The sequence below is a fragment of the Dryobates pubescens genome, chromosome 17 (genome assembly GCF_014839835.1).
Source record: "Dryobates pubescens isolate bDryPub1 chromosome 17, bDryPub1.pri, whole genome shotgun sequence".
NCBI lineage: Eukaryota > Metazoa > Chordata > Aves > Piciformes > Picidae > Dryobates > Dryobates pubescens.
In genome coordinates this window covers 24050071-24162635 of record NC_071628.1, presented here as the reverse complement: position 1 = coordinate 24162635, position 112565 = coordinate 24050071, and the positions used below count along the sequence as shown (strand labels likewise).

Below are 112565 nucleotides of genomic sequence, written 5' to 3'. Positions count from 1 at the left end.
GAGGGGTTGGAATGGACCTCTGAAGATCATCAAATCCAACCCCTCCCTGCCAAGCCAGTTTCACCTAGAGGAGGTCACCCTTGGTGTCCTTTGCTAGGACAGGCTAAGGTTCTGCATGATTTATGCCTGAATCTGTTCTTTAGGACACTCATGGTGAATTTAGGGAGGTTTTGTCACATTAGCAGGAAAGCCTTGGAGAATGTGGAGCATGTGGGGAGCAGGTGCTTGAGGAACTGGTACTGGTACTTGGAGTACTGGTTGACAGCAGCTGAACAGGAGCCAGCAGTGTGCCCAGGGGGCCAAGAAGACCAAGGGCATCCTGGCCTGGATCTGGAAGAGTGTGGCCAGCAGGAGCAGGGAGGTCATTGTGCCCTGGACTCAGCACTGCTTAGGCCACCCCTGAAGTCCTGTGTCCAGCTCTGGGCTCCTCAGTTTCAGAAGGCCATTGAGAGACTTGAAGGTGTCCAGAGAAGGGCAAGGAGGCTGGGGAGGGGTCTGGAGCACAGCCCTGGCAGGAGAGGCTGAGGGAGCTGGGCTTGCTTAGCCTAGAGAGGAGGAGGCTCAGAGGAGACCTTCTTGCTCTCTGCAACTCCCTGCAGGGAGGTTGGAGCCAGCTGGGGGTTGGGCTCTTCTGCCAGGCAGGCAAGCAGCCCCAGAACAAGAGGACACAGTCTGCAGCTGTGCCAGGGGAGGTTGAGGCTGGAGGGGAGGAGAAAGTTCTTCCCAGCAAGAGGAATTGGCCCTTGGGCTGTGCTGCCCAGGGAGGTGGTGGAGTCCCCATCCCTGGAGGTGTTGCAGAGGGGCTTGGATGTGGCCCTTGGAGCCATGGTTGAGCTGTCAGGAGGTGTTGGGTGACAGCTTGATGAGCTCTGAGGTCTTTTCCAACCTAGCTGATTGTCCCTGAGCCTTCTCTTCTCCAGGCTGAACAACTAATCCCAGCTCCCTCAGCCACTCCTCAAGACCTGCTCTGCAGACTCTCCAGCAGCCACTGGAGCTCAGTGCTGAAGCTGACAAAGTCACCAGCAGCTGGATGGTACTGATCATGCTGAAACCTCAAACATCTGCAGCAGCTCTGTTCCAAGTGGTTTGTGTTAGAGGTGCAGAGGTTGTCTTTAAGGAGAGTCTCCATGTCTGGAGACATTCAAAACCCACCTGAACATACACAGAATATACATAGAATACATAGAATATACATAGAACAAACCAGGTTGGAAGAGACCTTCAAGATCATCGCGTCCAACCCATCAACCAATCCAACACCGCCCAAACAACTAACCCACGGCACCAAGCACCCCATCAAGTCTCCTCCCGAAACGCTCCAGTGATGGTGACTCCACCACCTCCCCAGGCAGCCCATCATATCACATATCACAGGATGGGAGGGGTTGGAAGGCACCTCCAGAGATTACAGAGTTCAACCCCCTGCCAGAGCAGGGTCACCCAGGGCAGGTCACACAGGAACACAGCCAGGGGGGGGTTTGGAGATCTCCAGAGCAGGAGACTCCACAACCTCTCTGGGCAGCCTGCTCCAGGCCTCCAGCACCTTCACAGTCAAGAAGTTTCTCATCATGTTGAGATGGAACCTCCTGGGTTCCAGCTTGTGCCCACTGTTTCTTGTCCTACGTCTGGGCACCACCAAACAGAGCCTGGCACCTTCCCACTGACCCCCAGCCCTCAGCTATTGATAGACATTGATCAGATCCCCTCTCAGCCTTCTCCTCTCCAGAATGAAGAGCCTGAGGGCTTTCTTCAGAGCAGAGATGTACAAACCCACCAATCATCCAGGTGGCTCTCTTGTTGGACTTTCTCCAGCAGATCCCTGTTCCTGTGCAACCTTCTCTAGGTGACCCTGCCTTGGCAGGGAAGGGTGGACTCAATGATCTCCAGAGCTCCCTTCCAACCCCTACCAGTCTGTGTAGAGATGTGGCTGAAGTTTGAAGGAAAACAAATTGTTTGGATGGGTTTGGTACCTTAGGCTGCAAAATGTCCTCTGTCTTGCACACATATCCTTGGAGTCTGACCTTTTGAATTAGAATTGGATTATTTGATGATGAATGGAGCCTGACAGAATTCAAGCTGGAATGCCAGGGTAGGATTTCTAATTGCTTAGAGAAGCTGGTGTTGGTTTGCAGCCGCTGGGAGCAGCTTTGCTCCAGCCAGTCCACTACTGTCTGCAAAGTTATTGAAGATGAAACTTCCACACAGCAGGTTTCAGAACTGTGGCTGGGATCTAAGTGACCCAGGATAAAGGGAGGGAGGTTTCCAAGGAGTTCAAGATAAAAATCAGGGAATCCCTTCAGTCACAGCACTTTGCAAGCTACAGATGCAGGAGAGACCTTCCTTGTGAAAACCTGAGAGCCCTGGGGCTGAGAGCCTGGAGCAGAGCAGCCCCAGAGGGGAGCTGAGCAATGCTCAGCAAGGGCCAAAGGGTGGGGGGCACAGGGATGGAGCCAGACTCTTGTCAGTGGTGCAGGGATAAGACAAGGGTCAAGGGGCACAAACTGGAACCCAGGAGGTTCTATCTGAACAACAGGAAAAACTTATTTGGTGTGAGGGTGCTGGAGGCCTGGAGCAGGCTGCCCAGAGAGGTTGTGGAGTCTCCTCTGGAGAGATTCCAACCCCACAGTCTCAAAAGGTTGGAAGAGACCCCAAGGATCATCGAGTCCAACCTGGCACCACAGACCTCATGACTAAACCATGGCACCAAGGGCCACATCCAATCCCCTCTTCAACACCTCCAGGGATGGGGACTCCACCACCTCCCTGGGCAGCACAGCCCAATGACTAATGACTCGCTCAGTGAAGAACTTTCTCCTCACATCCAGCCTAAATCTCCCCTGGCACAGCTGGAGACTGTGTCCTCTTGTTCTGGTGCTGCTTGCCTGGCAGAAGAGCCCAAGCCCCAGCCCCAGCTGGCTCCAACCTCCCTGCAGGGAGTTGCAGAGAGCAAGAAGGTCTCCCCTGAGCCTCCTCTTCTGCAGGCTAAGCAAGCCCAGCTCCCTCAGCCTCTCCTGCCAGGGCTGTGCTCCAGACCCCTCCCCAGCCTCCTTGCCCTTCTCTGGACACCTTCAAGTCTCTCAATGGCCTTCTGAAACTGAGGGGCCCAGAACTGGACACAGGACTCAAGGTGTGGCCTAACCAATGCAGAGTCCAGGGGCACAATGACTTCCCTGCTGCTGCTGGCCACACTTCCTAATGCAGGCCAGGATGCCCTTGGCCTTCTTGGCCCCCTGGGCACACTGCTGGCTCATGTTTAGGCAGCTGTGATCCCGGGCAGGCTGCTGTGGGTGCCCTGCTTTAGCAGTGGGGCTGGACTGGATGAGCTCCAGGGCTTCCTTCCAACCCCCCCCACATGCTAGGATGCTGTGTGATTCTGTGAAATATCAGGGGGTTAAATAAATCTAACAAACACTTCCAGAGCAGCTGCATGATCTCCTTGTGCCCACATCCAAGGTGTCATTCCTGGCAGCTGGGCTTGCTTAGCCTGCAGAAGAGGAGGCTCAGGGGAGACCTCATTGCTCTTTGCAACTCCCTGCAGGGAGGTTGGAGCCAGCTGGGGCTTGGGCTCTGCTGCCAGGCAGGCAAGCAGCACCAGAACAAGAGGACACAGTCTCAAGCTGTGCCAGGGGAGGTTTAGGCTGGAGGTGAGGAGAAAGTTCTTCCCAGCAAGAGGAATTGGCCCTTGGGCTGTGCTGCTCAGGGAGGTGGTGGAGTCCCCATCCCTGAAGATGTTCAAGAGCGGATTGGATGTGGCCCTTGGATCCATGGTTTAGTTGTCAGGAGGTGTTGGGTGATGGGTTGGACTTGATGAGCTCTGAGGTCTTTTCCAATCTGGTTGATTCTATGGATCCATATGGTGAAATGAAACATCTCCTGCCCATGCCCCCTGCAGAGCGCCTCAGGGAGCACAGGGCCTGGAAACCAAAGTGCCTTAAAGGGATTGGCTTGGCTCCGTGATGAGAGCAGAAGGCAGCGTGCAGCAAAATCCATCCAGTGCAGCATCACACCACCCCAGCACATTCATCACCCAGCTCAAGCCATGACAGGAGGAAATGAGCTAAGTAAACCCAGGCCTGAAGTCTCATTTGCCGGAGCGCATCTGTTTGGCCGGTGTCGCCCCGAGCCTCGCCGCCGGGGGCATCTCCCATGCGAAAGATGCAGGATCGTCAATCACAAAGGCTTCCCTGAGAAGCAGCCACGGCAAACAGCCTGCTCCTTTGGTGCTACACAGCAGGAACCCGGATCCCAGCAGGTCCCTGCCGCGGCCGCTCCGCGCCAGGGACGGCAGCAGGGCTCAGCCTGGCCCCGCGGTGCTTTACTGGGGTTTGGGGTGCAAGAGTGGCAGCAGTGCAAGTCAAACCAGCTGGCTTTGCACTGACACAGATGAGGAGCACTGGAATCAAGCCACCTAAATGCAGGGGAACAGCACGTTCCTGCAGAGCACAGGGCATCCTCCTGCCCCGGGAGCCTCTGGCCCGCGCTGGGTGCACAGGAGGAAAGGCCAAGGTGAGGTCGGCTCAGCGCGAAAACTGCCAGGGATGGATGGCAAACACTTGGCACGTTCCCGGTGCCAACAGGACAAGCCACTGGCCAAAACTCTGCCTGCACATGTCCACTGTGGCACTGACTTTGGATCAGGCAGGTAGAAATGGGGCTGAGTCCTCAGGGAGTCAAGTGGAGCTCTGGGGCAGCTCCAAAGGGAAACATGCATCAGCTTACCACGGAGTCAGAGAAGAGCTAGGGTTGGAAGGGATGTAAAAACTGAGTACATTCCATTTCTTTTTCCATCACTCCTGCTTGGAACAGTGTTACTGGGATGTAAAAACTGACAATATTCCCTTTTCACAGAACCACAGAGCTGTCAGGGTCCTCAAGGCTCAGCCAGCCCCAACCCCCTGCCATGGGCAGGGACACCTCACACCACAGCAGGTTGCTCACAGCCACCTCCAGCCTGGCTGCAAACACCTCCAGGCAGGAGGCTGCCACCACCTCCCTGGGCAGCCTGTGCCAGGCTCTCACCACCCTCCTGGGGAAGAACATCTTCCAGCTTCTCCATGACTCTGGTCACCAGCTCAGCCAAGAGGGATGATACAAGCAGAAGATTTACTAAACCAAGGGCAACCAGATGATGTTAGGAAGTTTTACTCCCATGAGTCCTGCTGGCAAACATCCACAGGAGGATGAATGAGAAGAAATCAAGCAAGATACAGCCACACAGAAAATGCCAGGCTTGCTGTACAGAGAGTTTCTGACCCACCCATGCTGAATGGAGGCTGCAGGGAGACCTGAGAGCTGCATTTCAGTATGTGAAGGGGACCTATAGGAAGGCTGGGCAGGGGCTGTTTTGGAAGGGCCTGTGGGGACAAGATGAGGGGCAGTGGCTTGAAGCTGGAGCAGGGCAGATTTAAGTTGGACGTCAGGAGGAAGTTCTGCACAGTGAGGCTGGTGAGACCCTGGAACAGGCTGCCCAGGGGTGTGGTGGAGGCCCCATCCCTGCAGACATTCAAGATCAGACTGGATGTGGCCCTGGGCAGCCTGCTCCAGTTGGAGAGGTGCCTGCTGAGTGCAGGGGGCTTGGCTTTGAGGGTCCTCTCCAACCCAGGGCAATCTGGGCCCCTGAGAATTTGTAACTAACTCCACTGAAGACACCCAAGTCAGAGGAGTGCTTTGTGTGTCACACAACTTGACTCCAACACACTGATTCCATCAGACTACCTCTGCTGCATCAGCCCCTCATCTCCTTTGGCACCTCTTTGTCTCCCCAGGGTCTTGCAGGTCCCTCCACTCTGCCCCACAACTAGAACAAAGCCACACAAGCAATGATTAAATCAGGTGAACATCAAAGCCACCAGAGGGGGGGGGAGAAGGGGGGGGAGAAGGGGGGGGAGAAGGGGGGGGAGAAGGGGGGGGAGAAGGGGGGGGAGAAGGGGGGGGAGAAGGGGGGGGAGAAGGGGGGGGAGAAGGGGGGGGAGAAGGGGGGGGAGAAGGGGGGGGAGAAGGGGGGGGAGAAGGGGGGGGAGAAGGGGGGGGAGAAGGGGGGGGAGAAGGGGGGGGAGAAGGGGGGGGAGAAGGGGGGGGAGAAGGGGGGGGAGAAGGGGGGGGAGAAGGGGGGGGAGAAGGGGGGGGAGAAGGGGGGGGAGAAGGGGGGGGAGAAGGGGGGGGAGAAGGGGGGGGAGAAGGGGGGGGAGAAGGGGGGGGAGAAGGGGGGGGAGAAGGGGGGGGAGAAGGGGGGGGAGAAGGGGGGGGAGAAGGGGGGGGAGAAGGGGGGGGAGAAGGGGGGGGAGAAGGGGGGGGAGAAGGGGGGGGAGAAGGGGGGGGAGAAGGGGGGGGGAGAAGGGGGGGGAGAAGGGGGGGGAGAAGGGGGGGGAGAAGCAATGGGTGACACTAGGAGGCATTAATTAAAGATTAGAAGGTTAGAAAATGAGTTTGCAGAGAAATATGATGGAAGTCATCTCCTACAGCACAGAATCATTTAGGCTGCAAAAGACCTTTAAGATCATCAAGTCCAACCACTAATCCAACACTACTAAGTTCACTGCCCTCAGCACCACATTTCCAGGGCTTTCCAATCCCTCTGGGGATGGGAACTCCACCACTGCCCTGGGCAGGCTGTTCCCAGCCTTGACAATCCTTTCATGGAAGAAGTTTGCTGCTAACCCATGGCCCTCAGCACCACATCTCTGTGTCTTTGAAACACCTCCAGGGATGGGGATTCAACCACCTCCCCAGGCAGCCTGTGCCAGCCTTTGAGAAGTTTTTTTACTGAAGAGGTTTATTCTAATATCCAACCTAAAGATCCCCTGGTGCAGCTTGAGGCCATCCTATGAGGACAGACTGAGGGAGTTGGGGCTGTGCAGGCTGGAGAGGAGAAGGCTCCCAGGAGACCTCATTGTGGCCTTCCAGGATCTGAAGGGGGCTCCAAGAAAGCTGGGGAGGGACTTTGGAGGGTGTCAGGGAGGGATAGGACTGGGGGGGATGGAGCAAAACCAGAAGTGGGGAGATTGAGATTGGCTGTGAGGAAGAAGTTGCTCCCCAGGAGGGTGGTGAGAGCCTGGCACAGGTTGCCCAGGGAGGTGGTGGAAGCCTCCTGCCTGGAGGTGTTTGCAGCCAGGCTGGAGGTGGCTGTGAGCAACCTGCTGTGGTGTGAGGTGTCCCTGCCCATGGCAGGGGGTTGGAGCTGGCTGAGCCTTGAGGTCACTTCCAGCCCTGACAGCTCTGTGATTCTATGATTTCCTCTCATCCTATCACTTCACAGTCTCACAGTCTCACAGCATCACCAAGGTTGGAAGAGACCCCAAGGATCATCGAGTCCAACCTGTCACCACAAACCCCAGGACTAGCCCATGGCACCCAGTGCCACATCCAATCCCCTTTTGAACACCTCCAGGGACGGTGACTCCACCACCTCCCTGGGCAGCACATCCCAATGACGAACGACTCGCTCGGTGAAGAAGTTTCTCCTCACCTCCAGCCTAAACCTCCCCTGGCACAGCTTGAGACTGTGTCCTCTTGTTCTGGTACTGCTTGCCTGGGAGAAGAGACCAACCCCTTCCTGGCTACAACCACCTTTCAGGAAGCTGCAGAGAGCAATGAGGTCTCCCCTGAGCCTCCTCTTCTGCAGGCTAAGCAGCCCCAGCTCCCTCAGCCTCTCCTGCCAGGGCTGTGCTCCAGACCCCTCCCCAGCCTCCTTGCCCTTCTCTGGACACCTTCAAGTGTCTCGATCTCCTTCTGAAACTGAGGGGCCCAGAACTGGACCCAGGCCTCAAGGTGTGGCCTAACCAATGCAGAAACTTGTCACATGGGGGAAGGACCAACCCTACCTCACTCCAACCTCCATGCAGGGAGTTGTAGAGAGGCAGAAGGTCTCTCCTCAGCTCCTTTTCTCCAGGCTGAACAATCCCAGATCCCCCAGTTCCTCCTCACCAGTCTTGTTTGGACCTGCTCCAGCACCTTGATGCCTTTCCTGTCATGAGGGGCCCAAAACTGAAGAGCATTGAAGGTGCAATGAATATCACATTGATCATGACACGATGAAGACTTTCAAAGCTCTCTCCAGATTCACCCAGGGCACAGCCATTTCATGGGTGCCTTGCTATGCTTTGCAAGAGTTCATACTGGGCGTCTCTCCAAGTGGTGTCCTGCTCTCATTGTGCAAAGGATTCCCCCAGAACACAAAGCTGTGAAAAGAATTTTGCACAAGGACAGGGAGCAGCTTCTCTCTGCAGCTTTGGCCATCTCTACCCCAGGGCTACCTCTCCAAGCAGCTGCAGGATCACAGGCTCACAGATTGCACTGGGTTGGAAGGGACCCTTCAAAGCTCATCTTGTTCAAGCCCCCTGCATTCAGCAGGGACACCTCCAACTAGAGCAGGCTGCCCAGGGCCACATCAATTCCAGCCTTGAATGTTTCCAGGGATGGAAACTCAATCACATCCCTGGCAGCCTGTTCCAGGGTCTCACCAGCCTCACTGTGCAGAACTTCCTCCTGACGTCCAACTTAAATCTGCCCTGCTCCAGTTTCAAACCACTGCTTCTCATCCTATCACTCCAAGCCCTTCTGAACAGTCCCTCCCCTGCCTTCCTGTAGGTCCTCTTCAGGTACTGAAAGGCTGCTCTAAGGTCTCCCTGAAGCACTCTCCAGGCTGAACAGCCCCAACTCTCTCAGCTTGTCTTCACAGCAGAGGTTCTCTAGCCCTCTGAGCATCTTTGTGGCCTCTTCTGGACCCTCTCCATCAGGTCCATCAGGGGGGCCCAGAGCTGACACAGCACTGCAGGTGAGGTCTCACTAGGGCAAAGCAGAGTGGCAGCAGAGCAGAGATCACCCCTGGAAGCAATTTTCTCTCCCCACTTTCCCCTCCAGAAAAGCCAAAATATCCATGCCACAACCACCAGGACTCTGCAGAGTCATCAAGACACTTCAGAAGTACCTCACCTAAGGTGATTTTTATCCTCTCTTGTGCCTACACTTTCCAAGCCTGAACAGCCACCAGCCTCACACCACCAACCACTGTCTGGTTGGTTTATGGTTAGGCTGGAGATGAGGAATAATTTCCTTGCTGCCAGAGTGGTCAGGGATTGGCAGAGGCTGCCCAGGGAGGTGGTGGAGTCCCCACCCTGGAGGTGCTCAAGAAACCTGCAGCCATGGCACTTGGGGCCATGGTGATGTTGGGTTGATGGTTGGGATGGATGATCTCAGAGTCCTTTTCCAGCCCAAAGAACTGTGTGACTCTATGATTCTGCTACTGATATCAGATCTCCCTCAAGCTTTGAGTGCAGCTTGGCTCACTCATTACATTCATAGGATCACAGAATGTTAGGGGGTGGAAGGGACCTTCAGAGATCCTCAAGTCCACCTCCTCTGCCAGATCAGGATCACACAGGGCAGGTCAGTGGCAGGAGATGCTGGACCTCTGGGAGCTCTGGAGCAGGCCAGTCGAGTGGCTTTGTTTCCAAGAGCACCAATGTGCTTCTGGCCCCTGTCACCACCCTCTCCTGGGCAGGGCACTGCCCGGCTAGGCGCTGGAGGCTGCAGGCTGCGGCAGGAGCTGCCCACGCACGACAGATTCCTTAGGCATTTGCTGCCTGCAGGCTGTAGGCAGCAGCAGCAATCCCATCCATGGGGACAACACTCCACTGCTGTGGAAGGGAAGAAGCCATGCAGCTGAAGGTGGCTGTGCTGAGGGGCAGGAGTGGCTGCTCTCTGCAGCAGGGGGACTCGGGGCAGGCCGATAAGCCTGGTTTCGGTGTGTAAATAACCTGTGCTTAAGCTCAGCCACTTTTATCTCTCAGTGAAAGATGAAGCCCTTGGTGGCAGTGCCTGAATATTTGCCTACTGGCTTATCAAGCAGGAGCCTTATTACAAAGGCTAATTCCAGCAGAGATTAGATTTCACCTATGAGGAAGGGACAATAGCAGCAGGTTTTTCCCCAGCAGCAGTAAATGAGATTAATGGAGTGCTGTTGGCTGCCAGTTTTCACCTCCACAATGCCTTCAACAACAAAAAACCCCACCACCCACCACCCTGGTACCTCCAAACCAACCTTCCCAAACACTCCAGAGTATTTCACCTCCACTCCTTGGCCAACAGCAACTACAAATAGCCTGCAGGAAGTCAGGGACTTCCTGAAAAGAGGCTCAACCAGGAATCATAGGAAACAGAGACAACTCCAGCTCCCTGTAACATCTTGACTAGGCTGAGCACACTGCAGGAGAGGAGGGGGAAAAGTCCTGCTGGTAGCACTGAGCATGGTCAGAAACCTAAAGCTATGCAAAATTAACTAAGGATATTAAAATCATTAGCACAGACCTAACTAATGAGCTCTGCCAGCACACCTGCCTGCAGAGAGCCTCCTGCCCTGCTTCACTGTGGGCTTCACAGCTAACCACCTAAGGGTGAGCAGGGCTGGAGGACCTCCCCTGTGGGGACAGGCTGGCAGAGTTGGGGTTGGTCAGCCTGGAGAAGAGAAGGCTTCAGGAAGGCCTTCTGGTGGCATTTCAGTGCTTAAGGGGGATTCCAAGAGAGCTGAGGACAGACTTTTGAGCAGGGCCTGCTGTGACAGGACAAGGGGGGATGGTTTGAACTGAGAGAGACTCAGACTGGAGAGAAGGCAGAAATGTTTGATGCTGAGGGTGGTGAGAGCCTGGCCCAGGCTGCCCAGAGAGCTGGGAGCTGCCCTAGCCCTGGAACCATTCTGAGTCAGGTTGTCTGGGGCTCTGAGCAACCTGCTCTGGTTGGGGATGTCCCTGCTGGCTGCAGGACCCAGTGGTCTTTAAATGTCCCTTCCAACCCAAAGCAGCCTGGGATTCTCTGAGATTTCACTTGCTCACAGTTGTGCTGACAGATCACAGACACACAAGAACTCGACTCAGCACTCAGTGGGAACCAAGGCAGAGTGAAAAGGAAGCTTTGATGACTTTGCAAAATAGAAAAAAAAGTAGGAACCTGGCTTTAAAAATGTCCTTAAGTGCCACTAGATGTTGTGCAACAGAGAGGAGAGGAGGCAATGAACAGGCTGACACATCAACAGCAGCTGAAAGAAATAAGATGCTGCTTCAAGAGACTTGCTAAGGATTGTAGCAGCCCTTCAGAACTGCAGCTGCAGAGGAAGGAGGTGACCTGCAAACCACAGCAGCTCCATGCTGCAGGCTCTGTCACGCAAGAGAAACGGGGCCCTGATGTGGTGTGGCAGCACAAGAGGCACCACAGTCACTAAGTAAGCAGTGAGGGGGCTAAATCCGATGGAGACAGGGGAAAAAAGGTGAAACTGCCTCCTTGAGTGCTTCCATCAGCGGGGGGAGCAGCTCAGGAGAAAGGGAACAGCCCTTGCCCCGAGCTGCCAGGATGCTGCAGTGAACAGAATTCTTGTTCCAGCACCACACTGCTCTTCCCCTGCCTGCTGACACATCCTGGCTCAGTCAGCTTTGCATCTTTATCTGTACCTCTAAGGCTCTTCCTCCTGAAGAACTTAAGATCACTATCAAGAGGCTGACTGCTCTGCCAGCTCAGGATGCAGATCTCTATCAGGTAGAAGCTGGAACCCAGGAGGTTCCACCTCAAGATGAGGAGAAACACCTTTCCTGCGAGGGTATTGCAGCCCTGGAGCAGGCTGCTCCATAGGGGCAGAGGAAGCTCCATCTGAACATGAGAAGGAACTTCCTGACTTTGAGGGTGGCAGAGCCCTGGAGCAGACTGCCCAGAGGGGTTGTGGAGTCTCCTTCTCTGGAGACTTTCATGACCTGTCTGGCTGTGTTCCTGTGTGACCTTAGCCAGGTGACCCTGCTCGGGCAGGGGGGCTGGACTGGATGATCTCCAGAGGTCCCTTCCAACCCCTCCACTCTGTGATGTCCAAGCCACCAAGAAAACACCATACAGCATGCTCATGACTTTCCAAGGCTCTCCCAGAATGGTAGGGCTTGGAAGAGATCTCTGAACATCATCAAGGCCACAGCAGGATCACCTAGGCCAGGTCACACAGGAACATGTCTAGGTGGTTTTGAGTGCCTCCAGAGATGGAGACTCCACCACGTCTCTGGGCAGCCTGCTCCAGTGCTCTCCACTTCCTGTCCTGTCACTGGGCACTAGAAGAGCCTGGCCTCCCATTCCTGGCACCCACCCCTCAGATATTTGCAAGCATTCACAAGCTCTCCTCTCAGCCTCCTCTTCCCCAGGCTCACCAGCCCCAGCCCCCTCAGCCTCTCCTCACAGGGCAGATGTTCCAGTGCCCTCAGTGACTTGGTGGCCCTGCACCTCTCCTGTCACACATTTGAAAGAGGCAGGCTCTAAATGCTCACACATCCTTTCCATGTTCTCTCCAGCTTTTCTCTCCCTTACACGACATCTACAGCACAGAACTGTCAGGGTTCGAAGGGACCTCAAGGATCAGCCACTTCCAACCCCCCTGCCGTGGGCAGGGACACCTCACACTAGTCCAGGCTGCTCTCAGCCACATCCTCAGAAATAGCCCTGAGCCAAGGCTGCAGGTATGTCAAGACCTTAGCAGGTTTGGTTGCCCTCCTTGGTAGACCCTATGGAACCATCTCAGATGTTGGAGTCATCTGCAGCTTCTGAGAGAGGCCTGTGGCTGAAACTGGGGCACAGAGGCAGCACAAGAAACAAGCAGAAAAAGCCTAAAAATACTAGAGAATACTATAAAGCATTTATAAACCAGCACTGGACAGCCACAAAGCATTAGAGAGGGGCTTCAGCTGCAAACCAGCCCTAAACACAAGAGCAGAACTCACAACCAGATGGCTCTGGAGCCAAGCCAGTGATGACACATCCTGCATATTGATCAGAGAATGGTTTGGGGTGGAAGGGACCTCCAAAGCTCATCCAGCCCAGCGCCCCTGCAGTCAGCAGGGACATCAGAGGACACAGTCTCAAGCTGCACCAGGAGAGGTTTAGGCTGGATGTTAGGAAGAAGATGATCCTCGAGGTCTCTTCCAACCTTAGTGATACTGCGACACTGCGCGACACTGGGCGACACCGGGCGACACTGCGCGACACTGGGCGACACCAGGCGACACTGCGCGACACTGGGCGACACCGGGCGACACTGCGCGACACTGGGCGACACCGGGCGACACTGCGCGACACTGGCCGATACTGGGCCGACACCGGGCCGACACTGGCCCGACACCGGGCCGACACCGCGAAGTTCTTCCCAGAGAGATTGGCCCTTGGGCTGTGCTGCCCAGGGAGGTGGTGGAGTCACCATCCCTGGAGGTGTTTAGGAAGAGCCTGGATGAGGCCCTTGGTGCCATGGCTGAGTTGATCAGATGGTGCTGGGTGATAGGTTGGATCTTAAAGGTCGTTTCCAACCTGGTTAATTCTGTTCTATTCCACCCTCCATGAGATCAGGCTGCCCAGAGCCCTGCTGAGCATCAGGTTTACTAAAGCCTGCAGGGACAGGACCAAGGACAATGGCTTCAAGCCAGAGAAGAGCAGATTGAGATTGGATATCAGGGACAGGTTTTTAGTGAGGGTGGTGGATCACTGGAAGAGGTTGCCCAGGGAAGTGGCTGAGGCTCCTTCCTTGGAGATATTCAAGGTGAGGCTCAATGAGGCCCTGGGCAGCCTGATCTAGTTGAGGATGTCCCTGCTGACTGCAGAGGGGCTCGGACTGGATGACCTTTGGAGGTCCCTTCCCACCTAGACCATTCTATGATCACCTTGAATATCTCCAGGGAAGGAGCCTCAGCCACCTCCCTGGGCAACCTTCCAGTGTTCCACCACCCTCATGGTAAAGAACTTGTTCCTAACCATCCTCAGGAGTGGTTCCTCCACCCTCCTAGGTCGAGCTGTCCTTCCAAGCTGGCAGCACCATCCTAAACCTCTCCTGGTGGAACTTCTTGCTCCAAGTAAGTAAAGTTTATGAAAGAAATTTTCCTTTTTCAAAGGCTTGATCCCAACCTGGTGTAAGAGAAGCACTTAAATTGTTAGTTTTACCAGCAGGACAAAGGAGAGGAGGGCAGAAGACTGATGGCATCACAGCCCAGAGCAAAGTCCACCTCTGCTGATACCCTCAGGAAACAGAAAAGTAAAAATTCTCTTCCCAGCCTCAGAGTTTCCCAAGTGACACAGGGAGAGTCTACATGACAGCTCTGGGGGAGACACTGAGAAGAGAAAGAACTTCCTGCTGATTGTATCACTGACCTCCAAGGGCACAGAACCACAGCACGGCAGGGGCTGAAGGGACCTTCACAGACCACCCAGTCCAACCCCCCTGCCAGAGCAGGATCCCCCAGAGCAGGTCACACAGGAACACATCCAGGTGGGGTTGGAATGTCTCCAGAGAACAAGACTCCACAACCTCTCCAGGCAGCCTGCTCCAGGGCTCAGCACCCTCACAGCGACAAAAGTTTTCCCTCCTGTCCCTGTGGCACCTCCTCTGCTCCAGCTTGCTCCCAGAGCCCCTTGGCCTGTCCTTGGACATCCCTGAGCTGTGTCCTCCTGACACTGCCCTGCATATCTTTATCACTAGCAAGGAGGGCAGCTCTCAGGGTCCTCTGCTCCAAGCTCAAGAGCCCCCAGCCCCCTGTCCTCAGCAGGTCCTCTGGACCAGCACAGAGCTTGCTCACAGCAGCAAGAAGAAACTCTTCTCACTCTCAGGCTGAATTAATGGAGTTTATCACCAATTCCCTTGAGAGCCAGGCACATCTCACCGCCTGCTGCACACCAAGAGATGCCAGGACCTGAAAAACAGCCCCTGCTGAAGGGAAGCCCTGGTTCAGCCCAGGTCTGAAGACATGGGCTGTTCCTTTGATGCCCTGCCAGAAGTGGCCTCCAGCAAGGAAGCCTGGGCTGAGCCAGCCCCTGGCGGAGGGAACTTGCCAATCTGGCTTGAAAAGCACAGATGAGACTTGGGGCTTCTTCTGCCTGCCCTGCACAGCGACTCTGGGTAATTGCAGGGTGCCAGGCAGGCTGCTCAGCCAAGGAGGAGCATAAAAACAGGGCAGGAAGGGGCAGGCTCTGCCAAGCAAGGCTTTCTGCCTAAGAGCAGAACAACTGAGGCAAGGAGGTGTTAAAGGACCGAGCAGATCAGCTGGTAAGAGCACCGCAAAAGCTTCCCTTGGCACTGACTCCACTGCATTTCTGCTGCCACTTTACTGCTTCCCACACCTGCAGAGCTCCAAGCCAAGAGCTCACACTGCTTCTGCATTCCCTCTTTAAACACTGTGTCCTCTAATCTGACTTAGCTCGTACATAAATCCGGCCAAAAAGGCAAAACACAACAAGACCCAAACCCTGCTTTCAAACCCAGCAGCCAGCCTCCAGAAAATGCAACACAGCCCCAGCTTGCTCTCCAGCTAGGGATAAAACACAGCCAATTTTGGTCCATTTGATATTTACCTAACATGGAGGGGGGCAAAGCAGTCTTTTTTATCCTTATGAACTGGAACATCTGAAAGACTTGAAATTATTCACTGCAAATTCGTTTCTCTCAGCAGCTGGGGCAGGGCCTTTCTTTGCTTCCTTTACTGTCACAACCTATCCCCTGTGACAGATTCCCAGATTGCAGTGGCTTGGAAGGGACCTTTCAAAGGTCATCTTGGCCAACCCCCTGCTGCACTCAGCAGGGTCATCTCCAACTAGATCAGGCTGCCCAGGGCCACATCAAGTCTGATCTTGAATGTCTCCAGGGTGGGGCCTCAACCACCTCCTTGGGCAACCTGTTCCAGGGTCTCCCCACTCTCACTGTGCATGACTTCCTCCTGATGTCCAACCTAAATCTCCCCTGCTCCAGTTTCAAACCTTGTTTGCCCCTTGTCCTGTCACGCCAAGCCCTTCTAAAAAGCTGCTCCCCAGCCTTCCTGTAGCGCCCTTCAGATACTGAAGCACAGCTCTCAGGTCCCCTGGAGCCTTCTCTCCTCCAGGCTGAACAGCCCCAACTCTCCCAGCCTGTCACAACCTATCCCCTGCTCAACCCAGGAGGGGTTGGACTAAATGACCTCGAAAGGTCAACCTAAAGCATTCTGTAACTCGATTACTATTCCAAAACTTACTAGAGAGGGAAAACCAGCAGTAAATTCTTTGCCTTTTCAACTCAGTTTGGTAAATGCTGCTACCAAAGCCACTCATTTCAACATATTCCTTCCTTAAATCAAACCCAAACTGCAAAGTATCTGCAGCAGCTGCTGCCCGTGCTCTGCCCCAGAGGGTTTGAGATCTCACTCCAGGCCTCTTTATCAGGTTGGGTGGTGTTTTTTTTAATCCACCCAGCCCAACCACTAATTTAAAAGGAAACTGTGCTGGATGCTCTAATTGACCCTGTTCTCTTCCTTCCCCCAGTTTGCCTCTATAATTAGCCTTCCCAACTCGGCCCAGCAAAGGGAATCGGAACCACCATCGTTCCGAGCCACTCCCTGCAAGACCACAGCCACTGCCTCCAGATTGTTTGTGCCAAAGAGCAAAGAAAAAAGAAATCATTTTAAAAAGAAGAAAAGAAAAAGAAAGGAAAAAAAAAAGAATGAGAGATGCTGCAGCATTAACTGCTTCAGGCCCAAAAGCAACTGGCAAACCCCAGAAAGCAAAGCCAGAGGCAGCTTGCTCTCGGTGCCCTTGCCGCTGTCAGGCAGGCTCTAGGGAACAACGCAGCTCGCTCCCAAAGGAGGTTTCCACCTGCAGTGCTGACCCCTGGGTGACAGGAGCAAAATGGTTGTTTTGCTCCCAAATTACAGCCGGCTCTGCCCACGCTGAGCCCTCCAGATGAGGCCTTGGGCTGCGCACGCGCGGAAGGCAGAGAATTCCATCCTGCGCTGAGGCACCGGCAGGACCCACAGCTTGTTCCTTGAGAAGTTCCAAGGCATGTTGGGAATGAGGAAAGCAACTGCATGGAGGGGGAAGGAAAGGAAAGAAAAGGTCTTATCAGCATGCAAATGCCACCAGAGAAAAGTGACTTCCCTCCATGCCTCTACAATAGGTGACGGCTGGGAGCAGGTGACCGCAGCTGGGGTTATTTTTAGGCACTTGGATAAAGAGAGTAGAAAACAAACAAGATAACCTCAGAATGGCAACACTCCAGACCCTCCCAAAGTTTAGGGCAGGATTTGCTGAAGCAGCAGGTCCTCAGCAATGCCAGCAGTAACTCACTGAAAGCCTGCAGGTCTCACCTGGTCCTCCTTGCCACCGGGGCATCCTCCACCTCCACCTTCACAGAAGGACAATGCCACAGCCTGGCACAAAGATCCAAATCTAACCCAGGGGGATGCTTTTGTTGGTTAGAAGCTTTGCTTCCTTCCACTTTACTCCTCTCATCTCTCAAGCTCCAAAAGCACCCATTTCAAGAGCCCCTCGAAGGTGCCCACCAGCAGATCTACAAAGCACTCAGTCCCTAACTCACTGTTTTCTGCTCAATTTTCACCACTTGACTTTGCAGCTTTAAAATTAACCAACTATGACAGGCCAGTCCCATCCTGGGCTGATCCCCAGCAGCAGGGGCAGCAGGTGGAGAAGGGAGATGATTCTGCCCCTCTGCTCAGCTCTGCTCAGACCCTTCCTGCAGTGCTGGAGTCCTCAGCACAGACAGGGGCCCGTTGGAGCAGGGCCAAAGGAGGCCACAAAGATGATCAGAGGGCTGGAAGCCTTCTGCTGTGAGGCTCCAGCAGACCTTCTGGTGGCCCTTTAAACACTAAAGGGACCTACAGGCGAGCAGGGCTGGAGAATCTCCCCTATGGGGACAGGCTGGGAGAGCTGGGGCTGTTCAGCCTGGGGAAGGCTCCAGGGAGACCTCCTGGTGGCCCTTTAGCACTAAAGGGACCTCCAAGAAAGCTGGGGATAGACTTTGGAGCAGAGCCTGCCGTGAGGGGACAAGGGGAGATGGTTTGAACTAAAAGAGGGAGACTCAGACTGGAGATAAGGAGGAAATTTTTGATGCTGAGGGTGGTGAGAGCCTGTCCCAGGTTGCCTCATCCCTGGCTCCATTGCAGGTCAGACTAGTTGGGGCTTTGAGCAGCCTGCTCTAGTTGCAGATGTCCCTGCTCAGTGTAGGGGGGTTGGACTGGAGAACCTTTAAAGGTTCCCTTCCAACCCAACCCAGCTCATGATTCTCTGAGATTGCACCCCACAAAGCTTTTTGTGTTGCATGGAGCTAGAAAACCAAACTGTTGCATTTCATTCCCATCCGAGACTCAAGCTGTCCTCTTCAAATCCATCAGCAGCTACTTACTAAACATCAACCTGACATTTCAGAGCTGCAGCTCCCTGAAGCACACAAATCCACACCCCCTCCCCATTTCCATACCCATCAGGAATTTCAACGTTTCTCCATTTAGACAATTCAAGTGCAGCTGCCTCCCAGCTTCTGCACCTCCCACCAGCAGCTTCTGAACCTTCAATGATCCTTCACCTAAGGAAAATTGTTCACGTTTTTTGCATGCTTGTCCCCTCCACCCCCTTAAGAGCATACCTGAAACAAAAGTATGTAATTAGTGCTTCCAGAAAAGCCAACCCACAGATGAAAACGAGAAGTGTTGATCCAGTCCTACAAAAACCAAACCAAGAACCTTTCTCGCTGCAGGTAGTCCAGAAGTTAGAAATGAGGCAAAAAACTTCACCTGTAACATTTTGGATCCATGTCTGCAGTGGGCTTTTTTGGTTGAATGAAGTGACAGCTCTCTCAAGGGCTTCATTTTTACCCAAAATAAACACAAGAGGATTGCAATCTCCCCTTGTTGGCATCTTGAAAGTCTCTTTCTCTGGAGACATTCAGGCCCCACCTGGATGTGTGACCTCTGCTAGATTCTAAGTCCTGCTGTAGCAGGGGGGTTGGCCTCAATGGTCTCCAGAGGTCCCTTCCAACCCCTAAAATCCTATGATCTGCCATCCCCACCACACAGCCTGAATCACACACACAAATCAGACACTGAGCTACTTTCAGGCGGAGCTTTGCAGCTGGGAACAGCTCTGGTTTAGCTGCAGAGCTCTTGCGCCGGGGCCGGGCTCCAGCCACAACAACTGCACAGAACCACTCCCCCAGCTTCTCGCTCCTCGAGTTTCACATCTTCCCGAAGCGAGCGAAAAGCAGAGCGGTGTTCAAGTGGGACAGCTGCACTGCAGGGAAGCAAAGCAGAGGAGGAAAGCCCTTAATGCCGCTCCAAACTCCAGCCAGCAAATACCTCAGGCAGGACTCACACCTGCCCTCCACAACGACACAGCACCGGCAAACAGCCAGGCAGGGCTGGGCTGTTCCCCTCCCGTGGCACTTTGCAGGTCTTACTACTGTCCAGCAAAGGCCTTTAGGTGGGAGGATGGATTCTGAACAGCACAGCCATGGGCTTCAGTGCTCACTTGTCTCCCTGTTCCACCACCCTCACTCCATTTAGGGCAGGGGCTTTGTTGTGGGGGTTTAAACGTGGTTTTCTCGCCTCCTATTTATTGTATCGCTCGCTGCAGATGAATGACAACAGCTCGAAGAGAGGCATTCAGAGGATACAAATGAAGGGAGAAGAATAGGAACAGAACATCTAACACAGCTGAACTCAAACAATTCATTTATAGGCAAGCCTGCAGCTCCCCTCCTGTCATTGAAAAGGGAATTAAGCCTGGCATGGCACACGTGAGTCCCTGGCCCTTCCACAGAGTGCTTTGGCTCAGAGAGGACCTCAAAGATCATCCGGCTCCAACCTCCTGCCATGGGCAGGGACACCTCCCACCAGCCCGGGTTGCCCAAGACCTCACCCAACCTGGCCTGGAACAACTCCACAGCCTCCCTGGGCAATCTGTTCCAGTGTCTCACCACCCACACTGCAAGGAATTTCTTCCTCATCTCCAGTCTCAATCTCCCCACTTCCAGCTCAAAGCCACTGCCCCTCAATCCTATAACTCCAAGCCCTTGTTCAAAAGTCTTTCCCCAGCTCTCCTGGAGCCCCTTCAGGTACTGCAAGGCTGCTCTAAGGTCTCCCTGGAGCCTTCTCTTCTCCAGGCTGAACAGCCCCAACTCTCCCAGCCTGTCCCCACAGGGGAGGTTCTCCAGCCCTCTGATCATCTTAGTTGCCTCCTCTGGACCTCCTCTGGACCTTCCAACCCAAACCACTCTGCTGCTAAGTCACTTTTCTTGGCAGTTTATTTCTTAGGGGTGCCACTTCAGCCTCAGAGAAAGAAATATTACTGCTAATAAATTCCCTGAATCACCAGAGAGTGCAGCAAAACCAGAGATGCATTTGGAGAAGTGAAACCAGGCTTAGGAAGAGGTCCTGTGCTTTGCTGGGTCAAGAGGGGCTTGGCAGTCACCAGAGTCAAGGCAGGTTAGGCAGTGAGCAGGAAAATGCTGAAGTTTTGTTCCTAAAGCCAGCCCTGCAGGCTCCTCTGTTGCTTTTGGTTAGCCTCATTCTGCTCATAGCTGAGGAATACTCTTAAAGGATTCCTCCTGATCTGCTGCAGGCAGCTCAAACCTGACCTCTGCTCTGCATTGTCTTCCTATCTCCTCACTTACCTTCCAGGCACGGTGAAGTGCCTCCAGACAAGATTATCCCAGGTGATGGCCACAGCCAAGCAGTCTGCTCTGCTGACATGGAACACCAGTGCCTGCCTGGGCAGATTATTCATGGCCAGGTCACCCTGGGAGGGATGAAAGGCGAAGCTGCTGCCCTGGCTGCTCACCCAGACATTTCACCTGGCTTTGGTGGCCCAAACCCAGAACACATCACCTGTCCACCACATTGCTCTCCAGTAAGGCCTCCCTGCTGCACTGCTCTGTCTTTATTTCCTGGAGCACTGTGTCCAGTTCTGGAGCCCCTAGTACAAGATAGATCTGGAGGGTGTCCAGAGCAGGGCCACGAGGAGGAGCAGAGGGCTGGAGCTTCTCTGCTGTGAGCACAGCCTGAAGGAGTTGGGGTTGTGCAGGCTGGAGAGGAGAAGGCTCCCAGGAGACCTTCTGATGGACTTCCAGGATCTGAAGGGGGCTCCAAGAAAGCTGGGGAGGGGCTTTGGAGGGTGTCAGGGAATGACAGGACTAGGGGGGATGGAAAGAAACTAGAAATGGGGCGATTCAGATTGGATGTTAGGAAGAAGTTGCTCCCCAGGAGGGTGGTGAGAGCCTGGCACAGGCTGCCCGGGGAGGTGGTGGAAGCCTCCTGCCTGGAGGTGTTTGCAGCCAGGCTGGAGGTGGCTGTGAGCAACCTGCTGTAGTGTGAGGTGTCCCTGCCCATGGCAGGGGGTTGGGGCTGGCTGAGCCTTGAGGTCCTTTCCAGCCCTGACATCTCTGTGATTCTGTGATGAAAAGCAGCAGGACAAACAGCAGCTCTGCTTTTAAACAGCACCTGGCCAAGTCCCTCCTTGCAGCAGGAGCTGCTGAGCCATCCTTACCACCACCACCAGCAGCTGAACCCACAGAACCATCCCCAGTTTCCTGAGCAGGTGGTGAGTCAAGGAGCAGAGCAAACCCCTCCAGTGCTTCCAACTGTCAAAGGAAGGCCCAGAAGGGTTGTTTACCAAGACAACTTCACCCTGCCAGAGCACCTCCTGCTCTCCCAGCTCAGTCAGGGGCTGGGTGGTTTGCTGGGACCCAGCACTGGGCTGGCTCAGGATGAGCCCTGCTCCATTATTTATTTATTTTGTGCCTAATGGGCCCACATTCCTGAACAATGAAATCAGTGACTAATTCCTCCCCAGGGCGGCTGTCCTGGGCACTCAAACGAGCTGTAAACCAGCCTAACACTTCTCCTTAGACAAGTGCTTGGAAAAGCAAAAATGGCAACGTTCTGGAGGATTTGGGTTTGCTCTCTCTCTATTTATGTCAAGTATGAGAAGGCAGCAGCCCTGTCGAAGTCTTCCAAAGGCTGTCTCACAGGATCACAGAGCACAGGATGGTAGGGGCTGGAAGGGACCTCGGGAGATCCCCAAGTCCAACCCCCTGCCAGAGCAGGAGCATATAATCCAGAACAGCAAACTGACAGAAACCTTCCAAAGACTGTGTGCCACAGCATCACAGCTCACAGGATGGTAGGGGTTAGAAAGGGACCTCTGGAGAGCTTGCAGTCCAAGCCCCCTGCCAGAGCAGGAGCATAGAACCCAGCACAGCTCACACAGGAACACACCCAGATGGGGCTTGAAAGTCTCTAGAGAAGGAGACTCCACAATCCCAAAAGCATTTGCAAGGCAGACCATGGGCCACACAAAAAAGGTCACTGCCTCCTCACTGACCCTCCCCAGGAGCCTCTGCCCTAGACCAGGAGCTTTCACCCCCCTCACCAGGAGCTGCTGCAGCTTTGCCTCCCATTCCAAGACCCTGGGTGGTCTCCTCTGCAGCCAGGGCCCTGGGAGGAGATGCAGCACAGCAAACACCTCGAGGTCCTCAAGAACCATTTAAGAAAGGCTCAAAAAATGTTGGGCAACAGCTAGGAAAAGAGACCTCCAGGGATCATAGAGTCCAAGCCCCTGCCAGAGCAGAACCATAGAACCCAGCACAGGTCACACAGGAACACATCCAGATGGGGCTGGAAAGGCTCCAGAGCAGGAGACTCCACAACCTCTCTGGGCAGCCTGCTCCAGGGCTCTGGGACCTCACAGTGCAGAAGTTCCTCCCCCTGTGGAGGTGGCACCTCCTGTGCTGCAGTTTCCATCCACTGCCCCTTTTTTGCAGTTAACTCATTTTAAATTCATCCCTCAAAGCCAATCATGGAGATGCTGAGTACAATAAAAGAGCTCTTGGTGGTCTGTCAAAGTCTGGGTTGGGTTGAAAGCTCAGGTGGTTTTCAGAGTCACAGATTGCATCAGGTTGGAAGGGAACCTCAAAAGTCATCTTCTTCAAAAGCCCTGCAGTCAGCAGGGACACCCCCAACTAAATCAGGCTGCCCAGAGCCACATCATGGAATGGTTTAGGCTGGAAAGGACCTCAAAGATCACCCAGTTCCAACCCCACTGCCATGGGCAGGGACTCCTCCCACCAGCCCACATTGCTCAAGGCCTCATCCAACCTGGCCTCCAACACCTCCAGGCAGGAGGCAGCCACAGCCTCCCTGGGCAGCCTGTGCCAGAGTCTCCCCACCCTCACTGCAAAGAATTTCTTCCTCATCTCCAGCCTCAGTCTCCCCTCTCCCAGCTCAAAGCCATTTTCCTTCATTCTGGCATTCCAAGCCCTTGTTCAAAAGTCCCTCCCCAGCTCTCCTGGAGCCCCTTCAGGTACTGCAAGGCTGCTCTAAGGTCTCCCTGAAGCCTTCTCTTCTCCAGGATGAACAGTCCCAACCAAGAGATTTGTCCCCACAGGGGAGGTTCTCCAGCCCTCTGATCATCCTCTGACGCTCTCCATCAGCACCAGGTCCTTCTTGTGCTGGGAGCCCCAGAGCTGGAGGCAGCGCTGCAGGTGGGGCCTGAGCAGAGGGGCAGAATCCCCTCCCTGTGCTGCTGCTCTCCCTGCTCTGGGCTGCCAGGGACCATTCCTGGCTGCTGAAGAGTTTGTCACCAACTGACACCCCCAAGTCTGATCTTGAATGTCTCCAGCAACAAGCCCTCCACCACATCCCTGGACAACCTATTCCAGTATTTCCCCACCCCCATTGTGCAGAACCAACTCCTGATGTCCAACCTAAATCTCCCCTGCTCCTGTTCCAAACCTTTGCCCCAATATGGATTAGAGACTTCACTTCCATTAGTGCTCCACCACAACAGATCACATCCAGGATCCCTTTTAAAGGTCAAGCTTTAAGTAACAGAAGTAATACAAGACAGCCATAAAAACTGTGATTAAAAAGCAACACAGAAGCCATCAAATTGTCAGTGTCTGATAAATATAAGCAGAGACTCTACACAGCCAAGGGAGGAGTGGCTCTGTGATTCAAGGTCATTTTGGGGTGTAGCAGAACTGATTTGAGGTGCAGAGCTCATCAAATAAGCCTCAAAAATGATGTTGCCAGCCAGGTTTGCTAGGGGAGGTTTAGGCTGGAGGTGAGGAGGAAATTTTACACAGAGAGAGATTGGCCATTGGAATGGGCTGCCTGGGGAGGTGGTGGAGTCACCGTCACTGGAGGCGTTCAGGAGGAGACTTGATGGGGTGCTTGGTGCCATGGGTTAGTTGATCAGGTGTTGTTGGATGATAGGTTGGACTCGGTGATCTTGAAGGTCTCTTCCAACCTGGTTTATTCTATTCTATTCTATTTAAAAGAAGTAGCAGCAGGAGAAAAACCAGTGTTGAGATGCCCAGCAGCTCAGTTAAATGCTACATCAAGAGCAGAACCTCTTTCCACACCAGCTGGAGGATCTCTGCATGTTGCAGTTCCTGTCTCTTAAACCCTATTTTTCCTTTGCTACTGAATGCAGCACCCAAGCAGGGCAGAGCACTGCTTGGTCCTACCCCACACCTGCAGCAGCTCCTCTGAGTTGTAGGATGGAAGAAAGCCAAGATGATTTTCATAGATTGCACTGGGTTGGAAGGGACCCTCAAAGGTCATCTTGGCCAACCCCCCTGCAGTCAGCAGGGACACTTCCAACTAGAGCAGGCTGCCCAGGGCCACTCCAGTCTGATCTTGATTGTCTCCAGGGATGGAGCCTCCACCACATCCCTGGGCAATGTGTTGCAGTGCCTCCCCACTCCCACTGTGCAGAAATTCCTCCTGATGGCCAACCTAAATCTCCCCTGCTCCAGTTTCAAACCATTTCTCCTCATCCTATCCCCACAGGCCCTTCTGAACAGGCCCTCCCCAGCCTTCCTGGAGGTCTCCTCAGATACTGAACTACAGCTCTCAGGTCTCCCTGGAACCTTCTCTTCTGCAGGCAGATTAGTCTGAATTCTCTCAGCCTATCCCCACAGCAGAGGTTCACCATCCCTCTGTGATCATCTTTGTGGCCTCCTCTGGACCCACTCCACCAAGTCCATGTCTGTCTTGTTTTGGGGGCCACAGAGCTGGGCACAGCACTGCAGGTGAAGTATCACCAGAACAGAGCAGAGAGGCAGAATCAGCCCTCTCAACCTGCTGGCCACACTGCTTTGGCTGCATCCCAGGCTTCCATTGGCCTTCTGGGCTGCAAGTGCTCAATGCTGGCTCATGCACCCAGTCTGAACCACTGCAAACCTACCAACAGTGAGAGGGACCCCATCAGTGCTCCTGAGGAGGATGGAGACCTGCAACTGGAAGGGTCCAAGTGCACTCTGACTTGGATCTAGGTGCTTTATGTAGAGGCAGCACAAATATCCACACCCAAACTTGGCCATATCATGTAGCAGGCCAGCAGCAGGGTCATTTGCTGCCCCACCAGCTCACACAGCCCCTATCCTCTTTCTTTTCCACACCAGCTTCCTGTGCCAAGACTATGAATATCCCAAGGCAAGGAAAATAAAGCTCCATCCCTTTTTGCAGCTGTTGGAACATCAAGGACAGTCTGTACCCAGGGACAACACAGACCTAGCATCACCATCATCCTACCCCTGAGCATCCTCAGTGCACCATGGATTTTCCACTCTTCAGGCTCATCTCCCTTGGCAGGCAATGGGCCTGCCAGAAGACCTTGCTCCACCTGTCCACAAGGCTCAAACCATAACCTTGAAGAGGGCCAACAAGAAACACCAACAGAGCCCAGAACAGCAGCCCATGGCTTCACTTCATTGAAGGAACAGAACCATAGAATGGCTCAGGTTAGAAAGACTTCAGAGATTATCCAGTTCCAACCCCCTGCCCTGGGCAGGGACACCTCCCACCAGCCCACGTTGCTCAAGGCCTCCTCCAACCTGGCCTCCAACACCTCCAGGCAGGAGGCAGCCACAGCCTCCCTGGGCAGCCTGTGCCAGAGTCTCCCCACCCTCACTGCAAAGAATTTCTTCCTCATCTCCAGTCTCAATCTGCCTTCTCCCAGCTCCAAGCCATTTTCCTTCATCCTGGCACCCCCAGCCCTTTTTCAAAAGTCCCTCCCCAGCTCTCCTGGAGCCCCTTCAGGTACTGCAAGGCTGCTCTAAGGTCTCCCTGAAGCCTTCTCTTCTCCAGGCTCAACAGCCCTGACTCTCCCAGCCTGGCCCTACAGGGGAGGTTCTCCAGCCCTCTGATCATCTCCATGGCCTCTTCTGGACCCACTCCAACAGTTCAATGTCCTTCTTGTGTTTGGGGCACCAGAACTGGAATGCAGGTGGGTCTCACAAGAGCAGAGGGGGACAATCACCTCAGTTGTCCTGCTAGCCAAGGCATGGTGTGGACACCCAAGGGGACAGGACAACCCCTCACAAGAAAGAGATGCCTCATCCCCCTCCAAAGGGCTGCCCATCCATGCCTACAGAGGAACCACAACACAGCATTTTAAATGGCAGAAAGGAATCAATGAATAAAGGCCTCAGGTTGCACCAGGGGAGGTTTAGGTTGGATCTCAGAAGAAACTTCACTGAAAGGGTACTGAAAGACAGGCACAGGCTGCCCAGGGAGGTAGCTGAATCCCCATCCCTGGAGGTGTTTCAAAGAGGCAGAGCTGTGGTGCTAACACCACAGGTTAGCCCCAGCCTCAGTGGAGTTAAAGAAGGGTTGGACTGGAGGATCTGAAAGGGCTTTTCCAACCCAAATGATTCCATAATTACAATAATCCAGAGAAGAGTGAGGACGTGAGATGCACACACTCCAACTCTGCACTGCAGGTGTCCCAAGTCAGCAGAGAGGCTGCTTGCAGGGGGGGGCTGGGTCCCCTTCCAGCAGCTCTGGGAAGCCACACGCTGGGGAGGGGACCCAGAGAGCCCAACAGATCGTAGATAGCGGCTGGACTCGATGTTCTTAAAGGTCCTTTCCAACCAAAACAATCCCCTGATTTGCCTTTTTTCCTGTTATGATCCATGATCTGGCAAGAGACTCACGTGTCTGGTTTACAGAGCCACAGCCCTGAGCCTCAGCTCTGCCTTCACAACTGTGCTCAGGGCCCGCAGAAAAGCCTGGCCTGAGGGGAAGGGGCACTGAGGGAGCACCAGAGCCAGCTGAATTCTGACGCTCTAGAGACGGCAGCGGCGTCTCACCCTGAGCGCTGTGCCCACCCCAGCCACCCAACCTGAGAACACTGCAGCAAAGTCAAACCACAACCAGCTTCTGGAGCGGGCCCAGAGCAGGGCCACGAGGAGGAGCAGAGGGCTGGAGCTGCTCTGCTCTGGAGACAGCCTGAGGGAGTTGGGGTTGTGCAGGCTGGAGAGGAGAAGGCTCCCAGGAGACCTAGTTGTGGCCTTCCAGGATCTGCAGGGGGCTCCGAGAAAGCTGGGGAGGGACTTTGGAGGGGGTGAGGGAGGGATAGGACTGGGGGGGATGGAGCAGAACTGGAAGTGGGGAGATTCAGATTGGATGTGAGGAAGAAGTTGTTGCCCAGGAGGGTGGTGAGAGCCTGGCACAGGCTGCCCAGGGAGGTGGTGGAAGCCTCCTGCCTGGAGGTGTTTGCAGCCAGGCTGGAGGTGGCTGTGAGCAACCTGCTGTGGTGTGAGGTGTCCCTGCCCATGGCAGGGGGTTGGGGCTGGCTGAGCCTTGAGCTCCCTTCCAGCCCTGACAATTCTGTGATTCTTCCTGGAGCAGGGAAGAGCCCAGGCACAACCCCAAGCTCCATGATCCTGCTCCATGATCCCAAGGAATGCTGGAGAAAGTCTTGAATCTGCAAACTTAAGCCACCCTCCTTTAAATATTTATTGCTTGTGTTTACTTTTTAGGGAAGAGAGAAAGCCTCTTTGCTGCAAAGGAAGTTCAGCAAACGCAGGCACGCCAGGCCCAAGCACAGTAAGAGCACAGCAACACAGCGTGGTAGGACTTGGAAGGGACCTCCAGAGATCATGCAGCCCAACCCCCCTGCCAGAGCAGGGGCACCCAGGGCAGGGCACACAGGAACACAGCCAGGTGGGCCTTCAAAGTCTCCAGAGAACCTCTCTGGGCAGCCTGCTCCAGGCTTCACAGCAAGTAAGTTTCTCCTCATGTTGAGGTGGAACCTCCTGTACTCCAGTTTGTATCTGTTGCTCCTTGTCCTATCACTGGGCACCACCAAACAGAGCATGGCACCTTCCCACTGACCCCCAGCCCTCAGCTATTGATAGACATTGATCAGATCCCCTCCCAGCCTTCTCTTCTCCAGACTGAACAGCCCCAGGGCTCTCAGCCTTTCTTCACAGTAGAGATATTAAAGTCCTCCAACTATGCTCATAGCCTCCCCTGGACTCTCTCCAGCAGGTCTCTGTCCCTCTTGAGCTGGGGAGCCTGGAACTGGATGCACTATTCCAGGTGTGGTCTCAGCAGGGCAGAGCATAGGGGCAGGAGAACCTCCCCAGCCCTGCTGGCCACACGCTTCTTGAGCAGCTCTTTTCAACCTCAACACAAGAAAACCTCCCAGATTCTAAAGCTGAAACCTGCACCCTGCCCCTCCCGGGGAGCCAGGCTCCAGAACCAGGTTGGGAGCTTCATCAACACATAAGGAAGGTTTCTTTTACCTCAGGCCAGTAACAGCAACACAAATCATCTAAAAGCATCAGGGTTCAGTCTGCCTTCAGCCTTCTTGAGTATTTTGCATGCAAGAAGGACTGCAATCCCATCTGATTTATAAACCAACAGGACACAGGAATTTCTGAAATCAAGTCCTGACCAGCTGAGAAGCTCCAACAGCTCAATGACCTTCTTATCTCCCTCATAAACACATTTTGAGAGGAATTAGGGTCCAAAGCTGCACGCTTTGGAGCAAGAAGTAGAGTCTGGCAGCAACCAAAATCAACCACTCTAACTGGGTTTGGAAGCTCTCAGACCACACTGTGCTGGACTGGGAGTATTTAAGGCTTCAGGACTATCACAGTATCACAGTACAACTAAGGTTGGAAGAGACCCCAAGGATCAAGTCCAAGCTGTCACCACAGACCTCATGACTAGTCCATGACACCAAGTGCCACATCCAATCCCCCCTTGAACACCTCCAGGGATGGTGACTCCACCACCTCCCTGGGCAGCACATCCCAATGACGAACGACTCGCTCGGTGAAGAACTTTCTCCTCACCTCCAGCCTAAACCTCCCCTGGTGCAGCTTGAGACTGTGTCCTCTTGTTCTGGTGCTAGTTGCTAGAGAGAAGAGACCAACCCCTTCCTGGCTACAACCACCTTTCAGGTAGCTGTAGAGGGCAATGAGGTCACCCCTGATCCTTCTCTTCTCCAGGCTAAGCAATCCCAGCTCCCTCAGCCTCTCCTCACAGGGCTGTGCTCAAGGCCTCCCCCCAGCCTCCTTGCCCTTTCTCTGGACACCTTCAAGTGTCTCGATGTCCTTCCAAAACTGAGGGGCCCAGAACTGGACACAGGACTCAAGGTGTGGCCTAACCAATGCAGAGCACAGGGGCACAATGACCTCCCTGCTCCTGCTGGCCACACTATTCCTAATGCAGACCAGGATGCCCTTGGCCCTCTTGGCACACTGCTGGCTCATGTTCAGCCAGCTGTCAATCAGCACCCCCAGGTCCCTCTCTGTCTGGAAGCTCTCAGCCACTCTGACCCCAGCCTGTAGCTCTGCCTGGGGTTGCTGTGGCCAAAGTGCAGCGCCCGGCACTTGGACTTGTTGAATGCCATCCTGTTGGTCCTGACTATGGTCCTGAAACCCTAAATGGTTCTTGGTCCCAACACTGTAATGGTGAACTCTGCTCTTCCTCACCAGAGCTGCCAAGCTGCCCAACCAGTGGAGGGCTCAGCACCATCCTGGTGCTGTCAGTACTCCCCTGGTGACTCAGAGGCAATGTGGAGGAGCAATCTGGTTTTCCAGCCCAAGATGGATACAGCCCCTCTACCCTGCCCTGGTGAGCCCACATAGAATCATAGAATTGTTAGGGTTGGAAGGGACCTCAAGGACCATCCAGTACCAACCCCCTGCCATGGGCAGGGACACATCTAGAATACTGTTTGCAGTTCTAGGCTCCCCATTTCAAGGAGGGCAGGGACTTGCTGGAGAGGGAACAGCAGGGGGGTTACAGAGATGCTGAGGGGACTCGAACAGTGCTTGTGAGGAAAGACTGAGACAATTGGGGCTGTTTAGTCTGGAGAAGAGCAGCCTGAGGGGGATCTCATCAGTGCTGATTAAGGATTCAAGGGTGGGTGGCAGGAGGATGGGACCAGGCTTTGCGCTCTGGTGCCCAGGGACAGGGCAAAGGGGTAAAGAGCACAAACTTGAACAAAAGAAGTTTCATCTAAACACAAAGAGGAACTTCTTTAAGGGTGATGGAGCCCTGAGCAGGGTGCCCAGAGAGGCTGTAGAGTCTCTATCTCTGGAGACACTCAAAACCTGCCAGGATGTGTTCCTGTGTGGCCTCCTCTAGCTGACCCTTCCCTGGCAGGGAAGGGTTGGATTTGATGATCTTCAGAGGTCCCTTCCAAGCCCTCCCATTCTGTGATCCCATCCCTCCAGAAATCAAGCAGCACAATGAGGATGTCAGCACAGCCCTAACTCCAACCAAGCTCAGTGAGGTTGCACAGCTAACCCCAGGCTTCCGTTTCCTCAAGCACCTGCTCCCCACATGCTCCACATTCTCCAAGGCTTTCCTGCTAATGTGACAAAAACTCCCCAAATTCACCATGAGTATCCTAAACAACAGAGATTCAGGCATAAACCATGGAGAAGCTTAGCCTGTCCTAGCAAAGGACACCAAAGAGGTTTGTCAGCCTGAGTTTTACATAGACTCACAGAGCTGTCAAGGCTGGAAGGGAGCTCAGGGCTCAGCCAGCCCCAACCCCCTGCCATGGCCAGGGACACCTCACACCACAGCAGGTTGCTCACAGCCACCTCCAGCCTGGCTGCAAACACCTCCAGGCAGGAGGCTTCCACCACCTCCCTGGGCAACCTGTGCCAGGCTCTCACCACCCTCATGGAGAACAACTTCTTCCTCACAGCCAATCTCAGTCTCCCCACTTCTGGTTTTGCTCCATCCCCCCAAGTCCTATCCCTCCCTGACACCCTCCAAAGTCCCTCCCCAGCTTGCTTGGAGCCCCCTTCAGATCCTGGAAGGCCACAATGAGGTCTCCTGGGAGCCTTCTCCTCTCCAGCCTGCACAACCCCAGCTCCCTCAGGCTGTCTCCAGAGCAGAGCAGCTCCAGCCCTCTGCTCCTCCTCGTGGCCCTGCTCTGGACACCTTCCAGCACCTCCAGATCCATCTTGTAGTAGGGGCTGCAGAACTGGACACAGAGCTCCAACTGTGGTCTCAGCAGAGCACCAGTGTTGGTGACAGATATGGCAACAGCAGATGTCACATCAGCCACCTGAGACCCTTCAGTCTTAAAATGCAGCTTCCCCACTACCCCCCCCCAAAAAAAAAGACAAAATTAAAAGGTAAAAGCAGGAACTTCATCCATTGTAACTGGAGCTGCAGATGCAGGGAAGAAAACTGCCCACACCCTGCACCGCTGCCATTTATAGCTTCAAAACATAATGAAGAATTGGGGAGTTCAAATACAGCTTCGGTCAGGGTGGTTTGGGTTTTTTAGGGGCACCACCAATGGACCTTCTGACAAAGAGCTGAAGCATCTCCAAGCCCTCCCAACTGATGTATTGATTGCAATAAATAAGCAAATCTATATATGAAGTTGCATCATCACTGAAAGCCCAGGAAACAAAAGCTTATTAGCTGTCTGCCAGGGCTGCTGAATTACCTCGCCTGCCACCAGCAGCTGGGCCAGCAGCTTCCAAAACGCTCTTGAGGACGAGGGGGGAAAAAAATCCCAGCGGGGAGCATGGGGAGGAGAGCAAAGGCTGGGAAAGCCTTCCGAAAGGGAATAACGCAACAAAACCTCTCTTCATTCAAACAACAAAACGAGAAAAGGCGCCGGAATGGGCGAGTTTACCCCGGGACGCAGGGCAAATGATGACTGTCTTGTGACTGCCGGCCGAGGGGCTGAAGAGAAGATGCTCTTCAGCAAAGACGCAGCCTCTCCGAGCCCAGCCGGCGCTTGCTGGCGCCCGCGGTTAAGCTCAGCTCAGTAAGGTCGCGCTTAAGCCTTCCCCCAAGCCCATCATCGCCACCACCAACCACCACGTCCACCCACGTATTGCCAGGAGAGAGAGAGAGACACACACGTCTCATCACCAGCACAGATGAGGAGCCGAAGCTTCCCCTCTCACTTCCTAGCGCTCCCCCGGGGAAAAAAAAAAAGTCAGGAAAGGGCTGGAGCCAGCCAGCCAGCTCATCCTCTCCCTCCCGAGCGATGGACGGCAGCTTTTGGCTGCCGACGGAGCCCAGCACCGGGCTGCTTTCGCTCCCCCCCGGCCCCGCTGCCCTCCCGCCTTTGCCGCTACGTGAGGAGTTTTTTGAGAGGCCGATGGGCAGGGAGCTGCTGCGCGCCGCGGATGCGAAAGCCACGACTGCCGCTGCCGAGCTCCCGCTCCCGGCTCTGCCCTGCTCGGCTCGGTTTCAGGATATGGAAACCTACATGGAGGAGGAGAACGTGAAGGAGGAAGCTCATCTATAAGCAGAAGGGCGGCAAAACGCCCGGCTCTGAACTTACCAGCGGGGCCAACCCACGAGTCACGTCGGAGGCTTTTTGGGGGGAAGGGGGATAAAGCGAAGGCTACATTTAGGAAAATTCCAGAAAGAAATATCGACCGGGTTCAGCTGCGGGAGAGCGGCGCTCCCGGCAAGGTCCGGTGAGCCGGGGCAGCGAGCGAGCCGCTGGGGAGGCAAACCCGGCGCCCAGACCCAGAGACACCCCGGCGAGGCGCGGAGGGAAGCGTTACCGTCGTTTCACGGCGTTAACGGGGCTGGAGGCCGGCGCTGGCTGCCAGCCGGTGCCGTCACAGTGCCCATCCTTGGGGCGTCGGGGCTGGTTCCCAGCTCCGGAGGGGATGTCGCCAGCCCACAGCCCCACTGGTGACACTGGAAACGCTCAGGGCGATAAGATCTCCCCCCCCACCCCCCAGGCTGGTGTTCTGCGTCTCGCGTGTCCGACCCACCCCACAACGGCTGTAAACGGCACCGGGGGGGGGGGGGGGGCGGGGGGGCAGAACCGGCAGCCCGGCTGCCCCCTCTGCACTCCCACGTGTGGGGAAGCCCACGGCGGGCACGACCCGGCGCCCGTCGATCCGCCCCGCACCCGGCGCCCACCGCTCCCCCAGAGAGCCCGGTCGCGGGTAGGGGCCGGTGACGCGTGGGCCCAACCTCCTTCACCCACCACGGGAACGCGGGGCGTGGGGGGCCCTCCGCCAACGCAGGGACTCGCCCTCCGCCGCTGCCACCGAACAAAGGCTCTCCAACGGACTCCACGGCAGCACCGGGCAGTGCTGAGGGCTTCGCCGCACGCTGGGGGTTACGCAGCGAGCCCGCGCCCGCCGCTCCCACCTTCACACACACGCACTCCCGGAGGCCCCCACCCCGCCGCCGCCCCTTCTCACCTGGGTGTCGGGGCGCGGCGCATCCCGCGGCCGCCGCTGAGGAGCCTCCCGTGGGGCGCTGCCGAGGTCGGGGGAACGCGGGGAGGGGTGCGGGGAGGGAGGGGGCAGCTGCACCTCCCGCTCCCGTCGCCGCTCCCGTCGCCGCCGCCCGGGCGCTGCCCGACTGCCCGCGCGCGCCTCCCGCGCGCGCACTCACCGCCGCCCGCCCGCGCGCCGCCGGGAGGGGAGGGGCAAGCAGGCACGCGCACCGCCCGTTGCCCCGCCTCGAGCCCCGCCCCCCCACCCCACCCTCCCCCCACCCCACCCTCCCCCCGCGCATGCGCAGAGCCGGAGCCCGCCCTCGTCACGACGCGGCTCTGCCAGCTTTACGGCAGCGCGCAGCAACCGGCCGCTGCTGGCGCCGCGGAGCGAGCGGGCGGCGAGGCCACAGGTGAGAGGCGGCGCGAAGGGTCCGGCCAGGCCCGGATGGCCTGCCCAGGGCCACGGCGGCGTCGACAGGACCGCGGTGTTGTCGTACTCGGTGGGCGCGCCTGCTGTGGTCTGCGCCGGCCACTTCCGGGCCCGGAGGCTTCACCGCGCGTTTTGAGGGGAAAATGGTTAACAGCCTGAAAGGTGGAGCCGCGTTATCGGCACCAAGGGTTGGGCTGCCTGGGTAGGCTCGCAGCGAGTGGTGCTGCTGGCTGCTCCCGTGCCAGCCCCGGCTCCCCACTCCGGTTTTGACCCCAGTGCCGGTCCCGCCCTCTCCTCCCCTTAACTCTCATCGACTTCCGTGGAAGCAGCCGCGGGATGAGCGAGCTGTCCCCGGGGGGGCTGCTCCTGTGCTCTGGTCCCCACCGGCCAGCCACTGGGGGTCCAGCCGGGGCTGTGTCTCCACGGTGTGATGACAGCCCCGGTCCTATCCTGTGGCCGGAGTCCTGCCTGGGACTGAATCGCTGCGGCCTTTAAGCCTGTTGGGCAAACAGTGCTCCCCACCCCGCGCTTCCTACTGCTCTCGAACAATCTCCTCCTTGGCAGGTGAATCTGGTTTCCATGAGCCAAGGTCCCCCTCGCCGTTTCTGAGAGAAGCTTGGTGCCACCTCTCACCCTCAGCTCTCTGGCTTCTTTTCCCTCTTCAAACTCAATGCCTTGGCCAACCCCATCCTAGGGAGCAAATTGTGTTTGAGCAGCGTTGGGGTGGTTCCTGCAGCTTTTGGGTTGCGGAATATTGTGGCACAGAAGAGGGACCTGGAGCTGTGGAGAGCAGTTGCATGCGTTTGGTGTGGGAATGGAGAGGTTTGGCCACTTGTCTGTGTGTGCAGAAACAGGCAATGCTGTCCTCTGCTCCTGGGGCCTGTTGAAGGAGCAGTGGACCTGCCTCTGTCACACAGGAGTGAAAATTGATAGGCTGCAAAAACACTGCTTGTGTATGACCAAAAGCAGAGGCAAAGACCCTTCTGGCTGTGTTGTTTCACTTTGCTTGAGTTTCTTCTCTGGCTTTGCTAGGAGGCAGTTAAGTGCAGAGGCTCAGGTGCTTGTGGCCCAGCCCAGCTCACACTGATGAGCACAAATTAATGATCCATGTCTGCTCTTACTGCCATTAGCAACAACTGCTGTTAAGACTGCTGATACACTGGCTGAAAACTCTGTTTCCAGGAAAAGAGGAGGGGCTGGTGCTTAAATCTTTTACTCTCAAGGGTTTCAAGGACTTCAGCCAAGCTGCTGAAAAATTCTCTGCCCCTCTCAGTCCTTCAGGTAGCTTTTTGTGTTTACCACCATAGTCCTGAAATATGGGACAGGAGTTTGGTGGCACAGCACTTTAAAATATTCACTCTGGGTGTTCTTAGCACCTTTAATTTATTAAAGTAGACTTGAGCCATCTGATTCATCCTTAATTCAAGCTCCTTTTGCTCCATCACTGCCTGTTTATGCTCAGTTATTAGGGAGTTTCATTCCCTGCCTCTCAAGTGCTGCCTGCAGACTATAAGGCAACAATTACACAGAGGTCTTTAATGCTGTGAAAATAACAGGTTTGGGGGATCTTTTTGTCTAGTATTATGAAAAATAGGCTTTGCCTTGCCTCCTGGACATGAAGGACTCCCATCAGTCTATGGATCAAACCTGCACTAACAACTGTGGCTGGCTGAGTTACCACTGCATCTGGGAAAGAACAACCCTATGGACTAGGAGAGGTTGAGGACTGACCTGTTGGAGACCAGCACAGGGGAGAGGGAGCTGGGGGTACTGGTGAGTAGAAGGATACCCATGAGCCAGCAATGTGCCCTTGTGGCCAAGAAGGCCAAGGGCATTCTAGAATCATAGGGTTGGAAGGGACTTCAAGGCTCATCCAGTCCCAACCCCCTGCCATGGGCAGGGACACCTCACACCATAGCAGCTTGCTCACAGCCACCTCCAGCCTGGCTGCAAACACCTCCAGGCAGGAGGCTTCCACCACCTCCCTGGGCAGCCTGTGCCAGGCTCTCACCACCCTCCTGGGCAACAACTTCTTCCTAACAGCCAATCTCAATCTCCCCACTTCTAGTTTTGCTCCATCCCCCCCAGTCCTATCATTCCCTGACACCCTCCAAAGTCCCTCCCCAGCTCTCTTGCAGCCCCCTGCAGATCCTGGAAAGCCACAATTAGGTCTCCTGGGAGCCTTCTCCAGACTGAACAACCCCAGCTCCCTCAGTCTGTGCTCATAGCAGAGCAGCTCCAGCCCTCTGCTCATCCTTGTGGCCCTTCTCTGGACACCTTCCAGCACCTCCAGATCCAGTACTACTCCAGTTGGGGGGCATTAGAAGGGCTGTGGCGAGTAGGTCAAGAGAGGTTCTCCTCCTCTGCTCTGCCTGGTGAGGCCACATATGGAATATTCTGTGCAGTTCTGGGCCCCTCCGTTCAGGAAGAACCTCAGGGAACTGCTTGAGAGACTCCAGCACAGAGCCACAGAGCTGCTGCAGGCAGTGGAACATCTCCCTGTGAGGCCAGGCTGAGGGAGCTGGGGCTTGGAGCAGAAGAGCCTGGGGGTGCCCTCAGTGCTGGGATAAAGCTGTGCAGGGCAGTGTCAGGAGGAAGGAGCCAGGCTCTGCTCAGGGGTGGCCAAGCACAGCACAAGGGGCACTGGGGGCAGGCTGGAGCAGAGCAGGTGCCACACGAACATAAGGAAAACCTTTTTCCTGGTGAGGGTGGCAGAACACTAGAGGAGGCTGCCAGAGAGGTTGTGGAGTCTGCTGCTATGGATACATAGGAGATGGATACATTCCAGCCCCACCTGGATGTATTCCTGTGGGACCTACTCTAGGTGACCCTGCTCTGGCAGGGGGGTTGGACTGGCTGATTTTGTTTGAGGCCCCTTCCAACCCCTAATGTTGTGTGATTCAGCAACAGAGATGACTGAAGAGATGATCTCATCTCACCACAAGATGAGAGGCACTTGAGTCCTTGCCACCCCTGAGCACCATTGTCCAGCCTAAGCCTGAACTGGGCTGCTCCATCTCTGTGTGCTGCTGACATTTCACTTGAAATGCTGCTGCTGCTCTCCTCCCGGGGCAGGTAGAGATCCTTCCAGGCAGCTGAGGGATTACAGAGCCTGGGCACAAGTTCCAGTTACTCGTCTGCAAATGAAATGAGCGAGCAGGACTTGCTGGCAGCCTCCACCAAATGTTCCAGGCCTGCATCAGTACTTATCCCTGTTTTCCTGAAGGCTGCTGAGCAGTGCTGCCTGAGCCTCCAGCAGGCAAATCCCAGCTGGGCCTGAGCAGAGCTGCTCGTCCTCTGCGACTGGATTTCAGCACCCCTCAGACTCAGAGCTGCTCACATCCACATGCCTGCTGCATTCATCTGCAACTGAGAGGCAATCCCAGATAAAGACAACCTCTCTGGTGGCTTTTCACAGCCCCACTGTGCATTTTGGGGCTTTGCTGCTTACCTTAATTGCCTCTGGAACGCCTCCTGAGCCTGGGAAGGGTTTTCCTTTAAGCTGTGGTGAGTCATCCTGCAGAACTCACCAGCAGTCCCACAAATACCAGATGGCAATAAAATCAAAAGTAGTAGCTTGTGGCAGTTAAGCATTTGCTGGGACTACTCTCCCTTCCTGACTCTAGGAGGCTGCCAAGTGTCTTTTTTTTTTCCTTTTCCTTGACTGAATAAAACAAAACAAAACAAAGCACCCAAAAGCTGCTCCTGCAGCGGGGAAAATCAACAGCATCCAGCACACACACTTCCTTCCCCAGCCAGCCAGGACACACACTTCCTTCCCCAGCCTGCAGTCCCACTTGGACTTGAGGTTTCCCTCCCCTTCTACTCTGCCCTGGTGAGACCTCACCTGGAATATTGCAGCCAGTTCTGGACTCCCCAGTTCAAGAGGGACAGGGGTCTGCTGGAGAGAGTCCAAGGGAGGGCTACAAGGGCCTGGAGCACTGCCTGATGAGGAGAGGCTGAGAGCCCTGGGGCTGTTTAGTCTGGAGAGGAGACTGAGAGGAGATCTGATCAATGTCTATAAACACCTGAGGGCTGGGGATTGAGAGGCAGGGGACAGGTTCTACTCAGCTGCACCCTCTGATATGCCAAGGGGCAATGGATACAAACTGCAGCACAGGAGGTTCCACCGCACCAGGAGGAGGAACTTCTGCACTGTGAGGTCACAGAGCCCTGGAGCAGGCTGCCCAGAGAGGTTGTGGAGTCTCCTTCTCTGGAGCCTTTCCAGCCCTGTCTGGATGTGTTCCTGTGTGGCCTGTGCTATGGTTCTGCTCTGGCAGGGGGGGTGGACTTTTGGTTCTCTGGAGGTCCCTTCCAACCCCTAGCATCCTGTGAGTGGAACACTCTCTGCTGCAGCTTGTACATCTCCAGGAGAAAATGAAGCAGAAAAAAGGCCCAGAAAAGGAATATTTGGAGCATTGTACAGACACATGCAAAAAGTATTTCAGCAGTGAGCCTCTTAAACTGCTCACAGAATCCCAGCATCCCCTCTAGAGATCACCTGGTCCTGCCTCCCTGCTAAAGCAAGGGCAGCCACAGCAGACTGCCCAGGATTGCAGTGGGAAGGGAAATCACAAAAGAAGAAACAAAATCCCTACCAGAGCATCAACTTCGTATTCAGGGCTTTTATAGTACAGGACAGGTTTACTAGGGGTAGAAAACCTCCATTTTGCTTATTACGTCCTCATGGAAGCCTCTCCAGGACAGTAGCAGCCGATCTTTCATCACAAACATCCCTACACCATCGTTGCAGCATTTGACAGCCAGTGAGGAATGGAACAAAAAGCTTTCAGAAGGGCTCTTCCCTCATGCTTCCTAAAATGTGCACCTGAGGTTTCAAAGAAAAGCTAAATACAAAATCAAACCAAAGATCCACAGGTGCAAGGACTTAGTGGGAGAGTAAAAACTAACTGCTATGAACAGAGTCAGTTACATAATCCCAGCATGGGGGGGCATTGGAAGGGACCTCTGGAGTTCAGCCAGTCCAACCCCCTGCTAAAGCAGGGCACCCACAGCAGCCTGCCCAGGAGCACAGTGGCCAGGGGGGGTTGGAATCTCTCCAGAGGAGACTCCACAACCTCTCTGGGCAGCCTGCTCCAGGCCTCCACCACCCTCACTCCAAAGAAGTTTCTCCTCCTGATCAGATGGAACCTCCTGGGTTCCAGTTTGTGCCCATTGCCCCTTGTCTTGTCCCTGGGCACCACTGAAGAGAGCCTGGCCCCAGCCTCTTGCCCCCCACCCTGTAGCTCTTGCTGAGCATTGCTCAGATCCCCTCAGGGGCTGCTCTGCTCCAGGCTCAACAGCTTCAGGCCTCAGCCTTTCCTTAGCCTATACCCTCAGTGTTTCATGAGGAAGGTCCCTCCCACAGCTCCAGCTTCCAGACCCATTAGCTGTCGATCAGCACTGAGCAGATCCCCCCTCAGCCTGGTTGCTTCTAAGCTGCTCTATGAACAGCTCTTTAACCACAGCTGACTTCAGGCCTGCTGCAGAGCTGCTGGGACGTGTTGTCTTTACTTTGCACTGCTGGCTTCTGAGAACATTTGCACCACAATCTTGGACAGGGGTTTTGAGTTCACTGAGGTAGGAAGCACATCCAGATTCCATTGTGTTTGGCTCAGGATAAGTAACAATGGCTGCTCCCCTTCCTCCTTCTGGGTGACTCTTGCTGCGTGGCATCTCTGGCACCGACCAGCCACACACGGTCATTAGAGTATCTGGGCCTTGAGGAGGCCACCTCAGCCCTTCCTTCCTGCTGGCTGCAAGTCACATGTGCTGTGACCTTGCCAAGATATTTTAGAGATCAATCCCCCCTCTAATTTATGCATACCTGGCCAGGGAGGACTTCTTCACGATCCACTTCACACCGAGGAGCGCAAATCTGCTTCTTCCCGGTATGCAAACAACAGATGTCTTTCTTTTCCCCCCTCCCTTCCTATCATAATGAATAATTAGTGTCTTATCATGAGTCATATTGAAGTGATCTTATCACTATTGGCTTTCACACGGTGCTGTAAGAAACCCTGAGCTGTTTTCACGCTGCCTTTGGCACAGATGGGGAAAGGGTGAGGCCAAACCAGCTCCACGTCACCGCCGGCCCCAGCCGCCACGCTCTCAGCTTTGCGCTGGCAAGGAGGGAAGTGTCTGGTGGGGGGATGGCTGATGGTGCCTGCCAGCAGCTGAGGAGCTCAGGCTGGCAGATGTGAGAGCAAAAGCAAAAGTGGGGTGGGTAGAGCAGCTTTAAATTGAGTTTCTCTTTGGAAGGTCTCCTAAGTCCTAGTCCGGTGCCAGCAGGTGGTTTGTGGTGGTTGTTGAGCAGCAGCAACCTCTGCACAGCCTCTGTCTTCAAACACACTTTAACACCCTGGGATGCAAGGGCAGCAGCTTCTGGAAAGGAATTAAACAGCTGCTAGAACAGCCAGGACTGGCAGTGGATCCACAGGTAACCTGCTAAATGGAAAGGAGTGAGGAGAACTCTTGCCTGGAAGGCCTGTTAAAGTCCCTGGAGTGCATCCTCACATGCATGGGTGTGGAGAATCATAGAATGGTTTGGGTTGGAAGGGACCTTTAAGATCATCTAGTTCCAACCCCCTGCCATGGGCCAGGTTGTTCAAGGCCTCATCTAGCCTGGCCTCAAACACTTCCCAGGGAGGAGGCATCCACAACCTCCCTGGCCAACCTGTTCCAGTGTCTCCCCACCCTCACTGTCGGGAATTTCTTCCTAATCTCCAGTCTCAATCTCCCCTCTAAGCCATTGCTTCTCAGCCTATCACAGTAAGCCCTTATAAAAAGTCCCTCCCCAGCTTTTTTATAGGTCCCCTTCAGGTACTGAAAGGCCATCAGAAGGTCTCCCTGAGCCCCACCTTTCTCAGCCTGTCTTCACAGGTGCTCAGAAGTAGCTCAGGACTGCTGTGTGCCAATTCCATGAAGGTGGAACAAGGTCCTGCTTGAATTCCTAGGTGCAGCCTTCATTTGTGGAAAGCAGGAGCAGATTGAGAGGGAAGAAAGTAGCCAGGACAAATAGTGGAGTAACAGATTGGGAAGAGTGAGTCTGCATGACCTGTCAACTTCTCTTCACTGGTGGACATGCCCAGTGGCAGCCTGCAGAGATCTTCACCCCTCAGCATACCCAGGAGCTCTTTTGTGAGCAACATTTTGGCAGGTAAAAGCCAAGCTAAAAATCCACCAGGTGTTTTGTGCAGCATCCAGCTTTGGGGAGTGCTGAGTCCTTGGCAGCTCTCCTGGCTGGCTCGAGAGGTGTCCTACCAATTGCCACGGCAGGGATCTGCTTTCTTTGTGAGCTCCTTGTGCTTGAGCTGCTCCTTACGCATCGCCGCCGTGCTGCCTGCGCTGGTGGGCCAGCAGGTTTGCCTGGGACAGGTCATGCCTCTGGCACCCAGCTCTGGGACTCCCTGCTGGGTGAAAAGGTCCACATGGCTGTCAGGCAGCCCCAGGAAGGCTTCTTTAAGGAGAACCCATGATGCTAAGAATGACAGCAACTGTCACTGGGCAGGGGGCCGCACTGAAACACCAAATAAACTTCCAGGTCACACAAGTGAAGGAGCAGCTCAGGCCCGGAGGAGGGAGCAGCTCAGGCCCGGAGGAGGGAGCAGCACAGACCTGAAGGCCCTTTGCCCTTTGTGCCTGCAAGTGCCCAAGCAGGAACTTTGCTTTGAGGTGAAGATCCCAAGGATGAAAGGGTTATCTAGCCAGAGCCACTCACTGCTCCTGGAGCAGCAGCAAAGCCCTGCTCAACCTGTCACACACTGCAGAGGAGCTGCATGGCCTCTGTTCACATGGACCAAATGCTGGTCCATCAAATAGAATTATAGAACTGTTAGGACTGGAAGGGAGCTCAGGGCTCAGCCAGTTCCAACCCCCTGCCACAGGCAGGGACACCTCACACCACAGCAGCTTGCTCACAAACACCACCAGGCAGGAGGCTCCCTGGGCAACCTACCCATTTCTAGTTTTCCCACCACCCTGGTCCTATCACTCCCTGACACCCTCAAAAGTCCCTCCCCAGCTTTCATGTGGCCCCCTTCAGATACTGGAAGGCCACAAGAAAGTCTCCTCAGAGCCTTCTCTTCTCCAGTCTTAACAGCTCCAACTCCCTCTGTCCTCATAGGAGAGGTGCTCCAGCCCTCTGCTCATCCTCATGGCCCAAACATCTACCTGGGAAGGCTGTGCTTTTGCTTGCCCAGTCCCTCAGTGGAGTCTCCATCTCTGAAGACATTCAAAACCCACCTTGGGGTGTTTCTGGGTGACCTTCTTTAGGTGAACCTGCCTTGATCTTCAGAGGTCCCTTCCAACACCTGACATTCTGTGATTCAGGAGCATCCTGCTGTAGCCTGTTTGCTTCCTGCCACAAATCCTGCTCCTGCATGGACTCCTCTGGGGCCTGCAGCTTCCTTCAGTGCATAGCCACCTGCTGCAACATGGGATCCTCCTGGGCTGCAGGTGGAGATCTCCACTGCCATCCTTCATGGGCTGCAGAGGGACAACCTGCTTCACTATCCTCTTCTCCATGGGCTGCAGGGAACAACCTGCTTCACTATGGTCTTCTTCACAGGCTGCAGAGGCTATTTAGTCTGGAGAAGACTGAGAGGGGATCTAATAAATGTTTACAAATATCTGAGGGCTGGAGGTCAAGAGGGAGGGGAGAGGCTCTGCTCAGCTGCACCCTGGGATAGGACAAGGAGCAATGGATGGAAACTCCAGCACAGGAGGTTCCACCTCAACAGGAGGAGGAACTTCTGCACTGTGAGGTCCCAGAGCCCTGGGGCAGGCTGCCCAGAGAGGTTGTGGAGTCTCCTGCTCTGGAGCCTTTCCAGCCCCAGCTGGATGTGTTCCTGTGTGACCTGTGCTGGGTTCCATGCTCCTGCTCTGGCAGGGGCTTGGACTCTATGATCCCTAAGGTCTCTTCCAACCCCTAACCTCCTGTGAGCCTGTGCTCTGGAGTCACTTCTCTTCCACCTTCTTCACTGACTTGGTGGAGCAAGGTTGCCTCTCCCATTTTTCTCCTAGCTGCTGCCCAACATTTTTTGGCCCTTTCATAAACGGTTGCCGAGGACCTCGAGGTGTTTGCCGCACCGCATCTCCTGCCGGGCGCCACCTCACCCCTGTAACCCCTCTGTCTTTTCAGCTTTGGGAGCCTCCTTGGAGCACCATGGCCGGGACCTCGCCTAGGATGGAGGACCCTGTGGTTCTCAGCTACATGGACAGTTTGCTGAGGCAGTCAGACGTGGCCTTGCTGGACCCTCCTAACTGGATCAACGACCGCATCATCGGCTTCGCCTTCGAGTACTTCGCCAGCAAGGAGTTCGAAGCCTTCGAGCACGAGCTGTGCTTCATCAGCCCCGAGGTGGCGCAGTTCATCAAGTGCGCCGAGAGCCGCGAGGAGGTCGGCGAGTTCCTGCAGCCGCTGGACCTCCGCAGCAAGAGGCTGGTGTTCTTCCCCATCAACGACAACTCCAGCCAGCTGGCTGGGGGCACCCACTGGAGCCTGCTGGTTTACTACAGGGACAAGGAGTGCTTCGGGCACTTCGACTCCCACGGCACCTACAACGCCGCCCACGCCAGGCAGGTGGCGGAGATGGTGGAGTTCTTCGTCAGCACGAGGGCGGGCAAGCTGATCCTGGTGGAGGAGATGGTGCCCGCCCAGAGGAACAGCTACGACTGCGGCATGTACGTCATCTGCTGCGCCGAGGCCGTGTGCCGCCTCCACTACGAGGACAGGGTCAAGGCTCCGCTGCCGCTCCTCACGCCCTCCTACATCACGCAGAAGAGGGCGGAGTGGAAAGCTCTCATCGCTAAACTGGCACAGAAGTGATGGAGGTGCAGCTCCAGACCCCTCTCCTCCCCCTGCCAAAACAACCCCCAAACTTCCTCCCCGGCTGCGAGGCGGCACCCCCAGTGCCTGAGGATGATGCCCACGTGCAGGATTGTCCCAAAGAAGAAGAATGTAACCCCCTCCAGCATGGCTGCAGCCCACCACCAGACACCCTGTTCCCTCCTGGAAAAGCCTTAGTCCCCTCTGGATAATGCTGGCCTTTGAACTTCTAACCAGAACAATCACTTTGCTCTCAGAGAAACCCTCCTCTCCATGGGGAAAACTGATACTAATCACTGGGGCAAAGTGGGTGGCTGAAGGAACTTCCCCAGCAGGCAAAACACATTCCTTGGGTGCCCTCCATTGCCTACAGCATCACCATTCTGAGCCTTTCAGACCAAACTTCCCCCCAGATGCTTTCTCCTGGCTGTTCTTCCTCCATGGGTTTTGAGCAGTCTGGGATTCAGCAGCAAGGATTTCTTTTTACCCTTGCAAACCCAACACTCAGGTGTTGGATGATGTCAGAAGGTGCAGCTCCAGCAGAGTGGGGCAAAAACCAAACCAAGGTTTCTTCAGGTCCTAGGCTGGACCCCAACAGCTCTCTCGGGGTTGTGGTCCTTTTATTCCCCCACCCCCTACTTGCTGTCCTTATGGATGAAAACCTGAGCCTGAACTGCTGGAAGAGTTCATAGGAAGCTGAGAAACCCAACTGTAGGAGAAGAGACTTAATGGAGATGAGAAGTGACACTCAAGGCTTTGAAGTCTGCCTTGCTTCATGAGGATTTCTTTTCGGGTCGCCTCCACGCAGGGAGGGTTCGGCAGCACTCCCCAGCCCTTGCTGCACTTGGAGCACAGGAGGCAGTTGCTGCTTCCTCCAGCACAAAACCAGTTCTGTTACTTGAGAAGGGAGAAAAAGCCCCAAACCTAACCCAACCCAACACACCAGGGAGAACAAAAGGACAGAGTTTGAGGTCTAAAAGCCAAAGATAACTGCAGTCTCCTTGAAGCCCAAGAAGTCCTTGATGGAAAGTCTTTTCCCCCGTGCCGGCTGCTGGCTGGGAGCTCAGAGCAGATCCTCTCCTTCAAAGGACAGGCTGAGCAGTGGGGAAAACTAAAACTGCAAATGAGATGTCTTGCCAGGATAAGGAATCAGCTGGAAATTTCATGAGAAAGCCAAGGGGAGGTTGCTCAGGTGGTGTCTGGAAGAGCAGCCACACCTCAGGATCAGAGAAACCCAGGTTAAGTGTGACCCCTGGCAAAGAAAAGGATTGGGGTTGTCCCAGCACCCTTCACCCATCACAGTGCCAGCACTGAGGGGATGAGCTGCAGGAAGATCAGAGAATCAATAAGGTTGGAAAAGATCTCAAAGATCATCAGGCCAACCTGTCACCCAGGATCTTTAACTTCCTTCCAGCGGTGAGCAGCCACAGCCCAGGCTCTTCCCAAACACCCAGTGGTGGGGCGAAGCAAGGGCTGGGGTCCTTCCCCTTCTTCCCAGGCTGCCCAGAGAGCAGAGCAGCCACTGGGCCAGAGCAGCCCCCAGCAGAAGCCCTCCCTGGAAGACCCCTTCCACTGCTTGGATGGAGCTGAAAACACAGGAGAAGGTTGGGAGGGGCTCAAGCTGCTCCCCAGAGGGGATCCATTCACTTGGGACTCTGTGGGGCTTTGCCAGAGCAATGTCCCTGACACAGCCAGGTCCAGAATAAAATTCAAACCAAACCATGCACTTGTTGGCATTGTCCCATCCTTCATGGAGGTTCCTGCTGCTGCTTGGCTGCAGTGGCTACGGCTCACACACAGAGTGTGCCCTGCAGTGGAGGCTCCCTCCCTAGAAGTGTTCAAGGCCAGGCTGGATGAGGCCTTCAGCAACCTAGGCCTAGTGTGAGGTGTCCCTGCCCATGCAGGGGGAGGTTGGAACTGGATGATCTTCAAGGTCCCAACCCAAACCACTCTGTGATTCTATGAATTTATGAACCTGAGTAGAAATTGGCCACAGGGAACCAGCGAGCCTGAGGACTCCACACCTTGTGTGGCAGAGCTGTAGCCTTGCAGGTTGATTTCATAGAATCATAGAAGGGGTTGGCTGGAAGGGACCTCCAAGACCATCCAGTGATAGGACTGGGGGGGATGGAGCAAAACTAGAAGTGGGGAGATTCAGCTTGGATGTTAGGAAGAAGTTGTTCCCCAGGAGGGTGGTGAGAGCCTGGCACAGGCTGCCCAGGGAGGTGGTGGAAGCCTCCTGCCTGGAGGTGTTTGCAGCCAGGCTGGAGGTGGCTGTGAGCAACCTGCTGTGGTGTGAGGTGTCCCTGCCCATGGCAGGGGGTTGGGGCTGGCTGAGCCCTGAGCTCCCTTCCAGCCCTGACAGTTCTGTGGTTCTATGATCTTGTTCCAACCCCCTGCCATGGGCAGGGACACCTCCCACCAGCCCAGGTTGCTCACAGCCACATCCAGCCTGGCCTCGAACAGCTCCAAGGAGGAGGCAGCCACAACCTCCCTGAGCCACCTCTTTATTCATCCTGAAGACAGGATGGTGGTGTAGTAGCGGGGCTGGAACATGAGGGCAGGGGCTGTGTTGTGCAGTGAGCACCCTGTGCTCCTTGTCCCCATCCCTGAAGTCAGGGGTGTCCAAGCCAGCAAGGTGAGCACCTGAGGACGTTTCCTGCAGCTGTGGCTGGGACATGGCATTGCTGTACACAAAGCAAGGCAAATAACCTGGGGCAGGGCGGTGCCAGCAGAGCAAACACCAACAGGATGGAAAACCACCAGAGCCTTGGAACTGGCTCCTGGCAGCAGGGGCACCCCCACACCTCCCAAACCCCATTGGGATCTCACCCCTTGGATCCTCCAAACTTTCTCTACATCAGCCAAAGTTCCTCCAAACCTCCTCCACATCTACCAAGGTTCACAGGCTCACAGGATGCTAGGGGTGGGAAGGGACCCCTGGAGATCCCCAAGTCCAAGCCCCTGCCAGAGCAGGAGCAGAGAACCCAGCACAGGTCACACAGGAACACATCCAGATGGGGCTGGAAAGGCTCCAGAGAAGGAGACTCCACAACCTCTCTGGGCAGCCTGCTCCAGGGCTCTGGGACCTCACAGTGAAGAAGTTCCTCCTCCTGGTGAGGTGGAACCTCCTGTGCTGCAGTTTCCATCCACTGCCCCTTGGCCTATCCCAGGGCACAGTGAGCAGAGGCTGTCCCTGTCCCTTCCTTCCTGACCCCCAGCCCTCAGCTATTGATAGCCATTGATCAGATCCCTCTCAGCCTTCTCCTCTCCAGACTAACCACCCCCAGGGCTCTCAGCCTCTCCTCCCCAGGCAGTGCTGCAGTCCCTTCAGCATCCTTGGAGCCCTCCCTTGGACTCTCTCAAGTTGATCCCTGAAGGTTCATACAAACCTCTACATCAACCATCTGCATCCACAGCTTGGCTCGCTGTTAGCTCTGCCCAGAGCCCCAAGAGGTGCCAAGGTGGCTGTCAGCACTGTCACACACCAGTGCTTGGCACTGGCACAAGGGGCTCCACACACCTGCAGAACACCCAACCCCCACCAGGCTGGGCACATGAGGCCAAAGGAAACCCCCAAGCTTCAACCTCTAAACTTCAGTCTGGAGTCAGAATCACAGAATTCTTGAGGCTGGAAGAGACCTCTGAGCTCCTCAAGTCCATCCTGTGACCCAGCACCACCACAGCAGCTCAACCATGCCCCAAGTGCCACATCCAAGCTGCTCTTAAACACCTCCAGGGATGGCAACTCCACCACCCCCCTGGGCAGCACATCCCAGTGCCCACTCAGCCTTTCCATGAGGAAGTGCTTCCTGATAGCCAACCCAACCCACCCCTGGCACAGCTTCAGGCCATGGCCTCTTGTCCTGTCACAAGTTGCCTGGGAGCAGAGCCTGGCCCCCACCTGACTACAACTTCCCTTCAGGTAGTTGTAGAGTGTGAGAAGGTCCCCCCTGAGCCTCCTCCAGGCTGAACACCCCCAGCTCCCTCAGCCTCTCCTCACCAGACTTTCCCTCCAGTCCCTTCCCCAGTCTCATTGCTCTCCTCTGGACCTGCTCCAGCACCTCAGGATCCTTCCTGCTGTGAGGGCCCAGAGCTGCACAGGGCACTTGAGGTGAGGCCTCACCAGTGCTGGACACAAGGCAGGATTCCATCCCTGCTCCTGCTGGCCACACCGGTCCTGACCGAGGCCAGGATGCCATCGGCCTTCCATGCCCCCTGGGCACACTGCTCCAGTTTGAGGTCAAACCCACTGAGCACCAACTTGGTTTTAGAAAAACCACCACCCCTCCAAGCCCCTTCCTGAAGCCACACTGGCAAAAGTGCCCTGTGGGGCCACGTGTCAGCAAGCTGGCACCGTGCAGGTCACCCCCCGCCAGGTCACCCCAGACCCAAAGGCTGCCTGTGCCACTGGGGCTTTGAAGCAGCAGCTGCCATAGGTTGGCCACACTGCAGACCACCCACCCCCAGCACCTCAAGGTGATAAAGCCCCACACCCCCACCAAAAAAAATGGGGTGATGCTGTCCCAGTCCTCACCACCTCTGCTGTGGTTTTCAGCTGGGGTCATCTTCAGGCTTCACATAGAACCACAGAACTGTCAGGACTGGAAGGGAGCTCAAGGCTCAGCCAGCTCCAACCCCCTGCCATGGGCAGGGACACCTCACACCACAGCAGGTTGCTCACAGCCACCTCCAGCCTGGCTGCAAACACCTCCAGGCAGGAGGCTTCCACCACCTCCCTGGGCAGCCTGTGCCAGGCTCTCACCACCCTCCTGGGCAACAACTTCTTCCTCACAGCCAATCTCAATCTCCCCACTTCTAGTTTTGCTCCATCCCCCCCAGTCCTATCCCTCCCTGACACCCTCCAAAGTCCCTCCCCAGCTTGCTTGGAGCCCCCTGCAGATCCTGGAAGGCCACCAGAAGGTCTCCTCAGAGCCTTCTCCTCTCCAGCCTGCACAGCCCCAACTCCCTCAGGCTGTGCTCACAGCAGAGCAGCTCCAGCCCTCTGCTCCTCCTCCTGGCCCTGCTCTGGACACCTTCCAGCCCCTCCAGATCCTTCCTGGCACAGAGGCTCCAGAGCTGGCCCCAGAGCTCCAGCTGTGGTCTCAGCAGAGTGGAGCAGAGGGGCAGAATCCCCTCCCTGCCCTGCTGGCCACACTTCTCTTGCTGCAGCCCAGGCTCTGCTTGGCTCTCTGGGCTGCAAGTGCTCCCTGCTGGCTCCTGCTGAGCTTCTCCTCCCCCAGCACCCCCAAGGCCTTTTCTTCAGGGCTGCTCTCCAGCCAGTCCCTGCCCAGCCTATAGCAGTGCCTGGGCTTGCCCTGACCCAGCTGCAGGACCTTGCCCTTGGCCTTGTTGAACCTCCTGAGGTTGTCCTGGGCTCAGCTCTGCAGCCTGGTCAGGTGCCTCTGGACAGAAGCCTTTTCATGCACTCTGCTGCCACGGGCCAGGCACGGGGCCGAGACAGGATTTGGCTTGCAGATGCTCAGGGAGGAGCAGGAGCAGGAGCAGGAGCAGGAGCAGGAGCAGGAGCAGGAGCAGGAGCATTCCCCTGCCCAGCCCGGCAGGGGGGGGCTGCACCCCCTCCACGGGCCCCAAGCATTTCACTGCACACTGCAGCCTCTGCTGCCACCTACTGGAACAACCTCCTCACTACCTGCACCTGCAGCACCCCTGCCGCTGGCTGCCGCGGCGGAAGCCACCCTGCGCCCCGCAGCCTGGGACTGCCGCGCAGCACGGCCACGGCCGGGTGGGAAGGGACCCAAAGCACCATCGAGTCCAAACCTCCTGCAGGGGGACAACAGCCGCAAGCCAGCTGCTGCCCGGTGAGCAGGGCCAGCTCTGCTGTGCCAGCTGCTGCCCGGTGAGCAGGGCCAGCTCTGCTGTGCCAGCTGCTGCTGCCCGGTGAGCAGGGCCAGCTCTGCTGTGCCAGCTGCTGCTGCCCGGTGAGCAGGGCCAGCTCTGCTGTGCCAGCTGCTGCTGCCCGGTGAGCAGGGCCAGCTCTGCTGTGCCAGCTGCTGCTGCCTGGTGAGCAGGGCCAGCTCTGCTGTGCCAGCTCTGCTGTGCCAGCTGCTGCTGCCTGGTGAGCAGGGCCAGCTCTGCTGTGCCAGCTCTGCTGTGCCAGCTGCTGCTGCCTGGTGAGCAGGGCCAGCTCTGCTGTGCCAGCTCTGCTGTGCCAGCTGCTGCTGCCTGGTGAGCAGGGCCAGCTCTGCTGTGCCAGCTGCTGCTGCCTGGTGAGCAGGGCCAGCTCTGCTGTGCCAGCTGCTGCTGCCTGGTGAGCAGGGCCAGCTCTGCTGTGCCAGCTCTGCTGTGCCAGCTGCTGCTGCCTGGTGAGCAGGGCCAGCTCTGCTGTGCCAGCTGCTGCTGCCTGGTGAGCAGGGCCAGCTCTGCTGTGCCAGCTCTGCTGTGCCAGCTGCTGCTGCCCGGTGAGCAGGGCCAGCTCTGCAGTGCCAGCTGCTGCTGCCCGGTGAGCAGGGCCAGCTCTGCTGTGCCAGCTCTGCTGTGCCAGCTGCTGCTGCCTGGTGAGCAGGGCCAGCTCTGCTGTGCCAGCTGCTGCTGCCCGGTGAGCAGGGCCAGCTCTGCTGTGCCAGCTGCTGCTGCCTGGTGAGCAGGGCCAGCTCTGCTGTGCCAGCTGCTGCTGCCTGGTGAGCAGGGCCAGCTCTGCTGTGCCAGCTGCTGCTGCCCGGTGAGCAGGGCCAGCTCTGCAGTGCCAGCTGCTGCTGCCTGGTGAGCAGGGCCAGCTCTGCTGTGCCAGCTGCTGCTGCCCAGTGAGCAGGGCCAGCTCTGCTGTGCCAGCTCTGCTGTGCCAGCTGCTGCTGCCTGGTGAGCAGGGCCAGCTCTGCTGTGCCAGCTCTGCTGTGCCAGCTGCTGCTGCCCGGTGAGCAGGGCCAGCTCTGCTGTGCCAGCTGCTGCTGCCTGGTGAGCAGGGCCAGCTCTGCTGTGCCAGCTCTGCTGTGCCAGCTGCTGCCTGGTGAGCAGGGCCAGCTCTGCTGTGCCAGCTCTGCTGTGCCAGCTGCTGCCTGGTGAGCAGGGCCAGCTCTGCCTTTCAGAGCCTTTCAGCCCTTGGGCAAAGGTTTCCCTGGAATCCCAGACTGGGCTGGGTTGGAAAGGACCTTTCAAGGCCATCCAGTTCCAGCCCCCTGAGGTCAGCAGGGGCATCCTCACCTGGAGCAGGTTGCTCAGAGTCCCAAGCAAGCTGCCCTGGTGTGGTTCCAGGCATGGGGCTCCTGCCAGCTCTCTGGGCACCCTGGGCAGCGTTCCCCTGCGGGTCTGGGGCCGGTGCCAGCCGGGAGGCAGCAGCTGGGTGGAGCTGGGGCTAACGTGGCCGTGGGCAGCAGCAAGGGGTGGGCAGGAGTGGGTTCCCTTGGGGTGGGGATGGTGGGGGGTGGGGGGGGGGTCTCCCTCCTCGTGCCTCCACAGCAGGGCTTCCTGGTGTGGGAAAACAATGCTGAGCACCCTCCAGCCTCCCTCCAGCCTGTGGCACCGGGGGCAAACCAGCCCCAGGCCCCCCAGTGCTGGCCCAAAGGGAGGACAAGGCACTGCCACCCATCCCCAGATCCACACAGGGACAGCTCTGTCCCCATGCAACCCCCGTCCTGGGCCGCTGGGACTGCAGAGATTCTGGGGCACCTGGCTGGGGGCTGGCAGGCTGGCACCATCAGAGGGAGCAGACACTGGCAGCAGGCAGGGAGCTGCTAGAAAATGCTGGGTTTATTTCCATGGGAAAGTGGTTGTGAGCCCGGGCCGGCAGCAGGCTCTGCCCAGGGGTTTGGCCCCATCAGCACTTGGTAGTGCCCAAAACAAAACACAACAGGAAAGGAAACCAGAAGGAATCAGACAGGTGGTCACCTGCTGCCCCCCAGCACGCTCCTGGGGGCACAGACCCCAGGGGACAAAGCCTGGGGCGCTGGGCAGCAGGGCCAAGGGCAGGCAGGGCACGGGGGCGCTGCCCTGTGGGGCACTGGCAGGTGCCAGCTGTGGGCTCCTTCCGGGAGAGCTGAGCAGGGCTCCCGAAGCCTCGGTCCGGCAGTGCTGCCAGGGCAGGTCCCCAGCGAGGAGCTCTGGGCTGGGGGACCCTAAAGTGCTTTGCAGGGGACACACAGGCACCCCAAAGTGGCCCAGGGCTCCAGGAGAGAAGGGCTGGGAGCTGGTACGGAGCTGGGGGGCCTGGATTCCAGCCCCACTCTTGGGTGCTGGGGGAGACGGTGCCCCACAGGGCTGCTGGCCCTTCCTCCCCAGCCCCACTGACTCCTCTGCTTGGGCTCCTTCTCCAGCCACGGCCCTGGGGGTCCCGAGACAGGGTTCAGCCCAGAGCAGCACCAGCAGCTCATCCACGCTCCTGGGGGTCCCTGGTGAGCCCAGGGTCACCATTTAAGAAGAGAAACCCCAGAGTGGGCGAGAAGGAGGTGCCCATCCCAGCACCACCTCCGGAGGGGAGGCCCAGCTGCCGCGCAGCCCCGAGCCCTCGCCCAGTGCTAGGGCACGGCAGCGTCCCAGGCAGGAAGGGGGGTGCCAGCGGCACAGGGGCTTGGCACCAGTGGCCATGAGCCAGAGGGGTGGTCCCCAGCAGGGAGAGAGATGCTTGGTCCCATTTCAGCAGCCGAGGGAGGGCCAGGCCAGGTGGATGTGGTGCCAGGAGCTCTGTGCTGGAGGTCAGCAGCCTGGCACCCGGCCGCAGGCAGCGGCGAGCAGCGGTCACCTGCAAGAGGAGAGCAGGGGGAGAGGGGCTGAGCAGCTGCAGGGACACCACCCTGTGGGCACGAGGGAGACCCCCCCCAACATCCCCACCCCAAGGGAACCCACTCCTGCCCACCCCTTGCTGCTGCCCACGGCCACGTTAGCCCCAGCTCCACCCAGCTGCTGCCTCCCGGCTGGCACCGGCCCCAGACCCGCAGGGGAACGCTGCCCAGGGTGCCCAGAGAGCTGGCAGGAGCCCCATGCCTGGAACCACACCAGGGCAGCTTGCTTGGGACTCTGAGCAACCTGCTCCAGGTGAGGATGCCCCTGCTGACCTCAGGGGGCTGGAACTGGATGGCCTTGAAAGGTCCTTTCCAACCCAGCCCAGTCTGGGATTCCAGGGAAACCTTTGCCCAAGGGCTGAAAGGCTCTGAAAGGCAGAGCTGGCCCTGCTCACCAGGCAGCAGCTGGCACAGCAGAGCTGGCACAGCAGAGCTGGCCCTGCTCACCAGGCAGCAGATGGCACAGCAGAGCTGGCCCTGCTCACCAGGCAGCAGCAGCTGGCACAGCAGAGCTGGCCCTGCTCACCAGGCAGCAGCAGCTGGCACAGCAGAGCTGGCCCTGCTCACCAGGCAGCAGCTGGCACAGCAGAGCTGGCACAGCAGAGCTGGCCCTGCTCACCAGGCAGCAGCAGCTGGCACAGCAGAGCTGGCCCTGCTCACCAGGCAGCAGCAGCTGGCACAGCAGAGCTGGCACAGCAGAGCTGGCCCTGCTCACCAGGCAGCAGCAGCTGGCACAGCAGAGCTGGCCCTGCTCACCAGGCAGCAGCAGCTGGCACAGCAGAGCTGGCCCTGCTCACCAGGCAGCAGCAGCTGGCACAGCAGAGCTGGCACAGCAGAGCTGGCCCTGCTCACCAGGCAGCAGCAGCTGGCACAGCAGAGCTGGCCCTGCTCACCAGGCAGCACTCACTGGCATCATCTCCTGCACAGGGACAGCACTTTGGGCTCTGGCTGCAGCCAGCAGCAGGCACACAAGAAGGGATGAAGCATTCCTTGGACAGAGCCACAGTGCTCAGCTGCTGCCCTCAGGCTGGGAGCCCCCTGCCCAGCAGGGCCCCCGGGGGCCTCACCTCCTGTGGCCTCGGGAGAGGTAGTCCCTGTTGAGGGAGCAGAGCTGCTGCTCCAGGCGGAAGATGCGGAACGCCAGGTAGGAGGAGGACACCACCAGGAGGCAGATGCTGAGGGCAGAAGAAGCAGCACTCAGCAGCTGGGGGGCGTGGGGGGGAGGTGGAACACTCCCAGTGCAGCCCTCCCCCACCCTCTGGCCGCACTTACAGCACGATGAAGATCTTCAGGAGCTGGTAGTCTGAGGGTCTCAGCTCTGCCACACAGCTCTGCTCCACCTCCAGCTCCTCCTCGGTGTTGATTGCGCTTTCTGGAAGGCGAGCCCAGGGTCAGGGGATGCCAGGCAGCAGCACCCCCAGCAGCTGGCAGCCTTCAAGCATCCTCTGAGGGGTCACAGGGGACACTGAGGACTCCGAGCTCTCGAGCAAGACACTCCATCCCACCCCACCCCACCCCGGGGCTCCATCCCCAACTCCCACCTTCAGCCCCTCTCATCTGCCAGGCACAAAAGCCCCCCAGGAGTGTGGAGGAAGCAGCAGCACCTCCTCAGGGAGGTGTGCAGGCAGGGCACAAGCCCAGAGCCCTCACCCGAGGCCAGGGGCTCCTGAGAGGCGAAGGAGCTCTCCTTGGTGCCCAGGCTGGTGCCAGAGGCGCGGCGCAGGCACTGGTACTCGGCCTGCGGCAGGGACAGCGACAGCGAAGCAGGGGACACCTTCCTCCACTTGCCCTCGGGGACAATCACCTCCTGTGGGAACAGCCCTGGGTCAGCCTTGCCCCCAGCAGTGCTGGCACCCATGTGGGTTGTGGAGCCTGCTTCTCTGGAGCCTTTCCAGCCCCAGCTGGCTGTGTTCCTGGGTGACCTGTGCTGGGTTCTGTGCTCCTGCTCTGGCCGGGGTCGGACTCGGTGATCTCTGAAGGTCCCTCCCAGCCCCTACCATCCTGTGAGCCTGACCCTGTGAACCAGCAGCACCGAGCACATGGTGGGGCCACATTTGGACCCAAACCTTCTGGCAGCCCCACTCAGGCCCAGTACCTCCAGAATGTCCTCCTAAGGGGCAGCTGCTCCTCCACAATGGCCCCATGGGAACAGCACTGCCACTGGAAGGCCCTGCCCACGCACCCCTCACCAGTCCCAAGCACCAGCTGCTGCCACCCTCACCCTTTGAAGCTCAGTGTGGTCACCTTCAAGAGCCCCTTGAGCACCCCGAGGCTCAGCACCCTGGCTCCAGCACACCCCGGAACGATGCCAAGCCAAGCAGGGTGCCAGCTGGCAAGAAGGGCGCCCCCTGCAGAGAGTCCCCAGGGCTGGAGCTGCTGGAGAGCTACATCCCTCAGGAGGCACCAGGAGATGCTGCCAGCCTGGATTGCTCCCAATCCAACCCTTGGAAAGTGCCTTCAGCCCCTGAGATGTCACCAGACCATAGGGGACATCCCACCTGTCACCTCCTGGTCCAATGTACAGAGCCACTGGCCCACAAAGGCCACCTCAGCTGACACCTCCTGCACCCAGCCTGACGGACAGGGCCACCAGCCCATGGGAGACCCCTAGCTCAGCACCCTCATACAGCACCAACAGCTTTGTGGCAGAGTGAAGTCCAGGGACAGGGACACAGCCATGCTCCCTCAGTCACACCATGGTACAGCAGCCTCCTCCTCCAGCTTCCCAGCTGGGAGCCATCCCACCCACCCCAGGGGCTCTGGGGTGACTCAACCCCGTTCCAGCCTGTGACCCACAAAGGCAGCGGAGGGAGGGGAGCAGCTTCAGGTCCCACCAGGCTCTGGAGTTCGTCCATCTGCACAGCGACCCCTGAGACCAACCAGCTGAGCCAGCAGCCTGTGCTCAGCCACAGGCCCCCCAGACCATCCTCTTGACCCCCCCTGTGTGTGTGCCAAGCCAGGCCATGTGTGCCAAGCCAGGCCATGTGTGCCAAGCCAGGCCATGTGTGCCAAGCCAGGCCGTGAGGAGCCCACGACGGCCACGTCCCGGCGCGACCTCTGTCAGCAGCAAGGGGAGAGGACCACATCTGTGCCCTGCAGAGGGCTGCCAGCCAAACCTGAGCGTGCCAGGGGGGTGTCAGACCCACCAAGGGGGCCAGGTGGATGCTGTCCTGCCCGCAGCGCGAGGTCATGGAGGTCCTTCCCTCGCCCAGGGCCGCCCTGACCCTCACCAGCGACACGGTGTCAGGCTCCTCCCTCAGCTCCTTCAGGCTCAAGCTCTTCTTACTGGAAACCTGCAGGGGAAGAGCAAAAGAGCTGCCCTGGGGCCACCTCCCCCTGCTGCACACCCCAGGCAGAAGGTTCTGGCAAGTCTCTGAAAAGCAGCCTGGCTTGGACCCGATGATCTCCGGAGGTCCCTTCCAACCTACTGCGGAAACCTGGGGGCACAGGGCTGTGGGGCAGGGAGAAGAGCATCACCCCTATGGCCCAGGGCTTGTCCTGCTGGAAAGCAGCTCCATGGACAAAGATCTTGGGAGTCCCAGTGCACAGCAAGTTCTGCATGGGACAGCAATGTGCCCTGGGGTCAGGAGAGCCAAGGGGAGCCTGGGGTGCAGCAAGGGAAGTGTGGCCAGCAGGGCTGGGGAGGTTCTGCTGCCCCTCTGCTCTGCCCTGCTGAGACCACAGCTGCAATCCTGTGTCCAGTTTGGGGCTCCCCAGTTCCAGAGAGACAGAGACCTGCTGGAGAGAGTCCAAGGGAGGCTATGAGGATGACTGGCGGACTTGAACATCTCTGGCATGAAGAAAGTCTGAGAGCCCTGGGGCTGATTAGTCTGGAGAGGAGAAGGCTGAGAAGGATCTGATCAATGTCTATCAATAGCTGAGGGGAGGGTGTCAGGAGGAAGGTGCCAGGCTCTGCTTGGTGGTGCCCAGTGACAGGACAAGGAACAAGGGGCACAAGCTGAAACCCAGGAGGTTCCACCTCAATATGTGGAGAAACTTCTTGACTGTGAGGGTGCTGGAGGCCTGAAGCAGGCTGCAGAGAGAAACTTGGAGTCTCCTTCTCTGGAGCTTTTCAAGCCTCACCTGGCTGTGTTCCTGTATGCCCTGCCCTGGGTGGTCCTGCTCTGGCAGGGGGCTTGGACTGGATGATCTCTGGAGGTCCCTTCCTACCCCTACCACTCTGTGACCCCAGCAGAGAACAGAGCACCACATCGCTCTGTCCCCACCCCACACCCCTCCAGGGCTGTGGCTGGCCAAGGGATCCTGTGCCAGCCCTGACTGCCTGCAGAGGGGCTGAGAAGGGCAATGTTTGGGCACAGCCCAGCAGGTTTCAAAGAGTAAATTTCCCTTCACTTCAGCAAGGGGGCTGAGTCGCCCCAGCAGCTGCACAGCCAGCAGGCAGCCTGCTGGGCAGCACCACTTCCCACCTGCTTCACATGCAGGGAGAAGAGGTCCCCACAAGCCTCCTCTCCAGCTGCAGGCCTGATGGCTGTCTTCTCCACCCCCCCTTTAGGCTTTGAAATTCAAATTCTTTTTCTTTGGACCATTCCCCCAGCCCTTCAAGCCCTGGATGTGGGGAGTGGCACAACTTGTCCCACTACAAATCATTCAGGCCCACACCTTGGGAGCCAGCAGGAACTCCCAGCTCTGCCTCCCCCAGCCCAGCTCTGCCTCCCCCAGCCCAGCTCTGCCTCCCCCAGCCCAGCTCTGCCTCCCCCAGCCCAGCTCTGCCTCCCCCAGCCCAGCTCTGCCTCCCTGCTCTGGGACCCAGAAAAGGCCAGCAGCAGCTCAGCACCCGGGGCACAGCTCCTGCCCCTCTTCCCCCACCCCTTGCTGCAGAGTGAGGAGGCTGGGAGGAGGCAGCAGGGCACTGTGGGGGCGGTGGGGAGCAGCCCAGAGCCCTGGAGGCCGCGGTGAGGAGCCCTGTGGGACGCTGTGGGATGTGGGGTGGGAGGTACCTGCAGGTGTGTGCAGACTCTCCTCAGGACATCATAGACACTGTCACGGGAGATGAGGGACACAAAGATGTACTGCAAGAGAAGGAGAGAGGCTGCTGCTGGCACAGAGGTGTGTCCCCCCCGTCCTGAGTCTGCTTCTCCACAGGCAGGGGACAGGCAGAGACGTCCTGCCCTTGAATGCCCCTTCCTTCAGGAGCCACTGAAGGTCCCCTGCCAGCACCTCCCTGCAGAGCTTCCCTGCTGTTATTTTTGCTAAAACCTGGACCAGATTTTTTTTGGGGCCAGCCTCACTTGGCTCAGCCCAGAGGGATGCAGCAGCCAGCAGGGCTGGGAGCGATGGAAGACACCCCCAGGGCCTGGCAGGAGGGAGCACAGGGCAGCGCTCACCTCACCTGGCACAGAGCCACGCAGTAGGCACAGCAACCTTGCAACACCCAGAGCCTGCCCTGTGCCACCTCCTCCCTAAATCCTGCAGGGATCACTCCCTGCCAAATTCCCACAGGAAGAAAACACTTCCCAAAAGCCCACAGGAGTTAGCCCCCTCACCAAAACCAGGGATTAACCCCTGCCCAAAAGCCCACAGGAATTAACCCCTTCCCCAGAAATCTATCAGGAATAACCCACTACCAAAATCAGGAGATTAACCCTTCCCAAAATCCCCAAAGAGTTAACCTCCTTCCCAGAATCCCACAGGAATTAACCCCCTTCCCAAAATCCCACAAGAGTTGAAGGCCCAGCCCCAACCCTTCCCTGCTCTCCTTGAAGGAGCTGAAAGGTTTTTCTGTGATGCTGGCAGGGCTCTGCCAGGCTGTGCCCTGCTCCCAAGGGCAGTGCAGCAGGAGGGGCAGAGCTGTGCTGTCTGCCCTGGCCAGCGAGGGAGCAGCACTGCCTCCCTGCCAGCCCCTGCTGCTGCCCACCGTGGCAATCATCAATGCCTTGGGTTGGAAGGGATCTCAAAGCTCACCCAGTCCCACCCCACTGCCATGGGCAGGGACACCTCCCGCCAGCAGGTTGCTCAAGGCCTCATCCAGCCTGGCCTTGAACACCTCCAGGCAGGAGCAGCCACAGCCTCCCTGGGCAGCCTGTGCCAGAGTCTCCCCAGCCTCACTGCAAAGAATTTCCTCCTCCTCTCCAGTCTCAGTCTGCCCTCTCGAGCTCAAAGCCATTGTTCCTCATCTTGGCACTCCCAGCCCTTGTCAAAAGCCCCTCCTGGAGCCCCTGCAGGTGCTGGCAGGCTGCTGTGTTGCCAGCTGGCTGGGGTGAGGCTGGGCAGGGCGGTGGGCAGGGGCAGGGTCACCTTTCTGCTGGCGGTGGTGGTGATGGCCAAGCCGTTGGGCAGCAGCCGAGCTGTCTTGTGCTTCTTTATCAGCTGCACAGAGACCACTGGGATCACCACCTGCAGGACAAAGACAGCAGGAGGGGCACAACACGAGCTCAGGGAACTTCTTTCACAAGGCAGAGGTTGGACACACAGCAGAGTTACAACCCCAAGGACAGCAGCAGCCACGTGCAGATTGGCCTCCTCCCCGGAGGTGCTGAAGGCCGGGCAGCAGGGCTGGCACTGGATGACCTTTAAGGTGCTCTCCAACCCAAAGCAGACTGCTCTGTGGTTTCCCAAGGCCAGCCTGGGTTTGCCAGAGGTCACAGCACCTCCCCTCACATTAAGCTCAGCTCAGAGGTGATTTCTGCTCGATAAAGCCAGCAGGGACTGAGGAAAGCATGGTCCAGCCCATCTGCCTGAGGCCAGCACGAGAGGCCCTTCCTCTGCAGGCCCAGGGTGGGTTAAAAGCAAGGGCAGGATGCAGTATGTGGCAGTGGAAGATCACTGAACCTTCCCTCAGCCCTCTGTTGAAAGCAGCTGACATCAATAATGCAGAGCTGCAGCCCACTTCCCACACAAGTCCCTGTCAGCCACAGGACTAACAAGAGGGAAACATCAGACTGCAAGGCGAAGAACAAAAGCCAAGAGGAAGAGAGATGCAAATGTTCTCCCCCCACCTCCTCTGCCCCTAAAGCTTTGATCTTCCTTCAGCTGCCCTGGTGGCTCCCAGGAGGTTTTGCACCAGGAGATGTTCAACCAAACCAACCTTTGGGTTTCCCCAGGGGGCAACAGGAGCAGGGGGCACAGCCAGGCTGCCCTGGGGGCATCTTAGGGTGCTGGGTGGGGTAAAAGCTGTGAAGCCAAGAGGGACAAGGGCGAGCTGCCCCCCAGCCCCTTACCTTGATGTCCTTCCCGAAGAGGTTGGCGTGGAAGCAGAGCCAGTTGGGGGAGATGTAAAGCCGGCCCTGGATCAGGATGTCCCTCTGGAGCGCGCAGGAGCAGACTGCGAGGCGCAGAGAGAGGGAGGGAGGGAGGGAGGGAGGGCAGGCAGCGTGCAACCCCCTGCCCCCGCCTGCCCGCCCCTCGCCATGCCACCCACCTTTCAGCACGCTCTCCTCCGTGGGGATGTCCTTGAACAGCTTGTGGTACTGCGAGTTGTACTTGCTAGCAGCCTGAAAATCAAGCACAGCAAAGGTTCCTGCTGCTGCCTGGCCCAGGAGGAGACAGGACAGCAACCCCCCCAACCCCCACCCCCCCTGCCCGACAAGGGCCCCGCACCCGGCACTGCCGCACTGGGGTCCCACTGGGCTGGGGCCGGCGGGCACGGAGGGCTGGGGGAGGGTTGGAGGCTCCAGCACCCTGCCAGAGCTCTGCCATCCTTCCCAGGCACACATTGCCCCTAACAGCCAGGGAGGCTGCCCAGCTCCTGCCAGCAGCCTCTGCTCGCCCGGGCTCGGCTCTGCGAGTTGTTTTGCCCAGCAGTTTCTCGCCTGCCTCCTCCTCCTCCTCCTCTTCCTCCTCCTCCTGGAGCTCTCCCCCTATCCAGGGCAGGATGACAGCACTTGCTCTGTGCCCATCCAGCTATTTATATTCCTGCTGCATCTTCCAAGCCTGCTGCCAGCCGTGGCAGGAGGCTCAGGCAGGTTGGCCCCGAAACGCTTCTGGATGCCACTGTGAGGTAGCTTTCAGGCTATGCCCTCAAAAATGGATCTTGAACAGAGAGCAGTAAAAAAGGTAAATAAATCACTATGGGGCTTCAAAAGGAAAAGAAAGAGAATTCTAAGCAGTCCCACTGGAGAGATAAGGAACTTAAACTGCTTGTACCCAAACAATTGCTCTCTTCTTGCTGCTTTGTTCTGGGAGATCCTAACTCACTTCTGCTTGGCCTTGGCTACATTGTTTGGGCTAAGCCTAACCTCCCTCTGCTCCTTTCTCTTCTCCCTTTTGTACAGGGGGGTAAGGAGAAGCTTGTAGCTCCCCCTGGTCTTGACCATTGGGATGTGCTGCCCAGGGAGGTGGTGGAGTCCCCATCCCTGGAGGTGTTCAAGAGGGGATTGGATGTGGCCCTTGGAGCCATGGTTTGGTTGTCAGGAGGTGCTGGGTATTAGGTGCTAGGTTGGACTGGACGATCTCTGAGGAAAGCTCTCCAACGAGTTTTGATTGTGGACAGAAGGGACATTCTAGGTTCAAAGATCACAACTCAGTTTTGAGACTATGTTGAGAAAGGAAATGAAGATCGGACAAGGTGACAAGGCAGTGACTTCTGCTCTGCCTAAACAGCCACAGAAAGAGAACAAAAAGGACAGCAGGAGACAAAACAGCAATTCAGCTCAAACCACTGCTGTTACTGCCTACTGACACAGCCCTGCCTTCGAGGGAAAGCTACCTTGGGCTGTGAACTGGGCAGCGACCCCCCCTTCTACCCCTGTCTCTGTGCCTCCGGTGGCTTGGCTGGGACAGCCACCCTTCCCCCCTCCTCTTTCTGATAAGACTCTCGTTCATGGAAGCTGTGTTCTGAGTTAAAGCAACAGTACTGACTGCATTATTGCTGACTGCAGTGTGTTAAATAGATTTGTTCCTCTGATGTGAAGTTTTACCGGTAGGCATAACGAACAGCAAGTACTTCGTAACCACAAGTGCTCAGCAATTAGAGTAAGGCACAGGCATTCAGTAATGAGTTCACATTTTAAGTCTCTTTTTTGGTTCAAACCTTCTTGTCTTTGTTTTTTGTGGGTGCCTAGGCATTTCCAAGGAGCTGCATGGAACATAGTTAAGGACTGTAGCAAACAGGGTTTCATTTCAGAAAGTGTTTGTTACTTCCTCTAACAACTTTCGTATTTCTTCTTAGACATTAGAATAGAGCAGGTTGGAGGAGACCCTCGAGATCATCCAGTCCAACCCATCATCCAACACCACCTCATCAACTAACCCATGGCACCAAGCACCCCATCAAGTCTCCTCCTGAACACCTCCAGTGATGGTGACTCCACCACCTCCCCAGGCAGCCCATTCCAATGGGCAATCACTCTCTCTGTGTAGAACTTCCTCCTCACCTCCAGCCTGAACCTCCCCTGGCACAGCCTGAGACTGTGTCCTCTTGTTCTGGGGCTGGGTGCCTGGGAGAAGAGACCAACCTCTGCCTGGCTACAGCCTCCCTCAGGGAGCTGGAGAGACCAAGAAGGTCTCCCCTGAGTGTCCTCTTCTGCAGGCTAAGCAAGCCCAGCTCCCTCAGCCTCTCCTCACAGGGCTGTGCTCCAGACCCCTCCCCAGCCTCCTTGCCCTTCTCTGGACACCTTCCAACAAGTCAACCTCCTTCCTAAACTGAGGGGCCCAGAACTGGACACAGGACTCAAGGTGCAGCCTAACCAGTGCAGTGTACAGGGGCAGAATGACCTCCCTGCTCCTGCTGGCCACACTGTTCCTGATGCAGGCCAGGATGCCATTGGCCCTCCTGGCTGCCTGGGCACACTGCAGGCTCATGTTCAGCCTACCATCAACCAGCACCCCCAGGTCCCTCTCTGCCTGGCTGCTCTCAGCCACTCTGGCCCCAGCCTGTAGCTCTGCCTGGGGTTGCTGTGGCCAAAGTGCAGCCCCTGGCACTTGATTTGATGGATTAATTTTAACATAGTTCTTTAAGTTTTTAAGGATTTTTGGTATTAGCATAAGTTGAGTCTGATATAGGTATATTATAGAATGACATTTTTTAGTGCTTTCTTTGTATTCATAATAGCTTTAAGGTAAGGATAACAAACAGTAAAAACAACCAACCCTGCAGTACTGCAATCATCTCAACAGCAGCACAAGAATCAAGAAGATGAAAAAACAGCATTTCCCATGAAGCTGGAAATCACCAGGGCTACCTAACACTGATCACAATGACTGTTACAATAATCTGAGACCAAAAGCAACAAGGAGAAGAATGTACCATAAAACATCTGAAACAGGAGCCAGCAGTGTGCCCAGGGGGCCAAGGGCATCCTGGCCTGCATCAGGAAGAGTCTGGCCAGCAGGAGCAGGGAGGTTATTCTGCCCTGGACTCTACACTGGTTAGGCCACACCTTGAGTCCTGTGTCCAGCTCTGGGCTCCTCAGTTTCAGAAGGACATTGAGAGACTTGGAAGGTGTCCAGAGAAGGGCAAGGAGGCTGGGGAGGGGTCTGGAGCACAGCCCTGGCAGGAGAGGCTGAGGGAGCTGGGCTTGCTTAACCTGGAGAAAAGGAGACTCAGGGGTGACCTTATTGCTCTCTACAACTACCTGAAGGGTGGTTGTAGCCAGCTGGGGGTTGGTCTCTTCTCCCAGGCAAGCAGCCCCAGAACAAGAGGACACAGTCTGCAGCTGTGCCAGGGGAGGTTTGGACTCGAGGTGAGGAGAAAGTTCTTCACTGAGCGAGTTGTTCGTCATTGGGATGTGCTGCCCAGGGAGGTGGTGGAGTCCCCACCCCTGGAAGTGTTCAAAAAAGGCTTGGCTGTGGCCCTTGGAGCCATGGTTTAGCTGTCAGGAGGTGTTGGGTATTAGGTCATAGGTTGGACTTGATGAGCTCTGAGGGTTTTTCCAACCTGGTGGATTCTGTGGTTCTATGAAACCAGCTCGTGGCATGGCATTGACCGTGCTCCATTAGCCAGCCCTGGTAAAGCAGGTTTGTGCCACCCCTGCCAAGCACACAGCACCTCCAGGGGCTCCTAGGGTTGTGGCAGTGCTGGTGGCACCCCAGAATCCCAGGGGCCAGGCATGTGGGCAGGGCAGCCAGCGGTGTGGCACAGCTGGCAGCGAGGCTGGCTGCAGGCAGAGCCCTCCTGCCCACGGTAACAAGGGCACCTCTGCTCCCTGCACCTCGTCACCGGGGGAGCTGGGCCATAAGAGGATCAAGGCTCAACAAAGAATCACAGAATCGAAAGACCCCAGGAGCCTTCACCCCCTCACCAGGAGCTGCTGCAGCTTTGCCTCCCATTCCAAGACCCTGGGTGGGCCCCTCTGCAGCCAGGCCACGAGGAGCCAGCCCCTTGGCTCACGAAGCCAACCACTCACCACTTCCCTGTGGCACTTCTTGATGTCTTCATCCTTCAGGGCTTCGTTCAGGTGGAGGCTGAAAGGAAAAATAATCCTCAGAAAAGCAAACAGCCCCAGAGGACTGAAGAGATTCCCTCCCCCACAGGAAAAGCCACACTTTGGATGTCTTGGTTGATTTATGGCCATCAGCCACTGCTGAGGTTAAAGACTGGCTGCAGGAGCAGGGCTCTGCCTGGTGTGGGGCTGATGGTGGGCACCCAAACCACATCTTAGCACCAAGGGAAGGAGCCCAGAGCTGCCCCCAGCAGCAGCCTGGGGCAGGTTAGCACTGGGCAGCTTTGGCTTGGTCAAGGGTTCCCCAGGGAAAGCACAACTGGGAATGTGCCCAGGCAGGAGGGACTCAGCTTTGGCCATGTGCAGGGGCATCCATCCTGCAGGCAGGTGAAGGGAGACACCAGAGCCAGTGAGAGCCTCCCAACAAGGGGAGTGCTGGGCCCCTGCCCACGCCGCTCTCCCCACCCTGCCTTTGGAGACCCAGAATCTATGGGGGGAAACAAAGAGAGGCCCCCACCGTGTGCCCAGCCCCAGCTGGGAGGCCAAAGGCAGCAGGGGATGACAGCAGGAAGGGGATGAAGAAGAGCAGACACTGAAGTGCCAAGCCCAGGGGGCTGCCCCTCACCTGCCGTCGAGGGAATCCAAACTCTTCTCCTTGTGGGATGCCTCCACCTTGTCACGGCCGTGCATGGGCTCAGGGCTCTTCAAGGCAGCTGCTTTCTCATGCATGGGCTTGGCACTGCCAGGAGAAGCCTGTTAGCCCCCCAGGGCGAGGGAGAGAATGGAGGTGCCAGGAACCACCCCCCTGCCACCCCAGCTGCACCCCCGCTGGAATCTCTGCCACTCAAGGATGGCAAGAACGTTCCTGCCATCCCCCACGCCACGTGGAGGGAAGGGAAGGGAAGGGCACTGCTTGCCAGGAAGCCTCCACGTGGAGGGAAGGGAAGGGAAGGGAAGGAAAGGGCACTGCTTGCCAGGAAGCCTCCACGTGGAGGGGAGGGAAGGGAAGGGAAGGAAAGGGCACTGCTTGCCAGGAAGCCTCCACGTGGAGGGAAGGGAAGGGAAGGGAAGGAAAGGGCACTGCTTGCCAGGAAGCCTCCAGCCCTGGTAGCCAAGCAGCCAACTCCCTGTTCCCACCCTCCCCAGGCAGAGGCCTCGCCGAGGGCACAGGCTGCCTGCTGCCCTCGCTGGAGCCTGTATCTGCCATCGCTGCTGTTATCAGAGGCACTTATCAGCCACGATGGGGAAAGCAAACAGGCTCCTGCTGCCAGGCAGGGCAGGTTATCAGCCAGCAGGCCAGGAAGGTGGCACAGCTGCCCTTGGCAAACCGCAACCGGAGATTGCTGTGGCACAGCGCCGCCGGCACCCAGCGCCCGGCAGCAGCCCTGCCATCCGTACCACACAGCAGGGGAGCCCACGGCCACACGCAGAAGTAGTGAGGGAAGGGGAAGGAGCTGGGCTGGATGGGCAGGGGGTGGGGGCAGAGCAGGTGGGGCACAGGCAGGATGGCAGCAGGCAGGACGAGCATGGAGCTGGAGGGCATCCCAGAGCCCGCGGGGGTGATGCCATGGCCGTGCGGCAGAGCCCGGCCGGAGCAGCCCTTCCAAACTGCTTCCTGCCTACAGGGAGAAGCTCCTCTGCCACCTGCACTTCCCTAGACACATCCTGATCCTGATCCTGCTCCAAGGGGCTCATCCCAGCAGAAATCCATCTGAATCACAGAGCCAGAGAATGGTCCAGGCTGGAAGGGACCTCCCAAGCTCATCCAGTCCAACCCCCTGCAGCCAGCAGGGACATCCCCAACTAAATCAGGCTGCCCAGGGCTCATCGAGCCTCACCTTCAATATCTCCAGGGATGGGACCCCAACCACCTCCCTGGGCAACCTGTTGCAGTGTTCCACCACCCTCATAGTGAAGAGCTTGTTCCTAACATCCAATCTCAATCTGCTCTGCTCCAGTTTGAAGCCATTGCCCCTGGTCCTGTCCCTGCAGCCTTTGCAAACAGTCTCTCTGCAGCCTTCTTGTAGCCCCTTCAGGTACTGGCAGGCTGCTGTTAGGTCACCCTGGAGCCTCCTCTCCTCCAGGCTGAACACCTCCAGCTCCCTCAGCCTGTCCTCACAGCAGGGAGAGCCAAGACAGCGGTGCCACACCCTGGCAGCAGTGCCCAGGTGGCCCGAGAGTTGAAGCCACACAAGCCCCCCCCATGGCCCTGCACGCTCAGTGTCCATCCAAAACGCTGTCATGATGCAACTCAGCTGGGCTGAACCCCAGGTGGAGGTACAGGGGATGCTTCTTCAGGACACAGCATGGACATGGGGCTGTTGAAACTCAAACACGAGTCACTGGTGCCATGTGTTTAGGGCCAGGCTGGGAATGACCTCCTGGATCCCTGCAGCTGAGGCTGGGAGGTCCATGAGCTGCCCACACAGCCCCAGAGGCTGAGCACAGCAGGGAAGGGATAAGCACACCGAGGGCGTGGGGCTCTAGAGGCAAAGTTCAGGTCACACAGGATGTCAGGGGTTGGAAGGGAGCTCTGGAGATCATTGAGTCCAACCCCCCTGCCAGAGCAGGAGCATGGAACCCAGCACAGGTCACACAGGAACACAGCCAGATGGGGCTGGGAAGGCTCCAGAGCAGGAGACTCCACAACCTCTCTGGGCAGCCTGCCCCAGGGCTCTGTGACCTCACAGTGCAGAAGTTCCTCCTCCTGTTGAGGTGGAACCTCCTGTGCTGCAGTTTCCATCCATTGCCCCTTGTCCTATCCCAGGGTGCAGCTGAGCAGAGCCTGTGCCCTGCCTCTTGACCCCCAGCCCCCAGCTATTTGTAAACATTGATTCAATCCCCTCTCAGCCTTCTCCTCTCCAGACTGAACAGCCCCAGGGCTCTCAACCTCTCCTCACAGGGCAGTGCTCCCATCCAAGGATGTGTCTGGAAGGGATGGGAGGCTCTGCTGACAAGAGGCACCACAGCACAAGGACTTTTCCCTGCCCAATTCCTCAGACACCTTCAGGCCAAGCAGCCCTGCCCTGCACACACCCCCTGCCAGGTGACACCACGCTGCCCTGCAGCTGACACCTGCGTCACCTATGTGCCAAAGCCTTTGCCCAGGCACTGGGGAGGGGGCTAAGACCCACTCTGGAGCCCCCCCCTCTCCAGAGCTCAGCCTGCTCCAGCTTCCCTCACGTCATCCCTTAAATCCCCAAGCCGCAGTGCCGCTTAATCCCAGCCAGCGGATTAGCCCTGACCGGGGCTGGCACCAAGGGGCACGGCACAGGGACAGGCACCCCCGCTCCAGGTGAGGGCATGGAGAAACCAACACCCACCCCCTCACCCCTCCAGGGTCACCCAACACACAAAAATCCCCCAAAATGAGCAGAACTAAGGCTGGGGAGCATCTGCAAGTGCTGCACAGTCCTGGTCCTGGGCTCCCCTTCTCCTAGGGTCACCACTAAGGACAAATCCCAGGTCACAGTCCCAGGCAGCTCCAGGGAGGGTCTGGGGGATACAAGGAGCATCCTCACCCCCAGCAGAGCCATCACAGCAGCTGCCTCTGCTCCACATCTCACTCTGTCCCTGCTGCCAGATGCGACAGGGAGAAGATCCAAGGGTCAGGAGCAGAGGGCTCCAGGCACAGCTGAGGCAGTGGGGGTCTCCCTACCAGGAGCTGGCACAGGGAGGAAAACACTTTCCAGCAGCTCATGGCATCACCCCCCTCAAGGAATTTTGTTAGGAGGAAGCTGCTCCTGAAGGAAAATCCCCACCCCGAGTGTCCCAAACTACAAACAGAGCAAGCGGAGTCGGAGCACGGAGCTCCCAAGATGAGGCAGAGTGGGCAAGGGGAGGGACTGCTGGCAAAGGGAAAACGTTGCCAAAAGGAAAGCAAAGCCCCTGCTCGCCGTGCCAGGGTGGCCACCCTTCTCCCTGCCCACACGCAGGCTCCTCGCAGCCCCCGCTCACCTCCCAGGCTGCCCCAGCCGCGGGTATGGTCCCGGGATTGTCCCGAACCCCAGATTCGCATCTCCCTTCCCTTACACAGCCTCGGGATCCAGCCTGGGAAGGCTCCGGCGTCAGCCCCTCCGGTGGCGATCGGCGCTGGCGGGATCCTTTCCCGGCTGCCGGCCGGGAGCGAGCGGGGACGCGCGGGAGTGCCCGAGCCGGGGATTTCGCCTCACGGGGAAAAAAAAATCCCGAGCAGGATCAGGGGCGGAGAGAGGCACTTGCGGCTGGGCTGCCGCGGCCCGAGCGAGCCCGGGCGGGATCCGGCGAGCTGCCCTTGTGCCCGGCTTTCAAGGTCATTTCAGTCCCGAGTGTCGGCTGCTGGAGCGGAGCCACCGCCGAGGATGCTGGAGGGCAGCGGCGGGTCCCGAGCGCTGCTGCAGGGAAGAGAGAGGAGGTCACGGCGGGAAGGGACGGACGGGGCCGCGGTGATCGCCCTCGCGCTCCCGAGCGTCCGGCCCCCTCCCCGTGCACCCGGCAGGGTCCCGTCTCGCCCCGCCCCGGGAACCGCCTTTTCCCAGGGCCCTGCGCCCGGTGGGTCTCCGCCGGGGTGAGAGCCAAGGCCGCGGGCCAGGATGACTCCCGGCGCCAGCGATACCGGTTTTACCGAGTCTCACACGGCGGAGAGAGCCCGGCCTAGGCCCCCCCCTCCGCCCCGGACCCCGGCGAGGCGATGCCGAACAGGCACTGCTCCGAGCCACGCCGCGGCGAAGACCGGCCAGGGCAGCCCCCAGGGCCAGTCCCCAGCTTTCACACGGGCTCGGGGCCGCTCCAGGCAGAGCCGGCGGCTGCGGGGACCGGCAGCGACGCGACATCCCCTGCCCCGGTTCCGTCTCCTCGGTACGGCGACGGTGGGGGGAGCCGCAGCGTTTCCCGCTCCCCTCAGAGCTCGACGCCGACAGGAACAGGGCCGGGAGAGCGCCGTGGGAAGGCCGAGGGCTCCCGGCAACACCAAGGCCGCGCTCCACCGCCCCCGGAGCCCCCTGGGACTCCCGAACCCCCCCGGCCCAGCCCTACCTGCGCGGCCGCCGCGCGCTGCCCGGCGCCGTCATGCCCCGCGCGCCCGGCCTCCGCACGGCGCCACGGGGCACGCCCATTGGCCGCCCGCCGCCAAGCCCCGCCCACACCCCTCGCTCCCATTGGCCGAGGCCGCCCCCAGGCCTAGCTCAGCGCCCCGCCTACCGACGCTACCAGGACCGCCCATTGGCGAGAAGTTGCGGGGGCGGAGCCTGCCGGGAAAGCGCCTTAAAGGGACCGGGCCGCCGCTGCCCTGGTGCAGATCCCAGCCCGGCCGTGGGGCGGCAGCCGAGGACCTGCTGCTTTCCGGTGGTGACCCGCGGCTGGGACAGCCACACTAGGGCCCGTCCACACTGTGTCAGAGAGCATAGGGCCCCCCAACCCCTGCCAGAACCCTCCCCAGCATGCCCCAGCCCCTGCCTAAATCTGCCCTGGGAGCCCCCCAAACACAGCCAGAAAGGCCTCGAGATCTCCCACCCCCTGCCAAAACTTCCTTAGGACCCCCCAGCCTCTGCCAGAAAGCCCCTGGTCCCCATCAGGACCCTAACCCAACCCCCTCCACTGGGATCCCTCAGGAGATCCCCAAATCACTCCCAGAACATTTTCTGGGATGCCCCAACCCACTGCCAGAACCTCCCCTCCCCATCACCTTCTTCCCCACCCCCCTCCCCCCCAGCCCAAGGATGGGGACAGGCTGGCAGGTGCTTCAGCTTCTCTTTATTGATGGACAATTGTGCTCTGCCACCCCAGGGGCCCATCGGAGTGTGGAGAGAGAGGGAAAGGCTCTGGGGGGAACAGGGAACACACTAAACACACAAGACGATGCTGCAGAGGAAGCTCTCAGCATGGCACTAGAAGCCAGCACCCTTCTTCTGCCCCCACCCCTGACAAAAAACCCCAACCAGCTGAGAGGGGGTTGGATTCACCTCAGATTTGTCTGTGGGGGGATGGGACTCCTGGCCAGGACAGAGTCTGGCTGTGCAGGAGCAGGGGTGAGTAGCAGCTTCCCTGGAGTGAGGAGGGTTACAGCGGAACCGTTGACCACAAGTCACCTCTCCCCTTCCCAGAAACCCCTCACCAGAGGGGGAAGGAAAGGGACATACAACACCCTGAGGACAGTCACTAGGCTAAGAGGAGTCCCAGCAGCACGCAGGAACCTCCTACGCTGACTCCAACTTACATGGGGCAGGGGAGAGGTTTGAGCTACAAAAACACCCAAACAAAACAGGGAGGAGGGGAAAAAAAAAAAAGAAACTAAACACTTCAAGTATATTTTTCTTTCTGTTTTTTTTTAGTGATTTAAGGTCTCTTCCCCCTGCTGCTGCTGCACTGGGTGGTGTTTAGCAACCTACATCCACTCTAGGGACAAGGACAGCGCAAGCGGTGGCTGGTCTAAGGTGAGGGGAAAAGGGTGCAGGGTGAGGGGGGATGGGGGTGTGGGGGCAGGGAGGTGTGCAGCTGCTCAGGGGACTGGCACCACACGCATGGTGTTGGTGTAGCCGGAGCCGGGGCGCCAGCCCGTCAGCACGATCACCAGGTCGCCGCTCTTGAAGAACCCACGCGCTTTGCCTAGGAGAGGAGAGCAAGGGTCAGAGCTGGGGGCCAGGGGAATATCACTTGTGTCCCCCCCACTCCCCACCCCAGAGCATCAAGAACCTCTCCTCCTCCTGCCCACCCCATCTAGGACCCTTCATCTCCGCTCCAAGGCTCCTCCATGATGCAGAGCTTGGAATTCAGCAGCGTGGGGGTTCTCAGAAAGGCTGGAGGAAGCAGCGGCCCCACTCTGGGCTCCTCTTGGCTCTCAAGAGTGCCAAGTGTCACAATTCAAGCACTTCCCACCTGGACACCACCCTGGGTTTCTGCTGGACCCCACTTGAAGGTAGGTCTGACAACCTGCGCTGGATTCTATGGCCCTGCTCTGGCAGGGGGGTTGGACTCCCTGATCTTTCCAGGTCCTTTCCAATCCCTAACATCCTGTATGACCGAAAAGTGTCCTCTGGACACTTTCCAAACCCACCTGGATGTGTTCCTGTGTGACCTGCTCTGGGTGATCCTGCTCTGGCAGAGGGGCTGGGCTGGATGATCTCCAGAGGTCCCTTCCAACCCCTATCATCCTGTGCTGATCCTGTGACCCTTCTGTGCCCTTTCCCAACAGGCTGTGGCTGGGTTCATAAGCAGCCACCCACCCCCCATTTCCCAGTCAGAAACCATTACACCATCACGGAATCAATAAGGTTGGAAAAGACCTCCGAGATCAAGTCCAACCTAGCACCTAACACCTGCTGACAACTAAACCATGGCTCCAAGGGCCACATCCAATCCTTTTTTGAACGGTGACATATAAACCATTACCACACAGGCCCCCAGCTCCCCTGCCCCCGTGGGGAAGCACAGCCTCCGTGGCACTCGGGAGCGGTGCCAGGGGGAGGCCGGAGCAGCAGCACTCACCGACATTCATGCCCAGGTTGACGCGGAGGTCCACGTCCTCCGCCCAGGCGTCCAGGGCCGGCTCTTTGCAGAGGACAGGGAAGATGCCGCGGTAGAGGTGCGCCTGGCGCGCGGTCTGGTCGTTGCGGGTGACGGCGATGATGGGCGCCCGCGGGCGGTACCGCGACACCAGGTGCGCAGACCTAGGGGCAGAGCAGAGCTGGGCTGAAGCACCGCGGCCCACGCGCACCGCTGCCCCACGGCCCGCCCGGGTACAGCCAGCGGGGGAGCAAGCAGCACCGAGGCCACCTTCACCAAACCCCGGGAGGGGCATGGGAGGAGCCCAGCCCGGCCAGCAGCTTGATGCTCTGCTGAAGCCCTGGCTGGGCCAGACCACCACCACGCCTTACTCCGGTCTCGTGGTGAAAACATCTCCGCACCTCCCAGCTTAGGAAGTGCCAGCTGCGTGGTTTGGTCCCCAAACACAAGCCCCTGTTTGTCTTTGTTGCTATGTGAGGGTGGCGAGGTGCCATCTATCCTGACCTCTGCAAGCAGTCCTCAGCAGCTCAGTGGGGGTCCCTCTGCTTTTATGGGAGGGATGGATGGGCAGAGCCCGGGCCAGCAGCAGCACCCGCAGCTTGCCAAGGAGGAAGCCATTTGCCTCCTGGCCATGTTCACCTGCTGAAGGCAGCCCACAGGCCCTGTCCTTCGCTGCTCGTGCACCCAGCAGGAAGAGAAGGAAACCCTGGCCAGAATTTATCCTGGGAAGCTGGGCACAGAGTGCTTAAAAATGACTTAAAATTGCCAGCAGCACACCCAGGCTGGTGACTACACCTCCCCGCCGCTTCCCCTGGGCACTGCTTGCAGAGGGCACCTGCAAATAAAGGGAAGTTAAAACAGGCAAGGCCACAGCACTGACAGCTCTATCTCTCTGAGCAGCACACCGCTATCTCCACAAGCTTTTGCAGCTTTGTTTAGTGGAGCCAAGCTCAGCAACATTCAAGAGATTTGCTGCATAAAGCAGGCAGCAGCAGGCTGTTCCAAGCACCCACACACACGTGCCAGCTCTCAGACAATTCTTCCCACACTGCCCAAGAAGGCCTCCCAGTAGCTCTTAAGAGGTCCCAGGTTCTGCAAGGCCGTAACAGAATCCATGCCTAAAAATATTCAAATAGCAAAGTTCAAATCTCTTTAGAAAGGTCAAGTGTGTGGCTGGGACCTTTTACCAAGAAACATTAGAAGCACGAGGTGGGATTCAGTGCTTATAGGGACTCCTCATCTCTGCACAGAGTGGCTGCTTCAGATCACGTTAGGCTGAGCAGTTAGGGGAAGGAGTCACTGATGGTCCAGGTCTTCAGGTAGACTGTGCCCATAGAATCCCATCTCTGCTGCTGCACCAGTTCTCTGATGTGAATCCAGCACAAGAAATTCAGGTTTTCTTCCCAAAAAAAGCAGTCTGAGACTTATGGTCGGAGGTGCTTTGAGAGCAGCCAGCCTAGTTCCTCTAGCTGGAGAAGCCCATCAGCAAGGCTTCAGCTTCTCCTCCACAACTGGGTGAGTGTCTACTCAGCAGCTGTCACAGTTGCTGGACAGAAGAAGTCCCCAGTTATGCAGTTTGAGCACACCTGCAGTGCTGTCTCCCACCTGCAAGCCCAGGCACTGAACTCACTGCAGCATGTGAGCAGGGCTTGGCCGCTGGGGGCCTGCCCCCGTCTGAAAGGTGCAGCAATGGAGCAGTAATTTGGGTGCTACTACAAAAGACCTTGATAAAAAAAAGCCACTTTAAAAATTAATCAATTAGCAAGATTCTGCATCCACTGAACTTCTGCCTTTCTGTTCAAGCGAGGGTGTCTTGCCAGGAAGTTTGAGTCCAAGCTCCAACACTTATTTTCCCCTCGACACTTCCAGCCAGCGCTGCTGGCAGCGGTGCCACTGGCAGCAGGGGAGGGGGGCAGGGCGGGGTGCCGATGCCACGCTGGCAAAGGCGTGCCGAGGAAGGCGGAGGTCTGACACGTTTGAGATGTCTGCCCATCTCCTGAGGAACCGGCACCGCTGGGGCTCTCGGTCGCTGCCAGGACCCGGCCCGTGCCGCCACAGCTCGAGGCTTTCCCAGCCACCTTTTGAAGAGTCTCCTTCCCCCATCCCTCTCGGGTAGCTCGGGCTTGGCCTGAGGGAACCTGGCACCTCCTACCTTCCAGACTTGGTGAGGACAATAATGGCCCCGCTGCAGCACTTGAAGGAGGCTTCCACAGCGCCGACAGCGGCGGCCTCCGTGGGGTCGCAGTTGAGGGAGGTCAGGCGGCGCAGCTCCTCGAACAGCTGCCTGTGAAAGATGGCGGCTTCGGCCTCCCGGGCGATCTACAAAGCAACAGGCGCCGGGGGGACAACACCCACGTCACGCACAGCAGGCACTCGGGGCGGCACGGGGCGAGGTGCTCTGCCAGCCAGGTGGCACCAGGACGGCTTAGCGACCAGCGGCTAACCGGCATTTGACCGGCCGCCCCGACAGGCTCCCGGAGGAGCCACTGGGTTCTCCAGGCTTCTCCTCCAAACCGGTGGCACCTGCTGAAGTCACCTCGCCCTGCCGTGCCCACACTCGGGTGACACTCATGCCAACTGCCAGGCGCTCTCGCTCTGCTCCTGCCCTACCTGGAGGCCCTGCCTGCTGCGGAGAGGAGCCATGCTCAGGCCGCGGCGGTTAGGCAAGGCTGAGGCTGCAGCAGCCGGCCGCTCGCCAGACCCCCTGCCCTGTTAGAAACGTGCTTGCACTCACAGCACCGAGCCCCCTCTCTGAGCCCTACCTGCCAGACTCGGTCAGAACTATCAGGGCTGGAGCTAAGCACTTAAAAGAGGCCTCCACCGCGCCCGCCGCCATGGCATCGGCAGGGTCCCTTTGGTTAACATTGAGGCGCAAAATCTCTTCGAAGAGCTGCCGGTGAAACATTGCGGCCTCGGCCTCGCGAGCAATCTGCCGGCCCGAGTCGGGGGGGGGAGGAGGAGGAGGGAGAAAAAGAGGGAAAAGAGAAGGAAAGATACACCAGAGTAACATGAGATCACGTTAATCGGCTTCATCGGCACAGTCACGCATGCAAGAGGATGCCGAAGGGCAGCCCGTGAAACTCTCTGGCTCTCAGGTTGTGGAGCTGTGGAACACAGCTCAGGCACCACAGCCACGCAGGGGCTTAACAGGGCCACACCACTGCTGCTGCTTCCCTTCCTCCAGGGGCTCTCCTGTGCCAGCTACCTGCCTCTGATTCCTCAAGAGGCAGTCCCTGGAGCTCCACGTTCTCCCAACAGCTCTGATCTCTCCTTAATCAGTTTTCACAAAGCCAGCGTGCAAACCATGGGCTTCCTAAGATCAAGGTCAGCTTGAGGGTCAAAAAAGATCTGAGCCCAGCTTAAAGGCCAAAAAAGATCTGTGCCCTGCTGGAGGGCCAAAAAAGACCAAGTTCAACTTGAGAGCCAACAAAGTTTCACTTCCAAGTGTTGTAGCAACTTCCCCTTGGGTAATAAAGGAACAAACAGTAGCGAGTCTTCCTTACAGGGTTGTCACAAGGTGTGTTGGGATGTGTGTGCTTGGTCAGCAGCACAACTGGGAGCCTTCTGCTCAGGCTCAGCATTCATAATGAGTTCAGTCATCTCCTCATCCCAGAACGCTGGGACTCACCCCTGCCTGAGGACAATTCTCCTCTCAGAAGGCTGTGTTAGCCCCTGACAACCCCATAAAGAAGGCTTGCAGAGACCAGAAAAGCATGCAAATGTTGATCATCTTCAAGGACAACTTCATTCAGTTACTCCAGCAAGTGAGCAGCAGCTCCCCAGAGCCTTATGAGCTGATATCCAAGCAGAGACTGAAATGCCCTTACAGTGGAAGCTTTGCAGTTCCACCCCTTCCAAATCAGTGTTGCTGCTCCTTAGTTAGGGTTAATGAATCATTGATAATGCCATGCTAGGCATTATCCCTCTTCCACAGACACCAGGTTTAAGCCAAAGCAGTTAAGTTTCTTATGTTTAAAAATAACAGGCCACGTGTGAGGGGCTGGAACAGCTCTCAGGTGCCAACTCCACTTAATTTGCTGCTAGCCAACATGGGAGCAGCTGCCTCCAAAAGCCTCCTCCACAGGCAGGAGCCAGTGGCCAGGCACTTCATGATCAGCTCCTGGTGCAAAGGCAGCCCTGTGTAAACCACAGGGGAACGAGGGGCACCAGGGCCTGTTGGACAGGGGAAGGGTACCATAATTCTTCAGGCCACATCACAGCTGCCTTCACTGGGATTGGAACAGCTCAGGAGCTTCCAGTCGGCACATGGGTAGGGATACCAGGGTGCAGGTGGGAGAAAGGAAAATGGAGCTGCTGTCTACACCCTGGTCCTATTCAACAGCATGGCCAGGGCAGTATCTGAAGCCAGATGTGGGTCATGGACTGGAAGGAAGCATGCTCCCAAAGGTAGGACAGAGCCTGCCCACATGAGGGATGTGGCATTTCTGTCACAGGGCATCAGCTGTGACAAGCCCTCTCCTTTCTACAGAGCTGGCTGGAAAAGGATGGCTAAGGGAAACCACTGCAGGGCCCCAGAGCTGCCAGGACAGGCTGGGGACAGACAGGTCAAGTCTTTCAGAGAGGTGCAAGGACACCACTGGCGGTTCTTGGCATCACAGCCCTTGTCTGCATCTCGCTGCAGTGAGCTTGGAATGCTCCTGTCACAGCACTGGATAAGCTGGTGGATAAACCCAAACCCACACCAGCCTTGGGTCAGGGAACACAAACCAGAGCTGCTCTCCAGCAGAGGTAAGAGGCTTTCCCCCCTGCCATCACCTCTTGGCCTTTTCAGCTGGGAAAAATACTCATCTGCTCTGGCCATGCTGCAGATCTTCAGACCATGGTCACTCAGGGCACTACTGCTGGGCTGCTCTCCACTAACACCAAGTGAATTAGCTCAGAGGGAGAAAGATCCTGGCTGTGGACAGACATGTTTCTACCATCACAAGAGTTGGCACCTTGCTGCCTGGGTCATGTCTCACCAAATCAAGTGAATCTGTGTTTGTTCCTCTGCACAGAGGGTTAAAAGCTTCGGTATTTGAGAGCAAACACCCCTACTCCCAGCTCTGCAGGAAGAGGGAAGCACATGAAGTGCTTGTTTGCAGGAAGAAGGAAACCAAATGGATCTTGAGCCCAGGCTACAGGAAGAAGGAAATCCAAGGGATCCTGAGCTCAGCCTACAAGAAGGAGGAAGAAGGAAACCAAATGGATCCTGAATCCAGGAAACCCAAGGGATCCTGAGCCCAAGCTACAGGTACACTACAACCTGCCTGAGCAAGAATTAACACTGAAATGGAAATCTAGATGGAAAGTTTGGCTGCAGCAAGTTTCCAACTCCTGGTAGAAAGGCAGTCCTGGTGATTTGGGGGGGGGACAGTGGGGGTGAAAAGTGAGGAAAGGCTTTTTAGGTGCAGGGTTAGTTCAGCCTGTAGACCAGCAGTCTGCCTAGTAGTCATCAGGGCACAACCTGTACTTGCCATGTGCAAAAAAACACTCCAAATTGACCAGATCAGTGTAAGAGATTCACATAACACTGCAGACCAAGAGGAGCTGAGCTGATTAATCTCTTACAATCTAACTGCAAATAGAACTGATGAGAGTTAACTGGTGAGAGTTACCACCACTGGCATTCACATAGTGCTGTGTAACTGGGGGGTAGCAGCGCTTGACATCAGGCTTTTTTGTCAGCTGAAACGTGAGCTGGGCCAGCTCAAAGCAGAGCAAGAGGTTTCTGGCAGTTCAGGCATGTAAAACAACGTGGTGCTGTCAGTACTCATGCAATAAACCCCTCTGACTCCCCCAGAGCACCAGCTGCTGAATGCAGCAGCACTGTAAGTCAGACCCACAAGCCTCCCCCCACACACCCCCATGGAGGAGTCAGCCAATGTCCTTCAGTATCTACGCTGCTCAAGCAGCTCCTTGACCTTGGAGAAGCTTAAGGCATTTCATATGCCACAAGGAGTGGGGTGTTTGGAGAAACTCCTACCAAGGTAACAGCAGAACACCCCTTCAGCCCACCCTGCATGACAGTTCCCTGGGGGAATGAGGTTTCAGAGCAGTTCTCAGCTCTGCCTGACCAGACAAAGCAAGGTTTGGGCCTTCAGGACTATGCTAGGTGAGGAAACACCATGAAATTGCTACTTTAGACTGTGAGGTGCTGCCACCAAGCACTTAGACCTTGGTGGAGGGGCAGTGGCAGTTCATAGATTGCAGTTTTGCTTGTAAATACAGCTTCATTTGCTTCCCACTGAGCTGGTCTGGCAACTTTGTGCTGGGGAAAGGGGGAAATTTTCAACCCTCCACAAGCTGGAAGAGTGATTTAGACTGGGTATTAGGAACAGATTCTTTCCAGCAAGGGTGGGGAGACACTGGCACAGGTTGCCCAGGGAATCTGTGGATGCTCCCTGCCTGGAGGTGTCCAAGGCCAGGCTGGATGAGGCCTTGAGTAACCTGGGCTGGTGGGAGGTGTCCCTGCCTATGGCAGGGGGTTGGAGCCAGATGATCTTGAAGGTCCCTTCCAACCCAACCCATTTTATGGATCTATGAATCTGTGAGATGCTGACCTTGCTGGCTGGGCTTTGCTGTCTGTTGCTACACTGCCAGCAGCCACAAATACTGTGCTGGGCTGCTGGGTGGGAAGCCCATGGTGGGCAAGGGGCAGAGGGGCATTGGAACAGGATGATCCTTAAGGTCCCTTCCCCGCCAAGCCGTCGGGTGGGCGCGAGAGGCCTGGCTGAGGCGGGAGGCGCGGGGCAGGGCTGTGCCCCCCGGGGGTCCCCAGGCTCACCGCGTGCTGCATGCGCACAGCCTCCAGCGGGTAGTCTCCCTTGGCGGTCTCCCCGGACAGCATGATGCAGTCTGCTCCGTCCAGCACCGCGTTGGCCACGTCGCTGCCCTCGGCGCGCGTCGGCCGAGGCTTCTTGATCATGCTCTCCAGCATCTGCAAGAGAGCACAGCCAAAGGCATCAGGACGCTGCAGAGGCAGGCAGCTGCTTCTCGCTGGCTGCTGGAGATGGGGCAGAAGGTGACATGTGGCCTGCGGACTCCAGGAGCAGAGCTTTCTCCTGTGGGTCCTTTCCGTTGGCCTCAGGTTGTGCCAGGGGAGGGTTACGTTGGAGATGAGGAACCTTGGAGCCTTGGAACAGGCTGCCCAGGCAGATGCTGGAGTCGCCACCCCTGGAGGTGTTCAAGAGACGTGTGGCCATGGCACCTGGGGCCATGGTGGGGTTGTGCTGATGGTTGGGCAGGATGAGCTTGGAGGCCTTTTCCAATACAAACAATTCTATGATTCTGTTCACCCAGGGAGATGGTAGAGTCCCCGTCCCTGGAGGCATTTAAAGAGCCCTGTAGATGTGAGGCTGAGGGATGTAGTTTACTCAAGGACTTGCTGGTGTTAGGCTGGACTCAATCTTAAAGATCTTTTCCAACCTAGGCAATTCTGTGATAGGACAAAGAGCTTTGTGTTAAAAGCATCTGCCAGGAAGAAAAAGAACCCACTTCATTTTGTACCTGTTCTGCATTTCACAGGAGGTAGGAGTAGAAACAGACCTCTAGAGATCATCTACTCCCAGCCCCCCTGCTAGAGCAGGGTCACTTAAGAGTAAATCACCCAGAACACATCCAAGTGGGTTTTGAATGCCTTCAGAGATGACTCCACCACCTCTCTAAGCAGCCTGTCGCAGTGCTCTGCCACCCTCAAAGATTTCCCCCTCCTGGACTCCATTGCTGGGCACCAGTGGAATGAGTCTGGCTCCATCCCCTTCACACTTGCCCTTCAGACATTGGTAAGCATTTATGAGATCCCTCCTCAGTCTCCCCTTCTCCAGGCTGCACAGCCCCAGCTCTCCCACTCCTGTTCCAGAGATGTGACCCACACAACATCACAGGCACAGCACTCCCAAATTCCCAAAGGAACTTCCCAGCACAGGGCCTGGTCCAAGGAACTCAGAGCTCTTGAGAGCAGTGTGTTACATGAGTTATCTTTAGGGGAAGCTCAAATCCTCAGGGGTTCACCTTCAGCTGCAGCTCACCATGGGACAAACATCACTCCTTTCCTCCACAGCCACCACCCATTTCTGTAGCAATGCAGGAAGAGGAAGGGGCCCATGCCCCAGTAACCCAGAGCCTTGCCTGCTGCCTAGAGACAAGTTCTGCTTTGGGCACAAACTGCAACCCAGGAGGTTCCACCTAAATATGAGGAAAAAAAACCTTCCTCCTGAGGGTGCCAGAGAACTGAACCAGTTTGCCCAGAGAGGTTTTGGAGTCTCCTCTGGGGATTCCAAGCCTGCCTGGACGTCGTCATCCTGGGCAAGCTTCTGTGGGTGGCCCTGCTCTAGCTAGCAGAGGAGTTGGAGTAGATGACTTCTAGAGGTCCCTTGCAACCCCAACCACGCTGGGATTCCACAGCCTGTGCACAGAGCAAGCACAGCCAGGAAAACCAAGTCCTCCCAGTGCCTGAGGACTGTCTGCCCATGATCTCTACTGGGAGCAGTGAAGCCAAGCCACTAGAGGCTCCCAAAATAATACACAGATGGACCTTTCACTCAGTTCCTCCTGATGCTGCAGTGTAGGCACATCTTGTAAGATCCCTGGGAGCCCCAGGCAGGCTCCTCTGTCACATACAGCTGGGCTACTACAAGGTGCCAAGGCCAGGCACATGCCTTGTGCCTTTTCCAACAGAATTTGTTTGGTCAGCCCAGGAGGCTCATCCTGTATGAAGTTTTGAGAGGTGAAACCTTCAGAAGCCACACAGGATGTCCTGTAACCTTACTGGTGAAGATCCCAAACAAATCAAAGTGCCTCAAGATGGACAAGGGGCAATGGATGGAAACTACAGCACAGGAAACTGCACTTCAGCATGAGGAGGAACTTCTTCACTGTGAGGGTCTCTGAGCACTGGAGCAAGCTGCACAGAAAGGTTGTGGAGTCTCCTGCTCTGGAGACTTTCAGACCCAGCTGGATGTGTTTCTGTGTGACCTGTGGCAGATTCTGTGGTCCTGCTCTGGCAGGGGGTTGGACTCAATGATCTCCAAAGGTCCCTTCCAACCCCTAACATCCTGTGATCCTAGGATTTTCCATCCAGAGCAAAGGGAAAAAGTGAACATCTTGACTGGCAGTCTCTATCTGTTTGAAGCAGTTTGGTTGTTCAGATCATGCCCAGAGTGGAATTTTTTGGCTCATCTGCAAACAAGATGCTGTGAAAGAGGAAGGGATGGAGGGGGAAGGAAGACACTTTGCCTTTCCCCCTGAAAAAGATGGAGCAGAAGAACATTTTCATGGAATCCCAGAATTGTCAGGATTGGAAGGGACCTCACCTCCTGCGAGCCTGCGATGAGATGCTCTGAGCACCTCACTGTCTGGCCAAGGCCACGGAGCCATGACAGCTCCCCCCCTCCCCACTCTGGCAGGCTGGCTGTGTTCCCAGTACCTGAGTGGCACAGATGATGGGTTTGCCAGCCCTGTTGCAGCGCCCAATCATCATCTTCTGGGCGAGGAAGACTTTCTCAGCGGGGATCTCAATGCCCAGGTCACCGCGGGCCACCATAATGCCATCGCTGGCCTCCATGATCTCATCAAACCTGACAGGAAGAGAAGAGGTTTGTTAATCCACTTCCTCTGCAAAGAAGCTTCCTCTCTCTTCTGTCCTTCCCCTCGGGGAAGGTCACTCTCAAGCACCACACAGCCGTGCTGCAACCACGAGGCCTTTCCAGCTGCCACTTCGGTCTGCTGTGACACCAAGGGAAGAAGAGAAAGGCAAGACCAAGCCACAGCACAGATGAAGTGCCACAGAAAGCTTGCTGAAGCTATATACAAAGAGCAAGAGGAGCAGGAATTGACCTGAGAGTTTCTCAAACACATGGTTTGTTCACAGTCTCTGCCAGGGCACAAAGGGGTGGTGCTCTGTTGCAGCTTAAGGGCAATCAAGACCTAATTGGTATAATCACAAAGAAAGGTCCTCCAGAGGCTGGAGAGTCCCAGGGGGATGGGCAGTTCCCCCCAGGGTATTGTGATCCGTCATTCTGTTCCATTTTCCTGTGTCTCTCTGAGGAAGGGAGTGCACAGCCAACTCTCTTCTCTCCATAACTTTTGTGGGGGAGAGGTTTCTGCTCTTGGCCTTGGCTGGCAGCAAATTCCCAGCTACACCACAGGGCCTGTTGAAGCTTGCAGTAGGCTGGGTCTAGAGGGCAGGCAGCTTGGCTGCCCTTGGGGCTGCTGAGGCTGAGTGGGGTGGAGGGGAGGTTTTTGGAAGACTCTGGCCTGGTAGGCCCAGATGAAAAACTGAGCCTAATTTGTGAGTGTATTTCCTTTCAGCTGAGTACATTTAGTATACACATTTAGTATAAACTTCCAACCCAGTGAGGAGCATTTTTAAGTCACTCCTTGGGAAGGGGTAAAAAAAAGATCTTTTGCCCTCCTGCTGGTTTTAGGCTATGCCTTTAAATTTTTTTCACAATCTTGAACAGAAAGCAGTAAACAATGTAAATAAATCACTGTTGGGGTTAAAAAAGTAAAAGTAAGAGAATTCTAAGCAGTCCCATTGGAGAGAGAAGGAACTTAAACTGCTTGTACCAGAAGAACTGCTCTCTTCTCGCTGTTTTGCTCTGGGAGACACTAACCTCACTTCTGCTTCACCTTGGCTGCATTGTTTCAGCTAAGTCTAACCTCCCTCTGCTCCTTTCTCTTGTCCCTGCTTTTGTGCAGGGTGGGGGGTGGGGGGCAGAGAGGGAGAAGCTAGTAGCTTCCCCTGGTCTTTGACCAAGGGGGTTCTTGTGCTGTTTATTAATTGTAAATCCCTGTAAATAGTGTAAATGCTGTGTACTTTGTACATATTCATTGCATTCCATTGCAGGTTGTAGTTCTGCCTCTAAATACAGCTTTCATTTGCTTCCAACTGAGCTGGTCTGGCAAATTTAATGTTGGGGGGCAGAAATTTCAACCCAGCACACACTGAAAGGCTCCAAACCGGCTCAGGGCATGGCATTGACCACGTCCCCTGGTAAAGCAGGTTTGTGCCACCCCTGTCCCCACCAAGCAGACAGCACACAGCACCTCCAGGGGCTCCTAGGGTTGTGGCAGTGCTGGTGGCACCCCAGAATCCCAGGGGCCAGGCATGTGGGCAGGGCAGCCAGCGGTGTGGCACAGCTGGCAGCGAGGCTGGCTGCAGGCAGAGCCCTCCTGCCCACGGTAACAAGGGCACCTCTGCTCCCTGCACCTCGTCACCGGGGGAGCTGGGCCATAAGAGGATCAAGGCTCAGCATCACCTGGGGGTGGCCTAGACATTTGCTTCCAAGTGAGCTGGTCTGGCCAAGCTGATGTTGGGGATGGAGGGGGGGAAATTTCAACCAGCGCCCAGGAGCAGGCCGGCAGCGGGGCGCGATCCCCGCAGCGCCGGCCGGCCGCAGCTCACCTGCGCACCCCCTCGTGGTTCTCGATCTTGCTGATGATCTTAATGTTCTTCCCCTTCTCCCCCAGCACCTTCCTGACGGCGTGGACGTCGGCGGCCTTGCGGATGAAGGAGGCGAACACCATGTCCACGTTCTGCTCCACGCCGAACTTCAGGTCCTGGATGTCCTTCTCGGAGACCGCCGGCAGGTCAACGGCGGCGCCGGGCAGGTTGACTCCCTTCTTGCTGCCCAGCATGCCGCCGTTCTCCACCTCCGTCAGCACGTAGTCCTTGCCTGCAACAGAGGGGTTCCAGGGCTTGCTGGCCGGCTCCCACACCGCCTGCCCTGCCCTGCCCAAGCACAGCGGCGACAGAAAGCACGTCGCTGCTCTCCTCGGCGTGCGGTTTACCCTCGGGGGCAAAGTGGATTTGTCTGAAACCAGTGCCAGGCTCTCACTGCAAGGAGGACAGGGAGGTGCTGGAGTGGGTCCACAGAAGGGCAGCCACGCTGGGGAAGGGGCTGGGAACAGACTCAGGGCAGCTTAGGGAAGTGGGATTGTTTAGCCTAATGAAAAGGAGGCTGAGGGGAGACCTCTCTCTCTACAGTTCGCCCAAAGGAGGTTGGAGGCAGGTGGGGGTTGGTCTCTTCTCCCAAGAAGTGACAGGACAAGATGAATTGAGCTGGAGTTGTGCCAGGGGGACGGTTCAGGCTGGACCTGAGGAACAATTTCTTCCCCAAAATGGGTCTGGAACAGGCTGCCCAGGGCAGTGGTGAAGTCCCCATCCCTGGAGGGATTTAAATTCACATAGATGTGGTGCTGAGGGACATGGTGTAGTGGTGACCTGGCAGTGCTGTGGCAACAGCTGGACTTCATAGAATGGTCCAGGCCAGAAGAGACCACCAAAGGTCATCCAGTCCAACCTCCCTGCAACCAGCTAAATCCCCAGCTAGATCAGGTTGCTCAGGGCCTCATTGAGCCTCACTTTGACTACCTCCAGGGATGAAGCCTCAACCACCTCCCTGGGCAACCTGTTCCAGTGTTCCACCACCCTCATAGTAAAGAATTTCTTCCTAATATCCAATCTAAATCTGCCCTTCTCTAGTTTAAAGCCATTATTCCTTGTCCTGTCACTGTAGGCCCTTGCAAATAGTCTCTTTGAATCCTTCTTGTAGCCTTCTTTAGGTACTGGAAGGCTGTTATTAGGCCTCCCCAGAGCCTCCTCTTCTCCAGGGCTGACTTGACCTTAAAGACCTTTTCCAGCCTAAATGATTGTATGGAGAACCACGTATTCCTTTCTTTAACACACAAGTGCAAGCTCAAAAAACAGTTATTGGAAAGGAAGTACAAACACGCTCTGAGGAAAAACCAAACAGGCACATCTGGAAGGGCTGCTCCTTACCTTTCTCCTTAACCACCAAGGAAATGAGACCGTCGTCCACATAGATCTTGCTGCCAAGATCTACCACCTTGATGAGGTTCTTGTAGTCCACCCACAGCACGTTCTCATCACAGTTCTCCATGAAGGCATCATCCAGGGTCACTTTGAGCTGCCCACCCTTCTTCAGCTCCACCTCTGCTGTGCCACTCTGCATGTCAAAAGATCCATTGCAGCAAAAGCCAGTGAAGAGCAGCACAGCACCACCCCCAGCATGCAGCAGGTCAGGCTGTGTGACCTGGCTCGTCATCCCAGGACATTTTTGGGTTGAAAGAGACCACAGATTAACACAATATCTAGGCTCAAAACTAGGAAGGAATGGGGGGAAAAGAAAGGGGGTAAAAAAGAGCAACTTACTCCCTTAATGAGTCCAGTTCTGATTTCAGGTCCCTTGGTGTCCAGTGCAATAGCTACAGGTCTGTAGGTGATGGGATCAGAGGCAAAGCTCTCTGTAGCTTCTCGCACGTTCTTGATTGTGCCTTCATGATACTGGTGAGGAAAATCAAGCAGAGACGGAAATGTTGTTCAGTCCATTTCTACCCAGCTGCTTCTGCCACAGGCCACCATGCACCCAAGCTGACAGCTTTGCTCTCACATTATGCTCAATTTCAGTTCTAGCTCCAGAATTTAATGCAGAGTGTGATGTGAGGATACAATGGTCTTCTCCACATGGGTAACTGGAGTCCAGCAGTTATTTGGGTGGCCTTTTGGTGCCCCCAGCTCTAATCCCAGAAGGACAACTCAAGGAGACAGCCCAGGCACTCAGCTGAAGATGACCCACTGACACCAAAGCTATGCAGAACACCTGCCTGTTCAACACTAGCAGAGCACTGGCAGCTGGATGGGTTGTGTGCCTGGGAAGACTCTTGTACACCAAGAAAAAGTGCCACAGTGTAGCCAAAGAGCTATAAAAAAAGCTTCTCTGATAAGGAAGGCTCAGCCTGGGAGTCTGTGGGGCAGTTGGCAGTGCAGAGGGTGTCCTCCTGCCTTCCTCCATGTTGTGAAGGGAGGAGGGGGGCAGCCTGACTCCTCCTTATCAGAGAAGCTTTTTTTAGAACTCTTTGGCTTCAATTTCCCCTGAAGATAACGGGCTTGCTAAAAGGATATTGACTTCCAGAGCCAAAGCAATCTCAGCCAGAAGTTCGATAACCCAGCACCACTCAGCCAGCTTCCAACCTTTCACACGGGCAAGGGCCCTTTCACCGCTGCTGCTTTGAGGCCAGACAGTTGTGTGGGGAAACTCCCGGCCCCACTATCTCAAATGAGCTTCAGATGGCCAGCAGATCAATTTACTTTACTTGCTTAAACAACATTAGGAGATAACCTCGACTGCAAGTTGTGTAACTCTCATCAGGCTTCTGCAGATAAGAAGTACCCTTTCCTCTCTCTGTGCCACAGAGCCCCGGCGTGATCCGACGCACCTGCAAGCACCCAGCTCTCCCCAGGTCACCCATCTGCCTCCAGCCCCACACAGCAGCTCGAGGGACAATAACCCAGCACCAGGAAGGTGGAAAATGCTGTGCCAGAATGTGTGTGTGTGTGCTCTGAGTGTGTGTGTGCTCTTCAGAGCAGGAAGTATGATTCGCTTTATTGATTGGAGGGTGCAGGGTGAGAACGAGAAGGCCCTGGCCCCTCTGTGCAGCACAGCAAAACTGCCTGTTAGCTTTATCTGCTCCTAATCACTTGGGGTTTTTCCATTTTCATTTGGTAGTGAGGCCTAACTGGCTCCTAGGGAGCCCAGCTTCCTGGAGAGTTACGTATGCAGAGCAGGAATGCAGGCAGAGCTGGAAGTCACAGCCAGTTTTTCCCCACACTGAAGGCTGGCAGCCAGGTGCTAAAACTACCCTGATAAAGCCAAAGCCCTGTGGAATGTTTTGGGGTGGGCACAAGAACCAAAGCACTCACCACAGACAAACACTCTGTGGGGCTTCACTGGAAGCTAGAATGCTTTGGAGGAACCAGGAGGGGACTTCAGCTTAAGGTTGGCTACAGCTGACAGCACAACTCAACAAGAGCTGGCAGCAAGGCCAGCTGTGTCCTAACCTCACTCACATCAAGTGTGCAATTAGACCTCATCCAGGGCAGAAAGCCACAGTCCCTGCCCTCAACCTCAGCTAACAGGGACCAAACCACAGCAGCAGCACTGTGGGGCACATAACAGTGTGAAAATTCCCACTTCCAGCCTGGCCACCAGCTCCCTGACAAGCCACCCAGCCCGAGAGCCAAGAGCTGGCTGCCGAGAGGCAGAGTTATTCCTCACTACCCTTTCTTCAGGCAGCTCTGGCTAACTGCAGCCTGGCCACCGACAGCATCCCAGGGAGCTCAGTCAGGGTCTGATGGCTGTCTGCAGTTAAGCATCAGCCTTTTGATTCTGACAGCACCCTGCTGACCTTTAAAGGGCGAGAGGCCAGGCGGGGTGCACGGTTCACTGAGCAAAGCCACCTACAGCTGCTACCAGCTACTGGTTGACATTTTGAAAGATGGAGGGCAGCCAGGGTCAGGAAAAAAAAAAAATCATCAGGAAGGCTCAGGGTGGCATTGCAGGCAACCTGGAATGGGATCCTCACCCTCCTCCAGCACTGCTGAAGATCTCAGCTATTTATATCAAGTGCTCATCTGCCATGAACGTGTTGGTTTCTTTTGACCTTATTCTTGCAAGCTCAGCCCCTAGCTCCCAAGTCTTGTGGTGGCAACCTCAGGACTGCCAGTTACACAACTGGAGCAGCTGGATAGCACAGCACACCTCAGGGTTCAATCCTTTCAACCAGGCACAGCAATGACTAAAGGTTTTGAGACAGGGTTAGTCATTGTGTACCCACCTGCAAAACCTCCAGCAAGCAAAAACTAGTAAGACAGGGAAATGCTGTGCCCCCTGCAGATGCTGTGCCCCAAAACAGGGCCAAACGTTCTCAGCTTCCGCTGTTAAGGAGAAGCAGCAGCTTTGCATGACATAGGTGAGAAAGAACTGGGTTCCATGGCAGGCAGCTGGCACACCTAGTGTCAGATATCAGTTCCCTGGCTCCCTGCACAGAGAGGGCTGTGGAACCAACTTGAACAGCTTCCAGAAAGGGCTGGGAAAGCACACTGAAATGTTATCAGCTATTGCGTAAGTTCTGTATTTACCAACCAGCAGCTACCCCCAGAAGCAGAGCTGTGCTTTGCCTTCCCCCACCAAGGCTGCTCTGGGCTAGGCTGATTTCCCTCTGGCATGAGTGACAGGGCCAGCAGACACACACACCCTCTGGCTAAGGCCACATGAGCTCAGACCCCACCCTTCCTTACCTCATGGGTGCCATGAGAGAAGTTGAGGCGGGCAACGTTCATTCCAGATTTAATCATTTCCTTCAGCTTCTCCACCGAGCGGGAGGCTGGGCCTGGGGGAAGAAAGTTGGAGCATTAACTCAGGAAAGGTACTGAGGCAACCACAGGTGCCAGGCTGCTTCATCTGGAAGATGAAGGATGAGGATCCTGGTGAGCACTGGAGCAGCAAAGATTGTTTTAACTTGTCTGGAGGGGCAAAGCAGAACACAAGGCAGTTCTGATCTGACTACTCCTCCTAGCAGAAACAGGGGGCAGGCAGACACGGGAAAGCTGGGTTCCTTCACCCCACAAGATCAGCCTTGGCAAGATGTGGTAGCTTTAGGCTACCATAGATTTTTCACAGATCTTGAGCAGAAAGTACTAAAATGTAAATAAATCACTACTGGGTGCAAGATCATTCTGAATAATCAAACTGGAGAGAGATCTACCACAGATCTTGTTCCCAAAGCAATTCTCTTCTCACTTCATCACTCTGGAGAGACACTAACTTGCTTCTGCTTGACCTTGGCTGCATTGCTTTGGTATTGACTTCCCTGCTCCTTTCTCTTGTCCCTTTTTTTGTACAGGGAGTAGGAGGGAGGCAGGAAGGAGAAGCTAGTAGCTTCCCCTGGTCCTTGACCCGGGGAGTTCTTGTGCTGTAAATATTGGAAATACTTCATGTCACAGGGCTGGAAGGGACCTCGAGGATCAGCCAGCCCCAACCCCCTGCCATGGGCAGGGAACACCTCACACTACAGCAGGTTGCTCAAAGCCACATCCAGCCTGGCCTTCAAAATCTCCAGGCAGGAGGCTTCCACCACCTCCCTGGGCAACCTGTGCCAGTGTCTCACCACCCTCCTGGGGAGCAACTTCTTCCCGACATCCAATCTGAATCTCTCCATTCCTAGTCTTGCTCCATCCCCCCCAGTCCTGTCATCACTCCCTGACACCCTCTAAAGTCCCTCCCCAGCATTTTTGTAGCCCCTTTCAGATCCTGGAAGGCCACAATTAGGTCTCCTGGGAGCCTTCTCTTCTCCAGACTGAGCAGCACCAACTGCCTCAGTCTGTCCCCATAGGAGAGGTGCTCCAGCCCTAGACTGTAGCTCTGCCTGAAACTACAGCTTTTGTTTGCTTCCAACTGGGCTGGACTGGCAAATTTTATGTTGAGGGGGGGAAATTTCAACCCACCACATTACACAAGGGATGAAAGGCAGAGGCCTCTCAGGATTTGCCTGACAAGCTGGATGAGGACAGGAGGCCCGGAGCCGCGGCTCCCTCCCGTACCGATGGTGCAGATGATGCCGGTGTTCCGGGCGATGGTGGGCTCCGAGTCGATGTCCAGCCGGCACATGTGCTCCAGGAAGGTGTCTGCCATGGCAGCGTGCAGCTGCTGGGTCTGGATGAAAGCAGTCCCTGCATCGTGGTGCTTCGACATGGTGGCTGGAGTCCTGTGTCTACAAAGAGAAGCGGTGCCAAGATGAGGAACCCCCCGCAGGCCTTGCTCACGGAGCAGAGACAGACACCCATGTGATGAAGATGATGGAGGTGACAAGAAAGCTGCTACTGGGTCGAGCTACCTTTAATGTTCCTACTTGAGAGTCTTAGAAACAGGCAAGACAAACTTCTACTTCCATGTCATCCCCCACGGCCGCCACCCAAAGCTCACCTGCCTTCTATGCAGAGGTTCCCTTCATAGCTTCTCTTCATTGCCAGTCTTCCCTTGGAGCTACACAACGCAACAAAATTCAAGCACTTGAGTGCACAGGCAGGGGCTCTGCCTCCTCCCGCCCAGCGCTCTCCGCAGTTTCTCCTACAGCCCCGGGCTGCGCTGCCCGCGGGGAGCAGGGACGCTGGGCGCCGGCGTGACTGCAGACACGCTGCTCTGCGGGCAGCCCGCTGCCCGGGAGCGCCGCGGCACGCCGAGCTCTGCCTACGCCTCAAACCCACCCCTGAAGCCTGTACGAGCAAGGAGGCTCGAGGTGATTAACCACACCAGCCTGGCACAGAACATGCAAGAGGCTGAAGGCTCAATATGCTCCGAGACCCTCTTCCAACCACGGACGCTGCGCGTCTGCCCCATCTGCATTCCCCTGCGAGGTTCACACACAGAGTCACACAGAACATCTGGGGCTGGAAGGGACCTCGAAAGATCATCCAGTCCAACCCCCTGCCAGAGCAGGATCACCTAGAGCAGGTCACACAGGAAGGCATCCAGGCAGGTTTGGAACGCCTCCAAAGAAGGAGGCTCCACAACTTCACAGTGTGGATAAAAAAAGCCCTCTCTGAACTAAGGCTGCTTGCTTCTACAGAACCAGAGCATCCCCACCACAGCAGGAACGGCCTGCAAGCCCAAGAGGAAGCTGAACTGAAGCTCAGCTGTCTGCTGGGATGAGAGGACACTCATTTCCTAGCAGCACTGGTGCCCCTGGGACATTTCTAAGCACACACCTCAGGCCTCACCACAACTGTTTTGTTCCCAAGGAGCAGCAGTAAAAGCTGTTTGTCCTCTCCGACCTGCCCAGGCTAGACTGCTGGTGTTCAAAGCACCTCCAGCATGAGTGATGTAAAGTGGTGGTTACTGGCATGGGCAGAGCACTAGTTTTGACTGCAAACAGCAGTCTGACTTCAAACTTCATCCCCTGGGCGCTCAGGGGATGCTCAAAGCAGGCTGCTCCTTCAGCAGGAGCAGACTTTCCCCTTAAGATGGACCTTCAGCATGGCACTCATTGAACACAGGCTGCTGTTCAGCTCAGGGACACAGGAGGGGTCAGTCTGCCTACCAGAGCAGCCCAAAGAAACCCCAATAAACCTCAAAACGTTGTCAACTTCACACACAAGCTAGCCCAGCTTCGAAAGGGAGGCACTCCCAAAGCTCAAAGCCTTCAGCAAGCTAGCAGGAAGCTCTGCCTCTCCGACAGCAGGCAGGGAGATCCCCTGCCAGCCCTGCCATGTGCCTGCCCGGTGCCGCAGTCGAGCCAAGGCTCCTCCCCTCAGCCTCTCAGCTCCGCAGAGTCGTTCCCCACGTACGTGCAGATCGTGCAGCTCCTCTCAGCCGGCCCTGACTCACCATCGCCTCGCTCCCATGCGGCAGAGAGGAGCCAGGCCAGCGAAAACCATAATTTGTCCTGGCCAAGCCTCCCTTCCCCTCAGCCCTGCCAGAAGCTGCTGATTCACCGGAGTCGCTACAAGAAGGTTTGCCCGCATCAAAGGGCCGCCAGAGTCCCATCCTTGTCGGAAACCCTGCCGGTCAGCCCCCAGACATTGTTTCAGCCCTCTGACACTTGCTGCTGCCCCCTCTGACACCTGCGGAGCACCGACAGCTTCTCCAGATGCCGGTTCAAGTAAATGCAGAAGGGTTTTGCTGGGAAGTGGCCTCCAGGCAAAGCCAGCGGACCAGCTCTGCAGGGCTCCTGGAAACCAGACAGCAGGACCCAGAGAGGGAAACTGCAGCCAGAGCATGACTTGCACGGGTTTAAAATAGGCAGGAGACTTGTCCTTATCTGATGGACATCCCCCACCCACCCCAGTCACTCACAAATACCACCCCAAACCCCTACCTAAAGCCTTTACAAGGGCAGAAAGAGGAAGGAAAGTGAAACCTTCTTCACAAGATTTCCCAGCAGTCCAGCGAGCTCAGAAAGAATCCATCAGAGACACTGTGACCTTGTCCAGGGAGCAGAGCAGCCACACAGCAGCCAAATGTTATCCCCACCCCCCACCCCTGCCCGCAGCACCGTGCCCCCAGGTTTCTCTTTGTAAGAAAGGGGACAGGAGCACCTTTGTGGGGTTTTTCCCCTCTCCCCCCAAAGGTACTTGGAACAAAGTACCGATTTGTTTCCAAACCAACAAGTTTCCCTTTTTAACATCTCCTCCTACCTCCCATTACCACCGATTGAATTCTACTGGAAGGACCAGACCAGTCTCCTGACAGGAATGTCTGGCATTTCCCACTGCTCCACAGGTTTTCCCAAGACAGGGAGCACTCAGTCTGGGCTGAGCAAGCCATACCCTAACAAAGCCTGAGTGTTTCCAGCAGCACTGAATAAATCTGAACTCCTTCCTGGAGGAATAAGGATTAAAGCCCCAAGTTTATTACTTGGGCTGCCTGTGCTTCAGGCAGCGTCCCAAAGATGTCTGGTTCTCTCTCCTCAGCTCATGAATATTCTAGAAAGAGCTGTTTGAGGTCAGGACTGGTTTTGCAGTAGTGAGATGACTAACCCCAGCCAGCTCATCCTGCAGTGGACTGAGAGAAACCCCAAATCCCCTGCATCTCGAGAAGGAAAATGGAGGAAAGGAGGTGAGAGAAACCCTAACTCCCCTGCACCTGAAGAAGGAAAAAGGAGCTGAGAGAAACCCTGACTCCACTGAAGCTCCAGGACAAAAATGGACAGAAAGGAGAGGCAGCAGCAATCCCCACCCCCAGATCCCCACCCTGGGGCAAGCCATTACTGTTATCAGCAGTAAAGGGAAGTGGAAAGGGCAGTGGGAGAGGGACTCTCACCAGGCAGAGCCGGCAATAACCATCAGCACACCAAAGGCGTGGCACTGCCTGTGAAAGTTGCAGGCAGGCCCCGGGGAGGCTCACGCTGGCTGATGATTCAGGTTTTATTGGTCAGCCTCCCTTACACAACCTCCCTGATGCTGCAGAACAAGGCTGCTCATGCCCAGTGCCCTCAGCCAGAGGCAGATATGGTTTGAGTTAAAACACTCCTATTTGAGGACAGGGTTATGAAACCGGGCAGGCCTTCAGACTCCCGAAGTCAGCCTAGAAAAACATCAGCTTTGTTCAGTCCAGAAGCTGAAAGCACTCAACAACAACGGGGGGGGGGGGGAGGGGGCGGGGGGAACCAGCCCTGTGGCAAAGCAGGCTTTTGATACAGCCTCTTCCAGGGAGGGAGGACAGCAGGCTCCTCCCTGGGTGCCTGTTGCAGAAGGTGGCATTGGCCCGTTATGTAAGGACAAGATGGCCACCCCAAAATGCCATCTCTTTCCTGCAACCTTGGCTGGGACCCAGGAGCCACCACCACCACCTGCCCCTGGCTGGCAGATGCTGTTCCAGGCAGCAAGACCCACAGCTCTGACACGGAGGTGCCTCTCCAGCATTCTGCCAGCCCTGGGTGCCATCGCCAGTTCCCCTCCCTGCAGGCGGATTAGTCTTGCCTGCCTTCTCTGGAGGGCAAAACCATGCCAAAAGAACAGTTAAGGGCACAAGCATCAGATAGTTGGCAGGAACAGAGACTTATCTGGAGGGTATTTGCAGTGTGGGCACACCTACCAGCTTAACCTTGCAGTGTGGTGCTCTGGTAGAGGACAAGGAGCCTAGCCCCATGCCAGCGGAAACCACTCATCTGCCTTCAAGGAAAGGGCAAAACTCTTTTGCATCACAAAGGGAAGTTTCGAGGGCGTTTCTAGCATTTAAATCCACCTCCAGGTGGGATTTACCAATCCCACCCAGCATCCCCCAACTCCAGGCCGGGGATTTGCTGCGCGCCCAGCCCGTGGGTGGCTGGGCCAAGGTACTGCAGCCCCATTCCCTACGTGCCATCCATCACCTCGTGCGGCGGCCTCTAGGCACCATCTTCCTTGGCCTGGGAGAACAAGGGCCTAAATCCGGCCAGGCAGGAGATAAAGGACCGAGCACGTGGTGCCGGCCAGCCTGGGAAAGGCTTCCTTCCCATCAGATTAAGTTATCGGCTTCGTGTGTGGCAAGGGTATTAACGGCGGTGCTGGATCGCTCCAGCCAACACCAATCACAATCAGGGTTTTATAGAGCTGATGGCTCTGAAGGGGAGGGTGAAGAAATAGGTGGACAAGAAAAAGGCAGGCTGCTGAAACAAAGAGCTTGGAGAGAGTCTCCACAAGCTCATTACCTAGCGAAGGTGGAAGTTTCTCAGGAGGGTTTCCCAGGCTTCCAACACGTGGCGGGCAGCAGAGCTTCCTGCCCCAAGCAGAGAAACCCTTTCCTTGCTCTGGTGATGGTTTGGTACAGGGACGGTCCCAGCATGCCCCCAGGCTTTTAACTCCTCTGAATTAGCCTAAATTCTGCTTTATCGATGGGAACGTGGGGCATAAAAATTAGCCCCAGCGCTGCTTTATGAAGGGCAACGTGGGGCATAAAATTGTGTGCTAAGGATTGGGGTTTTTGAATTATTATTATTTTTAATTTATTTTAATTGAGCACTCCTGGTTGCACAACAGGCCCTTGGGTTTCCCTGGAGGTATGTGGGTCAAAAAGGGGAACAAAAAAAATCCTCTTTGTCATTCAGTCTTTTAGGGGCTAAGGCAAGTCACAGGAGCAGCCAGAAAGTTAAGATATTAACATCACAAAACCCTCCTCTAAAACCCCGGATTTCTGTTAACCTGAGCCCGGGTCACCAACTCGTTGCCTTCCCGGAACAAAGCAGGTTTGGAGGGACCGCCCGTCCACTTTTTATTAACCCGAGGAGACAGTGAGGAGGTTGCCATTGTCCACCCAACAAAAGCGCCATTCATGCCCAGCAGAGAGGGTTTAAACACGTTCCAAAGGTTTTTCACAGTTCAAGGGCCTGCCTGAATCAGTTGGACGTGTTCAGGCAGGGACAATGACGGGGGGAAATTCATTCAGGAGGAGCCTTCCCTTGCGGGGAGGGGATGTAGGGAGGGGAGGAGGGGGAATAACGAGGCTGCAGCATCCACCGGTGAGTTTAGTGAGCCGTACGCTGATGCCAGCTAATGCCCTTCGGAGCATCGCCGCGGCTCCTACGTGAGGGCAGGCGCGGCGAGGGGGGGCTGGGGGGAGCCGGCAGAGCTTTTCACTCCGTCTCCATCTGACTCAGCCTCCCAGAAGACTCTGGTCCAGCCCCAGCCATCAGGAAACCGGGCGAGATGTTGCAATGCAGGCCCAACGCACGGTTTTACTGCCTTTTCCCGCTTCCCCCCCTTCCTCATCATCGCGGTACCTCTCCGCAGCGGAGCGCCTCTCCCCCGCCTCGCCGGGACCTCACCTCAAGGATCTACCTCCTTCACCCCGCCACTGCCTGAGGGAGACCCTCGCCCGGCGGCAGGAAGGGGAGGGGGTGATGGTGGCGGACCCCGCTCCTCGCTCGCTTGCCAGCCACCCGTTAACCCTCGGGCCGCCGTTACTCGCCGCCGTTACCTGCCGCAGCTCAGCTTCAGCCCGCGCCCGTCCACTCCCAGAGCCGCCGCTCCTCTGCGCGCCGCCTCGCCGCCCCGCCAAGGTGATCCTGGATGGCCGCAGCACCGCCTCCCGGCCGCCCCTCACCCTAGGATCCTTCCGCCACTTGCCCTGTCGCAGAAGGAGGAGGCGGGGCGTCGGAACTCATTTTTTCCTATTTCTTTTTTTCCGGCGGACGCACAAAGCGCGGAGAAAGGTGCTACGACCCTCGAGCGGCCAATGAGGGGGCGGCACACGCGCCGCGCGCGCGGCCGGAGGATGATCGCCGCATTAAAGGGGCCGCGTCCTGCCCTGCCGCTCTTAAAGGGGCCGCGTCCTGCCCTGCCGCTCTTAAAGGGGCCGCGCCTCGTCTCGCCTCTTTTAATGGGTCCGCACCGCTCACAAGTCCCATCCCTCCACACTCCCGCTCTAGGGCGCCGCAGGGCCCCAGGGGCTGGGGTCGAGGGCTCCTCTCTGCGGGATGCTGGGTGGTTTTGTGAGGTGTTGGAGGGTCCTGAGCCTGTAACCGACCCCCCTCAGGGGTTCGTCATGGCTGCTCCACACTGAGAGCACCGTGACACTGGAAACATGCCACGGACTCGGGGACCTGCTGAGCAGATCCTGGTGCTGTGTCATGGGGACACTGTAGGGACCCAAAATGGTCACCCTGTGTGGGGTACAGGGGGACCGTGTGCTGGGAGACACTGGGGGACCTGTGCTGGCGCATGGGGACACCGTGCCAGCCATGTGGGGGCCCAAAAGGCTCACTCTCTACTGGGGACCCTCAGCAGCTTGGGAACTGTGTACTGAGGACACTGGAGCCCCTATGGGGGCACTGGGACATCTATAGTGGGACCCAAAATGACTGCGCTGTGCAGGGACTCTATAGTAGGGGACACTGGAACACTGCAGGGACCACAGGCACCCTGTAGAGGGGACCTAGGAACCCTGTGCTGGGCTGTGGGCACACCATGCCACCCATATGGGGGCCCAAAATGGTCACCCCATACTGAGCACCCTGTGCTAAGACCATGGGTGCCCTGTACTGGCAACACTGGGGACCCAAAATGGTCACCGTCCTGGGGGCCCTGAGCTGCGACCTTGGGAACCATGTACTGAGGACACTGGAGCTCCTGTTGTGAGTCTTGGGGACTCTGGCCCAGACATATTGGGACCCGAAATAGCCACCTTGTGCTGGGACTGTAAGGACCCTGTCTGTGGGGACACCTGTGACACTGGGGACCTAGGGACCCTGTGCTAGGCTGTGGGGACACCATACCAGATATATGGGGACCCAAAATTGTCACCCTGCACTGTTACCCTGTGCTGGGACCATGGCCACCCTGTACTGGGGACACTGGGGGACCCTGGGATGAGCCATGAGGCCACAGAGAGTCTGGGCCAGCCACATGGGGACCCACAATGGCCACCCTGTGCTGGGTGCAGGGGGACACTGGGAACCCTGTGCTGAACCTTGGGGATGCAGGGCCGGACATGTGGGGACCCAAAATGGTCACACCTGTGCTGGGACCATGGGGACTGTTTACAGGGGGTGCTGGGAACCACGTACTGGGGACACAAGAGGACCCTGTAGTGGGCTGTGGGAACGCCGTGAGGGGACACAGCACAGCCCCCCCTGGGGGGGGCTTTGTGCTGGGCACTAAGTTGGGGTGATGAGGACCGCAGGGAACCAGGGATGCTGGCAGCACTGGGGACACCGGTGGGTGCCCATCACGGGCATCTCGATGCCGGGGGGATCCGGGGGGGGGCCGGGGGGGGTGTCCCCGTCGGGTGACGTCATCGGCGGCGTTGCCGGGTGACGGCGGTGGCGCCGGGCCCGCGCCGAGGCCCTGACGTCAGGGCCCGATGGCCGCCCGCCCGCCCGCCGGCATGGAGCCGCCGACAGGCCCGCCCCGCCGCCGCTGAGATGGTGAGGGGGGTCCCGCCGCCCGGGGGCCACGGGGAACGCACTGGGACGCCCCCCAGGCCCGGCCCGGCGCAACCGGCAGGTCCCAGGGCCGCCGAGGCGCGGGGGGAGGAGCGGCAGGACGCGGCCTGATCGGGATGGGCGAATTGGAGGGGGGGGGGGGGCGGGAGCGGGGCGGCAAGCCCTGCGTCCCCGGCTGGCCCCGGCTGGCCCCTGCTTGTCCCCGGCTGGCCCCGGCTGGTCCCCGGCACGGGAGGGGGCCGGCCCTAGCGCGGGAGGACAACCCATCGCCATCGGCCGGGGCCGTCTTGGCGGCACTGTGCGCGGCCCCATCTTGCTGTCCCCAACCTGCCGTCCCTTATCTTACTGTCCCCAGCCTGCTGTCTACATCTTGCTGTCCCCATCCCGCTGTCCCCATCTTACTGTCCCAAAATTGCTTTCTCCAACCTGCTGTCCTCACCTTATGGTCCCCATCTCACTGTCCCTAACCTGCTGTCTGCATCTTGCTGTCTACATCTTGCCGTCCCCAACCTGCTGTCCACATCTTACTGTCTACATCTTGCCGTCCCCAACCTGCTGTCCACATCTTACTGTCCCCAACCTGCTGTCTGCATCTCGCTGTCCCCATCCCGCTGTCCCCATCTTTGTCCCAATCTTGCTTTCCCCATCCTGCTGTCCCCATCTTACGGTCCCCATCTCACTGTCACCAACCTGCTGTCTGCATCTTACTGACCCCATCTTACTGTCCCCAACCTGCTGTCTGCATCTTGCTGTCCCCAACCTGATGTCCTTATCCTACTGTCCCCATCTTGCTGATCCCAACCTGCTGTCCCTAACTTGCTGCTCCATCCTGCTGCCCTCCTAAACCACTCCCATCCCACTGCCCCCCAAATTGCTCCTCACATCCTGCTGCCTCCCATCCCTTTGTCCCCAACCCACTTGCCCCCGTCCTGCTCCCCTCCCAACTGCTTCCCCAATCCCACTTCCCAACCTCCCCATCCTAATACCTCCATCCTGCTCCCCTCCTAAAACACTTCTTCCATCCTGCTCCCCCATTTCACTGCCCCTCAGACTGCTCCCCCCAAACCATTCCCCCATCCTGCTCCCCCATTTCACTGCCCCTCAAACTGCTCCCCCCAAACCATTCCCCCATCCTGCTCCCCCATTTCACTGCCCCTCAAACTGCTCCCCCAAATCATTCCCCATCCTGCTCCCCCATTTCACTGCCCCTCAAACTGCTCCCCCCAAACCATTCCCCCATCCTGCTCCCCCATTTCACTGCCCCTCAAACTGCTCCCCCCAAACCATTCCCCCATCCTGCTCCCCCATTTCACTGCCCTCAAACTGCTCCCCCCAAACCATTCCCCCATCCTGCTCCCCCATTTCACTGCCCCTCAAACTGCTCCCCCCAAATCATTCCCCATCCTGCTCCCCCATTTCACTGCCCCTCAAACTGCTCCCCCCAAACCATTCCCCACAGCTCATCCCCACAACCTGCTCCCCCATTTCACTGCCCCTCAAACTGCTCCCCCCAAATCATTCCCCATCCTGCTCCCCCATTTCACTGCCCCTCAAACTGCTCCCCCCAAACCATTCCCCACAGCTCATCCCCACAACCTGCTCCCCCATTTCACTGCTTCCCAACTTGGTCCTCCCAACTCTCCCAGAACCTGCTCCCACCCATCCCGTCCCTCCCTAATCTGCTCCCCCCAAATCAGTGCCCTCAAACCCAGCCCCCCAACTTTCCCATAACCTGCTGCCCCCCAGCCCTCTCCTTCCATCCCTGCTGCCCCTCAACTTCTCTGCCTTCTCTAATCTGCCGCCCCCCACCTCCCTGTCCCCCAGGACCTCAAGGGTCAGTACTGGACGGACGATGACTCCGACGGGGACAACGAGTCTGAGGAGTTCCTCTATGGCGTCCAGGTAAGCGCTGGCTGCCCTGGGTGCTGGGCGCCGTGGGTGCCACGGGGCAGGGCTCGGGGTGTCCCAGGCCCGGGCACGGGGCCGTGGGTGTGACGGTGCCCTGGGATGCTGTGCCACAGGGGACCTGTGCCGCCGACCTGTACCGTCACCCGCAGCTGGACGCCGACATCGAGGCCGTGAAGGAGATCTACAGCGAGAATGCTGTGGCCGTCAGGTGGGTGCCCACTGCCCAGCCCTGCGCCCGCCCAGCCCTGTGCCCGCCCAGCCCTGTGCCCGCCCAGCCTGCCCGTGGGCACCCAGCCCTGCGCCCGTCCAGCCTGCCCGTGGGCACCCAGCCCTGCGCCCGCCCAGCCCTGCGCCCGCCCAGCCTGCCCGTGGGCACCCAGCCCTGCGCCTGTCCAGCCTGCCCGTGGGCACCCAGCCCTGCGCCCGCCCAGCCCTGCGCCCGCCCAGCCTGCCCGTGGGCACCCAGCCCTGTGCCCGCCCAGCCCTGCGCCCGCCCAGCCCTGCGCCCGTCCAGCCTGCCCGTGGGCACCCAGCCCTGCGCCCGCCCAGCCCTGCGCCCGCCCAGCCTGCCCGTGGGCACCCAGCCCTGTGCCCGCCCAGCCCTGCGCCCGCCCAGCCCTGCGCCTGCCCAGCCCTGCGCCCGCCCGGCCCTGCGCCCGCCCGGCCCTGCGCCCGCCCAGCCCTGTGCCCGCCCAGCCCTGTGCCCACCCGGCCCTGCGCCCGCCCAGTCCTGCGCCCCGCCCAGCCCTGCGCCCGCCCAGCCCTGTGCCCGCCCAGCCCTGTGCCCACCCGGCCCTGCGCCCGCCCAGCCCTGCGCCCGCCCAGCCCTGTGCCCGCCCAGCCCTGTGCCCACCCGGCCCTGTGCCCGCCCAGCCCTGCGCCTGCCCAGCCCTGCGCCCGCCCGGCCCTGCGCCCGCCCAGCCCTGCACCCGCCCGGCCCTGCGCCCGCCCAGCCTGCCCATGGGCACCCAGCCCTGCGCCTGCCCAGCCCTGCGCCCGCCCGGCCCTGCGCCCGCCCAGCCCTGCGCCCGCCCAGCCTTGCGCCCGCCCGGCCCTGCGCCCGCCCAGCCCTGCGCCCGCCCAGCCCTGCGCCCGCCCGGCCCTGCGCCCGCCCAGCCCTGTGCCCGCCCAGCCCTACGCCCGCCCGGCCTGCCCGTGGGCACCCAGCCCTGCGCCCGCCCAGCCCTGCACCCGCCCGGCCCTGCGCCCGCCCAGCCTGCCCATGGGCACCCAGCCCTGCGCCTGCCCAGCCCTGCACCCGCCCGGCCCTGCGCCCGCCCAGCCTGCCCATGGGCACCCAGCCCTGCGCCTGCCCAGCCCTGCGCCCGCCCAGCCCTGCGCCCGCCCGGCCTGCCCATGGGCACCCAGCCCTGCGCCCGCCCAGCCCTGCGCCCGCCCGGCCTGCCCGTGGGCACCCAGCCCTGCGCCCGCCCAGCCCTGCGCCCGCCCAGCCTGCCCGTGGGCACCCAGCCCTGCGCCCGCCCAGCCCTGCGCCTGCCCGGCCTGCCCGTGGGCACCCAGCCCTGCGCCCGCCCGGCCCTGCGCCCGCCCGGCCTGCCCGTGGGCACCCAGCCCTGCGCCTGCCCAGCCCTGCGCCCGCCCGGCCCTGCGCCCGCCCAGCCCTGCACCCGCCCGGCCCTGCGCCCCGCCCAGCCCTGTGCCCGCCCGGCCTGCCCGTGGGCACCCAGCCCTGCGCCTGCCCAGTCCTGCGCCCGCCCAGCCCTGCGCCCGCCCAGCCCTGTGCCCGCCCAGCCCTGTGCCCGCCCAGCCCTGCGCCTGCCCGGCCCTGCGCCCGCCCAGCCCTGCGCCTGCCCAGCCCTGCGCCCGCCCGGCCCTGCGCCCGCCCAGCCCTGTGCCCGCCCGGCCTGCCCGTGGGCACCCAGCCCTGCGCCCGCCCGGCCCTGCGCCCGCCCAGCCCTGTGCCCGCCCAGCCCTGTGCCCGCCCAGCCCTGTGCCCGCCCGGCCTGCCCGTGGGCACCCAGCCCTGCACCCGCCCGGCCCTGCGCCCGCCCAGCCTACCCATGGGCACCCAGCCCTGTGCCCGCCCAGCCCTGCGCCCGCCCGGCCCTGCGCCCGCCCAGCCTGCCCATGGGCACCCAGCCCTGCGCCCGCCCAGCCCTGCGCCCGCCCGGCCCTGCGCCCGCCCAGCCTGCCCATGGGCACCCAGCCCTGTGCCCGCCCAGCCCTGCGCCCGCCCGGCCCTGCGCCCGCCCAGCCTGCCCATGGGCACCCAGCCCTGCGCCTGCCCAGCCCTGCGCCCGCCCGGCCCTGCGCCCGCCCAGCCTGCCCATGGGCACCCAGCCCTGCACCCGCAGGGGGCGCCCAGCCGCAGCGTTCCCGAGGCGCCTGGCTGTGCCGTTCCTCAGGCATTCCCGGAGCATGGCATCGCTGTGGCACCCAGCTGTGCCCTCCCCTGGTAACTGGCACTGCCATCTCTTGGGCACTAAGCTGTGCCATCCTTGGAGCAGCCAGGTGTGCCATGCCTGGGCACCTGAATGTGCTGTCTCTGGGGCACCTGGATATAGCATTCCCAGATCACTCAGCTGTGCCATCCTTGAGCACCTGGCTGGTGCCATCCCTGAGGACCCAGCAGTGCCGTATGCAGGGCACCCAGCTATGACATCGCTGGCCACTCGGCATCCCCGGGCACTCAGCTGTGCCATCCATGGAGCACCTGGTGATGGCATCACCAGACACCCATCTGTGGCATCCCTGAGCACATGGCTGTGGCATGGCCAGGCACCCAGAAGTGCCATCCATGGGGCATATGGCTGTGCTGCCCCTGGGGCACCTGAAATGGCATCTTCAGGAATTCGGTCATGCCATCTTGGGACACCTGGCCATGCCATCCCCAGGACCCAGCTGTACCATCCTTGGGGCAATCAGCTCTGCCATTCCCAGGCACCTGCTGTGGCATCTCTGGGCACCCAGCTGTGCCATTCCCAGACTCCCCCTCCACAACCTCAGGCATTCTCCTTGCGCCATCCTGCTCCCACGGGTGCCTGTAGTCAATACCCAGGGAGCCACACGTGCCTGTCACCACCCTCACAAGCCTGCTGAGCACCAGACAGAGGTACCAGCACCCTGCCAGCCTCACCCCATGCCCCCCTGTCCTGGCACCCCGTGTCTTCACAGGGAGTATGGCACCATCGACGACGTGGACATCGACCTCCACGTGAACATCAGCTTCCTTGATGTGAGTCCCTGGGGTGCCACCCCAGCAGCCTGGGCACACGGGGAGGGTGGTGGTGCCCAGGTTTCCCTGCCTGGCTGGGGGTCCCTGTGGCCGTGCCAAGGGGTGGCTGTCCCTCGGCAGGAGGAGGTGGCGACGGCATGGAAGGTGCTGCGGACGGAGCCCATCGTCCTCCGCCTGCGCTTCTCCCTCTCCCAGTACCTCGATGGCCCCGGTGAGTGGGGAGGGTGGGCGGCACAGGGCGGCCCCTGGGGCCCTGGGGGTGGGGCGTGGGGGTGGCACCGCTGGCTCCTCCTCCTCTCTCGCCCCCTGCAGAACCGTCCATCGAGGTTTTCCAGCCGTCCAACAAGGAGGGCTTCGGGCTGGGCCTGCAGCTGAAGAAGTAAGAGCTGAAACGTGGGATGGGCACCCAAAGGTGGTGGCAGGGGTGGGCCACAGGGTCACCGTTTTGCCCCAACCCTGGCCAGGTGCCAGCATGTCCCCACACCACCGCCACCTGCCACATGGCCCTGTGGTCAGCTCAGCACCAGCTTTGGCTGGGAAGAAGGAGGAGCTGGGTGGCATAGACGGTGGGCACACACCGTGGGTGCCGGCACCCCTGCTCAGGCATCCGTGCCACCTCCCTGCCAGGATCCTGGGCATGTTCACATCCCAGCAATGGAAGCACCTCAGCAATGATTTCCTGAAGACCCAGCAGGAGAAGCGGCACAGCTGGTTCAAGACGAGTGGCACCATCAAGAAGTTCCGTGCTGGCCTCAGCATCTTCTCCCCCATCCCCAAGTAAGACCCCAGCGGTGCCCCTGAAGGACCAAACCCTCTGGCCCCTCACTCTGGGTGGCTGGAGGCCTGGTAGGGAGCCTCAGTTCCTCCCCCTGATCCCCATCCCCCTGCTCCCCACCATGCTGGTGCCCATGCTGCTGTCCTCAGCCCCTGCTCCCCACCCCCCTGCTCCCCACCCTGCTGGTGCCCCTGTGGATGCTACTGCTCCCTGCCAGAGCCTGAGGAGGAGGTGGTGGTTGCTCCCCAGAGCAGCCAGAGGGTGAATATGGCTCTGGGTGGCAGAGGAGCTCATTGCTGTTCATAAATATGTAAAGGCTGAATGCCCAGAGGCTGGAGCCAGGCTCTGCTGGGTGCTGCCCAATGCCAGCACAAGGGGCAGTGCTGGAAGCTGAGGCAGAGGAAGTCCCATGGAAAGATGAGGAAGAATTATTTCCCTGTGAGGGTAACAGAGCCCTGGCACAGGCTGCCCAGGGGGGCTGTGGAGTCTCCCTCTCTGGAGCTATTCCAACCCCCCCTGGCTGTGTTCCTGTGTGACCTGCCCTGGGTGCTCCTGCCCTGGCAGGGGGGGTCGGACTGGCTGATCTCCCCAGGTCCCTTCCAGCCCCTGGCATTGTGGTTCTGTGGCTGTGTTTGGTGGCAGAGCTGGGAGCTGAGGGGGGCTGTGTGCCCGCAGGTCTCCCAGCTTCCCTGTCATGCAGGACTCGGTGCTGAAGGGCAAGCTGGGCGTGCCCGAGGCCCGTGCCAACCGCCTGATGAACCGCTCCGTCTCCTGCACCGTCAAGAACCCCAAGGTGGAGGTGTTTGGCTACCCCCCGGCCAGCACCCAGGCAGGTGTTGCCCCCTTCAACATCCTGGTGGGTGCCTCCCCGCCGCGGGGTTTGCTTTCCTCTCTTTTCCCTTCCCGGGGGCTCCGCCGGCCGCGGGTCACCTGTCTGTGGGGTGGGCACAGCCCCTGGCACTGGGGGAAGGGGAGGTTGGGGCAGCCCCTGGGGGGCATCTCCCCTGTGCCTTCACCCAGCACCCTTGGGTGCTCAGGGGCGAGCTGGGGCGCCGGCCGCGGGGTCCTGCGGGGTTTCATCCCCCAGCTCGGTGCCAGCTCCGCGCCGCGGCGGCGGCCCCGGGAGGGCCTTGGGGTGTGGGGGTCCTGCCGTGCCAGGGGGCGCCGGGGGCTGCCGGTGCCACGCAGAGGTCGGGGTGCGGGGCGGAAAGGAGGTAACGCAGCTGGCTCCCTCCGGCTCCGGCGCAGGTCGGTGGCCACTGCAAGAACATCCCCACGCTGGAGTACGGCTTCCTGGTGCAGGTGGGCATCCTGCCCTGCCCTCCCTGCTGCCCTCCTGCCGTCTGCCCCATCCTGCTCATCCCCATCCCACGGCCTGGAGCATCCTCCCTGCTGCCCTGTGTGCTGCTGCCCTCCTGCCCTCTGCCCCATCCTGCTCATCCCCATCCCACGGCCTGGAGCATCCTCCCTGCTGCCCTGTGTCCTGCTCAGCTCCTGCCCTCTGCCCCATCCTGCTCATCCCCATCCCACAGCCTGGAGCATCCTCCCTGCTGCCCTGTGTGCTGCTCAGCTCCTGCCCTCTGCTCCCATCCTGCTCATCCCCATCCCACGGCCTGGAGCATCCTCCCTGCTGCCCTGTGTCCTGCTCAGCTCCTGCCCTCTGCCCCATCCTGCTCATCCCCATCCCACGGCCTGGAGCATCCTCCCTGCTGCCCTGTGTGCTGCTGCCCTCCTGCCCACTGCCCCATCCTGCTCATCCCCATCCCACGGCCTGGAGCATCCTCCCTGCTGCCCTGTGTCCTGCTGCCCTCCTGCCCTCTGCCCCATCCTGCTCATCCCCATCCCATGGCCTGGAGCATCCTCCCTGCTGCCCTGTGTCCTGCTCAGCTCCTGCCCTCTGCTCCCATCCTGCTCATCCCCATCCCACGGCCTGGAGCATCCTCCCTGCTGCCCTGTGTCCTGCTCAGCTCCTGCCCTCTGCCCCATCCTGCTCATCCCCATCCCACGGCCTGGAGCATCCTCCCTGCTGCCCTGTGTCCTGCTCAGCTCCTGCCCTCTGCCCCATCCTGCTCATCCCCATCCCACGGCCTGGAGCATCCTCCCTGCTGCCCTGTGTCCTGCTCAGCTCCTGCCCTCTGCCCCATCCTGCTCATCCCCATCCCACGGCCTGGAGCATCCTCCCTGCTGCCCTGTGTCCTGCTCAGCTCCTGCCCACTGCCCCATCCTGCTCATCCCCATCCCACGGCCTGGAGCATCCTCCCTGCTGCCCTGTGTCCTGCTCAGCTCTGTTCCACTTCTCAGAGCATCCTTCCCACTGCCCCACATTCCAGTTATCTCCACCCCACTGCTTAGAACATGCTTCCCTCTGCCCCACATGCCCATGATCCCCACCCTCCTCCCCCTGGTGCCCCTACCCCTTGGTGCCCCTGCCTTCAGTGCCCCTACCCCACAATACCACTTGCCCCACAGTGCTCCCTACCCCACAGTACCATCTGCCCCACGGTGTCCCTTGCCCCACAGTGCCCCCTGCCCCTCGGTGCCCCTGCCCCACAGTGGCTCTACCCCACAGTGGCCCCTACCCCACAGTACCACCTGCCCCACAGTACCCCCTGCCCCTTGGTGCCATTCCCCCATGCTGCCAGTGCCCAGTAGGGGCCCTGCCCCTCAGTGCCCCTACCCCTCGGTGCCCCTATCCCATGGTACCGCCTGCCCTACGGTGCCTCTGCCCCTCGGTAACCCCGCTCCTCGGTAACCCCGCTCCTCGGTGCCGCTGCCCCCGGGTGGCGCTGCCGCTGGGTGGCGCTGCGCCTCGGCGCGGGTGCGCGGCGGTGCCCCGCAGATGATGAAGTACGCGGAGCAGCGGCTGCCGACGCTCAACGAGTACTGCGTGGTGTGCGACGAGCAGCACGTCTTCCAGAACGGCTCCATGCTCAAGGTGTGCCAGCTGGGGCTGGGCTGCCAGCCCCCTGCCCGCCCCCTCCCTGCCCCTGCCCGTTCCCTGCCTTCATCCTGTGCCCCCGCAGCCGGCGGTCTGCACCCGGGAGCTCTGCGTCTTCTCCTTCTACACCCTGGGGGTCATGTCCGGCGCGGCCGAGGAGGTGGCTACGGGTGCTGAGGTGAGCCAGGAGGGGCTGGGGTGCTGTGGGGTGACCAGGCTGCCCCCTCAGGGGGTTGTCCCCTTGGGGTGCCCTCCCCTTCATAGAGTCACAGAGCTGTCAGGGCTGGAAGGGACCCCAAGGCCCAGCCAGCCCCAACCCCCTGCCATGGGCAGGGACACCTCACACCACAGCAGGTTGCTCACAGCCACCTCCAGCCTGGCTGCAAACACCTCCAGGCAGGAGGCTGCCACCACCTCCCTGGGCAGCCTGTGCCAGGCTCTCACCACCCTCCTGGGCAACAACTTCTTCCTCACAGCCAATCTCAGTCTCCCCACTTCTAGTGCTGCTCCATCCCCCCCAGTCCTATCCCTCCCTGACACCCTCCAAAGTCCCTCCCCAGCTTGCTTGGAGCCCCCTGCAGATCCTGGAAGGCCACCAGAAGGTCTCCTGGGAGCCTTCTCCAGCCTGCACAGCCCCAACTCCCTCAGGCTGTGCTCACAGCAGAGCAGCTCCAGCCCTCTGCTCCTCCTCCTGGCCCTGCTCTGGACACCTTCCAGCCCCTCCAGATCCTTCCTGGCACAGAGGCTCCAGAGCTGGCCCCAGAGCTGCAGCTGTGGTCTCAGCAGAGTGGAGCAGAGGGGCAGAATCCCCTCCCTGCCCTGCTGGCCACACTTCTCTTGCTGCAGCCCAGGCTCTGCTTGGCTCTCTGGGCTGCAAGTGCTCCCTGCTGGCTCCTGCTGAGCTTCTCAGCCACCCCTGCTCCATCCCCGCCAGGTGGTGGACCTGCTGGTGGCCATGTGCCGTGCTGCCCTCGAGTCCCCTCGCAAGAGCATCATCTTCGAGCCCTACCCCTCGGTGGTGGACCCCAACGACCCCAAGACGCTTGCCTTCAACCCCAAGGTGAGCAGGACAGGCGTCCCTCCCGGTTCTGGGGAGCAGTGGGAGCCCCCAGGACTCCTCTGAAGGCCACCCCTCCGCTGTGCCCCATGCAGAAGAAGAACTACGAGCGGCTGCAGAAGGCCCTGGACAGCGTCATGTCCATCCGGGAGATGACACAGGTGTGCTGCCACGGCCCCACACCCCTGCCCCATGCCACTGCCCTCTGGCCTGGGCTCATCCCCCTCCTCCCACCACCTGGTGAGTGCCAAGGGACCCACCTGCACCCCCTCTCACCTCTGCCAGGGGTCCTACCTGGAGATCAAGAAGCAGATGGACAAGCTGGACCCCCTGGCCCATCCCCTCCTGCAGTGGTAAGGCTGAAGATGCTGCAGCCCTGTCCTGCTGAACCTGTCCCTGTCCTGCTGCCCCCTGTCCCTGTCCTGCTGCCCCATGTCCCTCCCTGCTGCCCCCCGTCCCTCCCTGTTGCCCCCCATCCCTCCCTGTTGCCCATGTCCCTCCTTGCTGCACCCTGTCCCTCCCTGCTGCCTTCTGTCCCTCCTTGCTGCCCCATGTCCCTCCCTGCTGCCCCCCATCCCTCCCTGTTGCCCATGTCCCTCCTTGCTGCACCCTGTCCCTCCCTGCTGCCTTCTGTCCCTCCTTGCTGCCCCATGTCCCTCCCTGCTGCCCCCCATCCCTCCCTGTTGCCCATGTCCCTCTTTGCTGCACCCTGTCCCTCCCTGCTGCCTTCTGTCCCTCCCTGCTGCCACACATCCCCCAGGACAGTGAATGGGGTGGGGGACAGCTGGGCATCCACAGCACCACCCCCTTGGTCCCCTTCTCCTGTGGGTTCTTGGCCATCCACCCCCCTCAGGGTTGGTTGTGATGCAGCTCCTGGCTTGGCCCTGCTCCCAGGGCACCTTGGGATCACTCTATGTGACCCTTCCTCATCCTCTTCTTCTTCCTCCTCCTTCTCCCAAGGATAATCTCCAGCAACAGATCCCACATTGTCAAGCTGCCTCTCAGCAGGGTAAGTGGCCTGGCCAGGCTCCAAGTGGGAGGTGGGATATGGGATGTGCAATGGAGGGAATGGGATGCAGGATGTAGGATATGGGAGGTGGGATGCATGACCTGGGGAGTGGGATGCTGGACACAGAATACAAGGTGCTGGCTACAGGATGTGGGATTTAGGATATAGGATGTGGGACAGAGGGTATGGGATGTGGGAGGAAGGGAATGGGATTGGGATGTGGGGTGTTGGATATGGGATGTGGGATGTAAGATAGGGAAGGTGGGATATAGGATATGGGATGTGAGACACTGGGCATGGGATGAAGGGTATGGAAGGAGGGAGGTAGGGTATGAGGTGTGGGATGTGGAGCATGGGATGCAGGACATGGGGTGCAGGGAGGATGCAGGATGAGGGCTGCAAGAATATGGGGAGGGTGATGTAAGGGTCTGAGCTGTAGGGTGCAGCCATTGGGATGGGGTCTGCAAGGCAGAAGATGGGATCCAGGGTGGAGGATGGGGATCGTCCCACAGGCTCTCCTGGCAAGCTTGGGATGCCCAAAGCAGGGCTGGGGCAGGCTGGGCACGGGGCCAGGCTGCCGTGCATGATCTCTGTCTGCCTGTCTGCCTGTCTGTCCGTCCTCTCTCCCCACCTTTGCTGGTCCCTTTGCCCTGGTAGCAGCTGAAGTTCATGCACACCTCGCACCAGTTCCTCCTGCTCAGCAGCCCCCCCGCCAAGGAGGCTCGGTTCCGCACCGCCAAGAAGCTCTACGGCAGCACCTTCGCTTTCCAGTCAGTGCCCGGGGGCGGGGGCGGGCTGTTATGGGGGGGAGAGGAGGGGTGGCAGCGGGACCCCCCCCGGGGCGGGCACGGTGGGGCTGAGGTGGCCTTCTTGCAGTGGCTCTCACATTGAGAACTGGCACTCCATCCTCCGCAACGGGCTGGTCAACGCTTCCTACACCAAGCTGCAGGTAGGGCCGGCCCCCGCCCCGCCTCCACGGCCCTCCCCGGGGGCGGGCAGGCAGGCAGGGGGGGCGCGGCGAGGGGAGGGAGCGGGCGGGCAGCTGGCCGCAGAGGTTGGGCTGCCTCCGGCAACCGTGCCCGAGCTGGTCGGGGGGACCCCGCGGCGCTCACCCTGGTGTTTCCCCGCAAGCTGCATGGAGCAGCCTATGGCAAGGGCATCTATCTGAGCCCCATCTCCAGTATTTCCTTTGGATACTCAGGTAAGAGGCTGCCTGCGCTGCCCAGCCCTGCCCTGCGCTGCCCAGCCCTGCCCGGGCTCCCGTCCCTGCCCCCCGTGTGGGCCCGGGGGCGCTCGGAGCCGCGCAGCAGCGGGCGGCGGCCTGCGTCCCTGCCGCCCGCCCCGGCCCCCGCCGCTGGGGCTGCGCCGGGGGATTAACCCCCGCCACACCACCTGGGCTTTCAAAGCTGCTGTGCCCACCTCCGGAGGGGCTTCCCAGGGTCGGGGAGCGCTCGGGGTGGCTTTTGTCCCCGTCTTGTGGCATGCGTCCCTGTGTCGCCCCGGGGCTGCTCCGTGCCCGGGCGCTGACCGCCGCCCCCCGGCTTCTCCGCAGGGATGGGCAAAGGGCAGCACCGGATGCCTTCCAAGGATGAGCTGGTGCAGAGGTACAACCGGATGAACACCATCCCCCAGGTGAGGGAGGACGGGCAGGGGGCCGGCGGGTGGTCAGCGGGCAGGAGGGGGGTCGGGAGGGTGGGCAGGGGCCGTGCCGGGGCCGGGCCGGGTAACGGCGCCTGCCCTCCCCGCAGAGCCGCTCGATCCAGTCCCGCTTCCTGCAGAGCCGCAACCTCAACTGCATCGCGCTGTGCGAAGGTGCGGGGCCGGGGAACAGGCGGCTGCCCTCTCCCTGGCCCCAGGGCGGCTGGAGGAGGGAGGCTGGTCCCTGGCAGCCGGCAGGGACCTGCCCCCCGCTGTTGCCCGGCTGACAGCCCCTTCCCCCCCGCAGTCATCACCTCCAAGGACCTGCAGAAACACGGCAACATCTGGGTCTGCCCTGTCTCGGACCACGTCTGCACTCGCTTCTTCTTTGTGTCAGTGCCCAGCTGCACCCCTGGCACCCCCTGGCACCTCCTCCACGCCCCAGCATCCCTGGCGCACCCTGTATCCCCCAGCACCCCTGGCACACCCCAGCACCCAAGGCACACCCCCAGCACAACTCCTTACCCTCCCAGCACCCATGGCACACCCCTGGGACAACCTTTCACCCTCCCAAGACCCAAGGGACACCCCTGGGTCACCCTTCCACACCCCCAGCACCCATGGCACATCCCTGGCACACCCCAGCACCCAAGGGACACCCCCAGGACAATTCCTTGGCCTCCCAGCACCCGTGGGACTCCCCTGGGTCACCCCTGCACACCCCCAGCACCCGTGGGACACCCCCAGGACAACCCCCACCCCTTCTCCTCTCGCAGGTACGAGGATGGCCAAGTGGGAGACGCCAACATCAATACTCAGGACCCCAAGATCCAGAAGGAGATCATGCGCGTGATCGGCACTCAGGTGTACACCAACTGAGCGGCGGAGGGGAGCCCTGGCGCCCCCCGGCGGGCAGCGAGCGCACAGCCTGCGCCGGGCCGGGCCGGGCGGAGCCGATCGCAGCCCCCCCAGGGCAGGGCTCGGGCGGGTCGGGGCCAGCAGCTCCACCCTGTACATAGGCACCAAGCACCCAGCGAGCGGCCGGCGCCTCTAGCGCCCCCCTTGTCCCCCGGCCTGCCCCTTCCCCCTCTCCCCACCCCCTCCCCGGTGTCCCCCAGGCTGTGGCGGCGCTGGAGAAGGAGCTGCGGGGACTGCCGTGGCCGCCGCCGGCAGCGGAGATTTTAGCGACCGCCAGGAAGGAGCAAAAAATAAACAACAAACCCAAACAAACAAAACCAGAACACCGAGAAAGCAGCAAACAACAAACCAAAAGAAACCCAAAAATGACCGGAAAAATAAAATAAAGAAAAAAGGGAAAAGGAATTTGTGTCGGGGAGGGGTGGGGGGGGCATGGGGGGGGGAGGGGAGGGGAAGGGATGATGGGGAGGGGAGGAGGAAGAGGGGAGGGGATCATGAGGGGATGGAATGGGATCATGAGGAGGGGATGGGAGAGGAGAAGATGGGAGGTGATGGTGGAGAAGGGGACGGGATGGGATTGTGGGGAGGGGTCACAAGGAAGGGATGGTGGAGAAGGGATGAAGCTGCAGGGAAGGGACATGGGCTGTGGGAATGGGATGGAAGGGATGGGATCACAAGGAAAGGATGAGCCCACACCAGGGACATGGGACCCCAGAGGGGCCAGTGCCAGCACAGGGAACTTGCAGACCAAGGAGAGCTCGAGGGGGCTGGTGTTGATTTCAGCCCAAGCTAATCCCAGTGCCCACAGTGTCAGCTTTGGGGGCAGCACAGCCACATCCAAACCCACTGGAGAAGGGCTGTGGGAGTGTGGGAACTGCCAGGAGCTGAATGCAGAGGGTCCCCAAAGGTCTGAGGCTCTCCAGGTTGGTCACAGCAGCAGGCAGCCATGGGAGTGGAATTTCAGCCCCCAGGGAATGGCAGCTCCTGTGGCATCACCCGCTGGGGACACGGGGTGGGAGGGGGTGGGGGGAGGGCGCCCTTCAGGTACTGCTATTAGGTCTCCCTGGAGCCTCCTCTCCTCCAGGCTGAACACCCCCAGCTCCCACAGCAGAGCTGCTCCAAGCCCCTGATCATTTTCATGGCCTCCTCTGGGCCCTCTCCATCAGGTCCAGGCCCTTCCTCTATTGAGGGCTCCAGACCTGTACCCAGTGCTGCAGGTGAGGTCTCCCCAGAGCAGAGCCCAGTGGCAGAATCTCCTCTCTGGCTCTGCTGGCAGTGCTGCTGTGGATGCAGCCCAGGCTGTGATTTGCCTTCTGTGCTGCAGGCTCACCCTGCCTGCTCCTGTCCAGCTTCTCCCCCACCACCACCCCCAAGTCCTTTGCCTCAGGGCTGCTTTCTCTCCCTCCTCCCCCAGCCTGTGCTGACAGTGAGGATTGTTCCAGCCCAGCTGCAGAGCCCTGCACTTGCAGTCACCTCAGAACCAATGCCGTGGTCTGGGAAAGCTGCCAGCTGAGACCCAGTGGCCTCATGGCACCTTTGGGGGTGCTCTCAGTGTCACCTCTGAGCTGTCCCCTGCCCCCAGGAAGGTGATGGAGTGACCCCAATATCCATCCACCTCTGCTTGGTTTGCTGTGCATGCCCCCAGAGGGCCCCCAGAGCCCGGCAGGGGGACACCAGGCAGAGCCCTGCCTCACTGCCCACCATTTTTTTGCTTACATTTGTGGAGTTTTTATTTCCTCCCCCGATCCAATTTGATTCCCTCCCTCACCTCTGATGCTCTTCCACAAGTGTGGCTGTGAAGGGACACCCAGGGCCTGCCCCAGTCCCCTCCACAGCTGGGGTGAATCCCTCCAGAAAAATGGAAGTTCCTGGGGAATAAAGAGTAAAAAAAACAAAACAGCTGAAAAGAGAGGCCCAGGATCCACCCCTGGCTCCAGCAAACTCCTGGTGGATGCTTTGGAGCCAGGAGTGGATCCTGGTGGAGCCAACATGGGTAAGAAGCTGGCTGATGGCTGGGGCCAAAGAGTGCTGGGGAATGGAGATGATTCCAGGTGGTGTCTGCTCACCAGTGGGGGTCCCCAGGGCTCACACTGGGGCCAGGTCTCTTTGACATCTTCATCAGTGACCTGGGGGAGGGGGGGTTGAGGCAGCCTCAGTCAGCTTGCAGCTGACACCAAGCTGGGAGGGAGGGAGTGGTGATCTGTTGGAGGGCAGGAAGGCTCTGCAGGGGAACCTGGCCAGGTAGAATCAATGTGCCAAAGCCAATGAGGTGAGGTTCAACAAGGCCAAGTGCTGGGTGCTAGGCTTGGCTCTCAACCACCACATGGAGGCTCCAGGCTTGGGGCAGAGGGGCTGGAAACTGCCCAGCAGAAAAAAGGCTCTGGGGGGGGGGTGGGTGACAGCAGCTGACGATGAACCAGCAGTGCCCAGGTAGCCAAGAAGGCCACCAGCAGCATGGCCTGGATCAGCAGTGGTGTGGCCAGCAGGAACAGGGTAGGGATAGTGCCCCTGGACTCAGCACTGGGGAGGCCACAGCTTGAGTGCTGGGTTCAGTTCTGGGCTCCTCACTCCCAGAAGGACATTGAGAGGCTGGAACAGGGCCAGAGAAGGGCAACCAAGCTGGGAGAGGGTCTGGAGAACAGAGCTGGGGAGGAGCAGCTGAGGGAGCTGGGGGTGTTTGGTGTGGAGAAGAGGAGGCTGAGGGAGAACTCATTGCTCTCCACAGCTCCCTGAGAGGAGGCTGGAGCCAGGTGGGGGTTGGGCTCTTTAATAACAAGGGACAGGACAAGAGGAAATGGCCTC

The 112565-nt window shown here is 58.3% G+C and overlaps 4 protein-coding genes across 12 annotated transcripts; 2 read left to right on the top strand and 2 right to left on the bottom strand.

Moving 5' to 3' along the window:
* The first annotated feature begins 42824 nt into the window (after positions 1-42824).
* Positions 42825-44181, top strand: SENP8 (SUMO peptidase family member, NEDD8 specific). Its single transcript, XM_009897088.2, has one exon. It carries the CDS (start codon positions 42888-42890, stop codon positions 43548-43550), a length of 663 nt encoding a protein of 220 aa, XP_009895390.2. The 5' UTR covers positions 42825-42887; the 3' UTR covers positions 43551-44181.
* Positions 44182-52033: 7852 nt separating this feature from the next.
* GRAMD2A (GRAM domain containing 2A) lies at positions 52034-68743 on the bottom strand. Of its 5 annotated transcripts, none has more exons than XM_054169035.1 (13): positions 68638-68743; positions 67582-67994; positions 64250-64363; positions 63589-63646; positions 59664-59736; positions 59464-59567; positions 58541-58639; positions 57244-57315; positions 55432-55578; positions 53936-54092; positions 53558-53657; positions 53353-53460; positions 52036-52245 (listed from the first exon to the last, which is right to left on the bottom strand). In XM_054169035.1, exons 3-13 carry the CDS (start codon positions 64351-64353, stop codon positions 52242-52244), a joined length of 1026 nt encoding a protein of 341 aa, XP_054025010.1. In that variant the 5' UTR covers positions 64354-64363; positions 67582-67994; positions 68638-68743; the 3' UTR covers positions 52036-52241. The 5 variants fall into 5 exon arrangements, with proteins under 5 accessions (XP_054025011.1, XP_054025010.1, XP_054025008.1 ...); XM_054169033.1 differs by having other exon boundaries at positions 67582-67997; positions 68638-68724; XM_054169036.1 differs by lacking the exon at positions 68638-68743 and having other exon boundaries at positions 52034-52245; positions 55516-55578; positions 67582-68052.
* A 1309-nt stretch (positions 68744-70052) lies between these two features.
* PKM (pyruvate kinase M1/2) lies at positions 70053-94482 on the bottom strand. 3 transcript variants are annotated; one of them, XM_054169278.1, is made up of 11 exons: positions 94359-94482; positions 88508-88677; positions 87206-87297; positions 84281-84412; positions 83888-84074; positions 82511-82781; positions 80531-80681; positions 77891-78043; positions 73256-73422; positions 71086-71267; positions 70053-70206 (listed from the first exon to the last, which is right to left on the bottom strand). In XM_054169278.1, the coding sequence occupies exons 2-11, from the start codon at positions 88656-88658 to the stop codon at positions 70100-70102; spliced, it is 1593 nt and encodes a 530-aa protein (XP_054025253.1). In that variant the 5' UTR covers positions 88659-88677; positions 94359-94482; the 3' UTR covers positions 70053-70099. The 3 variants fall into 3 exon arrangements, with proteins under 3 accessions (XP_054025253.1, XP_009895387.2, XP_054025252.1); XM_009897085.2 differs by lacking the exons at positions 73256-73422; positions 94359-94482 and adding exons at positions 73866-74032; positions 88890-88949; XM_054169277.1 differs by lacking the exon at positions 94359-94482 and adding an exon at positions 88890-88946.
* A 1720-nt stretch (positions 94483-96202) lies between these two features.
* On the top strand, positions 96203-110152 carry PARP6 (poly(ADP-ribose) polymerase family member 6). Of its 3 annotated transcripts, none has more exons than XM_054169276.1 (22): positions 96203-96306; positions 98149-98226; positions 98346-98440; positions 101368-101428; positions 101549-101639; positions 101741-101807; positions 102056-102205; positions 102879-103059; positions 103452-103505; positions 105043-105138; positions 105227-105319; positions 106076-106201; positions 106294-106359; positions 106484-106551; positions 107159-107207; positions 107868-107977; positions 108084-108156; positions 108339-108408; positions 108760-108839; positions 108956-109019; positions 109153-109237; positions 109622-110152. In XM_054169276.1, the coding sequence occupies exons 1-22, from the start codon at positions 96304-96306 to the stop codon at positions 109722-109724; spliced, it is 1863 nt and encodes a 620-aa protein (XP_054025251.1). In that variant the 5' UTR covers positions 96203-96303; the 3' UTR covers positions 109725-110152. The 3 variants fall into 3 exon arrangements, 2 of the variants coding, with proteins under 2 accessions (XP_054025251.1, XP_054025250.1); XM_054169275.1 differs by having other exon boundaries at positions 107865-107977; XR_008462673.1 differs by lacking the exons at positions 108339-108408; positions 109622-110152 and having other exon boundaries at positions 107865-107977; positions 109153-109201.
* Positions 110153-112565: the final 2413 nt, after the last annotated feature.

Coding starts and splice junctions, on each gene's coding strand:
- SENP8 (XM_009897088.2), top strand. CDS start 42,888: ATGGCCGGGACCTCGCCTAGGATGGAGGACCCTGTGGTTCTCAGCTAC.
- PARP6 (XM_054169275.1), top strand. Junction 105,320..106,075: donor AGGTGGCTACGGGTGCTGAG/GTGAGCCAGGAG, acceptor CATCCCCGCCAG/GTGGTGGACCTGCTGGTGGC. Junction 108,409..108,759: donor TATTTCCTTTGGATACTCAG/GTAAGAGGCTGC, acceptor GCTTCTCCGCAG/GGATGGGCAAAGGGCAGCAC.
- PKM (XM_009897085.2), bottom strand. CDS start 88,930: ATGAAGAGAAGCTATGAAGGGAACCTCTGCATAGAAGGCAG. Junction 78,044..80,530: donor CCATCATCTGTGCCACTCAG/GTACTGGGAACA, acceptor GCTCTCTTGCAG/ATGCTGGAGAGCATGATCAA. Junction 74,033..77,890: donor CTGTGCGCATGCAGCACGCG/GTGAGCCTGGGG, acceptor TCGGGCCGGCAG/ATTGCTCGCGAGGCCGAGGC.
- GRAMD2A (XM_054169035.1), bottom strand. CDS start 64,353: ATGCATGAGAAAGCAGCTGCCTTGAAGAGCCCTGAGCCCATGCACGGC. Junction 55,579..57,243: donor GAGTCTGCACACACCTGCAG/GTACCTCCCACC, acceptor CTTCCCCTGCAG/GTTTCCAGTAAGAAGAGCTT. Junction 53,658..53,935: donor TCAGGAGCCCCTGGCCTCGG/GTGAGGGCTCTG, acceptor CTCGCCTTCCAG/AAAGCGCAATCAACACCGAG.